This window comes from Falco rusticolus, chromosome 6, assembly GCF_015220075.1.
Source record: "Falco rusticolus isolate bFalRus1 chromosome 6, bFalRus1.pri, whole genome shotgun sequence".
In the NCBI taxonomy this organism is placed as follows: Eukaryota; Metazoa; Chordata; class Aves; order Falconiformes; family Falconidae; genus Falco; species Falco rusticolus.
Window position 1 is genome coordinate 86,928,007 of NC_051192.1, and position 144,179 is coordinate 87,072,185.

Consider the following 144,179-nt stretch of genomic DNA (forward strand, 5'->3'; position numbering starts at 1 on the left):
GTTAAATTCAGAGATGCCTGTAAGAAGTTACATTTGAAAGTGTGAAAATTACATTTAACAGAGCTCTTAAAGTATGATGACTAGGTGACTTTCTTCTGACAGCCAGCAATTACTTAATCATACACATTTCTTTCACTATGTGAAAGAAATGGAGAAAAGCAGGTGATAGTTCCCTTTGGGCATCTGAGAATTTGATAACCTTATTTCTTCAGATGTACTCAGGAATATTAGTGTCTCTAGTCTCTACATCAGTCACAGAAAAGCAATAAAAAAAAGTCATCTCAAAGATCCTGGCATTATTTTGTTTATGTCATAGCCTTTTAACTTTGTGAAGCATTTTGTGGGGGAGGAATTTGACATGCCTGATGCAATTGTTCTCTTGATTCAGTGTAACTAGAGAAATAAATTTGCAGCAAATTGAAGTCAAGAAAAGAATGCAAGCAAATGTAAAAGGAGACATTTTTCTTCCAGGAAGTTTTTACATTAGACTTCTGAAAGATTTTGGCTGGAACATGGGTTTTTCAGAAAAAGTAATTTGACACTGAGAGAAGTCATGCATCGCATATGTTGCTGGTGCCTGGGTCTGTTTCATATGTCTTAGAATTTTATGTTTATATGATGGGTATTTCCTGACAGTGTGCGGTGAAAGAAGTCAATACTGAGGCCATTTTTTTTCCCCCACAAGGTGGTACTGTGGTACCGACTATAGAACTCTTGTTTTGGCTATAGTTGATTTATTTCTGTAACCCTTCTGCAGATGTTTTAAAGACAGATTTTTGTCTGCGAAGAAAGTTTTGGTGTTAGAATCAAATTTCGTAGCAGAATGGTCTCAAGAATTTTTCGGTGCGCTTTCTTTTCCTAACCTTTTGTCTCATTAAAACCAGATTTTATTGCAAGTTGCAATTGGCAGAAAAACTCCATTATTGCTGTTTGGTATTTTTCACCTTTTGTTGCATTTTTAAAAATCCAATCAGTCCATTTGAGACTCCCTTGTTTTTCAAACTAAAACAATAGCTCTTCTAAGTTTATTCAGGTTAATTTCTTTTTTTTCCTTTAGTTACATGTAAGTAAAAAGGCACCTACAACTAATTAGAGAAATGAAAATAAATTACAAACATGAAATATTCAGGAGAATGCAGTTTTTCCCCTGAAAACAGACCTAACCACTACCAAGCAAAGAAACAAAACATAATTAATTGCTTAAATCAACCTCTGTGGCAGTACATTGGGTTTTTCCAATTGCTTGCAGAGTCTGTAAGATCTATTGTGAACAGCTCCGTGTATTTGTGCACCCACCGTCACCTTTGAGAACTTGCATAGTTTCTGTGGTCATGTCTATAGTACTACACTACCATAGTTTATAGCTTATATTAGAAAATGGAATAAGGCTAGGGTAGAAGCCTGAGCACTAGTCTGGGGGTCTGCATGCTGTTAAATGGTCAGCATACTCCTTGGCAGGGCTTTGGCCCAGGACACCAAGTACTCCCCCAGATGGAGTTAATCAGAGTTTGACCATAGCCTGTTTTACAAGTAAGAGAGTTAAGCTATAACGATATGTGCTGTGCAGTGATTATTGGTCTCAAGACCGGAGGACAGGCCCTGGTCCATTTTATTCACCAGTATCAGTGTAACCACTAGGACCCACTGAGCCATGCTTGTGCTCAAAACTAAACGTACTCCAGTAGGTTTGGGGCTGCTTAGTTTTAGAAACATGAACTCCTGTTTTTTATGGTCTAGCTTTTACATCCATTATTTTTCTGTGTGTGGGCTGTTTCTGTTCACCCCTTGTACATGTATATACTATGGATGGCTTGAAAAAGCAGTTACGCTACGGGTACTGGTTGTACAAGACATGAAGTGTCATGCACGATCTACAGTTAAAAGCAGGGGAGGACATCAAAATGAGCTCCAGTTATATAAAATGAAGGTTTTTAATGCATTTGGAGGATCACATTTAACTTATTAAAACAAAAATGATATTAGAAAACAGTGATTTATGCCTTAGTGATCACAGAATGACAGAATCACAGCGTGGTCAGGGTTGGAAGGCACCTCTGGAGGTCATCTAGTCCAATCCCCTGCTGAAGCAGCTTCACACAGAGCAGGTTGCACAGTCAAGTCCAAGTGGGTTTTGAATGTCTCCAGAGAAGGAGACTCCACAGCCTCTCTGGGAAGCCTGTCATAATATATAATAGCTTTTTAAAAAATGTTACTTAGTTTTCTGTAGGTTTTCTGTATATTCTTCATGAGTGGAAGAAATACATTTGAGAGCTGAGTGTGGCTATCACCTTTCAGATCTTTTCAAATAGCATCCCACTCCAGGTTCTTGAGCTTCAAGGCAGGCCAGGGACTGCAGTGTGCATTCGGCAAGTGATAGAGACCCGAAGCAAGTCCTGAATTAACGAGGTGCGTCCATGTAGCATTGTACAATCGTTTATCAAGGCAGAGTGAATACCTTGAGTTCTCAAGCGGTCTAGCAGGCCTCATTTGCCAGTGTCCTCAGCCTAGCCTTCAGGGCCTCTAGGTTAGAGGATTGAGCTGGTCCTACTGGGGTGAAAATGGGACAGAAGATACTCCTCTTTTTAGGAATATGTGACTTCTCGACACAAGAGAGGATGTGGGAGGCATGGGAACAGCAGATAGGGGCTAAAAGAAGAGATGAAGGGCTACTAATTCCCTCGTAAGTAATGTTTGCAAAGCAGATCATTGGGGTCTCTTGTCAATATTATGGTCATGTTATTATGCTGGAAGTAACATGAAAGTAGGATAGGAAGAGCACACAAGACACTTCTACTCAGACATTCTGTACACTCAGCAAACGGGAACCCTTTCTTTAGGTATCAAATGCCAAGCAAAGAATTTATCTAAGATTATATCTTCTCAAAGCATAAAGCTAGGGTCTCTTAAATGCCTGCACACCCTACCTGGAAAATGACCTAACAGCATCTTCAGCTGTTGGCTCTGATTTTGGACAATCTCCATCTATTTTTGTTGATAAAAGCTTCTTTATTCCTACTATTTTCCCCCATTACAAAGAAGGCCCCTGAATCCTGGGGCTTTTCTGCAAATGTGCATATTTAGAATACACTTTCCGTGGGTTCTTTTAGATTTCCATTTTTTCTTGATGGAAATAATTAAGAATATGAATTCTATATGAGAGAAAAACATATCCAATGCCATGGGAAGGTGTTCTGGACCTGGGAGCAATGTCTCATATGTGTTTGAATGAGATTTAATAGAGAAGAATAAACGTGTCTTAGGCAGGCTCTTGAGACTGCGTGATGGGAGAAATACGCTTGGAGGAATCACACTGAAGTTGTTTGCCAATAGTACATAGATAGGATTGCTGGTAGGGATATTTAGTAACATGGGTATGGTTCTTGTTTCCAGGACTTAGAGTTCATAAAAAACAGGTGAAAAGAGATTAAATGCTTCTCTGACATCATTTTTCCATGTCAGAATTTGCTGTCCGTGCCACAAGTCATCTTTGCAGGGGGAAAAGTGAGCTACGTAGCTACAAGCAGGAAAGGGAGGTGTGCGTATGCCCTATAAACTGAGAATCTTGTTTCCCATGACACTGGATCCTGGTAACAGTATTTCTTTGTTATAAAAATGCACTTCAGAGATTGAATTGAAGCCATACAAGACAATTTTAAGAACTGTAGTTCTGAAAGCAGAGGAATGTCACACACAGAGTAGCAGACACTGAAGATACTTGCCCTATGGTTTCCAGCTTTGGTTTCTGTTCCTAAATGCTCCTTCTCTGAAGCCTAAGAAAATTGTTAAGTTGGACTCACCCCTTCACAGGCCACACTTAGCTCACATGCACTCTAAAACATCTGCAGACCGATGTAAAACAACCATAAACCCCAGTGTTTTACGAGCCATTTTGGGCTTTAGGGAACCTCTACTAAAGCACAGCTTTGGTATTATGAAAAGAAAATTAAGGGTCACCAATTTGAGATGGCCACCAAGGGGGTCGGCAGGATCAAGATTGTAAGGAATCTTTCAGGAATGCACTTAAGAGGTAACAGATCTAAGAAAATGACCTTTGGAAAGTCTCTTACTCTCCTGTAATTTGTCAGTTGTATGTCTACATGATGCTCTAGGGTGAAGTAGCTTGACCCTCAAAGCTTGGGAGTCCATATGCTTTCCTCTTCTATGGCTTTGTCGTTTTTTTGGAATGATTCAAACATATATTCTAGTCACCCATAAAGAATGGATTCTGCTTTATCTAAAAAATGATATAAATTGCTGGTCTGTTCTATCTGGAAATGAAAAGACCTCAGATAAAAGCCTCTCTTTATTAAGGAGTCAAAGATATTTTAGATCTCATTTGGCCTTCACACCCTACTCATTCCTCCTCTCTTTATCTAGTGGTGCTCTGCTGATAGTTATTATCCTTTTCAGCTACTCTAAACACATATCATTAATTCTACAGCTGTCTTTCTACCTCCAGTCCTTTTAATAGTAAGCTCACTAAAATCCTCTAAGGCATCCTGTAATCCTTAGGATCACCCTGCATGTTTCTCACCTGAGCATGCATACTCCTCTGAATGGTCCATTTGGATCATCCCCTTCTTGCTCTGTTCCCTTGCTGTCTCTTTTCTCCTTGCTGTGCTTCACTATCTGCATCCCTTCATCTCCTGTATCAGGAAGACTTCTTTGTCCTCATTTTCTGAATGTTTTTTTCCATTCATCAGGAAGCAAAAAAATCAAGGAAATGGGCGATAAGGCTTGTAATTGAATCCCACCTGTGCGGTGGGTTCAAGACCTAGGTTGAAATATTTCAGTGAATGTCCATTTTGACATTACAGCTTGCTTTTTGCATCATATAAAATGGTTGGCCTAGACTACCGTAATGGTTATATTGGCTGGTTTTAAAATCCAGGGCTTCTTCTTTAAAGACTCACTTAAATAACCCACCACTTCAAACAATTACTTCTCTTTCTTGATTAGTAATACCCTCACATGCTCTTTGCTACAGTGTTGTTTCATCTTGCATTTGTTTGTCCTAACTAATTTAGATATTAAATCCTTGGTGACTGTCAAAGTGTCTATCTATGCAAAGCACACTTAAATAAATTAATTTAATAATAATTAATAATAAATATGCCAGCTGAAAGCTGTGCATCTGAGCTAGCAGGATGACACTGACATTGATTTATCTTGTTTCAGGAGCAGTGCTTGCTGTTCCTCTGCCATGGCTCTTTGGGAAGCGCTGTTATGGCTGCTGCACTCTGAGGGATCTCAGGTCACCCTCTCACAGTCCTCCCCATCGGATAGTCACTCTGCCTTGAACCTCATCACTCATCAATTTGAAATCCAGCCTTCGGAGCTAACACTTTCCTCAAGAGAAGAGGAAAACCCAAGAGGAGAGCATGGAATCTGTTTTGGAGGAGAGGATCCTGCAAATCCCTGATATATCCCCAAAATCACTTCACAACTAGTGCCAGTCCCTTACAGATGGTAAAATTTTTACATCTTTATTCATCCTTCTGTGTGTGGTAAATTATTTTTAATCTCTCTCTTCCCTCCCCCTCCTCCCTCAGTTTCCTATATGTAAAAGACTTGCAAAGTAAATGAGTGCTTTTGTGAAACAGGCTCTGTAAACACTCAGGTAGAATCATTGAAGCTGGCAGGAAAGAATTCATGTGGTGTGCGTTAACAATTGTCTAAGCTAGAACACTATTTAATCTGTTATTCCTGGTGGGCACTACCTTGTAGAAAAATAATATTATTACAGATATAATCTTTCAGTTTGTAATAAACCTCAGGAGTGGTCTGGTGGAGAAAGGGGAGAAGGGAATCCTTCCTGAGCAGAGGTAAACTGGGCAAAATCTGCCCTTCATGTGTCTGCCTTTAGGAGCTCTGATAGGAGCAAGTTAGTCACAGTATATATTGCCTCTATTTCATTAAGGGAAGAAAGGATTACTTTGCATGTATTTTCTCTGGTCCATCCCGTAGCTAGAACTACAATAAAAGCCAGGAAAAGAATAGCTGTATAATATGTAGCAAAGGCAGAGGAATTATTGTAATTTATATGATTATTAATCCATCTGAACATGACAATTTTTACCAGATAAGGCAATGGCTAGAAGGTGCTCACTGTAGTAGCAGTTTTACTGCCATCAAAATCATAAAGTATTTACTACCACAAGTAACGTCTGTCACTTGGGGTTTGTTCTCCCACTTCACCCCTGGGGAAGAGGGTTCAGTGCTCATGAGCTTTGTTTTTTGTAGAATCTCAAATTTTTACGTAGGTACAAAATGCACCTTGGAGGAAGTTGTGGGATGCTCTGTGGGATTCAGGAGCTGAAGACCAGACCACACAGCAGTTATTTCTCAGGGGAATAACTTTTCTTCTTACCATGTAAGGCTTCATTGTGACAGAACTTCCCAAGTCTGGGGAGTACCTGCAGTCTTAAGCTTAATTCAATACTTTGTGGAGTCAGTGGAGAAAGTAATGTAATTTGTTCACTGTAATCAGCTAGTAGGTGTGTGTCTCTGAGGGTCTGATTGCTTCACGTTCAAATAAAATGCACTGTTACAATCCAGATGCGAGTTAATGATGGCATATATAACTAAGATGGACTTATTTAGGATGGAGTCTTTTAACCAACCAGAGATAAAAGAAAGCATTATCGATGGATATGGCTCCTTGGGAGCTTGGCGTGAATGAGATATCCAAACCTAAACTAAGTACTTTGGGCATGTAGCGTCAAAGAAAGGATATTGCACAGTGACTACAAACTTTTTGAATATTGCTGCAGAGCCTCCAACACAACCTTCATGTCTCTCAAGTTCCAGCTTGTCAGTAATTTTTTCAAGCAGAAGCTACATTTGGCCCATGTGGTGATGCCAATGTACTCTCCCTTAGCTTCTCCCCAGCTTTTTCCTTAGCAATAGCAAAGGTGTGGGCACTTACGGCATCTTTTGCACTTTATGGTGATGTGTGGCTCATTACCAGTTTGGGGATACAGTCAGTGGGCTCAGCCATCATGCATATGCAGCTGTGATTTGAACAAAGGTGGGGGATAATAAAGGCTATGCAGAACTGCGTGTCACTGCTGGATTGTTGGCTTTTTAGTCTGCATCATCTGACCCCACCATTTCATGCCTGCATGTAGATGCTGACAACGCCTTGAGAGAGAATTGTTTCTTGCAGAACTGTGTTTTTAAGAAGTTTGTTGACAGACAAGTGTTTTTCTCATTAGTACTTGTTAGGTGCTTCTAACCCTGAAATAAGCAACTATTTTAGCCTGTTCCTCATGATGACTTTCGCTTCTAGACAAGACAGCAATACCTGTCAGACCCTTTAAGAAGGCACGTTTGCAGCTTACCCCAGGATCTCATACTTGCTATATTGAAGATCCTATCAGCTTCATATGAAGCAGAGAAATGCTACATAATGGTCTTCTAATTGTTGTTTCTTTTGACGGCTAAATACCAAGTTGTTGTGAATGAGACTCAGCAGCTCAAATGCAGCTGTCTGTAGCTGAGCAAATCACCTTCCTTTATTAATTAATGAAGAAAACAAGGCAATTGGTTTTATACCAAAGTAGATACCTCAAACATACGAGAGGTGATGAAACCTGGAAATTTCAAAATTAGTGACCTGATAAGGTCACTAAAATTAGTTCAGGCCAAGAGATAGGCTGTTTAGGCTTAGGGGACAACAGATGACTATTTATACTTTACTTATTAAGAGGAATCTTGGTAATCAATATTCCCCTCTTTTGTAGTACTTTACACGAATTGTTTTTCTAGTAATTTCTGTCTTTTTTTCTCTTTGGGAGAAGAGACTGAGGATTCCTTTCTTACTAATTCAAATGTGACTTCCATCTGTATTTTTGATAGGCAGTTCTACCCAGGGTTCCCTGAAGGAGCTGAAACTGGAGGATGTGTGTGACTCAAACAAATGCAGTGGGCTCAAGGCAGGACTAACTGGGTGCTATTTTATGGGCAGTACAGGAGGTCAGATTAAATGATTCAGTAGTCCCTTCTAGCCTTAAAATCTATTAAAACCCCTGAACAAGTTCAATAAAAATGTAATAATGTTTTACAGAAATTACTCTAAGGCCCCTAAGAATTAAACAATAGTCATTAATAGCCTTTTTATGATGTTTTCACTATATATTTCTAGAGCAACAAATCCTACAGAGAGGGATATATTTCTCTTTAAATTGATGATGTGATGGAGAAAAACATTCCTCACTCGAACAATAAGCCCTGGTAAAGCAAAAAACCTTGTTTCCTAGTGTGGGTGCCTCATATACATTTGCAAGTAGGAAGAATAGTAATTTAGAAATGAGAGAGGGATCGTACTTTAATGTGAATTTTCAAAGCATCACTCTGTGTATCATTTAGACAACCCTTGGCTCTGACCGCTGAGTGCAAATGCACGAGCCAGTGTGTGTGGGCAGTGCGAGTCATGCAATTTTCCTACTATGTAATAATAAAAACCCAAATGCTGGTTAAGCCAGCATTTAGGTCTAGAGAAGGAAGCTGTGATAATGCCATGAATCCTTGCACTCGGGGATCAACAGTGATGGCATACAAAGCAGACACAATGACAGGCAGATTCTTGCTGAACTGATGTTGAGCTGAGCTGCAGACACATTTATCCAATCTTATTATTATCTTGCAGCTCCTGTACCCTGACTAATACCTCTAAGAAAATGAGTGGTGCTTTAGAACATGGTAACTCAAGCCTATAAGTATTAAATACATTTGAAAACAAGTTAATTCATCCTGGTTAATATCACAGATTTCTGGCCTTTCTTCCTTCCTCTTAATCTACCCAGTTATGTCTGGTTTACATTTTAATGTAATATATTGTACTGTAAAGGCAGTAGTTTCAATTCATGGTAGTGAAAAAGAATAGAAACCTGGAACTGCTGCAATACCATGTGCCTTCTGGGGATCCCTGTAGCCAAATGTGTCTGGAGAACTTCCCTTCATAGGATATAGCTTCTGCATCATCCCTAGTAAGAGACATGATTAACAGCCTGAAATATAGTTAAATACCTACTCTGCATGCACAAACAAGTTTGTTGTGACAGAAAAAATACTTCTTACTGCTTTTATTAGTAATTACTGCACAAAGACTGGACTAAGAATTGTTCTTACAAATTTTATTTGTGGAGAGACATGGGTATTTAAAGAAGATCAAGTGTGGAAAGAGAATATGATTTCAATAATTTTTAATAAACAAACCATCACATTCAGGTTTATAGTCTGGTTGGCAATAGTGTGATGGTCCAAATGAAGAGAACTGACAGTGATGACTGTCAGAAAGGGAGTATTAAGTAGACAGGGAAAGAGTCAATCCCCTAATTCCATTACAGTATTCACAGATAAAAAATAGCCAATTCAGTGGCACATAAAACACTGAGACGTTCACTCTAGAGAAACTTGGCGAGGCCATTCACATGAGCAGAATATTAATTCCAATGGCAGAAATTCTGTGTGTAAAATTGAATTGCTCAAGACTCAGAAAAGGTTTGGGGTCTGAAGTGCTTAAAAGTGAAGCATTATTTCTAGCTGTATATAACCTACTGAACTATGGAGACTTTAAATGCTAACAAAATGTAAATACCTTTTAGTAATGTGCTGATGGTGATGCTTAGTGATGCAATGAGAGATGTGGAAGTGCTGATAGTGATACTCTTGCATAATTTTTTCTCCATGTAAAAGGGACCAGGATGTGAATCAGAAGCATGGGTATGCCACAGCAATGTCCGCAGTCCTTTCCCAGCCCTGCTGGGGCTGGAATACTATAAATATTCCTGTGAGATTTTGATTCAAAATGGAGCACAAATTATGGGAGGGCTGAAGACTGTTTATTGTTGCTGGAGCAGTAAGATACAAATTAATAAAGAAAGCAGCAGCAACAAAATGCTGCCGGTCACAATTTGTGATATAAAATTAAAGTAGACAGCCCAAAGGAGCTAGTGACAATAAGTAAATAACATTTACAAATATGCTGGAGGAAAAAAAAAAAGGCAAAAGCAAGAGAAGCAGTCAGTCTCTTGATAGATGACAAGGGTAATAAAAACCAGAGGGATGAGGCTTTGCACAATTCTCTTATCTTTCTGGCCTTGTTCTCACTCATGCATCCTAAGCTGGAAATGGGATCCTTTCATGTTTAATGGGAAGGGACATATAGTATAAAGGAAAGAAGAAGAGCAGACATATTCCAGTGCCTTCAATGCTGCTTGTGTGAGCTTATCACCATATGGGGAACACAAAATCTTCAACCCTGTGGCAAAGCTTAGCCCCAAATGTTTGGCAAGGCTCACAAAACTGCAGTCAAGTCCTGCCTTTCCTGCTAGGTCTTTACATGTGGCCCCTCCACCTTCCCACAGCATCTTCACCCTGGTATAAAAGAACCCATCACAGCCCTGCATGGGCACTCCAGGACTAGATGGGTCAGGAGGCAAGCAGCTCTTGTGCTTCTTTCTGCCTCTGCTCTAGCTCCTCCACAAAGGGTTTATCTGCCTTTCTCGTATCATGTGCCCCTGTACTGTGGGTCGTCTAAAGCTCCTCCTTGTCTGCTAGAGATGTGCATCACACGAAAAGGACGCAGCACACTTGAGTGACTTTTTTTTGACTTCCCAGATTCCGTCCTAGTGCAGATGAGGCTTTTTTTTTCAGCAGATCAAGCTACTAAACCAGTGCTCCAGTCCTTGTATTTCCCTGCTGTTCTCCCTCTGGGTGCCTTGACATCGGCCACCTACTCTGGCAGGCTCTGCTAGGATTCCCATCGCAGCCTTGCCACAAAGCCTCCTTCACTGGTGCCTGTCTTCACCCCCTGCCTTCCCAGCAGCTGTCCCTCACTGCCTGTCCAGGATTCACGGATTTCTCAGTGCCACTTCTTTCTCCTGCCTCCCTCCCCCCTCCTCGGCCTCCTTTTCCCCCCATCTTCCCATCAGCAGCAGCCCCGTCTCCATGTCAGCTCCGTGCCCCTGCCTGAGCTCAGCTGTTAACAGAAGTCCCTGGTGTAACATACAATTACATGGTTACGAATTATGGGGCTCTGTTTAGTAACCAGACCTTTGCTTTACTCCAAGTGGCAGAATGTAAGTAAACTTGAAGCTTTACTTTCTGTGGAAGTTTAACGGCTGAGGCAGGGAGCTACATCTGTGTGGAGAGGAAGCTGGAAAGATTTATGGAAGGAAGGTAACAAGAGCTTGACAAATAGTGAAGTTATCCCGTAGAGGATCCCTGTGCTCCTCTCAGCCTGCCTTCCTCGGAGCCGGAGCAGCGCCGGCCTCCAGGGCTGTTCAAAAGGGCTCTGCAAACCCGCAGCGCGGCGGGAGAGTGACAAACGCAGCCAGAAACGTGCTGGCAGCTGGGACCTCCCCGGGCCCGTAAGCTGCTTCTAGCTGGAGAGGAGTGGGATGGAAGGGCGAAGGAAATAATCCGGGGGAACTCCAGATGAAGAAGGTGCCTGGGCTGGCTGCCGGGGCCTGCACACCAGTGGGCCCCCGGGGGCTGTCCCACCCCAGGGAGAGGGCTCAGGCAGTGCTGGGCTTGCACTTTGGTGCAAGATCTTAATGACTTTGGCGTATTTAGGAGTACCATAGAAATGCTGTTAAGTTTCTTTATGCAGGATTGAGTTCTTCTTAGAATGAGATGTTTACATTTTCCCCCAGCTGTTGGTTTTTGTTGTATTTTCTGTGAATGTGTTCAAAAATGCTTCCTGAGAGAGCTGGGGTGTCCCGGTGCCCGTGGGGACCCGCGCCAGGGGCCTCTGGGCGGGAAGGTGCATGGAGGTGCCCGCGGCCCAGCCGGCCTCGGCGGAACGCAGGAAGAGTCGTCTTCCACTCTGGCACGCCGAGTACGCTGTGCACGCTGTTTGTCCTTCTCTAGCTGGTACTGGCCTAACATGGCTACGCTGCTCTTGCTAATGTAGCAGATTTATCGGGAGCAGATTGCCGGTGCTGCGGCCTGGGTTTGCCTTAGGAGCCTGCTCAGGTCGCGAAGCTCAGGAGAGCAGTGGGTGACCTGGGCAGCTGGCCCTTCATACCTGCGTGGGCTGACACTGTGGCCTCCAGCACCTTCACTCAGCACAAAGCTTGGAAAAATCAACAAGTAAAACCTGTAACAGGCTGAAGTAGATTGACTAATGCAAAGTGCTTTTCTTCCCCTGATGCAATTATGAGCTAGTTCTTCGTTTAAATAAATACGTTTTTTGCCACTAACATGCAATACCTACAATTCCTCGTTTGAAAGCTGTGGTTTGATCACGCATTCGTGTGTGCAGAACGTATATCACATATGCATTGCTTCTGTCTATAGAAAATAATGAATGTATAGAAAGAATAGTAGTGAAATTCCATAATTTCACTACATAAAGTAAAATTCCCACAGCAGTGTTGCTGAGCAGCACTGAGAGCACACACTTAACATAAAAACCATTCCAGAAGGAAAAACATGTCATATGTATGATGCAATATGATAAAGCTAATACCTGTCTTGGAACCTGAAGTTTTGGATCTTGTGATTTCTGTGTGTTTAGCATTTTCAGATGTTGTGATAGCAATCTTTTCCATTAATTTGCCATCTAGTTGCAAAAACAAAGCACTGCTTTTGTTTTATTTGTTTACATTTTATTTACAGCATTCCTGCTTTACCAGAGGTGCGTTAAATTATTAACAGGTTATGTCCATGTTCACAGAAAAGCTAAATTGAATCCAGTACAATGTGGGCTTATTAAAAGACTGGCTAACAGATTCGCTTTGCCCACAAAACTGTGCACTGTAGTCTGGAATATTCCTTTTCCAATTAAAGCTATTTATTTATTTTGATTTCTAGCAGTCATGGTGAATTCTTGTCAGTGGTATTTTTTTCCACAGAAATGCTCTGTATTTTTGCAGGAGTAAAACTGCATGTTTAATTGGTTATTTTAACACCTTTAGTGCAATATCTTCATGCTTTAATAGGGCTATAATTTTTAAATGTAGGTCCGTTATTTTCTATGGCATGAACATTGCCAGACTTCTCAAGTGTCTTGCTTCTCACTGGTGTCTCTGATTTCACATTAAAATCCCCCTTTGTCCCTCCTCAGTCCCTGCTGATGACCCTTATTAACCAGAAGGATTTCTAGAGCTGAAAAGCTTATCAGGTTAGAAAAGGGCGTGTTACAAAAACGTGCTTTTATCAGAACTTAAAGTAACCATCACGGTAAAGAAAGAAAAGCCTGTGGTGTTGCACTGGGCTGCATAAAGATAAGCATGCCGTAAGTTAGCTGACTTTTTCTTAGTATTTTTTCTGCTATGGCGGGATGAAGCGTTAGGAAGCATTTAAGTTTTACTCCACTGAAGGGCATGAACTCTGCGCAGTATCCTGCTTACCTAGCACTTGACTGAACCTTCATGTCATCAGGTCAGTTCTTATAGATGTTGAGAACCAGGTCATTTACCTACTTTTCATATGTGTTTGGGGAAGCTCAGCTGAACTCTTGCCCTCTTTCTGTCCTATCTGGTAGAAAAGGATGTGAGGGACTGAGAGAGGAATATCTGTATGAATGGCTTATGCTGAATGCATGAGGACAGATACTGCATTTGTGTCAGCTGGTGTCACGCCATGGGCTGGCAAGGGGGACTTTGTTCATTGACACTGGTTGGAACCTGGGTTTTTGAGTTGTGCCTCTTTAGATGGCAGTTTAATTGATTTCATCAGAGCAATTAACGTAGTTTTGCACAACTTTCTATGAGTAAAGTTAGCAAAATAGGGCCAATTATGGTAAGAAAAGTGTTACATTCTAAAATGCAGTGTGACTGAAAAAGGCTAGGGCTCATGGTACGCTTAGCCACTGAATGGGGAACTGACTGGGAAGTGCCAAGGGCAGAGGATAAACATGATGTTAGGTGTGTAAGGAAGGAATATCAAGTATGAACAGGAAACTGATGTTTCACATCCTTCAATGCTGGGGAGATATTTGCCGGAATAATAATGAATCTGGCCAGAATATCGTCAAGAAGGATACTGAAAACCAGGGAAGTGTTATTACCCTCATCACAAATCTTTCACCAAGATTTAACAAAGGTAGTTTCAAGTCTATAAATGCACCATAAATGTAGACATGTAAGAAACGATGTATTTTGATTCTCCAAGAGGAGATTAAAAGGTGAACTGATTATGATTTACACTTACGTAAGGAAGATATTTGTGGAGATAGGTCTTTAATACAGTGGAAAAGCCATAATGGGATCCAATAGTCAGAAAATAAGATGGACAAATAAGATGTGTGGTTTTAGTATTGAGGGTAATTAATCTACAAAATTTAACTGGGAATATGATGGCTTTTCAATTGCCTGGTGTCTTTGAATCAATAGGATATTTTTCTCAGAGATGGGCTATAGCTCACCGAGACATTGTACACTTGATGCAAGACTCAGTTGTTAAAGTTCTGTGAGGATAGGAAAGGTCAAGCTAACTGATCATATCAATCATATGATATCATATCACATAATATCATAGCATAGCATAGCATATTTTATCATCTACCCTTGTACACTTATGAATCAATTATGTCATCTTGTCCAGCTCTACGTTTTGATTCCTGTTTTTATCTGACCTAAGTTTGGGTATAGAGACTTTATGCACAGTAGTCTATAAAATCACGGAGAGGGTCAGCATTATTTCTTGGGAAAATTTGTGAACTGCTCATTTTTCTGCATTTCCGTAGTAGTGAACATCAACTGTAAAGCAAATGGACCTTGAAACCCACAGTAATCCCTTTGCTGCCCTGACCAAGTGGTCAGGTGGTATATGATAACGTGTGGCTGGGTTCAGGGTCCACTGTCTCAGCCTGCATAGACATGCAAAGAGGACGTTTTTGCGCAGCGTGAACCCCTATAGCAGTAGTTCATGCTGAGCTGAATATACAAGAAGATTTGCATTTCTTCTCTGTTAAACACTTCATTCTTTTTAAAGTATGTCTTCTTTCAAACAATACTGTAAGGGAGGAGTGGAAATAGAAAAGACCAGTCTTAGGAGGGTTTTTTCTTTGTAGCCACTTAAACCAAGAACATAAGTGAGGATTAAGCTATCTGAACAAATAGAAGGCTGATTCTCCATAAGTTGAGACATGTATCAAAGCAAAATTAAAATACGTCCTTTGCAAAAGTCTGTCATTATGTTGCTGGTGCTTTTGAAAACACTTGTTTTATTCAAAAGCTTTGTTATAAAATCTTCGTGGGAGTAAGGAGATGGCTAAGAAGTAGTCCCCGTAAGCTGTAATTGCAGAATCATAGATGTAACAATTATTTTTCTGCTCTTGGAGTCTGCACAGGACTGCCTTTCTCTCATCAAGGATTATAATAATGAAAAAATTACAATCATGTTGTCAGAGCATGGCTCATACTTTAATTCAAAGTATGTGGGCTTAATTCTGGCAGTGGTATAACTACAGTGAAGTTTATTGAAGTTACTCCACAGAGGGATTAGGTGCTGTTTGCCTCCTCATGCCTCTGCTTTCCACTCTGATAAGATACCTTTATGTAATCAGTCAGGTTTTTCAACCATGGGTGAAATATTGACTATAATATTGTTTTTATCATTTCAAGCCGCAACTTAATTTTTGTTTCAGTAATATCTTTTTTCAATTGGTGACAAACTGTGGTATGTTTTTTCTATTTAGGCTGCAAATATGCGATAAATACATACTCCTGGAGTAATCAGAAGCTGAACTCTAGTAATTATGATTAATACTGTTTGGAAATAAATTGTGTTAATTTCAAGCTTAATGAAATTCCAATAGTCGATTTTCACCAAAAATTATGCTTGCAAGATCGTGCACCACCCCCCATCTGTGATGAATGTATTCATGTTACAGTGCTTTTATTTGTGAGGAAATCTCAGCTTCATTTTGCTTTGCAATGCAATTTATGGCATGAAAATGCTACAATCCAGAACTGTGCACTCCTCCTTTCCAAAGAGCTAACACATGATTTTTGACTTGCAACAAATCCATTGCCTAAAATAAGAAGGAAAAATTGGGGTGGGGTGGGGCGGGCAAGTGGGGGTATTTCAGTGGGGGTATCTCTAATTTGAAAGTCTTTAACGTATTACCAGTGAAGAGAAGCAATATATTCTGACACCTCAAGCACAGTAATATCTCCTGTGTCATCACATTACAGAGGGATTACATGTATTTAGATATCCTTTATGGGATTTAAGAAGAAATGTGAGGCATATGTTGTACTACTCTTAACCCTGTGATGTAGAGGCACCTAGGGAAGCCAAACTGATAGCTGTGCACATTTATAGAGGTCTTCTGATGCTTGGTCAGTGCAGCACAGAGTGAGTTTTCTGGAAAACATAACTTCCCTGAACTGTTCCAGTAGCAGCACGGAGTGTTTGTGCACCCTCCGAGGACCATCTGCGGAGAGTGAAATGGCGTTTCTGGGGTAGGTGTGCAAGTGTTGGCTTGTCTGCAGGGGCAAGAGCACAGTAACTCACTATGGTGGGAACAGGGGAAGCAATGAATGGTGTACAGCCCCCGTCCCGGCTATTTATGTGTTACTACCTTCTATAGGCCAAGCTGTAGGGTGTCATAGCCTCTTTTCTTGGAGCAGCTCTAGAGCACACCAACCAAGCAGGATGGGGGAGTGTTACCTGGCAATGGAGGGATAACAGGGGATGGTCCCTCCATCTTTTGCAGAGAAATAGGATTTTTCCTAAGACCTTGGAAATCCAGTTGTTAGTGGGTGGAGAGTGATGGGATTTTCTTGTCTATGTAAATATACTTTAGTTTTGACCTAAGCAGGTTCTAGTTCCATGTTTGTAACACTTTTCCTGTGGCAATTAAAGTAATTATTCAGTATTTGATTGTATAAAGCTCACCTCAATGAACAGCAAAACTCCCATGGGTGTCTGTAACATCAGGTATTGCCTTCTGTTCTTTGGGTACTCCCAGTCAAATGTGTCTTGACTTTGGCTGTAAGGCAGCTTCCAGGCTCTAATGGTTACTCTAATAGCTACAGAGCATCCCCCACCCTGGGAGCTTTGTTTATCTTTCCTGTCCCTATGTCCTCTTTGTCTCAAACTCTTGACAATGCTGTCAGTTGGTGTGGCTATTGTGTTTACTCTCTTCAGTTTCCCTTTGAAAAGAAGGACTTGGAATTTAAGTCATCAAACCCATGGTTTTGACAATACGAAAAAAACCTTCATCTAATAAACTGTATGTAGAACAAAAATAAGTTCAATGCAGTAAGTGAATGAGTTAAGTTTTGTGTCACTGGGGGAGTGTTCTATAAAAGCTGTGACAGGGATGAACATTATTTATCTGTTTTCATGTTTCATAGTTTCTCAAACTGCAATGCCAAAAAGGCCTGTTAGGATCATCTGATCTGGGCCCCTCCTGCATAAATAGAATTTCACCCAGTAATTTTTAAGTCAAGCCTGATAATTTCTTTCTCCAAAAATGTAGTCTTTTAGCAGCTTTGTGCTTCTTAATGGTTATTATTGATTTAAGCATCCTCCATCCTGCTCTTAAAAATGCTTTGTTTAAGGAAGGAAAAAGTACACTTTGTTTCTTGGCTGAACAAAATAAGCTTCTTTACTCAGCTTGGCATTTCTCTCCTTTCTCTGTAACAAGAAACTTCTGCATAGCAGCTCAGGGCATTTCAGGGAATATTCTCAATTGTCAGTAGAAAAAGCTCTATTGATTTCAGGTAACAACTGGAGAAAAAAATAGAAAAAAGAAAACAGGAGAAGAGAAAATGTGAATACCTGGCATATGATTAGCAGATTCAGCAGCTTCACTCACTTCTGAAATTGTTTATAGACTGAAGGACAGGTTGATAGCAATCACTCACTTCCTCCAAAATAATTATACTGTCCATGTCAGCTTTGCTTATCCTCGCAAAACAGTTTGAAGAGTTGACTCTCTGAGATATTTATTCCTCAGTCTAAAAGACAGGAAAAAACAGTGATAGTGGCATGAGTTTTCAGAATTGCATTTGAGGAACAAGCAGGACGAACTGGAAACGTAGGTCAGTTCCCAGAACTATGATATTATTGGTATTAGTGAGACTTGGTGGAGGGAGTCCTACAATTGGGGTGCTGAGATGGTGGGCTACAGGCTGTTTAGGAGGAATAGGCAGGGCAAATGAGGAGGAGGTGTTGCACTATAGGTAAGAGAGAGGTTTGATTACACAGCCCTTACATTTAGTAAGTGGATGATGTAGTGGAGAGCCTCTGGATGTGGATTAGGGGGATGGAAAACAAAGGAGATGTTGTAGTCGGTGTCTACTACTGATGGCCCAGCCAGGACGTCAGCACTGATGAGTTACTCTATAGGCAATTAGGAGAAATTTCTGGATCAGTAGCCCTTGTGCTTATGGGGAGATTTCAGCTTCCCAGACATCAACTGGAAATATCATAGTGCTGTGATGAGCAGGCCTTGCAAATTCTGGGGGTTTGTAGGAGAGAACTTCCTGTCACAGGTACTCAGTGAGCCGACTAAAAGACTCCCTCCTAGACTTGCTGTCTGTGAATAGAGAGTGGCTCGTGGGGAATGTGATGGTAGGTGGCTGTCTTGGCCACAGTGATCACAGAATAGCTGAGTTTAAAATTTTCAGTGTAATGAGAAAAAAGGACAGGAGAGTTGCTACCCTGGACTTCAGGAATGCAAACTTTGAGCTTTCACAGGGAGCTATTTATCAGAGTTCCATGGGAATCTGCTTTTGAAGGCTTAGGAGTCCATGAGTGCTGGTCATTCTTTAAGAACCACCTTTTAGAAGCACAGGAGCAGGCTATTCCACAGTGTTATAAGTCAAGCAAGCAGTGCAGAAGACCAGCTTTGCTGAACAGGCAACTCCTCATGGAATTCAAGAGGAAAAAGAAATTGTATGATCTCTGGAAGCAAGGTCAGGCTTTGCAGGAAGAGTATAGAGCTGTGGTTTGTTTATGCAGGGACAAGACATGGAAGGCCAAAGCTCACTTAGAGTTGGAATTTGCCAGTATTCTTTCAGATAATAATAAGGGTTCTTTTAAGTATGTTAATAGGAAGAGGAAGTCTGAAGAAAACATTGGACAGATCCTTGTTGAAGATGGTCATATGTCTAATAATGATGAAGAAAAAGCAGAGCCATGCAATGTGTCTTTTGCCTCAGTGTTTAATAATACTGATAGACCTTGGGCTGCCAGTCCCCTGAGTTGGAGGACCACTAATATGGGAACAGCAGCTTTTCACTTTGGGACACTGAAACTGTAGGGACCAGCTGTGTCAGGTGAATGGACCCAAGTCCATGAGGCCTGATGGGATTAACCCCAGAGTACTGAAGGAGCTAGTGGATGTTATGGCAGGACCCTCTCAATCGAGGTCTTGGCAGTCTGGGGAGGTCCCCACTGACTGGAAGCTAGCCAATGTTATTCTTCTACAAAAAGGGCATGAGGGAAGACACAGGGAACTACAGACCTGTTAGTCTAACGTCAGTTCATGGAAAAATTATGGAGAGGATTACACTGAGTGCTACAGAAAGACATTTAAAGAATAATGCAATCAACAGGCACAGTCAACATGGGTTCACAAAGGGAAAGTCCATATTGAACTAATTTGATGTCCCCTGCCTAGGGGATGAAGTGGATGTAGCTTTTCTGGGTTTTTAGTAAGGCTTTTGGTACTGTCACTCACAGCATCCTTCTGAAGTTGTCCAGCTGCAGGATGAGCGGGTTCATGGTGTGCTGGGTGAAGACCCGGCTGAAGGGCAGGGCTCAGAGGGTTGTAGTGAATGGGGCTACATCTGGCTGGTGACCGGCCACCAGCGGTGTTCCTCAGGGTTCAGTTCTAGGGCCAGTGCCGTTCCATATATTTATCAGTGATCTGCATGCAGGAGCTGAATGCACCGTTAGCAAGTTTGCTGATGATACCAAACTGGGAGGTGCCGGTGACTCTCTTGAGGAGCAAGAGGCCTTGCAGAAGGGTCTAGATAGATTGGAGCGCTGGGCTATGATTAATGGGATGAAATTTAACCAGTCAACGTGCCAGGTGCTGCACCTAGGACGGAGGAATGCTGGACACAAGTACACATTGTGAGAGAAGTGGCTGGACACAAGCCCCGAGGGAAGGGGTGGGGGTGCGGGCTGACAGCGGGCTCCATGTGAGCCAGCAGGGTGCCCCGGCAGCCAAGAGGGCAAACGGCACCCTGGGGTGCGTCAGACACGCTGTAACCAGCCGGTCAGGAGAGGTGATTATCCTGCCGTATCCAGCCTTGGTGCAGCCTCACCCTGAACACTGCGTGCCGTCCTGGGCCCCACAATTTGCGAAGCTGTGAAGGTCCTTGAATGCATCCAGAGGAGGGCAACACAGCTGGCGCAAGGGCTGGAAGGAACGTCCTACAGGGAGCGGCTAAGGACTGTGGGCTTGTCTAGCTTGGGGAAAGGGAGGCTGAGGGGCGACCCCATTGCTCTCTACAGCTGCCTGAGGAGGGGAAGCGGAGAGGGAGGTGCTGAGCTCTTCTCGCTGGTGTCCAGCGATAAGACGTGTGGGAATGGTTCAAAGTCCCTCTGGCAAGAAAGTGGAAAAGGTGAGGAGGTCCACAGCCCTAGCTAAATAGTCTGAAAAAGAATATAAGGAATAGAAAAGAAATGGAAAATATAAGTTGTGAATACTAGAGGCTTTTGTAGTGATATACATTTTTATACAGTTCTTTGAATTTCAAATCTTAAGTAGCATAATGTTACAAACTAACCATCTGTAGAGTTAGGGCAAAAAATATATAAAACCAAAGGAACCACAAAGTAAATGGTGTGTGTGGACAGCTGTACTGCTTATGTTGATGTTTGGTTTTACTTATTCAGTTAACAAATGGGAAAAGAATATAAGGGATAGCAGCTGGCATAAGGCATACCATTCTCTGTTCTTCGTTGCTTATTCTGTGTCTCCTGGGAAGGATATAACGGGCTTGGCTGGACCTGATAATCAGGAGTACTGTACAGCAAAGGACCCTGTAAGTGACACCACTGCATTTGTGATCGAGTATCAGTACCTGTGCTGGCATATTATGAGGTGAATGCTGTTCTGCAGATTTGTACCTAACAAACATGAGAACAGAACAAGTGGTTGCTTGTATATACATCTTAAAGGTCACTAGATAAATTTGCAAATATTTATTACAAATAAATTATTGGATTTTGTAAAGAATTTGATACAAATGATGGCTCTGTAGTGAATACAAGATTTTATTTCTCTGGAAGGGCCCAGTTAAGTCATAAACTACAAACCCCCAGTGCAAATGGCTTATGAACGGCAGCAGAGCTCTAGGAATGAGTTCATTTGTTTTCATTTTGGGGCCATCTGTTGTTATTTCTAATATGTACTTCTTAGCTTTCGCCTTTGATCTTTGCAGTTTCCAGTTTTTTAAACTTTTATAGATAACAGTTACATGTTTTAGTGATGTAAGTGAAAGGATATTATCACTTTAAGTGACTTAGTGGGAGCTTATTATTAGTTTACTACCCTGAGAATTGCAAATAAATAAGCCGGTAAGTAAATATTATGGAGACATGGTTGTGTCTCTATACTTAGGGGTTGTGACTAACTCTGTGTTTCAAAGTTGATTGTAATGTGCTCCCTCACGGGAAAGTTCACTAAAACCAAAGCAAGATGCCTAATAAATCACACATGAAATGTCTTGCTGGAGATTAATCCACTGTGCAAGCTCTGAGGGTACTCAAAACAAGGCTGGACTGGAGTGCAGAGGTAGTATTTTACCTGCATGTATACTTACCCTTTTTTCTTTTTTTCTTTTTTTTTTTTTTTAATGAAATCCTCAAAATTATTTTCTGGAATAGTGCCAAATATATGCATGTGAACTAAAGCAGAATGAGTCACTCTTGCAGTAGTGACTGGGATACAAAACAACTGGTGGGATAGCAGTTAGCACTCAATCTTTTCTTCTCTCTATCTGTCACTTCCCACACTTCATTATGAACTGGTCATGTTCCTGAAATGAAAAACATACTCTCCAGGAAAGATAAAAGCAAAAGGAAGTGGTATTTATCTGTCTATCATCCTTTCATTGTTATTTCTTAGTCCCAGTCATCACTAGAGCTTATTTCAATATTCCATTATCACTGGTTTATATTCTCACTAACATTGCTTTGCAAACTTAATGCTTCAAATACTCCTTGTTTTTTGCTAAAGGAAACTCTTTTTTAAGCACACCTAGCCGAAGTCACATCTGCCCAGAAAACCTGCAGCCTGGATGAACCTATGCTGAGAACATGTCCCTTTCTTCTCTAACCTCTGCCTGGATCAAAACAAGTTTTAATTCACTGTGTGATGATTCAGGACTCCTCTGCTTAGATTGTTTCTCCCCAAAATCCAATGCAAGAAGGCAGGGAATGGGTTTGGAAATCAAAGTCATGCCAGGAGAGATTCTTCTAGTCAGCTGTAAGCAGCCACAGTCCAGGCATCTGTACCTGCCCTAGGTGTGTAGTGTACCTTTACAGGCAGCAGGAAGGAGCAGCAACACGAGAAGGTGCTGATTATTTCATCTTAGAACAGGTGAAAAAATAAATCAGATGACTCATGTCTGAAGGGGGCCACTCCCTAAAAGGAGGTTGGAGTGACTGGCTTGGATGCACATAGCTGCTGTAGGTGTGACAGGTCCTATGGTCGCTGGCATATAAACAGAAAGCTCTGTGGCTCAGATCCTCTGTCACTCAGAACAAAGCAGAAGGCACCATTTTGCCATTATAACTTTGGTGTGCCCCATTTTTGACCACTGTGAGCGGTTCTGGCTCTACATCAAGGAGGACATAGGGGTGTTAGAGCAGATGCAGAGAAGGTGTAGGGCAGCTGCCTAATGAGGAGGGGTTAGCAGATGGGGGATGCTTCACCTGGAAAGGAAAAGGCTGAGGAAGGATATGACTGAGATTTTCAAAGATTTCCAAAGTCACCAAGGAGCTAGATAAGGTAAAGGCAGAACTGTTGCTATTCACCAAGCCCTGTACAGTTGGATCTAGAGGACAGCATCAGGAGCAGAAACGTACCTTCCAACACCCCTACGTCAACAGCTGCAGGTGCTGGGGTACACAAAGAAGAGACTGTAGAAAGCAGCCTGGCTTGTGGGCTGTCCTTAGTAGTGTCTCTCTTCTTGTGCAAGTTAGAGGCATGATACTAGGCTAGATGGATTACTGGTGAGACCCAGTGGGGCACATTTTAACGTTTCCCTTCACTGACTGTGTAAGAAATGAAGAATAGCTGTGCTCCTAATTTCTATTTCTTGACAATTAATATTGTCTGGCATCAGTCCCAGGCTGGGTGCTCTGAAAGCAGCTACCTGTGATGTTGGTCTGACTTTCTGGAACCACAAGGGTCCACCAAGAGCTCTGTCTTTACTAGTGAGGTTTTGTTCATCAGCCTAAATGACCTGGGAGAGAGCAAGTTCTCTCTCCTCCTAATGAAATCAATGAGAATTACGGGCACTGAGTGTATTCCAGCAGGTGTTCAGCATCCCACAAGGTCAGCCACTTGGTTAATAGACTGAAGCTGTATAAAATGGTGTATGCTATTAGCAGCCAGGGGAAAAATCAAAAGGTAGAAAAGGACATTGGGCAGAGCTGTCAATTACATATTGGAACAAGAAAAGAGAGAGACTGTAGCACTTAGAGCAGAAGGGTTTAGACAAAATAGAAAAAGGCGCTAAATGTTTATTGCTGTCAAATTTATTCTACCTTCCAGAATACTAAGTATTTTTAGTAATGAAAAAATTCTGCAGCTTCAAATGTACTAAAGAATCTCCAGTGCACAGTCACATTGCTCAGTGATACTGAACCCTAACTTGCCTCCAAGTTTGAACATATTCTGGCTCAGGTTAGACCTACATATTTAAGTAAACTTGACTTGATTTTGAATGCTTGCATGCACAAAATAAGCAAGTCCCAAAAGCCTGGTCAGCTCAGGTCAAAACAACAGTCCATAAAGTTTTTGAAATGAGTAAAGAAATTTCACGGAGCTGGTAACCTCCATTTGACCATTCACCACACCAGTCATATTTGCTAAACTTAATTCATAGCATCTGTACAAGCCTGTGTCTCACAGTAGTGTAATTAAATTCATAGAAGCTTGTCATACTTTTAACTTTGCAGCTGGGTGTAGCATTCAATAAATAATACCAATCTTATACCACAAATTGACTCTAATGCAAACAGATACAAAAATCAAGCCTGTTCAGAAGAGGCTATTAGTCACGTAATGGAAACAATAACTGAGTTAGAATTGCTCAGCTAATCAGCACATGCTTTAGTATCCCATTGCTTTTTATTCTGAGTTCTAAGAGACCGTATCAGAGGTTAAGTTATCAAGTTCAGTTTAATTTTTCTTCAACAAAAGCTTTAACTGTGAAGGACTGCGAAGACCTACCCCATGCCTCATGGTCTGGGGAAGGCTGTGCATCGTCTGTCGGCAGCAGGAGCTCAGTGCAGTTGGTGCTGTGCTGAGGCGCTCATCATCTGACAGCAGTGGTGGAATGCTGCCCACAATAGTGCTCTCTGAGAATCAATTACGTGAGTAATTCTGGCAATTAGTAACACAAACCCTGTGATATTGCTATACATGGTTTGGCAAGATATTAACGTTGGTAAATTCGTAGTTCCTTCATTAAAAGTGGCTGTGAAATGCATCTACCTCTTCATCAGAACTGTAGTGGTGGGTTCTGGGTTGCTCTGCTCTTCTTCTGCACAGGCAAGGAACATTTTCCACCCCTCTCAAACCCTCTGGGCCAAGAAGAATCTCTCCCAGATCTCCTTCATTTTAACTCTTCACAGTACTTCTTGCATTGTGCTGGGCTAAGGTAGCTTTATAGTTTCTCAAGATCAGGTATTCCTTTCTCATATTTGATTACTGAGCCTGTGAATACTTCAGGGCATGCAATATCCATTGCCCTAGCATGGTGGTTTTCTCACTTGGGCTGAGGCTGCTGGGTGCTTCTGCAATAGGAAAAAGACGATATTTTTCCAGTTTTCTAATCATCTGATATTGCATTCCGGTATCAAAACTCCCCTGAAGTAATTGTTCATCCTTCTGATCCCTAATTGCATTTATCAACTCAGTATGAAACCTATTGCTACCTGGAGCTTTGTCTTCCTTTATCCAAATATTTCCTCGCAACTATTTTCATAATCTGCAAAAGCACCTAGAAAATATATCCTCACAGGAGGCACTGTTAGAATTCTTCTTAACAAATACAGAGAAAAAAAGTCATTGAGTTTTTATGTTACATTCAAAATTACTGTTAATATGAAGGAGTATTTTTTTCAGCATACAAATCCCATGCAACACTATAGGTTGTGAGATAAAAATTGTTTGTATATTATTAAGTTCATGCTGTTTTGAACCACAGAATCACTTTGGTAATATTTTTCTTGGAAAATCAATTATATATGAAATTGTGTAGCAATTTAGTAACATAAACTCAGGTAATAATATAATTAAAAAGAAAATACTTACTTGCTGCACAGGGTATTTTGTATGCATCTTAATTATGTACCTTTGCTTGCTGACTTGTATTATGTTTATAACCTTTGGGTAGGTTTAGCATCAGGCGGATAGGAAAATAATAAAAACTGATATCATAGTTAGACTTTAGTTGTAATTTGAAAAATGATTGGTATCTAGATCTTCACTGCCAGTGGCACTGTGAATTAGGAAAATGGATTAAAAAAATATTCCTCAGCTTGTAGGTCTTACATACTAGTGTAACGAATCAGACCTCAAGTATCCAACTGATCATGTTTTAAGTATTTTAGGCCAGATTGGTCTAAGTAGCGTAAATAGTTTGACTCCAGCAAAGTCAAATTCTTCATAGTATTTGTCTGCTGTGAGTCAGCTCTGAATTTGACCCTTTGTTTTATTGTTCATTTTAATGGAAAGGACTTTAGGAAATATTCTTCCAAGATATCTTTACAGCTGTAGACATGTACAGGGAAAGATTCCATTTTTCTTATTTTATCAGAAGTAATTTCTTTGGTTCCTGTCTCAGCATGATCCTCTTTATACATCTTTTTGCTTGAATTAACTGTTTTATTAGGAGCTGAAGACGATGAAATCACTACATTCATTCTCAGCATCACTGAAGTAAATGAGGTAAGACTTAGCCAACTAGCCAAGTGAGGATTTCAGGCTGATATATCAATATTCGTCAAAGTATTTACAGACTTTCAGAGTCATTAATTAGCTGTGGCATGTTGAAGATTCAGTTCAGTGAAGACAAACAGGCTGTATTCCCTTCAAAAGCTGGATGAGGTTTACTGCAGTCCTGACCTGAGGATTTGTTCTGCGTTGCATAACAAATCAAGCACACTGTGATTATAGCTCCACATTAATCACTTTATGCATTGTTTCCTTACCAGTCCTAACAAGTTTTTTTTCTCTAGGACTTTTAAATTAAGTCTAAAATCCCTGAAGAGGACATGTCTCCACTACTCAGAGAGCATGGGCACTTTCTTAAAGGAGACTGCTTCACTAACATTGCCTGAGTTTAGGTGGGCATGTCCAATGAGTAGATGCCTAGTTTCCTGTTGTGGTCACTGCCAGTCTAACCAAGACGATCAATGGAATTTATTCTTCTGACCAAATGCAGGCCAAATAAGCTGCTTTCCAGACTCCCCTGTTAAACTCAGATGTACTCATGTATGCTGTATAGACCTTAATATGAGATAAAAGCAACTTTTGGTGCCTAAAATGTAGGTGAAAGTCAGATACCCATGTTAGATAGACTTGTTCTTTAAACTTCACCATTATGAGAGGCAGCCTGTTGTTCAGGGATATATGATGGATGCCTTATGTGGCAAAGACATGTTTCAGGTATTGGTGGAGTTTGCTGATGTTGTCACGTGCCCTTTTACTCATTTTGAACCTGCTGCCTTTTTTAATTCTGTAAAGGTGATATGTTATGGTTTCCTGTCTTTTGACAAAAACTTAGCCTGCATCACACCCACAGGAAAAAACAACCTGTGGTGGAGGTGGGTAGACCAGAAAAGTGGCAGGTCAGCTGGTCCAGATTCCATTGTTGTCTCTGTGCAGGGTGTTTTACTGTCCAGTTTGAGGTCTTTGGGGGTGCCTTACCAGCAGGGAGCTCTGTTAGTGGAACAGAGGCAGGTGGTGTGGTCCTGTCCGAAAGCTGCACTGAATGCACCCCTTCTTTTTGCCTGCTGCCTTTTTTCAGGCTGTGCTTTTTTCATTGATAATGCTTCTTTTGTTTACATGTCCCTGTTGCACTCTGGTCTGAGGTGTTTCATTGGATTCTAACCTGAGAAATTTCTGCCAGTTTGTTCAAACTCTTACCACCAGTCTCTTCCTATAAGGTGCTGGCTTGAGCTGTGGTCTGACATATTTTTCTTTAGGTTTTAATATTTGAAAGGACTAAATAGATCCTAGATCTCCTGGATGCTTTTTCTGTTGTAGGCATTGCAAGATAACTCCTTCTTTCCCTCCTAGCTGTGGTCTTACTTTGATGTAGTATTTTTCTCTTTACCAAGTATAGTGTATCAGCCTTAATATCTACCTCCAGCTGTACTATTTAACTGTGGTTTTAAGTGGGTATTACTGAATTTTCTTCCTTTTTCTACACTGCATACCTGTGGACTTTCTTCTATGCATCCTCCTTCTTGTTTTTTAAGGTCACATAACTGCTGGATTGTTTTCATTTCCCCCCTTGGACCTTTTGAGTCAGTATTAAGGTGCTTTTTAAGGTCCATAATGGATCTTGAATTGAGTTGGAAGGAAAGGAGACTGGAAGGAAAATAACTTACTACTGCAACATTTTGGGTAGGTCAGCTTCCTTCCTGATGATCACCTACAATACAACATCTCTGTACTTACTCTTGTAACCCTTTCTAGTACATGATAGGAATTGATGGGGATTGGTTAACCAAAATGAGCGACCCCACCATTATGTAAAAAGGAGAGGTACTAAATCTGGCAAGCAGTAGTTCTCCCTTTTTAAATCTCTACTTTGATTCCACAGCCTATTAGAAAAAGCAGCTAGGAACTGACTTCTGCTTAAGAAAGCCAAGTACTCAAAAATATTCTTTATCTCTTTGTATTCACAGTCAAAAATTCATATTTACAGATAATAGAAAAGCTCCACAGAACAACCTGAAACAATACAAACTTGCCTTTTGGCCAGTAGAAAAGTAATTTATTTTTGTGACCCAGAGGAAAGAAGGAAGAATTAATGCAACAAAGACAGATACCAGGACATGCTTTAAAATTCCCAGGACATCATTTCAGACCCTGCAAATCATTCTTCAGATACCACTGAATAAGAAGAGTATGATGATAACCTGTTTCTCTAACCTAAACTAGAATTCCAACAATGGTAAATTCACCTGTGTGCCCCCTTTTTCTGTCTGCATGAGTGAATAAGCATTGAATGTGTTTCAAAAGTTTCTCCAGTTTCAGGTGGTTGGACAACCCAGTGCAAAATCGCAAAATTAGGTAAACACGATAGATTGATGCTGAGGACATTTAGGGTGAATAAGATCTTCTAGTTTATACGTGAGGCAGCCAGATAAATTAATAAGGGAAATTGAAAATCATTTATACATGCCACATCAGCAGGCGTCTCAGCAAAACTGCTGGTGAAAGGTCACAGCTCATCTACTGGTGAGATGACCAGCAGTCAGGCTAAAAATTATCCATTTTCAGACACTGCTTAGGTACTTTGTTCTCTGTAGAGGCAGAAGACCTTCTTTTTCTTCTTCTTTTTCTTTTTTTTTTTTTTTTTTTAGCAGGCAGAAGCAATAAATCAGCTGGTTTAAGAAGACCCAGCTAGCCCAACACAGATCGATTTCACGGGGAAGTCGATGGGCTGCTAATAGAATTACAACTACCTGTCAAAATAGGGAAAACATATCTGTGACAGTGACAAAGGGCAAATCAATTGAAGAAGTGTTGTGGGCTCGTTTTTACTTTTTTTTGGAGTTATAGATGCAAAGTACATCTGTGTCTTTCAAAGCCTGCAGCTGTGCAAAACAGCAGTATGTTTATCCCTTTACAGGAGTCACCAGTCCTGCAATACTGAATTTTGTGGTTACTCTATTTCTACTGCAATCACTAGGCTACACCTGTGAGACAAAGCTAAGGAGCTGCATCCAGAGCTATGTGAGCATGTATTTCTTATGTATTATGCAAGCTATTTAAACAGGTTTTATTAACAGCTGTAATAATTTGCTCCAGGTTAAAAGCCTTGGCACATTTTGTTTACCACAAACTGTGGGGTTTTTTTTTTCAATTACGCACACAAGTTTGCCATTTTCAGGTGGTTTTTAGTGTTTGTATAGCTCAAGCAGAAAATTAGTTATAACAATGTTGTTGGCTTAGAAATTATGTTACAATTTGCGATAATTAGATAAAAATTGGGTTATTGAACAGTGGAAAGTTGCTGTTATGCTGCAACACTATTCTGCTGCCTGTATAGCGTGTATATAACCTCTGCCCTTCATACATTACGTATCTGCATTAGAGATCAGAAAAATTACATCTCGTTAAAAATGTAACTAAAATATGTACATACTTTTTGATGCAACAGTTTGTGTTGGCTCTGCAGATGTCATGGTTGAGTACTGAGGTTGTGAGATACTTACCAAGTCATGCCAGCACAGGCTTCTGCTCTGCTGGTACAGCTCCAAAATATTGAAGAAATACTATAGGAAAATAAGTAGGGTGACGCTCCTCATTGTCCTCTCACTGCAGCCGTTCCTGAGTCTAAAACTGCCTCTGACTTTCTGTAGAGAAGACCACATATCTTTATGAATTTTGCATACATGTGTGAATGACAACTTGGAAGAAAACTGTAATCAGAGTTAATTATCTGGGAATTTTCCTCTTATCCCATTACTTGCATTTATAAACCAAAGAAACATAAGCCCTTTTGTTTCACTTCTTAGCACATGTCACTTTGGACAATGATTGGGTGCTGAAAACTGTCCTGTCAAAATTAAAAAAGCAAACATTTTTATTCTCCAAAATTTACTCACGTGGTTTCTTTCCAATATATGTATATACAGACACATATATACATGTGTATGCCACACATTTACAGAAGTAATGAAAGCAGTATTTAGAGCTATACTGCTTTGTTAAATAACCTGAAGGACAGTTGAGATGATACATTTTGCAGTGCTACCTGTATACAGGCCCAAATTACAACGCTGCAAAATATGTACAACTAAAGCGGGGAAACTTCCTTGAAGTCATTTGAATTTGCATTTAGATAGATGATAAAACTTCCATTGCCTTCCAATGAGAACAGGATTTCATACAAAGCAATTAAACCCCACCATAAGAGGAGTCAAGGTCAAAATTCTCAGACCTGAATATCTTGCTTTTCTTGCATTTCCTTGCTTCCTTTGCCTATACAAAACCAGTGCCCAGCTGTGCTCTTTATCACATGCTGCAACTTTTGTTGACTTTGTTGGGTCCTTCAGGCTTACATGAGTATGGCAACAACGTCTCTGGAGGCAGAACCGTGTTTTAAATTCTTTGGAGCAAGGAATAAACTATAACATTAATCTTTTTGTAGAGCATTCTATGCATTTTTAACACTGTGATTTTTAATAGATAGTAATAATAGCAATTTTGAAGTACCCTGCAGATTCTAGTAAAGGACTTTCCTTCAGAAACACTAACCCCTGCTGCTAGTTTGCAAATCTTCTAATTCATTGCCACATGGAGTGTCCTATGTGAGCAACATTTTTTTACTTCGAAACAGATAAAGCTGTATATTTTACCAACAAAGGTTCCCTGACGGCATGTTACCATTTCTCCTGCGTGGGACTACAGCTACTTTAAATCATTTCCAAATAATGGTAGTGGATAGTTTAAAGATCATGTATAAGTCATTTATTTAAATTAAGGATTTATATTACCCATCTGTATTTCAAAGCTTATAGATCTGTACTAAACCGGTGTATTTTTCCCGAACAGTGTTTTCATGATGTGAGCTATTCAGTGAGTCGCAGTATTCCTCAGAAAGTCACATCATCCTTAAGCTATATGTATCTGTGAGAAGTGCCTTCCTGTCCCCGGCACGCTGTGGATGCAGGTCTTTGTGCTGCGCAGATCTCGGGAGCCCAGCGGGGAGTGGCTGGGCTGGCGGTTCACAGCTCCTACAGCAGGGAAAACAACGGGGAAGCTATTGCTGAAGCTCTCAGAACAAAAGGTATGAGGTTAGATCCAAGCAGTGAGTGATGACGGAGTAAGTGTCTCTTCGCTGTAGACCACAGCTTTCTGGAGCCTTACTCACTTCAAAAGTAAAACTCCAGGAAAGAGGGCAGACGTTCCCATTAGTTTCAAACAGGTATATAGAACCCTGGGTAACCGAAAAGGGTTTAACAACAGCTTTGCATTGAAACTCGGAAAAGAGCAAGTGGCTAGAGCTTTGTCATCATGGCTTCAGAGTATGTCTGGTTTATGCAGCCCAGTCTGAACTGCGCATGCCGCTTTAACTTTGATCTATGTTTTATAAAGCAAGGCTTAAAACTCAAAGCCTTAGGTGGGGGAGTTGCCATGAACTTTTAATATCTCACAAATAAAAAAGCTTGAGGGAGGGTTTGTCTCTCCAGAAGTGCCCGAAAACCCAGTTGTATGTGTCTGGGAAAAATATGTGGGGGAATAGGTTATGGAAACAGTGAATCTTAAAATACTAGCACAACAAATACCCAGCAACTGCAGGTCTGTGCCTTAAAAACTTGGCATCCTTGTGCTGGGTGGTACCTGGGAGCAAAAGCTACTGGAGACAGAATGTGTAAGCACTGTAAGCACTGGTTTTTGCTCAGCATTCAGTCACTATCATGGTTATGTTTGGCCCACTTCTGTAAACTATGTGCTCTAATATGCATTATGGGCACTCCACTAACGAAGGTATTCACTTTTCTTAAATAGAATTTCAGTGAAATATGTCTTGAGAGGATGTATGACCCTTTAAAGGCAAGAACAACTATTAGTTACTATGGAAGCCTAGAAAATATTTGTTCAGTGCTCTCTTAAGCATGCAGCCTGAATGCCTCGCAAACACAGTGTCACCATTATAAATTAAGCAGAGACAAAGTGCCTGGCTGTCTTCTGTCGTTCCAGTTTGATACACAAAGTCCTGTGAACTCCAAGGCTTTTCAGCATCATCACATTGGTGCAACACTGGAAAACCAGATTCCTGGTTGGTTTGTTAGCACTTTTGAGAAGAGATAATGCTTCTACCCCTTTTGAGGATCATGCTTACCAGATCCAGTTTTAAAAGGGCTAATGTTTTAATGTTGTGCTTTAGCATGTGTAGCATATACTGAAAATATTCTAAAATACCAAGGGTAACAAACCCTGATGCAGCTTTTAAAAGACATTTTTGGAGCCCATTCTTGCACCATTCAAGCCACTGAGTGATTAAAGGAGTGTACTCAACACCTGCAGTGCAGTGTTACCAGAACTGCAGATTTCCACTGCATTTTAAAGGAGCTGAAGAGCTCATGTCTCCTCAGTGCTGGCTTTTGATATATGATCTAAAATAATGCTGGCGTTTGATATGTGATCTAAAATAACCCTAAACATTAAATAATGTAAAGCATATCTGAAGGGTTTTAGGCATCTTATCTGCATATTCAACTTTTGGTAATTTCATCGTAATTTCCAGATAAGAAGAAAATTTGGAAAGATGAAAAATTGAGGAAAACATTTTTTTTACTGTATTTTTCAGTATTAGTGCTACCTCCTATGACATCCCCCTCCCCGTGCTTCCACCGAAATAAAATTTAAAACAAAATTTGAGCAAAAATAAAGCACTCCCTCCAAAAAAGCTCAAGCCCAAAAGAAGGCAAAGTAATTCTAATTAATATAGTTTAAGACCTACCCACAATATGGAGGATTTATTTTCTACAAAGCTTTCACTCTAATTCATTAGTTCCTTCACAGAGTTATAAACTGCATTAACTCTCCTGTGCAGAAATCAGCACTGTTACGGAGCTCTTGAGCAGATGTGATACAAGAGAGCCTTTTGATATATTTTTTTTTTTAACTCAAAGAGTAATGACACTGCAATATCATGTGGTGAAGGAGCAATAATTTGATAAACATTGTCTTTGCATTAGATTAGAGCAATTAATCTGATTCTAATTTAGCTGAAACATTACCATACTGGAATCCCTAGAGCCCGATGAATAATCTCTAAACACATTGACACACTCAGCAGACAAACATTATCTCCACTCATACTGTTATTCCATATGGTCTCCTCCCATTCTGATGGAGGGCACCCTGCTGTTTCAATCAAATAAATGTCAATTATCTGAGATAGATTTTTTTAGTTCACGAGCACAGGCTTACAATTCGGCAACAGCGGCTGTGGAACAATTGTCTGCAGTTCACCCCTGATTGCTGCTGCCTCCTTTTTCAGCTGCAGACCTTGCTGGATTGTTGTCAAACTTTGTTGCATCATACACAGTTTCAAAGGCTCTCTCTTGAAAATTGTAGGCACAGAAAATGATTTGTACCTGGGGAGAAAGCAGCAAATTGTAGAACTGGCAGAAGGGTTTGCCATGTAGACTTCTTTACACTATTAGCTGGGATGGTCTTTATTGCCTTTTCTATTTGTTGATCTAGCAGGGTGCCAAACTCTCAGTGACTTAAAGCTGCTTAGACAATTTGATAGGATCTTACTTTTCTAAGGCAATAATGAAGTCTTTTGCTTCAATGGGTTATGGGCACGTTCACCACTTCTCACTGGCTGCCTTGCACTTGTAATTGAAAACACTGTGAAAGAAGACAGGCTGAAAACTGCAAGCCCTTGGAAGCCACAGTTCTGACCACCGCTACAAGTTTCAAAGCTTATCCAAAATACCCCTTTGGCATGGTAGTCAGACTGCTTAGCATATTTGCCTAATGTAAGCCTTGTGGATGCTATGGTGTCTAACGCAGAGGGAGTGACGTGCAATTCAGGTTGCATAGTGCCTAATGCCATCAGCAGAAACAGTCAGAGCATCCAGGGTAGATCACTCTCAGCAGTGGTCTGAACATGGCACTTTGCAGGCTGAACTTGTTATTATATTGTATCATATATGTCCCCTGTTATTTAGGAAAACAGTTTTCTTCTCTGGATGTGCCATGCTAGGCAAATACACCCAATGGGAAGGAAGGATGGAGATGGAAGATTTTGTTGAACTGTGCTCTCTTCAGCTTTCTGTTTGGATGCTCAAAGTAATGTAGCAGAAGCCACTCTTTCTTCGTCAAAACACCTTAAACTGTGTCAGATAATCCTATCGCATGTGCTCCGAGGTATGTGGCATAAAGTTGATCAATTATAGTTGTTCATATAGATATGCCGTGTTAAAGAGAGTGTGTTGGAAAAACCGCTTGGCAATCTGACATAGAGAAAGTTTTAAAAATTGAGAATTCTGCACTGTTTTAATGATACTTGGAATACAGCTTGACCTAAATGACATGGCCATTGGGAGAAGAAAAGTTTGATGAATTTGGCCTGTGATCTATGTGAAAAACTGCTCCTCTGATCATATGTGTGAGGGCCAGTGCGGCATTCCTGTGGCTGAGAAAATCTTTGGCTTGAATAAGTCCTTTTAGGTCCAGTAGACTGAGGTAGTAAGTACAGTGTGAATGATTCTCAGCAGCTTTAAATCATGCCTGTGAAACTGGCCTATTCTGACTTACTCAGGTATAATCTGCTCTTCCCAGCTCTCTTCCCACTTGCCTTCCTCACCAAGTTCTCTTCAGCATGCATCACATAGACCTGAAATGTTGTACTATCTTACCGCTCAGGAAAAGTCTTATTTTTCAAGATGCTGGCTACCTTCCCCTCTTCCTAGCATCAAATGGACTCCCAGATACTTCAGTACCTCAGGAGAAAATTCATTCATTGCCCTTCCACCAGATATTCCTCTTCCCTGGCACAGGCAGCTGGAAACACAGAGAACCTGTCCATAAAGTGTAGTGATTTGCATGCAGCAGTTATCCATACATTTCAACAGCAGATAGGGCTTTCGAACAGCCGTATGGTTGTCAGTTTCTGATCTGGAATTTTAGGCTATCTGTAATTGTGTTATATAAATAAAAAGTGCCTCTTACTTTGGATTTGGACATTCTGTCACCATTAATGTGCCAATAAAGGCTTTGCTTGAGGGACATTGTGGAACAACATACTTCTGCTAATGTTGCTCAATAAAACTATTAATACGATCAATTTGATTTGAAATGTCTCTTGTCTTGTGAAGTATCAGATCATTAACTTTAACAACGTCAGAGAGTTCTGACTATCATATTCAACTAAATTAATGTCCAAGGAATAGCTAAGAGCTCATGTTGCATAATGGAAAGTATTAACGTGCTGTAGTGGAAAGTATTAATGTGCTGCTGGATGTAAATAAACTCAGCAACCTTCAAATGCTTCAGGAAGGATGTAGGCTTGCGCTAGTACACGCCATAAAAGATGATGCGATGAAAGACATGAGGCAGAGAAGGAAATAATAATGATTCTTGAACTGAAGGTATGAGATAAAGAAAAATGGTACTGAACACCTGACATTCGCTTGTAATCACAGGGATGTGTTGATTTCTCAGGGTCTCTGAGTGAGGCAGGTTATATGCTATTGGGAGACAAGAGTAGGGTCAGGAAGTGCCCAGAGAAGAAACTCTACTGGTACTGTTGCATTATCATTGTAGTTCAAATCAGGACAGCACCTCTGAAACACAAATCTTAATCTTTCCAGTTTACAATACTTGGGTTCACATGTAGAGCTGCCTTGGAGTACATGAAAGTAAACTGAAAGATGTGGTCCCAGCTTGCACCTAATTCACTGTTTGTGGCTGATCAAGTCCATAGGAATAGACTAGAGCTAACCAGAAATAAAATACCCTGAAATTCTTGTAAAGTGTATAGTGAGTCCTCAGCCCTAACTATTAGACATAGCTAATCCACCTTTACTGAGCCACACTGCTTGATTGTGTGAACATAGCAGTGAAATATACTGGAGACTCCTTTCTCTGCCCCATACATATGTTCTCACCATAATATGCTCTGGCTATATGGACACACATAACTATTGAACAAGCTAGTAGCAGTTGTCCCAATTACATTTGGGAAAGTCATGATTTTAAGCCTGTTTTCAAAAGTATCTGTGGATGCTCTTGTACTGGCAGTTCCAACAGCTGATATTAATAACAACATGGGGCAGTGTGAGTACAGAAGGGGGGAAAAAAAGGGGATAATGGGAACTGAACGCATTATTTTTGAACTTCTATGGATGTGTAGTGCTTTGGGTATTTTTTTTTATCCTTGCCTAAAATGAACTCACACACCAAAAACACTGCGAACTGCCTGCCTGAGTTGTAACTCTGCTGAAAGGACCAGGTGGATGCCAAACTGAGCAGGAGCTGGCAGTGCACCCTCTTCAAAAAGGAGGCACATGCGTGTTGGGGTACGTTAGGAGGAGCATGGCCAGTAGACTGAGGAATTTCTCTCCCCCAGTCCATGCCAGTGAGGTTGTACCTAGAACAACTCGAAGGCCAGTCACAAAGATGACGCAGCTGCAGTGCTTCAGGTGGTGGCAGATCATTTGACATAGGGCAACAGCCAGAGACCACATTCAGGTTTGTCATTAGGAAAAAGCTTTTGCTGTTGTAAGTGCAGCACTGGAGAAGGTTACTTAGGAAAACTGCGTAATCTCTGGTGCTGGGTATTTGCCCATAGGTGGGGAAAGCTGATCTAGTGCTTGTAGTGGCCCTGCTTCAATGTGGCCCCCTCATTCTCCCACCCAGAAGTAGCTGCTGCCCTGCACATTTCCAGCTGCAGTGACAGCCATGGCTGATTTCCACCCTGGCAGCCTGCTGCCTGAGGCAACTGCCTACATCACCTCACCTTGACGACTAGCTCTATTCAGGGCTTGCAAACTTGCTCCAGGGAACAGAGCAGCTGTATGGAAAATATTGAGCAGACGTCTTCACCTCCACCTCAGTACAATGAAGGCTTGCCTGTTCCTCCCCGTGGGGTGACTCAGTGGTACAGGTTGGGAGTGGAGACAGGTGTCAGCATGGCCTTCGTCAGAAATCTACATTTTCACAGCTTTACTGAGATACTGGGAGATAAAGCCACAAGCTGGCCTCAGAAATGTCACACATATGGAACGGCAACTAGATGTGACCCACAGAGGCATAGCTGAGCAGGTGTCTGCTTAAAAAGCAGCTGCCTGGGTGATGGGTTTTCTTCACTGCCTATATCAGTTTTCTCATCCAAAGTCAATGGGATAATGGCATTGCAATTACGGAGTACATTGTTTCAGCTCTAATTAAAAAAATTAAAATGTTTGTAATTAAACCGTTTTTCTTTCAAAATACAGTTTTTTTCTAGTTTGACTTTTATTGATTATATTTTTGGTTAAAATCAGAATTTAAATTATTTTTCTTAGAAATCTGTGACTTTTTTGTTATTGAGTTCCTTTCTAATAGTTTTAGTGATGCAGAAGAAAATTTCTGTGTTGTGGGACTGAAGAAGCAGGCTCCATTCACAACAAAACCATCTGTTAGCAAATGGTAAATATTACCTATGGCTGTAAGAATCTAAATGGAGTTTTTCCCCTGCTCTATTTTCAAGATGTGGCAAAATTACTAGGTAGCCTATGTATCCAAAGTCAGAAATGCACTGGGAGCTGAATACTGTCAACAATACCGGAGAAGCCTGATTTTAACTCCATCGCAACACAGCAGAGTTCTACTTTCATGGTGCGTTAATTCAACACCTGCAGGCATTCTCTTTCCTTGCTGAAATTACAGGCTGTCTAGTGAGTAGCCAAGGCTTTGGACTGGAGTGTGGAGCAAAGTCATGTCGTCTTTATTGATCTGCACAGGGCCAGGTTCTAATAGTGTGATGTAAGTTACAGATGGTCCCTCGTGTTATCTAAAATGGAGAGAAAGGACGAAACACAGCTGAGATGTTTTACTGACACGTCCAGTTTTTAGAGTACTTCCACCTTTAGCCAGTCATCTTTAAAATAATAGTTTCTTTAAATTCAAAATCATGGTGCTGGAAAATGATCAGTATTCAAATCTCTTCATTTACTTATCAGTTGAAAGTATAATTTAAAAGCCACCTCAGGCACTCAAAAAATGTTTTGAAACACAGGACCATATGAATGAAAGAAAAGCCAAACCAAAAGCTTTGCTTTTGTTGTGTGCATTAATACATTAAATTAGAAACATTAGAGAAGCTCGATTTAATTTGAAAGTAGGCAGTTGACAGCATTCTTTGGCTGTCGGGACTATTGAACCAGCCTGGTTCCTGTGCTGGTACGGAGGGTCTGGAAGTAACAGAGAGGCTGGAGGGGAGGCCATGAATAAAAAAGACATTTATTTCAGTATCTTGGGTAAATGTTTAACAGTCGTAATGAGACTGCTGTGGGGCACATTAATACACTCCAATAGGCAATGTGTTATTTTTTTTTTTTTTCTTTGCTTCCCTAATATGGCAGTTGCGTTACACGGTCTCTGCCCTGCAGAGTAGAAAACAGGGATGCTTCTGAATTTAGCGGAGAGCAAGAGCTGCTGCCTCATGCCAAGGGGGGATCCCACCTCTCTCCTGCATCTGGAGCAGCGGTGATGCGGGGTTCCTAAAGTGCTTTGTACTGCACTGAGTTATGTCTCTTGGCTGGTTTCTCACCTTCAGGCAGACAGTAGCTCTCAAGCCACTGTGCTGTGCCAGAGCTTGGAAATGAGAGCTGCTGTGTCACCAGCAGTGGGTACTTGGTGGTCTCTGTGGTGGAAGATCGTGCCGAATGCCTGCTGGTCTTCACACTGAGCCAGCTACCTAAAAGTCTGGACGCGGTTCAGTTTATCAATGGAGTTATATATATATAGCTGCATATACTGTTCCACTCTTGAGTGTTGTACAACTTGCATAGACTTAAAGGGGACTAGTCATATGTTGTAAGTTTAGGACATAAAAAACCAGACTATAAGAACACTGAATGGGGTGGTACCACATGGCACTCTAGCTCTCTGTCCTGCCCCTGGTGGCTGCCAAAAGGAGATGTCCAGGAAAGAGTATAAACCCAGGGTGCACGATACATGATACTTCCCTGGGTACTCTCCCTGCTTCCAATCATTTGCAGCTGAAAGACTTCCTGACCTAGAGATGCTTCTTTGAATTTACAGCCTGAAATTATTTCTGATCTGTGAACTTGCTGTGCCTCTCCTTGAATCCATGTAAAGCTTTTAGCATCAGCAACATCCTGTGGCAGTGAGTTCATCAAATGCACGTGCTTTTCTAAGGTCACAGCCTCAGAGGTCAGGCCAATTCCTTGTGTCAACAGGACTCAGTCCCGCATTGCCATCACAGCAGGACTGGGCTCCAAACCCAGCTCTTCTTCAGTACCCTCTCTCTGTACCTGTTAATACACATTAATATTGATTAATGCGCTCACCGCATATGGTGTAGGCACTTGTCTTACTCCCTCTCCACCCGGGATACACATTAATCAACAGTACAGCATGGTATAGAATGTCATGTCTCATTGCTTAAACATTTTCCTACTCCCTTGCATTGTTTTTAAATTGAAGAAAACGAAGTTCTCAGACAGAAGTAATAGATCAGTATAACTGGATTTGTCTTAATGCACCCCAGATGAATTTGCCCAGAAGAATTTCACAGAAAATCTTCTTTAGCATACAAAATCTTTTTGATGAGTTATATCACTGAGGATTGCTTTCTGCAACTGCAGTAAAAGCCAAAAAGGCCCTTTGTTCTGTTCCTGTGTCTCCCACAAGATAAAGATATTCTTTCTCTCCCTCCCCTCCCCCCTTAACAAAAATAATAATTAGATAACTGTCTTCAGAAAGAAAGCATTTCAATTTCCCAAACATTTAGTTTCCCAAACAATGTCCTGTTAATAGGTTATGGGCTAAGTACAACTCTGCTGTAGCTTAGTTCAGTTGAGCCCAATGATGGTGGCACTCAGCTTCCCTGATGTTCATCACCAGAAGTCAGGTGCCTGGTCTGAGACACCAGCTCTGTGGTGGACACAGAGGCACAGAGGGATGGGTGCCTCCTGAGAAACATTTATTTTACCCTGTAGTAGGTGTTTAAAATAAACCTCTGGAGATGTCTTTCCCGCTTGTTGTGGTTTAACCCTGGCTGGTAATTACGTACCATGCAGCCACTCGCTCACTCCCCCCTCACCCAGAGGGGTGGGGAGGAGAATCAGAAAGGAATGTAAAACTCGAGGCTTGAGATAAGAACAATTTAATAATTCAAATAGAATACAAATGAAAGAGCAATAGTACCAATGATGACAATAACAGTTATAATGAAAAGGGGAAGGGAAAAATGGCATCCAGAGGGAGAGGCAGCAGGGAACACGTGGTGCACAGCGCAACTGCTCACCGCCTGCTGACCCATGCCCGGTCCCCGAGCAATGACCTGCCCGCCCCGGCCAGCCCCCCAGTTTATATACCAGGAATGACGCCCCATGGTATGGAATACCTCCTTCGCTAGCTCAGGCCAGCTGTCCTGGCTCTGTCCCCTCCCAATCCCTTGTGCCCCCCCAGCCTTTTTGCTAGCAAGGCCTGAGGGACTGACAAGTCCCACATCAAAGCCAAAACACAGCACCGCACCAGCTCCTGAGAAGATAATTAACTCCATCCCAGCTGAAACCAGGACACTGCTCTATTGATTAGGGGTTATTGATTCATTGCCACCTTTCCTCTGGGAAAAGTTAGACCCTGGAACCTGGAGCCTAGAAAATAAAGCAGCACAACGGAGAGTGATTTCAGTTGCATTTGGTATAACAGGCTTCAAATATACAAGAATCCATATTCAGTAGACATAAAAAAATGCCCCCCCCCCAAGTTTTAATAGAAGTGTAATGCACAGAACACAAGCCAAAAGGGCTCATGGGGCAAACATCAGTTCCCTCCAGTGTGAGTGGCTGCTGGTGTGAATTGTTTTGTTATAGGCCATATGACTAATTGGTATGTCTGACTGATCACTAAGTCAATATTGCTGATTTTAGTTTAAGTGAGGAGCTACTCACTGAGAGCAGCATGTGGTGGAAGCTATCTCATAATAAATATATTTACTTGGTGTGTCTGTGACAATAATGAAAGAGCAAAAGAGCTGAAGATGATCACCAGAGGTTTTGCACTCTGTTCTGTGCTGTCTGACCTGCCTCTTGTGTACATGCAGTTTCTTTTACATTTATTTCTGACATTATGGACACAACTGTGTCTTTTATTACTTAAGAATTTTCTGAGCTCATACACAGCCTCTTAATTACATGCTGTATTTTAATGTACTTACACAAAATGACCAGGTTATTGTTGCTCATGCAGTCCTTACCATACCGGACCATTTTATCACTTCTGAATGCAAGTTCCATGATTCATTAACATAGTTTCTGAAAATTATTTTGAAATTCTGTCAAATAAGCCTGCAGCTTCCTTGGTGCTTTTATTTTCTAGATGTGTGAAGACCATTATCAATATGCCTTGCGGATTATTGGTACTATATGAATACCAGGAAGAAACTATGATGTTCTTACATGGCCTGCATATCAGCTGCTGTGAAATAGTGAATACAGTCAGACCTTCTGACCATTGCAAATGTAGCTTGTGATGTGAAGGGTAAGTCCAGAATAACTTTGATGCAGGAAGTATTTTAGTATTTTGATGCGTAATTGAGAGCTTTTTCATGGAATGATACTTTCCAGAGTATTTACGCAGTGCCTTACATCTTTAAGCAACTGTATACACAATAAATAATCCTCCTCATCAGTGCCACTACATTGTATTGTGTAAGTCCCCAGGGCGCTATACGTAAAGGTTATCTTGCAGCCATCAATAACGAACAGAAGAATGTAGTGGAATGAAGCTGGGTTAATTATCATTGATAATATACAACTGTGGGCTGGCTTCAGGGGCGGTGGGTTGGCCGATGTAGACAAGGTGCAGCTGTGGCTGGTTCTGTGAAGTGGTTGGGCAGCCACGGAAGAGAGAGAAGCAGAGAGAGCGTGCCCTGGATGAGGAGAGACTAGGAGAAGGCAGCAGAGGGACTGGCATGAAGAGTGTGCTGGTATGAGATTGTAAAAGACCTTGTTACAGCTGGCTAGTTTGGGGAGTGCTGTGACAGAAGAAGAAGAAGGATTTCCTCGCTGACTTTTATGAAGTTTTCAGTAGTGTTTTGATTTGATTCAGCATTTCTGATAGTGGTGTAGTGTTTGCCTGCCTGCCTGAGATGTTCAAAGGCAAGCAAGTTAGGTTGACAAACCCCACAGACCTCTGAAGGACTTCAGGAGCTTGCTGGGCTGTTTGGTAACTTCACTACAATCCGCTGCTCTCCAGGGTACGTTTGAAACTGAACCTGTGTTGAAACCTGTGTCAGGACTGTCCCTGGGCATGCCTATAGGATGAAAGTAGGCCAGCCTGCTCTTGCTCTAAACAAAGTTTTTTTTGCTCAGGTTCAGAGCAGCTTGTGTGGCTTTTATTCACCTGAGAGTATCAGGCAGCATAAATTTGTGTCTGGCTCCCCTTACCTACTTAGACATCTGATGTCTCTTGATAAGTATACAAGCCCTCATCAGTGTATAATATGTACAACTCCAAATGTTAAACTATTACACGTTACAAGGTCCTCATGAAGTAAGAAACTACTGTAATTGTAATTTTACAGGTAAGAAACTGAGGCTTAGGGGCAAGATTGTTAAAGATACTTTTGTATCTTTTTGATATACGTAGAATGGGGGTCTCTTAGCATAAGAGATGTACTTAACTTCCCATGAAGGAGCCTGTTGGACAACATCAGGGAATGACTTCTCCTTACTAGATATCCCAGATCAAGTTTGTTGTCCTTTTCTTGCCTTCAGTTTAAATCAATTAGAAGAAAGGGAGAGAAACTTGTTCACTTAAAAAAAATAATATTAATTATATATCGGTTAGTATTCCTCTTAACTTTTTTCTTTTGTCTGCAGATGCCTCCTTGCACTTACCAGTGAAACAGGTGAAGAACCAACCATCTTCTGTGAGCACTTTTTGGCTTCAGGGCACGGGGCGATACAGAAGGTGAGTGCAATTTTCACAAATGAGTAAGGACCTCTGGGCTCAAGTCACAGGCCCCTGCAGGTGCCAAAACTGCTTTGAAAATGGGGCTTGGGGTGTGAGAGTCAACTGAAATGGGTGAGGCTTTGCTGCCTTCAGACCTCTTTCAGACTTTGCCACTTCTGTGACAGTGCTTAGTGAATTGCACATTAACAACTCTGAACTGCCGTAGTTTTCAGATCTGTATACTTAAATGAGCTAGTGAGTTACTTGTTTTGACAAGCCACAGGAGTTTTTCAGTGGCAATCCTGGCAGTGGACATAGCAGCTGTAGCAAGAAGGATTACAATCCACCTCTGCAAATAGCACCACTGGCTCCTAAACTGGCTTCCAGTTACTTTGCAGAGCAATCCTGAAAAAGCCAGAGTCTTGTGCATTTTTAAAAAATGTTGAAATTTGACATTTAAGAGTGTAAGGGCAGATAAGGTGTGCCTCCTCCATTCACCAAGAGTGGAAGTTCAGGCTGATGGTGCAGAGACCCATGCTAGTAGGGTAAGATTTAAATCGGAGCCCACCCAGTTGGAAAAATTAGTTTGGCGTGGGCTAATGAGTGGTGCTGACATTTTGAGATTGTCAATTTATGTGGAACAGGCAGCTGCACATAATGTGCTCAAGGTGGATTAATTTGGGCAAAATGTGCACTCTGTTTTGAGCGCATCTGGTATGGCAGAGTAAAATCTAGTGAGCCAACCTGCACAACAGATCCTCTGTACGTCCATGGGAACTCCTGTTCCCTTCGGTGAAGTCCTTTTATGCAGATAATGTGACAGGGCAGGCTTTTGGTGTCACGCATGGGTGCTGGGATGGTTCTTCCTGGTGATCACCCTCTCTTACTCCTCTCTGTGCTCCAGCTGAGCTGCAGCCAGTCAATAAGAACTCTCCACCCCTTTTTCCTTTCCTCACCTCTCTGCCCAGGAAAAGTGTCTTCCTTACCCCTGGTGCTGTATAGGAAAAGAGGTCTGTCTTTCATACCTCTTCAGTGAGTAAATACAGAGGTGTGCAATTCAAAATTTCTGGAAGATCAAGTCATTTCTGAGTCACATTTGCAAATAATTTTTACCTGTCCTGATTTCCTTACTTATTCCTATGGTTCATAAATTGTGATCTGGCTTTTTAGAATCACGCATGCTGGTGGCCTGTGTGAAAGGCTTTTCCCTGGTCCTACATGTGCAATGACTTCAAGGTGCCATGGTTTAATCTCCAACCCCCGCCAGCTGCACTTTTCTGTTCCTGTCACCGGGACACGGAACTTGTTCTGTTTCCTCTTTATTTGTATGTTCCTTGTGCTGTTTTGTTTCCCAGCTGTGATACATGCAAGACAAAACTCAAAGCTCAAGTGAAGGAGAAAATTGAAAAAATGCGATCAATCAGAGAAGACACAAGTAACCTGAGGAAGAGTTGAGTTGTAGATTTCCACATTCAGAGGGCACTGTTTGCCTTGTACCTTTCAAACTCATTAGTGCAGCTGCTGATCCAAGGAGTATTTCTGGCAATTCTCATTAGGGCTTTCCTGCCCAAAGTTAATGGACTGCCTGTGTCATACAGCACAAGGACTAAACCCACCTTTGCACTGCATATGCTAAAAACATGACTGAAATGCTACCCGTTCATAAGAGAGCAAAGGAATCAACAAAATAGTCTGTGTAGGATCTAGTCGGATATGAACTCCTTCAATGACCTTTATATCATGGAAATGATACTTCTGAGAGAAATAACCCAAAATGTTTCATAAACTTTTTTTGACCTTAATATGAAACATAACTTTTCAAGGGCTCCAAACATCAGCTAGCCCCATTGCCTTTTATTACCTCTGAAGGAGAATTTTGTAGTAGGCTTTTACTTCTAAATTGATATTTTTTTTTAAGAGAAAACAAAGCTAACATGAACAGACACACTAGGTCTAGAAATGTTCCGATTTGTTGCAACAGCAAAGACCACCTGTGCTTTAGCAGAAGCCCATGTTGAGCTGTTATGCCCCATGCTTTTGTCATGCTTTGTCTCTGTTTAAAATAAAACCCAAAGCTGCTGTTGAGTCAATCTCTGGTAGAGCAGAAGTGGCGTTAAGCCAGTTTTTCTTGGTTGAGAAGACACGTTCCCTCTGTGATAGTGCCTTTTTTTTAAAAGACAGTAATCGGTGAAGTAAGAAAAATCAAGGTAGATCCAACAGTCACAACAGAGAGTCTATTCATGTACGAGAAACCTGCCTACTTCTCATAACACCACCACAACAGACTGAATAGTTTTTGTTTTTAATTTTATGGCAACGTGAGCTTTGCTGTCTTTACACAATATAGCACTCTTTGTACAGAAAAGTGGAAGTGACATCTATCCAAATACACTGACTCAATGAGCCTTGGTTTTGATGACCTTATGCCTTTTTGATTTAACATCTTCTGGTTTAACTGTGGTACTTTTACTGTTGGCTTTGAAGCAGTTAAATGTAGTCTGAAAACCTTTTCTTATTTCCTGCTTTTTTTCCTCTCCTCTTTTTGTATTCTCATTGTAGGAAAAATACTATGTCAAGGACAAACACTTAGGTTATGCATTTTTTTCTTTTCTATTACTATTTTTATTACAATGCAGCCCTGAAGACCTTTTAATTCTCTTGATTGTTTAAAAAGGCTTCATGAAAACATGACATCTCAGATGTGAAGATAGGTATAATTGAGTGCAAAATTCTCTTTGCCAGGACTCTACTGTAGTAAGATCCTAAGGAATTCAACAAAACGGAAAGGGTCAGTAAGGGTTTAGTGGAATTTGATAGGAGGCCCCATACAAATATCCAGATGAAACTGTAGCCAATTATTCTGTGCTGAATATTATGCCCTGATGAAAATAAAATACCTGAGTTTAATCTTTCATTCAGAGTAAAGATTTGTAGTATAATGACCTGATTTAGCTGAAAAAAAGGAAAAAATAAGTAAGTCTGACAGCTGAGAACAGAAGGGAGATTAATCTCAAAAGTTGCTAGTCTTTGTTTCCCATCCTTTCATTATTGTGCAATCAGAGCAAAGAAAAAAGTAGCTGCCCTGACACAGCTCCAATTGCATTGCTCAGAGGAAGGGGGAGGCATGGTGGAGAGAGGTTTTCCATTATTTACAGACAGAGGAACTGACAGGCAAGCGGAGAGAGATGGAGCCAGTCAGTCCACCTCTCGATGTGCCTGGGGCTTAGGGCAGAAGCAGGCTAACAGTGCCTGCATTCACCGCCAGCCACAGCGAGGGCAGCTGCAGGTAGGTACCACAGGGTGCACCAAGCCCACTGAATATGCATCATTATCCCACTTTTCAGTCTTACATTTGACCTCCAGTGTGCCCAGCAAGACGAGAAGGAGGGAAATGATGCTGTAGCATACATTAGGGTGCTGTCTGCTCTTCCGACCTCTTTGATGGCGCCTCTTCTTGGCACTCTCATTCCACCTGTGAACATTTACAACCACCAGCTCCACTACACGCCCCTAATGCCAGTGTTTGCTGCAAGGCAGACTGCTGTGGAGCTGCTCACTCCAGCTGACCAGAACTACACTTGAAAGTACCACAATATAGCTCGTACTTCTAACACCAGCTGTTCGAATTACTGCTTGAGTTATCACATTCTCAATAATCACCACGTTAAAGTAGCAAGGGACAGAAAGGCTAGCAAAAAAACTTCCCGTAAGTATGTTAGAAGCAAGAGAAAGGACAAGGAGAAAAAAGTGGATTCACTATTAAAAGAATAATAAAATAGGCTGCCAAAAAATGAGGTTGAGATGGTTGATATGTTCAGTGGCTTTTTTTGTGTCAGTCTTCACTGGTCAGCTGTGCTCATAAATATAACAAAGCTAACCTCAGAAGAAAATAATAAGGAAGGAGACAGGCCAGTCGGAGAATATTTACCTTTTGGATGTTTTCGGGAAGAAAACAGGTTACATGTCTCAAGAAATTCACTGTAATGTGAAGCCTGGCAGAAGCAACCTTAGAGCTATTAGTGGTTATCTTGGATAATTCTTGGAAGATGCATAGGCTTCCAGAAGGCTGGAAAAGAGAGACCATGGTGTCTGCCTTTGAAAAAGGGTGACATGGGGAACTAAAAATCATAGTCATCTGCTTAGCTTTGATTTCTGGAATAATATTGGCACAAATATTCAAAGTATTTTTAAACACCTGGAAGACAATAAGGAAATGAGTTAATAGCCATTATGGATTCGCCAAGAACAAATTATGTCAGTCATCTAATTGCTTTTTGGAACTAAATAATAACTGCCCTTATGGATAGGGAAGAAACAGGCAATGACATGCTGCTTTCTCCTGATAAATTCTGGTATTATCTTTCATGACATTTTATAAACTAGCTAAGAAAGCACTTACTAAGTTTAATTATCGTAAGACTAGTGTGATGCTGTTTGGAAAACTGTATTTAGAAAGCAGTTATCAAAAGCTCACTCTCACCTTTCAGTATTTTCATGAACTTTCAGACGATACCAACATTTAAGGAGCGTACTGGAGGACAGGATTAGACTTCAGAAAGAGTTTGACAAGTTGAAGATGCAGTCTGAGGCAGCACAATGCAGTTCAACAAGAAGAATTTCAAGATATTAGGCTTGGACAGGAATAATCTTCTTGCATCAATACACAGAGAGAATAAGAGGTTGGACAGTTGAGTATTCTCCTCATTGGAGAATAAGAGGTTCGGGTGGCTCTCCCATCACAGTGAATCACATACTGAACAGGATTAAAAATGTCATTTTGTTGTGAGTTAATAGGATAGTTAGACAGGGGTGTTACTTGTAGGGTATGCAAAATCATCTCCCACTCTGTTAAGTTTTGGTAAAGGTTTGTTTGGAATATGCCTGGTTTTGGGTGCTAACTTTTGAGAAGCAAGTGGCTCAACTGGAGAGATTGCTGAAAACAGTAATTATAGGAGAAGAAAATGTGATTTATGAAGAAAGGCTTAAGAAATTGGGATGGTTAAATTAAGAAAGGAGAATATTAGTGGGAAATATAACAGTCTTTGCACAACCTAAAGGAGGGAGGAAACTGTTCCCTTCATGTTCTATTGACAGAGCAAGAAATAGGAGGCTTTAATTAGAGCAATGAGGATTCACGTTGAAAGTTAGAAATAACGTAATAAGAGCAAAGACAGGAAAACCGTAGCACAAGCTATGAAAGGCTGTGGGATCTCCACCTGAGGAACTCCTCTGTCAGGCATGGCTTTGGTATAGTTCAGTGGGGAGAAGGGTTAGATGTACTATTGAGGTCACTTCCACTCTGATTTTCTGTAACTTTTTGCTGAGACTGTTTTTGGTTTCCTTTCAAGATGAGGTTCATTCTCAAGAGTGACTGTGGTGTGAAACACATACTGTTTAGCAGAAAAAGTTTAAATGGACTTGATTTCCACTTAGGTGCTCAAATATGTGTTTGTGATCGCTTCTTACAAGCTCAAAATGGGCTTTTTGTGTCCTGCATAAGCACGGGATGCTTGATGAACCTAGCAGGTAGATTTCAAAATACTCTTGCCCTACTTGCAAATGCTTAACAAGTCTGATGAATTATAATGCATATATGAGACAGTTTTCAATGAGTCAGAAGTCAGCCATACTCTTTTAAAAAATGCTCACTGTTTTGGAAAACCTCAAGCTTTGGTTCATCTTGAGATACCCAGTTGCCTTAAACTAGGCTGTACAGCAAAATGGTGCATGAATTGGGTTCCCACTTTGGTGTTGCCTTTGCTCACTGTAGTTCAGCTTCCAAAAGAAAACTTCAACTGTCCTCACTGTAACCTTCTTACTCTTACAGCTGTAGGCTATGAATACATTGGCACTCAACCTATGATCCAAAAGGTTTTCTTGTTAATAAGTTTTCCTGTTAAATTTCAGGGTTGTAAGGTCAGGTTGCAAACACTTGGGAGTTTTTCTGTTTCATCAGAAGACTCTGAGCTCTGCTATTAGAATTGTTGATTTTGGCTTGTAATTGCAATCAAAGCTGAATAATTAAAAAAAGCAGCAGTGGTTCAAAATGATTGCCAGTTGTAATTACAAACCAAAATCAACAATCCTACAGCCTACTGGCACCATCTGCTTTTTTGTGCTCACTACAACTATACTTCCCCCATTTCCTCTTCTCACGTAGCACTGGACACCTTCCACTTGCTGCTTGACCCCCTTGCAGGGCATCAGAGCTGGGATCTTACAGGGGGCTGTTGTTAGCAGGCTGTTGCAGGCATTCTGTTCGCGTATATGGGTTTTTGTCATCTCTTCTCCCAAGAACCTGTCATTTGAAGAATACCTCTTGTTGAAGGAAACATCAGGTAGCCAACTGAACTGATTAAAAAACTTCTATTATTGTTTGTTAAACTGACAGCTGAAAATTGATTCTCAGTTAACAGTTCTAATTTCTATTACTGCTTATCTAACTCCTTCCTGAAAAAGTTCAGATTTCTCATTCAATAACTTGAATATATTATTTTTTCCTATGTGTCATATCCTGGATTTGCATAACGAGATTTGAAAGCATGTCCAGAGGTAAAGAACCCTGAAGATAACCTAGATTATGTTGAAGGAGACAAGGAGACATTAATGTATAGAAGCCAGAAGAGGGTGAAGAATAGCTTTTTCATGGCTGTTAAACATTCTGCAAGTTTACAGTATCATCTAGTATGACATTTCATCATGGGCTACAGAAGAAAAAAATACAGCATAGAGCATTACAAACAAATGAGCCCAAAGTATAAATACAGAAGAAGCAAAGAGGATAGTTTTGAATATTATTCTTCGTACTGGTCAGGGGCCATAGTGTACCCATCTTCAGCTGCCCAAGTATCCCATTCCTAAGCCTGTACCTACTTTTAGGTTCAATTTTCTGCTTTCTGGAGAAAAAAAAAAACACCAAAAGAAACCACCACCAATTGTACTGTTTCCAGTGATTTTTCACTAACTCTGGTGATGTAAGAGAAAGTATGTATTTTTTATCCTGTTTAAATTCTTGATGAAATGTTCAGGAGAATGAAGTGACAGGAAAACCACTTAGGTTTTCTGACATTTAGCCCCATGAATTTCAGTACTGCTTATGAAGAAGCTGCTTGCTAGTCAAGACTTCCCTCTCAGGAAAAGAGGAAATAAAAGGCTTGTTGAACAATATAATCTATGGAGATACGGGACCTGTAACCACTTCAGTTTGAAAGGGAAGAAGCAGATTACCAGACCCAGGCTACAAAGCTGCAGGTGGTACTGAGAAATGAACTACAGAACTGAGATGCTGGTGGGGTGAAAGGAACATCATGTCCTGTGTTGTATAGAATTTGGGTGGCATCTTTTGTAATCTTTCATGAAATATCTAATGTCGCTACCTGATGTTAAGAAGTGACTGAACACCAGGCAGGGCATGACTAAGTCTGTAAACAGACCAGACAAATTGGTGTGTATTTAGTGAACACAATGATGTGTATTTCAGCTGTGCCACCTTCCTGTTCTGAAAAGAAAAAAAAAAAAGCAATATAACCTTAGGATCAAACATTCCTATTTCCTTTCCCTTCTATTATATGTTAGGAATTTGAACTTTATTGTTAAAATCCCGTAATAAAGGATTGGCCTAATAATTTTAATAGCGTGGTAGAAACTAACTTATTTGATATGCTCTGTGGTACTTTGTATTCAAACATTTGCATAGCGGAGTGTTTTCTTTAGTGTTTGCTTTTGTGGGAAGACGTCAAGAAGGGTGTGCTGTGCTTGTGAGAACACTGTGTTCTTTGCTGTGTACATGCTTTATATTTGATGTGCTAGGGAAGAAACAGCAGTAATGAGGTTAGATTTGATAATTTCACATAAATGATGAACAAGAGCCACATACTTTCAAAATAAAACTGATTGAAATTCATTCTAGTAGGTTCCTATTAATCTTAATTTTAATTCCATATTTCACTTTATTAGGTTGCTAGATTTTAGGAAGCTGTGTTATTGTTCTTATATACTTGGTTAATTTTTAATTCACAAAGTTTTTCTGACTTCTGCATCTGGAAAGGAATGCCAACGTTTTTGGGTTTTTTTTGTATGGGTGTTTATATGCTAAGCAGCATCTCTCTGATTCAAAGCAGCCAAAGAAAATTAAGGAAGTTCTGTTTAAGGACAGACTTCTGTACGTGGGATAGATTTGGTGGAGGGCTTCTTTTTGTAGTTCAGCTTTTAAAACAAAAATATTTCTGCCCACAAAGAACAGGGTACTGGTGGAACAAACTGACGGTATAGCACATGCGTAGCTTCAGAAAGCTGCATTCACTTTTTTATTGTCCAGGAGGAAGACCTGGCATTTGTAATGCAGTACCTGGGAGGACAAAAATCTCAACCTTGTTCTGTGCACCTTGCAGGACTGAATCCTTTGTAAACTTGCTCATGATTAATATATGTTATGAATATCTATTAAATGTTACAGTAGGTTGATAACACCCAGCCATATCACTCATTTATTAAAAGAAACTGTTCAGTCACCATCTGAACAGGGGGGTGAGAGAGCAACTCAACTGCAGTTAGATTGATGATGCTTCTAAAAATTGTCCAAGCATGTGTGCAGGAACCTGTCAAAATAAGAGTTTAATAAATGAGAAAGTGAAGGACAGGTAACTTTCCCAATACACAGAAGCTGTACACATGCGTGTGCATGCTTCATTTATTCCCCACTCCCTAGCAGGTAAACGATACAGAAAGAGAGTCTGTTTGCCATTTTTGAGCTAGATTGTCTGGAAAAGAAATTTGCCAAGTCAGTTATTACTGGGGTTACAGCGGCATGCAACACAGTTTCACTAAAGACCGCTTTTGCATCAGCAGATTTCCACCAAGCTCAGTGTAGCAGTTCTTGCCTGTCGCTCAAAGAACCCACTCCAGTCTTCTGGGCAGTGTCAGCAACAGCAGGATTTGCCCCCTGGGAGGACAGGCAGCTTCTGCAGAGGGGATGGGGAAGGCAGGGCGCGGAAGCAGGAGACAGACCTGAGACTGGGGAGCAACTGATGCTGTGGAGTTGCCTACCCCAGGCAGCCCCCCACCCTTCCTCTGCAGCAACAGCATCAACCCCTGATTTCAGTGGAAATTTGCACTTTTGAGAAGTCTGTTGCCCAAGTTTATAGCTGATTTTGCCTTTGTCGGAAGCTGCCCCTGTTTACAGCAGAGTTGTGAGGTACCATGGTATTATAAAACACTCAAAGGCAACAGGAGATGTGAGATACCAAAGCATTTTCTTCTCTATTCATAACCTGGAGGTGTTTCTGGTGAATATTGGGTAAACTAGAGGAGGAATAAATTTTGAAAAAGAATGTGCCTAATATAAGGATTGGAAGTTACCTTTAGGCATGTACCTGATGTGGAACAGACACCATCATCTTAACTCTAGGCTTTGATTGTGGAAGTCTCTGACAGCAAAATATAAAACACTTGGAGATAGCACCCAAGCAGAAAAGGACTGTTGGCTGAGCAGTTCTCAGTGCCTGAGCACTCCATAAGGAGAGTCTTTTTGGTGCAGTCATCTGCTCCAATTGCTCTCTTATAGCTACAGAAATTATTGCATTTATGATTACATTAAGGGGCTTGACACAGTCCATGTTTCCAATAAATGGCTACAATACTCCTTAATCAGCTAGTTTTATTCATTACTAACCTTGTTTCAATATGTAATTAATATGTACTCAGTAACCCACCAGGAGCTTTACATATCTGGGAGTACAACCTCCTCTGTAGTCCATGTTGCCATTTTGACGTTATTAGTACTTATGTGACTGGAGTTCTGGCATCTTTTCTTAGCAAGTGGGCTATGGGTTGTCTATGGTAAAGTGCTGTATAGCTAACTTCTGGGGTTCAGGGATTTTGTTGGAATAAAATTGCAAAGACTGAGTGAATTTTCTTTGCTTGAATCTCTGTTCTCGAAGCTGTGGTTACTATCTGGGGTGTCATTTGGTATGATGTGACACATGGTTGGCTGAAGGTGCCACCCTCCAGGTGATTATGATTACCTGTGTTCTGCTGTATGTACACTAAGAAAGCATCCTGGAAGCTGGCTGGCTAACCTTGGTATTTACTGCCCTTTGAAAGGGCAAGGACTCTGCCAGGGCTGTGAGGGCACCGAAATGCCTCTGTTGCCGTCACCACCCATGCATCCCCTGCCTATGGACAAGGAGTCCCATTTCAGCACAGGTTCCCAATCCTGGCTGAGACGTGTCGGGGGCTGCTCTGTTTCCTTCTGTCTTGGCTTCCTGATGGGTCTTTCTGGAGGGACCCTATGCTGCAGTCATGTCCCCATCCCTGCCTCCCACTGTTCACAAAGGTCTTCCTGAATGGTCCACAGGTCTGACTCGTTCACCTTGTCTGATGGTCACCAGCTGGTTGGTATCTGTCATACTTACTGGGATGCCTCTTTTCTGATGAGGTGGGTCAGCACCTTGGTAGGAGAAGATACTGCCCTCAGCTCCTGTGGGCTCCTTTTCCCTCAGGAACAGCCCAGCTCCCCTGGAGGCAGTATCTTCCTCCTCAGTTGGCTCAGACAACTGGTTGTTATATACTGACCTCTTTGAATTGCCTGCCCCAAGTCTCATTGACAGGAACAGGAGCCTTTGATAAATCCAAAATAGATGAGAGTCACTTTGCAGTCATGGTCAGGTTGGCTAGGAACATCTGCTTCCTCTAATGCCCTTTGGTGCCTTCTATGGGAAGGTGGATTTGTCCGGGCATGTGACGTATTTAAAGAGTGTGAGTCATCAACAACCGAAAGGACTTTAGTGCCCTCGTGTTTTGTGCTTGGCAGTGGCATTAAATGTAAGTGAAGACAGTGTGCTGAGCCATATTGGAAACACTCACACCATTGTGCCTCCAGAAGCATTGGAATATCTCGGCAATCACTTATCTTGGCTCAGCTTGCCCCTCTGAGAGTGAGGAATAATAACTTATTATCAGGTTCTGTGTGATATGAATCATGTGCAGTTCTTGCCTGTTCCCTGCATAATTTGTCCTGAAATTGCACTGTGATTTCTGCTGCACAGTTTAATGTATGTTAAATTAAATGTGTTTCTGGGAAAGGGGAAAAAAACCCCAAAACAAACCAACAGCCCTCAAACAAACTAAACGAATTGTTTAATAATTTACCTTGATGGAAGAGGCACATGGATGGGAAAAAAATTAGCCCATCAGGGAAAACAGTATCAGCAGTAAAGAACAGTAATCAATGTGAAATAATCACCACGGTACCTGAGTGCTTGTTCAAATTCCAAAACTCTGCATCAAGTCCCAGCCTCCTCCTGGCAGGATAGAGGTCACAGTGTGTCACTTTCTGTCATCTTGGCATAAATTGCATAATATGAGTACAAAATATAATCAGAAAAAAATGGCTGAAGTCCAAGTTTGGGGTATGTACCATTTGTAAAGGAAGTATACTATTCAGAAAAAATACTCTGATTCATGAAAGATTTAAGCCAATGCTAGATAGATTTTTAGTGTAGGTTACATAAAAGGCTGTATAATATGGTTTCCTCTCTTAAACTGAACAAACTTTGCATTCATCAACGAGTTTCTTGGCGTGCAAAAGGTATTCAGGAGCGCACAAGGGAGGGGAAAGGTGGGCCAGAATAGAGGTGAAGAATGAGGCATTGACACAAATGATACCAAAAATGCTGATTTAGGGAGGAAAAATGTAAATCATTTTTAATGTCTTTTGAAGAAAGGTGCCCAAGTTAAAGTTTCCTTGAAGGCATATGACCCAGCCTGACATTGCTTTGGCAGCAGAATGTGAAGGGTGCATATGCAGAGATGAAATGTCCTTTGATGAAGCATGCTTACAAACATCCTTTCTGACAATGACAGCAATGCCAGTACCTTTGAAGTTCCAGTTATTTTTTCTGTCTCTGGACAAAGAGAATCTGGTATGATTTATTAGCTGTGAAGCAAAATGGATCTCACTTTCCATACACGTGGGTATTTTACTCCCTGATTTCTTCAAAAGCAGGTAGGTAAACCTAGCACTAATTCTGAGCAGGTAACTAGTTCAATGCCTCGTTCTTTCCTGGGGCAGATACTGAGCTATCACTTTGAAATCATCATGCCTGTCTGGGACTGAACCAGCAAATAGTTACCACTTCAAAATACTGAACTGGCCATAAACTGACATCTCTGCTGGGGAGCTATTGAGCAGGGGGGCTGTTTGTACCTTGTAGGGTATAAAAGGTCACATCACATATAGCCTACATACAGCTCCTACCCATCCTCTGACTCTCCCCAAATCTCTCTGGATTTCCCCAGTGTGGGCAGGAGAAGCCCTCATTTCTGCACCACAATATACAAGGCTGTGCTGCTTGGCAGATGCTAGTAGGTTCTTATCAATTCAGGTACTTTTTGTGCTCACCTAGCCATATATTATTTTTTTTTTATCCCTTCTGTTAAAATAGGGAGAAATGCATTTTTTTGCAGCAGAGTCCTTTATATGTGTTTTGGACCTTTGCAGTTCTGTGAGGTACATCACTGTGTAGGTGTGTATGAATTACTGTACATCTGGGATGTAAGCGTATAGCAGAGGGGCTATTTTTTCCTTTCTTTGCTCAACTTCCATAGCAAAGCAACACCTGCATGGCATCACAGTTTCTCTCCATCTTCTCAAGCCAGATGTGAGGAGTACAAGGACCCTGTGGTGCTGTGCTGTAAGTGCAAAGGGTGCCTGTGCTGCTGGGGGAGCAGGGACTGTCCCTCTGGCTGAGCTACACACTGAAGTTTTGCTTTGTCACGTGCCCATTCCCATTTTTAAATGCACCATTTTTTAGCGTTAAATGCTTTGAGGGGTTGCTGGACCTGATCGTGACCTGTTATGGGCTTGAACTGGGACCCAAACTGGAAGGATTTTAGTCCCAGGTTAAATTGAACTAAGACTGGATTGAAAACGTGCTGGTTCAGCTCCCACCTGCAGGCTGTTTTCATTTCTGGAACCTGTGTCCCACTACACGCACTCAAATCTCCAAAGGCTGAAAAACAGCTGCTGGTGTTGGATGGGTCGATTATATTCTGCAGCAGCAGTTCCAGCCTGAAGAGCTTTAATTTCTCCCGGTGCTCTTTTGTGCAGATTGAAAGCTTCATGGACTATCATCACCATCCACAGCCGCGGGAGCGGGAGAATTGGAAACAGGCTCTTTGCAGAGGCTACCTGGGTCCTGCTGGGAGAATGGGATAATTTCAAGGTGGAGGGGAGAGACTTGCTAGCTGTGTCTGGGAACTGCTCCGGACCTCTGCGGGTTGCTGTGGAGGTGAAGCCTGGGACTCATGGCAGTTGTCTTGAAGGGCAGGACTTTGGTTTGATTTCATCTTACAAGAATTAGAGGTGTTCCCTTGACTAATTCAGAAAATTCAACACTGCCAAGTTTACCTATGAGCAAAGGGCTCCCAAGAGAGGCTTAAGCCCGCTACTTGCCAATGCACTGCTTTGGCTTTTTGGATCTACCCTTTGCAGTTTCTTCATGTGCTGTGTTCTGGGTAAAACTGACCCCCAAGGAGGCAGCCTGAAGTCCATGCATAACTGACCTCTTTATTTAACCTTGTGCGGACCAGTTACACAGGAATAATTTGAATCCCTCCTGACTTCTGCTTTCCAATATGTGTTTTTAAAAAACCCAAATGAACTGAGACCTTTTCTCTTTTGCACAAACCTTAATAACATTTCATAGCCTCTAAATTCTTGGCTCAGAAACGTATTTTATTTCTGAAGAATTTTCTGACTTTTAATAATGAAGGAGCTGCCTGCCCCAAGCAGAGAAATACAGCAGCACTTTCTTTTTAGTAGTTATTCATTAAAATCTGGTCTCTAAAAGAAAGGTTAATAGCTTGTGACCTGGGTCTATCCACAAGGAAGCTTACTAGTATAATTTGCTTAGTCCTAGATGGAAACAATTTATTTATTTATTGGTATTCTACAAAAGGGAGATTTGTAGAACCTGCTTGGAGATTTAGGGAGATGTTCGTTGCTTCATTGCCAATTTAACTTTACTGTTTAATCTACACAGTATGTGGGCTTCTCTTCCATATTTTGCAGTGGATGCAGTGTAAGAATCATAATATATCACTTTTACAAGCAATTTAGCACAGCATAAGGGAGGAAACGTAGCTGTACTGTCTTAGTACTTATTTTCTAATAAAATTCTAATAGATTCTGGGTTAATGACACAGAAGATGACATTTATGTCCTAAGTCTTTTTTTTTTTTTTTTTTTTTTTTTTTTTCAGCAGCACAATGAAGCAGGAAGTTACAAGACCAGATGATAAGGTAATACACTCCTTGCTTGTGTACAATAAAGTGCCCTTATAAAAAGCTGGCTTTGCCTTTGATGCTTAACTAATGTCTCTCTGTGAGATAGTACCTGGCAGGCCAGAGTCAGCAAAACTAGTTAGGCTTTCCTTCACTAGAGATTGATTTGCTCTTTACTTGAAAGAAGAACTGCTTTAACCCCCCAACAAGGATTATCAGACTTTTTAGAGAAAGGCAGGGGAAACAACAATCATTTTTTTCTGTGGTTAATAAAGGAAGAAGATTAAAGACTCCCCTGTTGATAAGATCTAACCATTTATGTTCCTATGTGATGAAAGGTGAATACTATTTAAGATTTATTTAGTATTTTGTCATCTATAATGAATCTAAAGGGCACAACAATTTGTCTTAACATTCTGTAATGCAACGAAGCTCATTTTAACAAATAACTGTATAAACAACACATTTACTAAACCCCTCGGTTGACTGATCTTGTGTTTGAGCTGTAAAATATTTATAATTGATAACAGAGTGAAGATGAAATAGCAGAATGGATTCTTTCTGTACAGAAGAATAAGAAAAAGAGTGTAAGGCACTGCTAGCTATGTGTGCATGTTTCTGTAAAACTTGCTGTGCATCCATGTAGGGTCTTATTTCATGCCTCTCAAAGTAACTATGAGGATTATCGCTAATTACTTTGGACATTACACTGGACAAGATCTAGTTTGAAGTGAAACCTCTTCAAATTCTTTATAACATAAATGAAACATCACAATCTTTCTCTGAAATGTCACAAACTCTCTGATTTCCAGAGGTAGAGAGAAGGATTCTTGTTTCCTGATCCCTTGTTTCATATTCTTACTAGTAGTCAGTCCTGCCACTTGATACAAAAGCTCATCATCTCTGTACAACAGAAGTAAAGAATATAGTGGGGGTGGATTTGTTGTTTATAGGATCGTGCAACCATTAAAAAAGTTGTGAGACCTTAGTGCTATCACCCATGACCGTCTTTTCAGTTCTCAATGGCTGTTTCAATTCAATGTATGTGATCTTTGAGTAGGCTTTTGTCTGGTTTTGTGAGTCACTCAGCTCATTTTTGTACAACTGGGAAACAGAAAATCAATAAGAACATGAGAATACACCATAAAAATATGCCCAGTGGAAGAATTAGTCAAGCTTCCCACACAACTGCATGAAGCATCTCTGCTCTGAGCTGTGCCTACCTACAAAATAAGTGTGTTCGTAGATCTGAGCTTTAGTTTCTGGTGCAGAGGATATGCTTTCTTCAGCAGTTCAGTTTGGCTGCACTGGAGTTTAGAGGGAAGGAGAACAGGCACTAGGCTATGATATACAACTTTTTCCTTCCAGGGGAAGCCCTGGAGGACTGAAAAAGGCACCATTCATATGTCAGTGAGTTTACTGGAGTAAAACAGGTCAGCATGTTCATATTTAGCTTGAGAAATAAAGCTTGAGCTGTATCTGGAGAAAATCTGGTGCTGTTACTTAACTTCAGTTGGCTTTGGGCAAGGCCTAAATATTTTTGAAGTGTGCAATACTGAAACGATTCATCAACATTCTTGTGGACCCCTGAGAATGGTACTTCTGCAGTACTATCTGATCTTTTATTATCTCTTTCTGAAGATTAAAGGAGTTACATCCATGCCTATTTCCCTGAACACACTATAAGAACTCCAGACAAGTAGCTCAGATGTAGATCTTTAGTTGCTAATTAGAGACCTAATGTTAGGTGTCTATATTATAGATGCTACCTAGCAAGTCAGTGAGTCATTCTGAATTTAACTAAATTAGAGTTTCATTTCCATTAAAACATTTTCAAAAGTAAAATACATGAGGAGGACCTGCAGCTACAGTGCTGGAGCAGAGGAAGTGAGACTCTTCTGTGGTGGGACTCTAGACGGTCCTCTTGGGGTCTTCTGCTCATCTACATGCTCTCTTAGATGACGTACATGCATTTGTTAGAAACAACAGATTGAATGCATTAACCACGACCTTTTCACTCACCTTGTCTAAAAGTATTTGTTCTCTAATGCCAGTCACAGTTCTTTGCCTGCATCTGTGTAGTATTTTTTTTTTTTGAAGGAAAAGAATGCAGTCAGTGCACAGCTGAATAAGTACTAAGATTTTGCCATAAGATATGTTGAAAGCTCTTCAGATGTTTAAAGGAAATAATCAGAATTCAGAGTGTATATTAAATTATCAGCTATCTAATAAGTGTGCTACTTCCCAGCTGGGATCCTTCTGGTACATTCATTCATCTTCAACCAGTGTAATTAAAGACGAAAGGTGTAACACTGATGATCCTTCTCTAGAGATCTCATCAGTTTAATTCTAGAACTATCAGTGGAAAGGGAATATCATATAAATTGTTCAGGTTTAATTGGACACCTGCTGGAGGTCAAGCAAAACAACCAAGGTCTACTGAAATAAGGATTGCCTTCAGTAATTCAGTAATTTGGTAGGAGGGATTTTGGCAAGGCAATGCAATCTTTGTCTCATGTCTGTTAAAACCAAACTGGATTTGGCTAGCAAAGAAAAAACTAGGAAAAAAGAAGAAAACAAGAAGAACAAACAGGAATGCACTTAAAATCTCACCATGAGAACTGATAACCTCATGCATGCAGCACGTGAAGCAAAAAGCGTAGTGCCAGGGTTGCATTAAATAGCTTCCTACTGGTGCGACAAGGGTATGCAGAACTATTCCTGGTTTAACACAACTTCCTTGTAACCTTCTACTCTGATAAGTGTACCATAGCTGACTGAGTGAAAGAAGAGTATTTTTTTTTCTCAGTTGTGATTTTAAATCACATCAGTGTATTTTGATGTAGTTAAAAAAAAAAAAAAAAGAAAAAAAGATTACACCCGTTTAAATAATTTTTCATCTGGTGCTGTCAAAGATAATTTTTCATTGTGATGATGTCACCAGACCCACTTGATCTGTTTATAGCTGTTACTTAAATTGCTGTTTCCATAAATGTATATGACTGCCCTGAGGGTGTCTATATTTGTTACAGAAGGTGTCTCAGGAATCTTGGAGCAATCTCCCAATCTAATTAAGAGTGCTATAATTACAGCATAAAGAGCTGTGTTGCTAATACTAAAGGTTCAAAATTCATGAGTCAGGCCCATGATTTGAAACTGGTCCCTAAATGTGAAGATTTGCTTTTAAAAAGAATAAATTATGTCTTGGGCTCATTTTTAATTTTTGAACTCCCTCTGCACCTTGCCATGGTTTGTGTGTGCACATGCGTGCGTGTGTATGTGCAAGCGTGCAAGCTGCTGTAATTCTACCAATAACGCTACCTTTTCACCACATCTTTAGGAGGATGAGGCAGCGCTGGTCCCTATTCTCATTCTTGCCTGTCCCCTTACCTTTAAGCCCCTGCAAGAATTGTTACTCCGTGTATCCTCCTATAGTACCTCATATTATTCACTCCTTGAGAAAGTGACAAATTGCAGTGTCTTGTCTTCTTCCTCAGCCTGGAAGGGAAAGAGATGGGAAAAAAGAACACAGGGAGCCTTCCCACATAGGGGGAAGGGATGAGTATCTTGAGTTCCCAGACTCTTTTTGCTTCGTTAACTTCTCACCTGAGTAGAAAAGAAACAATCTCACTGGCTTTCTTTTTCCCCAGAGGTGGGAAAGTACATGGTGAATGCAACAAGTTCTGAAATGGGACCACCATCTCTGGATTTATCTAGAGATTAAGCCAGGACCTTCCTTGTCCTGGCTACAGCACAAAGCTAAGATTTGGTGATAAAGGATTGAGCTCATGTGCTGCAAGAAAGAGGATCTATTATGCAGTGTTCTACTTCTGTCAAGATTGTATTCAAGTTCTGTATGTACAAAAGGTGCTCAGCTACAACACTGATAGGTACAACATATGTCAGTCTTCCAGACAGAACAGAGGAACATCTGCTTGGATAGACTAATACAAGAGTTAAACTCTGCATTTCTTACCAGTTTGCTGTAGTTTAACTAATTCCTGGAATAACTTATTCCAGCTATCCCTGGAATTTCAATTGGTGAATTACCATAGAGCATCACCATGTCTTGCAAGGCAATTTGAAAGTTTTGTCTCAGAAATGGCTGCATTACAACTTCATATAGGAGCTGCTGCTAATCGGTGGAAATATTTTTGATTTCCCTCCACATGGCTGTGACATAAAGAAACCATGCAACACTCCCCACACACAGCAGCAGGGAGCTGCCTCACTAGAAAATGTTCTTTGCTGTGACACTTCAAAAGGATCTTGTACTAATTGAGATGGATTTTTTTTTAAAAGGATAAGAAGCTTTCCAATATTCTTTTAGATCCCTATAAATGCTTCCTCATACTTCAGCCTTTGCCTTATCCTCTGAATTGCATGGCATCATTTCATATGGCCTTCTACTTGCAATCCTCCTTCAATAATTTATCCTTTTTATATCAGCTGACTCGAGGTCCCTGGGTGCTTTTCTCCCTTCATGGTATGGGTAATTTTTGAAGAGACAATGTTATCTAGTAACGACTAATGGGAGATGTCAAGTCTGACAAGACATTTCCTCATTCTAGTAAGTGTGTCTGTTACTTGATTTTCTTTCCTCAATTTTGGCTCCACTGAATGGTGCTGACGGTGTATCATCCATCCTTGTTGACTGGGCCGACCACAAAGACCACATATCCCCATTCTTACCTCTTGTTTGCATACTGTCTACGTTGCACTTGAGCAGTGAGGTTCTTGAGCAGCCTCCTCTAATTACTAAGGACTATATTTTTAAGCTGGAGAGCTTGGGTGTCGTTCCATGGGACTCTTGCTGTTCTTTTGCAGTCTTTTGGAATAATGCAAAACTATGACCAGGATGGGGACTCCTTTAATGTCATCTGAATACAGGCAAGTCATCTTTTATTGTCATCTAAACTCCATCTGTAGTCAATAGACAGAGAAACAGGTACTACAGAGAGTGGCTCATTTTGTCCTAAAATAATTAAATTTGTCTAAGATAACTAGGAGAAATTGTCCTCTACAAGTACCCTTAGTCCTTCACTTACATCTAGGGAACTGTGATGTCTAGTTTGTGCAGCCTAACTTTAAAGACACGTCAGGCCCATGCCTTCATTGTCCCCTTTTCCTACACTGAGCAAATCCTCACGGGATGTAATGGAGCACCAAGACTGTTATCTCTGCTCCAGGTCCAGCTCCTCCTGTCTCACTGGTGGCACACACCAGGTACCAGGCGTCTGAGAGATGTTTAGGGTGCTTTAGTGCCTGAACAAGACAGTGCTTTAGAACCTGGTGCATCACCTTGTTAAAGGAAAAAAAAATCTTTTACCTGGAAATATTGCTACTTATGTTTTGTCCTTTGTTCAGGATGCAAGTGTTGAGTGTTAGCAGTACATCTTCATCGTATGAGCCAAACACCATTCCTGTTCCATCAGCTTCCTGTGCAATGGCACAGGGATACCACATGATTCCCCCAGGTTCAGCCAACCATAATGACTCAAAACAAAACTGCATTCTGCTACAAGTTCTTTTTTTCTTAATAAACACGGCCAAACCCTGAGAACTACATATTAACATATTAACACTAGTGGGACAATTGTATTGCTAAGCCTTAACAGTGCATGAGCTGTGATTAAACCCTTTCTGTTAAAATTCCTCAGTTCCAGAGACTTCCCTTGTACTGACAGTTTAAGGTGAATTTGTCCTTGAAAGGACACAGTTCTTTCCTCCAGACTTCATGCATTTTTCTAGAACTCCCCAATGTTATACCTAGGTATTTCAGTGTTGCAAAGTATAGCATCAGTTCAGTTCAGCAGCTATTGAGTTATTGTACTGCTTAATATAGTGAAATTTATACACGCTTAATCACATTTATTATCCCTGACAACAATGCAGATGTCCTGAATGCTAAGTGAGTTTTCTATAAAGAATATAATTAATTTTTCTGGCCCTGTCCAAAAATGCTTAGTGGTCAGTTTTGCCTCTGAAATGTATTTAATAATATGTAAATGTGGCATTTTGGGAAGTAATTAAAAATAAAGTTGCTGTAATTTTAAATTCAGCTAATATCTGTATTACTCGTGTCTAAAGTGGTAGTAGGCTAAGTGCTTGAACTAATCGATTTTTAAAAGGGTTTGGTTAGTGATCTCGGGGGAAATAAGGTAGATTGTATGAAAACATATTAATTATAGAGCCTTCTTTTTTAATGATGCATGCCCTTTTTAGAGTACAATATATTGATGTAGCAACTTCTTCAACTTAAATCATCTAACAAACCTTTCTAGTTTTGTCTCATCTATCTTGATTGTTTGCTATGCTTATTACAGAATGAAAATAATATTTTAGATTTTTAATTATTAGCTATAAAGTATTCCATAGTAGCTCAATGAATTAATTCTACTTTGTAAAAAGTATACAACTTCAGCAAATTTTTGCTGACTAGGAAATTTGTCTTTCTCAAAGATTAATAGTACTTTCCTGTTCAGTATGTCATATTTTGCTCTCAAGTGTACAGGTGTACAGAAAGCTTATTAATGAAAAAGTTTTTACTCTTCTAATAATATTTGTAATTATGATTAGAATGTGCCTGTTGCAGCCTTGTTTGAAGTGACTCAGTATTTTAGGATTTTTATTTAAAAAAAAAACAAAACAAAACCGTTGCATTTAATGCAGAGATAGATGCTGTGCCTAGCTCCCAGGTTGGAGATACCAGATCATGTGGCAGGGGGGCTGGGTTTTTACCTGCAGAATGCAGGGCAAGGCTGGAACTGCTTCCAAGGAATGGGGGCAAAGTTGTTGCTGATGGGCAGGTCCTCTGTGAAAGAAGCTGACCTCCTGTAGTCATGGTGAGACGTGGCAGAAGCTGCTCTGCAGATGGGAGGATGGGAGGTCAGGATTTAGGGAGGATAGCATGGGAGGTTAGCAGTGGGCACAGCCTCCTGGTCTAACTGTGACAGGATGCACAGTGAACCAGAGCGCTGGTGTGGAGCTGCCTGCACCTTTCTCCTCCAGTGAGCACAAAAGGGCATTGGGTATCCAAAAGCTTCAGTTTAATGGAACACAGCTTCAAATACAATAGTTTTGAAACTGAGATAATTCATGTCTGCTCCATAAAAAACAAAAATGAAAAGCTTTGAAAACAACTATTTCTCTTAACCATTGCTCCTTGAAGGACAAGTCCTTTCCTCCAGCTCTTCTCTCAGTTTTAATGACTTCCCAGGTTACAGCAAATGCTATATAAAAAGTCTGGTCTTCAGTACGACCCGTGGTCCTGTGTCTGCCCCTGCTCCTCGGGGCATCTGTTTTCCTCATCCTGGGATCTAGAAGGTCAGTGCGCTTGGGGAAGACCCCCACTCCGTACACAGGGTTTTGTTTGACCCAATGAGCACCTCCTCACACAAATCAAATGGACAGCCTTCCCCGCTAGCTTCTTCATAAACAAAGCATGATATACAACAGTGAGTGAACCATGGACCAACGGATAAAATAGAATCATAGAAACATAGGGTGGAAAAGACCTTTAAGATCATCAAGTCCAACTTTAACCTGGCACTGCCAAGTCCACCACTAAACTGTGTCCCCAAGTGCCACATCTACACATCTTTTAAATACCTCCAGGGATGGTGACTGCACTGAGCCCCTGGGCAGCCTGTTCCAATGCTTCACAACCCTTTCAGGGAAGAAACTTTACCTAATATCCAATATAAGCCTCCCCTGGCACAACTTGAGGCTGTTTATTCTCATCCTACCGCTTGTTACCTGGGAGAAGAGACCGACCCCACCTGCCTACAGCCTCCTTTCAGGCAGCTGTAGAGAGCGATAAGGTCTCCCCTCAGCCTCCTTCCCTCCAGGCTAAACAGCCCCAGTTCCCTCAGCTGCTGCTCATCAGACTTGTGCTCCAGACCCTTCCCCAGCTCCGCTGCCCTGCTCTGGGCACGCTCCAGCACCTCAGTGTCTGTCTGGCAGTGAGGGGCCCAAACCTGCACCCAGGGTTCGAGGGGCGGCCTCACGTATAGGCACCAGCTTTCCTGTTTTGTGTAATAGATGCTGCAGTTAAGATTGAAGGGTGTGTTTTGCTAATATGTTTCTTCAAACTCACTCACTAAGGTAAGATTGCCTGACTTTTTTGTGTGTGGAACACATTTCAAAGAGTATGTTATTTTAGGAATATCTCCACTGCTAGGTGCGATCCTGTGCTGTCTTTGTGACAAATGAAACCACTGCTTACACAGGTAAGGCAGTATTAGGCAGACATTTCAAGTCTTTTTAATGATCTTTGCAGCTGAGAAAGCATATCTTGTATCATGGGACTGGTCAAATTCTTCACAGACCATCAGAGAATGTAGCTTTCAGCTAAAACAAAATAATTTATTGAATATTTACATCTAACTACCCTTCCTGAGAGGTGTGAGAAATATGAGTATCTCAGTTACTGATTAGATAATGGAGTTCTGTTTGTGTTCAGGTGATCAAACTCTTGAGGTGTTTGCCTGAGCTTAGCAAGATGGTGACTGGACAGTGGAGTACCTGAAACATACCTGAAGATGCCCATATTATCAGTCCCATTTTTAATGTCGGGATGCAGATGACAAGAAATGCGTGTTTCAGAAGATGGTTGTGCTAATCTGGCAACACAAGAGATCCTGCGCCTCCTTTTCCCATTGCACTCTGGCTGTGTGATCCTGTCTGTTTTCTTTTGCTGCCTCTGAAGCTGTCTCTTGATGAGACATTTCGGCTTATTCAACAGGCAGAAAATTATCTCCCTTTTTTGTTTGCTGAGTGAGCTGAATTGACTCATCAAACTGTTGGAGCTAGCACAAAGGAAGTGGTAAGTACACACAGCTGGGAGGGAGGAAAAGGGGAAAGCTGAACCATATTTTAGTGGTAGGAAGCTGTTAGACCAGCTCAGCACTCCTGTGAAAACTCATTCTCAGCAAAGAACTCCTGTGTCATATTCATTCTGCCTCTGGTGTGGTGAAACCCGAATATATTGGCTGCTAAGGCTGGTGGTTCTGCAGAAGCGTTTGCCAGAAGAATGGTCGTTTGATTTAAGTGGGTCCCTCGGTGGAGATGTCATTGGCAATGAATATTGATGGGTTGGAGCTAATTACTAAGTTTTAGTGCATAACCTTTCAGTTCTTACATGTATTTTTATAAGTGTAAACCTGGCTATAATTTGTTGACTCTTGCAAAAGATTTTGCCATTTGCACTTCAAAAACATTCATGGAACTCCAGAAGTTTTTGTTAAAACTACAGATGTATCCACTTACTGTATCTGTTAGTCACATGAACAGGATGGGAATGCTTCTGAATCTGCAGTGCTAAATAATGTGGGACTTACTGAAGAGAATACTTGCTGGAAAAATGTAAAGCCACAGAGAAGTGAGCATATTGGAGAGGTTTGGTTTTGTCACTATAGATGAATGCTAGTGATTATGTCAGGATCTTCAAGTTTTTCAGTGTCTAGCAGCCACCATTAAAAAACCCCGCCATAATAAAGGTACAGATTTTCAAAATAAACCAGCTCCTGTCTAGGCATTACAGAAAGAGACAAATTCTTGAAACTGTATTCAATACCCTTGTATATGGTTCTTCTGGGCAGTTTTCAAACATAGTCATTACTGAGATTTCAAGCTCTTCAGCAAGTTTTGGTTAAGCTCTTCATACCATGCTGAACAACTTCCACGCAGAAGCAGGGCCGAATTGACTACCTGTTTACAACAATAGAACAAATGATATATCCAGATTCAGGCTGGAATGAATCAAAACAATAAAAAAGAGAAGGTTTTGGTGACCTTCAATGAAATGTTTCATTTCCCTGAAAGAAGTGCAAAGAATGACAAAGTAACAAAGATCAAATCATGGATCAAAGGTGGGTGTTTTAAGAAGGCTTTTAAAGTTCAGTCCCAAGAAGACATTCACAGGAAAATACCTTTCTTTGTAGATGGATTTCAGCTGAGCAACTGTGTTACCGAGCTTCTGATTTGCAAAAATGACAGAAAGGTTTTTGAAACTGTAAAATGACAGAAGATGGCTCCGAAAAAACTTGCATAATCCTTATAGAAGATTATTGTTACTACAATTTCTTACAGGTTTCTTATATGGATAAACAGGTATAATATAATATATAGAAACTGGGAAAGTAAAGAAAAAGAAAAGAAACTATTAGTAGGTGAGTACTGGATTGAGACTGGCCACAAGGGAATATGTGAAATAGCAATACAAGGAGTGCAGGCCAAAAAATGCAGACATTAGAACTGCTAACGTACAGAATGAAATTGCATATCACAGAGAGAAGAGTGGTGGCCATGGGTGGAGCAGTGAAAGATATGAAAGGTCTAAAAGATCAGAAATGTCAGAATCAAATAAATTACCTTCATTCAGTATTTATCTGTGTGATAAACTAAATGAAGAAAAAACCCAAAACCCAAACAACAAAGACAGTGGATAAAACAATCTTGAAGTCAAAATTATTTTTGAGGAAGATGATAAAAGTCATAATATTGATTTCAGCACTGGAAATTTAACTAAAACTTAACTTGTCTGGGATAAATTAGCAACAAGGCCTGCGAAAAAGTCCATCACCATCTTATTTCTAAGAATGGTCTTCCTAATTTTTTTCCTAAATAGTTACTGAAACAGAAAATGCTGATGCTATTTTGAGCTTGATTTTGCATGAAGGGAAGATGACTGAGAAAAGAGTATAATAGAAAATTACTTTGAATTGAAGGGCCCTGCTGCCTTTCAGTCTGATGAAAGAACAGACAAAGGAAAGTCTGTGGCATTCTCAGTTGGAACGGGAGAAAAGCTCTTTCAATGGAGGGGATTTGGTCAGGGAGAGCAGCAGAGTGAGATATTCATAGACTTGTCTGTGGAAGAAATTCAGAAATAACTTGAACATTGAAAATGAGTTTAGAGAAATGCAATGGTGTTAATGTTCACTGTAAGAGGTATCCTAGGAATGTCAAATGGCCTGTAAGGAGCTATGGACTCATAGTGCCATGACTTCTAGAGGTCAGCTAGTCCAAATCTGCTCTCAAAGTGTGATCAGCTAGACGAGGTTGCTCAGGACCTTGTGCAGTCAAATTTTGAGTATCTCCAGGGATGGAGATCCCATGGCTTCTCTGGGAAATCCTCTCGGCAAGAAGATTCTCTCCCTTGCCCTTCTCTTCTTAAAGCTAAACAAACCCAGATCTCTGCCTCTTCTCCTCCATCATCCAGGTAGCTAAAAAGGAATGGCCTGCAAATAAAGAGATCTCGGAGCTCAGAAAACATAGGGATAAACCACAAAATTCCAAAAGTCAAACTGAAGAAAACCTTGCAAAGTATGTTAGAAAAGAAACAGTTGCAAGTTATTAATTGAACCTTGTAAGGAGACGAGCAAGAAAAATAGAAACAAGGCTCACCAGGCACTATGAGGCATTAAGATTACAAAAATATATGCTATGCCCCAATAGCCAATTTTATGTTCTGTTTTGGGTTGGTTTTTTTTGTGTAAAGATGACCTAGAATAACTACAGACCTGGATAATTAGGAGGAGTTAGATATGGAATGGTCTTTTCTGTTTCCAAAGTGAAAGAAATGGATAATTTTGAGGCAACATATAATTCTTATTGCAGAATTGTGAAAAAACCAACCCATGGAATCTCAGGCCCAGTATCTAGTTTTTAAATGGTTTTCTTGATTTTTGAAGTGGTTCTATAGTGGGTAAAGAATCTGTTTATGGGGAAAAGTAACCAGAGAAACCTACATCTCCTAGCTGAATACTTTATAAACTTCAGAACATGTTTTGAGAGAAAGAGTTAATTAAGGACATTGAAACAAATGAGAAACTGGACAAAACATCACAAAATTTTACCAGAATAGGAAGCTGCAAACCCACCCTCTCACCCTTTTTAGTATAATGAATTATTTTCTAGGCAAAGGAAATACAATATACTTAACTAATCAGAATTGCAGTAAAATAATATGTGACTTTCCTATTAGTAAAACCTGATAATGAGGATGGTAAAAAATCCCCAACCTGTGAGGAGGGGAACTGGGTAAAAAAGGAGATAGCCATGTTTGTGATATAGGGTAGGAGTTTAATGTTAGAATTCCCCTGAAGAAACTATTGGAGTGTATCTCCTGCAATCTTTTCATTAATGTCTGTGTGAAGGCTCAGTGCTTAGAACATGAATTAATGAATTTTGCTGATGTGTAAGTTGTGGGAGGGAGGGGCATCATTAATGCAGAAAAGGGTTGTACATGACAGTGGCAAGGCTTAATGACCTTGAGAACTGCGATCACAGAAATGGGATGGAACTTAAAATTCAAAGTGCAAGGGTCTCCTATAAAGATTTTCTGCTGTGATTTGGGACCTCACCATTAGAACAGACAGAATAAAAGAGATTTTTGCTTGATCAAAGAATGGCACAATTAGCAGAAATGATGCAACGCTACAGAAAGAGAAGTCAGTTCCAGCATGTGTCTGCTGAGGAATGGCTAACAGCAGAAGAGTGGATGTGACTGGATGAGGAACATCTTCATTATATTCAGCCCTAGTGACCTGTGTTTGAGAAAGATAGCTGAAGCCAGAAAAGCTGCAGAGGAAGGCTAGGAAGATGACTGAGGTTGTGGAGGGTGAACAAAAAGACCGTATTTTTCAGCCAAACAAACGGAAGGTTATGATATTACTTAGCATACGCCTGTATTGCTTGAATAGGTAGTTGTCTGAGACTGCTGGGAATGAAACTCTTCCAGTCAGATATTCCTACATCTGCTGATTTTGGTTTCTTCACTACTTGCCATGGAATTTCTCTTAAAATGCAGCAGCTATTTAGAGACTAGGCATGGGGAATTAAAAGAATTTAAGTAAAATAGCATATGCCTAGATGCTTTCATCCTGTCTTGAACTGCCATTAGATGCATTTAAGGGGAAAAAGCTGTGGAAAATGTGCAGAGTGAGTTCCTGGCTCCAGTGAAGACAATGGTAAAACTGAGTGGTTATGGTTTCCCCCAGCAGTATACCTTGTTTGAAAAAAAGTAGCTTGGAGAGAACTAGTTCATTTTTATGGTCATCTGATCTCTCCATTGTTCACATTCTCTGTTCAAATTTAGAAGTGTTAACATAACTGTTTTTTAAAGAATAAAAAGCTAAGATTATAGAAGACTAATATTCCTAAAATGAGGAAATCGGGACAAGTCCTGTTTTTTTCATCTGAGCAAACGATTAACAGGAATTAAAAAAAACCTCACAAATTCTTAGGCACACTTTCTTTGGAATGAAATGTTCTTAGATTATGGGAGAGAGGAGGGCTGTAATTTTGCTACGTCTTTCACTGTCACTCAATAAATTTCAAATATTATTGGAAGCAGGTTCACACAAGACTCTGCTATTTGTCTTTTGAAATACACACGAACTCTTCGGACAGTTCATCTAAATCACTCTGAAACACCCGGCAGCCTGGTACTGTAATGCAAACAGAACTATTTTATATATCAGCCAGGAGAGCTCATTCTTTAAAAGATATGCTATATTACTGAAGGCAAAAAGCTCTCTGTTTTGTTATATAACAATAACAATAACTCAATTTAAGTGTATAATGACCCAAGTCAGCAGTCCACGGCAACAAAAATTTAATAGGAACCTTATCTAGTTTGCTGACATGTTCTTCTCTAGAAGCCATTATAGGCTTTTCAGTATACAAAACAATTGGCTCTAATCTTTAATATTGCTAAGCAGCAGGGGGCAAATAGGCGTTTTAGCACAGCTTTGCTTTTTATAAACAGCATTTAATATATTCACATGCTCTTGGCCATGGAGCTGTATGTCAAATGTTTCTGAAGTTTGGTCATTAGAACAGGCTTCCTCGAAATAGAGGAGTGTGCCTGCGCTCCCCTGATGCCCTTTGAAAGGGACCAGATAGCACCGTGCTGCGAAGGTGGAAGACTCCAGCACCAGTCTCCTTTGGGAACAGCATGATTTCCAACTCTCTCCTGCCTGACATAAATTAAAGACATGATAAAATGAATGGGCTCCAGAGGACCATTATAAAGAAATTCACTCTATTAAATGCAAAACCAAATGTAATTTCCTCCCTATTTCTTTCGTTGGTTTTCTATATTCTATGTTTAAAGAGTACAGACTAATGCCTATATTGAGCAGGTTGTAATGGCCACTTTGTTTATGATATGGAATATTATTCTTGGGGTAGTAGCGCTGAGACAAGGACAGCAGCAGATGAATAAGCTGTCAGAAGTAAGCTGTATTTACATGTCAGTCATGGGTGTTCAAAATTCATGTAAAATTCATTTAAATGCCATATTTTTACTTTTACAGTTTATGATGCAATCAGAGGACATTAGATATAGATACAATGTATAGAGATATAATATATAATGGATACTATTAATATATAATATTTATAGACGATACATAATAGATTAAGAGAATATGATTAATAGATAATACAGATAGATATAATATAGGTAATTTTTTAGTGAATCTGGTATCATTGCAATTCTTTAATGGTATATATTGTCCCTTCATTGAAGAAAGGTGGAAACTAGCGTGCAAAAAATCTACTCTTTGAATGAAATGCAAGATTTTATACAGAAGGCACTGCCTTAGTCACTACAGTCCAGTCCCCTGCCGTCCCACACTGCTGATTTTTAGCTCAGAAGGCTCTTCAACAGATGTGTCTCACACACTTCCTTGCACTCAGACCCACAAAAATCTTCCCAATACCCTGTAATAAAGTGAAAACCAACAGCAAAGGTGGAGGCATCCTTAGAAGAGAAATGGGAAAGAAAAGTATGTGTGGTAAAAGGAGTGGTGATAAAAGAGGCATTGAAGGATGCAGCCAAAAAAAGACTGGGAAATCCAGAGGTAAGAAATGGAGAGGGAAGGTGTTTGGGTATGCTCGTGGAGGTCCAGCCTCAGCTAAGTCACACCATATTTTCCACGGGGTAATGTCACAGACCTGGACGGTCACTGCACCTTACACGACCTGTGGGGTGAGTTTTATTTTACTGCATATGTTTGTGATATTAACTACTGTGCCTGAGCTAGCCAGCCTAATCTCGCTTTATCCTAATGGAGAAAAATAGGCAGTTTTAAGGTAAGACCAGTTTCCAACAGGTGCTTTAGGATGGGATGTATTGGCCCATGGATGTATCTGATTCTCTCCATTGAGTCCTGTAGGCTTTTTTGATTATTTTCATTCAGTGCATGAGAAATAGATCTTGCTGGTATGAACATTTTCTGTTGGAAATTTTATTACAATATACATCTTCTGTGTCCAGCCAGCGTAGGCATGGAGCCATTCTCCCATGCATAATGATACGGTTGTGTGTGATAAGTGCTGTCAGTGCTCTGTTGTGATGGCTGTGTTTGCGTCCTCCCTTTCTCTTGATTGCTCAGCTAGCAGAAAGAATTCAAACGGTTTGTGTTTATGCAGCCAGAAGTGAAGGGAACGGAAAACCAGGAACTTTGTGAAAAATCATCCTGTAGAAGGAGGATTTTTGGGAGTTTCATTCCATTATATTATGTAATTCTTTTCAGTGGCTGCTGACAACTTCTTATTTAGCATTGCCAATTTTTTCTAGTGTTTCTTTTCTTTAGAGCTTGTGGAGCATTCTTTTTATTTTAAGTACCAAATAGTCATCTGACACCTTGTGAAATAGGACCTGAGGACTAATGAAGTTGAAAGTGTGTGTCATGCGAGGATGCTATTTGACAAGATAACTGTGCTGTTCCAGCAGCTTCCAGCTGCCAATGGGGGCAGTTCTGCTCTTGCGTTCCCTGCTCTATCCCCACTCTCAGTTTTCACTTGGTTCAGCACACTGAACGGCCAAAGCTAGACTAGCAAAAGAATAAAAAAAAGAAAGAAAAAAAAAAAAAGAGGAAAAGGGAAGAGGTCATAGAGCACCAGAGCTGCTGAAGTTGAGGCAGGACTGTGTGTGCTGAGGGGATGTGCCTGCAGAAAGGAGGCGGCAGAACCTCTCCATTTGGCAGCAGCATGTTGCTGCCTGTCTTAACTGAGGATAAATGTAATGACTATAGTGTGAGGCACCTGAAGAAATGAGAAAGAAGCTGCAATGACCTAGGAATCATAATGTTTACTTAGAAGTTGGTCCAGGCAGGTGGGTTTCACTGCACGCCGTCCTGAGGTAGGGCTTGCCCCACTCTGCTGGTGCTGGGGACACTGGGGGCTTACAGGACTTGAGGAAGGGCTGCTCAGGTGGGTTTGCCGTTTTAGGTGTGTGAGTAGGAAGAGTCTTAGAGGCTGAACGTAATGTTTTGCATCAGGTTTGTTGAAAAAGGTAAATGTGTGAAAGAAAGAAGAGGTTCTGGAGGATTTTATGAAACCAGTCCCACTGAGTTTCCTTTGGCTATTTTTCTGATTCCTCAGTGGGGACCCTTGAAGGTTAGGAAAACGCCCTGGTAAAGCATTTCCCACTTCTAAAATAATAGTGTTGTGCTGGCATTAGACCTGTGAGTTGGCCTTAGGTCTTACTGTCTGTGATAAGGAAGGAAACTTGTTTTACATGCACTAGAATGCCTAAGGAGAAGTTGTTACTCTTCCTCCACTTCCCCACCATGAAGCTGCTTTTATTCCAATTAAAACGACTTTGGATTTTTGGAAACATTTAACACTTTTTGCATGCTTTTCTTTTTCCTTATGAAAAGTAGCACGGTCCAGCATCCCTGCACAGGTGAGCCAATGTCTGAAAGAGTGCTATTAGCTATCAGGTGGTGAAGTGTGAACTCAGCTTGTCTCACTAAGGAGACTGACAGAGTCAACATCGCATTCTCCTCCATGTAGCCATCATTGTAAGGCACAATGATTTTTTGAGTCCTGGGAAAGAAAAATTCCTGTGAGAGTAAGTATTACTGATTTTATCATTGCTGACCTCATAAGGGGCTGCTGACTGAGTTGTTACCAGCCAACAGGAACATTCCTAGTTCTTTTAAGAGAAAATGGGCTTAAGAAAATGTCTGTCATTGAGCAAAACCATAGGCTCAGAGGATTTGATATTGTTTATTTCCCTTAGACCTCATTCATTATGTTTCCCATTCTTTTTGGATTTCAGAGGCTTATTTCAAAAAATGAACGGTTGAACACTGATCCACGCTAAAGCAAACACAGGGTACATCTGGTGTATTGTACATCTGTCCTCAGACAACAGGAGGCGATGGGACATTCTCCAAGAGGGTATTATGCCACAGGCCGTGCTTTGTCTTGTGTTTTACTAGAGATGTCGGACTCTCATTTTTATAGCAGTGTCTTAACTTAGAGATGTTTCATTTTCTACTTTACCCTTAGCATCCTTCAGGAGATTTTATCTGTGTTATCATATGAACACAGACTGTAAAATGAAAATATGGTATAAAGCCAGAATGCTGTGGTTGATTCAAAGAGCTAATCATGGGATTCTTCCTGCACACAACCATTTGAAGGTTCAGGGCCCTAGTCTGCGATATCTACAAAGACAGAGATTGGAGAAGATCAAATGATTATATAATGATGATTAAACACCAAAGCCTTTCCCTAATAAAGAAATGAGGTATGACCTAATTACTACTGTGTGCTAGTAAAGATTGACCCATTTATCATTTCAGTCTCTGCAATGGTTAAAGCATTTTCCCCCAATTTTTAATCAAGTGGAACTTCTGAAACCTTTTGAAACTTTTAAGTTTAAGGAAAAGGTCACATCACTTATTTGGGATCAAGTAGTCACAATCAGATTACAGTGATCTGAGAACTTACTATGCCACAACTACTCTGTGCTTTTAGCCCACCTCAGTACAATGTAAAATGCTAAAAGTTTAAGGATAAACCTTAAGCTTGTCAAAGTTCAGTCTTTTTTACTGAAAAGTAAGTTAGCAGTTGGGACTGGAATGCACCAAAAGTATTCAAATTATGGACTAGGTTGGCTCAATCGACGGACTAACCCATGAGGCCATCAAAATTTGGTCATCCTTCATCAAATGCCAGAGTTTCAGCATTCTTCTCTGATGTCCTGGGAAGAGCAGGGGAAAGTTACATTTAACTCCTTGCAGTGTCCCATGCACAATGATTTAAATGTGGAGATATATCTGCTTTCCCCACCTGGCTTTGAAGGTCTTTTTAGGCATCAGCAACAGGAGAGCAATAGCATTGTGGTGGGTGTGGGTAGTGGTTGAATTAGATGACACACTCTCATTTTTGTTTAAGACAGGACTTGTTTCAAAATATGATACCGATTAGATAGTATGGCCTTTGATAAGCCATGCCAGAATTGAGGCTTTCCTTTCTTGGGCCAACCGTCTCTTGCCACTAGTGTCTGTGATTCAAGTAGTTTGTCTGTGTTTGGATGAGGGTAAACGTGGCTCATGAATTCTGCCTTGCAGTGCTGTGACAAAACTTGTGCAGTCGATGGGGCACCAATGGTACAGAACACTTGAAGATAAGTCTGTAGTCCTCCTTGGCTAGTAAAATTTCTATGAAGAGGTTATCCTAAGCAGAATAACTGAGTGAATACATCCAATACAATGAACCCTGAAAACTGTCCTTTGAAAAGCGAGGCTGACCTACAGGGTTGGGCATTCATAGAAAATTCCAACACTTCCCTACCATAGGATGACTTCTTTCTGTCCTGTGCGTACCTTGTCTGAGTGATGCTGTTCATCCCCAAGGTACAGGCACAGAATGCAACAGATTCTTTTCTGCATTTTAGGACTTTTGCCCTAAAACATCCGTAAAGCCTAGCCCACAAGTGGCTGTATTTTTAATTTCCATCTCCATTCTTCCTCTTCAGCATCCTTCTGAAGAATGTAATACAAGACATGTTTCCTATAGTCAGTGTGTCACAGAAGAGAAGGGAGCCTGGCCTCCAAACTGGTGTCCTGGACATGATTCAAGTGAAATTGTAGGAAGAGGTATAAACAAGGATATGAATAACAGGGATACTCATATTATCATGGAAGTGGGAATGGCTGTTTCAGACCAATGGTGATGCTGTGGAGGTACTTTTGGCTGTCTTACTTCATGTCAGACCCAAGAATGGCCTGGCTTTTTCTGTTGTGGTGGCTGTATCATTCATGAAGAGGTGGCACACTCATGCAGGACTATTGTTTGTTTCTGCTGGTGCATGCTGGGTTTGCCTGTCTCACCTCTGCACTGTGGCACAGCTGAAACAAAGTCAAAAGCTCTTAATTGGCGCAGGCCTCTGAGACAATCCAGAGTAAAATTTGGCTCCTGCATGCTGCCTATAGGTGTGATTTCTGGGGTCAGTCCCATATCTGGCTGGCTGGAGAGCCTTAACCAGTACTTTGGGGTCTGCACAGTAGTGACTTAACTGTGTTGGGTTCCTCTGCTGCAGAGAAAGCGTTGCCCTGAAGAGAAAGGTGAATATACAGTAAGCTTTTTGCCATAAACCTGGCTCAGCTTCAGACTGCTGATGAACAGGGAGAAAGGTGTCTTTACTATAAAGCCCAGGTGAGATTGTATATGTGGAAAAGTGAAGGTTTCAGGTCTTGTAAACTTCTAACACCCAGTGCTTTCCAGAAGGACAAGTTCTTAATTACAGTCCCTACTCAAAGTTCAAACTCTTTCAGTAGACCTGTTTTTATTTATCCAGGTAGTTATAGGAGAAGAGGATTGTAGACAAAGAGATCAGGTGATTTACCTGAAAACTGCTCTCAAGATGGCAAGACACACACTTGGAATGTGCCTATTGCAATTCCACCAGCAGACGCAGAACTTCATCAATAAGACAACCATTGAAGCTAATTTCCACTGCTCCCATGGAGCTGTAGAGTCTGATCATGTCTGTTGAACTGACCTTTGGAGAAATGTAATGGAGTAAATGACAAACTGCAATTGTGTGTTTTCAAACTTCCCAGTAAAAGGGAAATTTCTGATCAAAACTTTATCAGGACATTTTAACCTCTTTACATAGACTTTGGAACCTTCAATAAAAAAATGTTTACTACTCCAACTACTGATGAAGGCAGATTAAAAAAAAAAAAAAAAAACAAAAACCAAACCAAAACGATTTTACAGTCTTTTCCTGTTCAAACAAGGATCAATGTACGGACTTGTCCGTATGAAAAGTGTATTGTTTTGTGTAGTTCCTGTTGCTAGAAGACCTGAGGTTTTGCTAGCAATTGCAGTGAATATGTTACTTCCGTTTTTCTGAAATTATAAATGAAGAGGCTGATAAAATGTAAAAGCTTAGGTAGGACAAGTGTAGAAACTATTCAACTAATTGCTGAGTTGTTCTCCTTGCTAGGCCTGGTATTGTTAGAGCAGGAAAAGGAAAGCTATGGGCTTGTGGTCTGCTTCTCTGCTGGTGCCCGGGTAGGCATGTGTCCTTTCTTCACAGGCAAGCCAGGAAATTTCTCTCACCTCTTCTTTTCTCCTCTGTCATTCATTTCTACTACCTTCACCTTTATCTCTGCTGATGCTAATGCTGGAGCAGATTGGACGGTGCACTTGACACTTAGAATTTTAGATGTTCAGTCTAACTTTAGACTTAAATCTTTTAACAAATAAAAGATGTTGAGTGAGGTTTGTGGTCCTCTGGAGAGCTGAAATTCATTGCTCCATAAATGTGTACAACTGCAGCCACAATAAGGTACTCCCTACTCCTTTCCTCACGCTATAGATTTTATGACTTTGCAATACACTGTACTGCAGCTATAGAACCCCCCTTTTATTTACCTTGGTTTTTCCAAAATATCTTTGCAATGGATCCTTTATAACCTCAGACAAGACCCATGGTTCCAGTGGCTTGCCTGTGTTGTTCTCTCTTACCCTGGCATATATTGTGTGAGGTCCCCGAGAGTTTCATAGTTCCTAGGTCCAGCTGAGCCCCACGTACTCACTGTGCTTCAGGGGGCATCCCTGCCCCTTCTGCGTCTCTCCATTCAAAGGAAGCCCAAGGTAGACTTGCGCTGTGCTTATCGAGTCTCCTGATGTGGGTGATCAGAAGACTGCAGGGCACATTGTGAAGTGCCTTTTGCCTCCAGTCTTGAAAGTCTCTTTGGGCTGAGTCTAAATTGTGTTTTATTGAACTGGGTGAACTGTTCTTGTGTTCCCCAAAGAAAACAAGAGAATGAATGAAGAAAATAGCAGTGAGTTCCAGATTGCAACAGATCAGCTGGGCTACTGTGCGAGAGGTCTGTTTCATTCATCACCTGCAAGACAATGATGTGAAAAGACTCTGTTTATATTAAATCATACTGTCTGTTTGCTAAAGCTCTTATTTTTAGTGTTTCTCCAACTATAGCCACAATTCCTCTCCACTGAGGTGAGGATTGACTCTCAGAAGCCTCCCACAGACTCTTTCTCCTTGAAAACATATTATTCTTACCCCTTTTCATTTAGGCTAAACACCAAGGAAAAGGCCAAACTTCTGTAGGTCTCTGTCTGTCAGACACATGCACAAGAGGACACTGAGTCTATATCATTTGACCATGCAATGAAAAAGAAAAAAGGCATCTGTTTTCAAGATAATTGATTTTCATACATTTTAAATATATAGTCTGTAAAGGGCTGACTTAGCATGTTAAAGAATATTAACCATTTTCCCTCAATCCCATCCTCCAGTTCTGATTATATTTTGCATGTAGAATTGAGTATTCAGTTAGGCATAAAGCTATGGAAGCCAATTTTGCTGTTTCTAATTGTACTGCTTGCTTCAGTTCCCCTTAAAATAGTATTGTATGCAGTTGTATGCATTTTATCCTGCATGTTTAACATAAACTACCTGATTTTTATATATATATATATATACACACACACACACACGAGAGTATTTTCTGAGTTTACAATGATCAGACCCTTGACTCTAAAATGCCAGCAAGGTTGAAAGAAGTAACTATATAATTTATCTTTGCTAGCATCCTTGTATTTATTTTATTTTGAAAGAAATCCAAGGCAACAAGCAATTCAAGGGAAAGAGCATTGCGGTAATAGAGAACAGGAGGTCACTGATGAAAGTTTAGAACCAAATTTCAAATATGGCAGAGAATAAAATATTTTTGATCACTTCTTCTTTCAAAAACTATCAAGTCAAAGAAATCTGACGTGGAAAAAATCAAAAGGCATTAATGCATTTAAATATGTTGTGCATAGGGTCTAGTGGTAGCCATTTCTTATCATATGCTATTTTCACATTGTATAAGACCCCAATAATTCTAGCAGAAATATAATGCTATTAAATTGTGTTATCATTTCACTGTTTTGACCCTCAGCTTCTGGATAAACCCTGAAGGCTACTGTAAAACCGCCTGAAAGGAAGTATCCTAACTCCCCATACATGTGTCAATTTTCTTGTGCTTGCTGAGGGATGCTGCTTTCTGCACATGCTTCAGGAGAAGAGCTGTGGGGAGCGCAGCCGGAGCCCGGGGATGCTGCCACAGCCCCTGCTCCGGGCTCCCTGTTCTCCTCCCTGCGGGGACATGCGGCGCCCAGCAGAGACACGAGTTTACAGCTGCCCTGTGGGGCAGGCAGAGCATTCCTGTGAATCTGGCCAATGCCCTTTTTATAGGGTGAAACCCTATCCTTGTGAAATCAGTGGGATATTTGCCATCACAGGGCCAGGGTTTCTCCCAGAAGCTCCTCATTGTAATCTGAGATAGGCAGGCGGGCATCACTGGGAGTGTGGAAGAAAATTCCTCAACTTGCTCTAGTTTGCTCCTGCTAGGCTCAGTTTTCCACTGTCTCGTATGTGAAGTTTAATTTTTCACTGTGCCTGAGGCCTGGCAACCTGGGAATTAGTTAGGACTACCTGCTCTCTTTATCCCCCCCCAGGCATCAGCTGAAATTGCAGGAGGAAGCCTTTGGCTCAGGCTGCTCCAGCGGGCTGTCTAACAACAGGAGGGGCAAACTAGAACTAACACTTCACCTCCTGTTTTTCCTTTTCCAAATCCTTTCCTCCCCACTTGGCTGTGGTTTTTTTTTTTTTTTTTTTTTTTTCAGGGTGAGGGTGATACAGGAGGTCCCTTCCCTCCCTCCTTCCCCTGGTGACGGTGCTTCTTTTCCCCTTGGTGCAAGTGGGATGGCTGCAGGGGAGGCGGGCGATAAAGGGAAAAGGACAGGGTTTTCAAGCACAGCCAAGCACATCTGTTGTTTCTCAGATTAGAATTGAGCCCATAATAGTTGTCTGACAATTTGCAAGTTGGATTTATAAATCTGCCCTTGTAAGAGGCTGAGTTATAAATGCACTGTGCAATTTATAGAACCTGCCAGCAAATCTTAACTGCAAAGTCTTGATTTATACACCATCCTTTTAAACAGTGATTTTTAGTTTGGTTTTTACTAAAGTGTTTCAGTACATGGTAAGTCAGAGAAAAAAATTTCGTATTCAAAATGGGATTAACAAATCTTAAATCAGATGTAAGTCCTACAACAGATTTACAAATCATACCAATAAATTAAAAATAAAACCTCTTTTTTTATTCCTTTTTTTTTTCTTTTCTTTTTTTTTTCCTTTAGCTTGCAAATTCTGGTTTTGCAGCTGGTTGGTAAGGAAGTGATTTATAAAGCAAGAATTTAAAGCTCAACTGAGAGGTCTGGCTCTCACATCTTATCTGAGTGCTTTGATTTACAAGCTGTAGTCAGGCTCTCTCTATCACAGGTTTTCTCCTGAAATTTGGAGTTGTTTATTATGAGATCTACAAAAGGTTAGACTCTCTGTATGCCGCAGTTTGACTGGCCTGGCAGTGTTATGGAAAAGGTGATACCTAATCAGATTGCAGCTGGCAAAAGTGCCCTGCATAACATTTGGTTGTCAGAGAAAACAAACAGCAGCTGAGCAATAAATTCTTGAAATGTTAATAAGCTGAGATCCCTCTTTCTTCTTGCATGTATCTGTAAGGCACAATGCACACCTTCCACAGCTATAAGAACAGAGATGCAGGTCCTCATGCCACTTTGCACTTAAGTCCCATTAGATGTAAGATTAAGCATAGGTTGTATGCTTTACTGAGTATGGATGGACTTAAAACACATGCGTCAGCTTGTATTTTGGTACACTGCTGGATGGGATTGTAGCGGATTCTCTTTCAGATTTGAGATTGGATTTTCTTTCTAACTCATGTCAATACCTGCTTTTGAAATTCATACAAATAAAAATACTAGACAATTAAAACTGGATAATTACAGAACACATTCTGGATACTGAAATAAATGTAATAAGCTGTCTCCTTCCAAGGAAAGAAAAAACCCCACTGGCAATCAAAAGCAGCTTCAGTGACAAGGGAATATTTAATTTACGGAATATTTGTGTGAATTTGTTTCTACTTGACAGATTAGCTCCTACTAATCAGATAAGAAATTTAAAAGTCACTTTCTACACTCTAGAGTGATCACTTTAAGTGCCCATTTTTTCTTTATCAATAGTCAAGCTTTTCTTTATCTCATCTAACTTGTTTTCCTTCTACCTACTCTTCACCTCCTCTTTATTGATTTAATGCCAAGAATCTTTTCATATTAAAGAATTTGGCAAATGTCATGTAAGAAGCCTGCATCCCTGCTGCTGTTTGGATTTGCTCGCTGACACAGGCTTACAACATCTTGTAGCTCAGAGGTTGCTTTCATTATTGTTTGAGCTGTTTGAGAGGGGCTGGGCATCTGCAGCCAGAAGACACAGCAGCAACCAAGTCATAACGCAACCTCTAGACCCACGTTAATATTCCTGTCTTTTTAATAACATTAATCAGTATTTGCCTAAACTCAAATGCAAATGTGTGGTTGTGCTTTAGGGGTTCAAAAATGTGTTTAATATATTAGGTGGTGGAAAATAAGTGAGCCAATACAAATAAAATTGGAAGCTGAATTAATAGTATAAAAGGAGATTATTTTAGATTTCTGAATTATCTGCCTAATATGATTATTTTGCTGAGTTTTGAAGCAGTTATTGCCTCATGTTAAAATTTAATTAGGATCTGCTATTTTACACACAGATGTATTTGTATGGAGTAAGCCTGTACCTGCCAAACCCAAATGATACTAGCTGCAGCTGTTGGAGAGGTGTTTAATTGGGGCCAAATGTTGTTGTGTTATTACTTGATTAGTCTAATATTCCCTCCAAGGCACAAAACGGGCTGGGGGACAGCCAGTTAATACTGCACTGCATGCTGGCCTCATTACTCCCGGAGTTGCTTCAGACTTTCACGCTAAGTTCAGGACAAACCTGACTTGTTGCAGCAGAATCCACGCAAAACCGGAAAGTCCGTTGCCCTTTTCCAGCAAATTCACTGAGACTCCTTAAAAAGTGGGCAGGATGATGCTGGTGCAGCTAAACATCCAAGTTTTAGTGTGATAAACATTGTGATTTGACAGACAGCTGCCTGGATTTGAAGAGATGAGATCCGATGTGCTGGTGCCTACTGATTACACAGTGATTATTTAAATCCTTGTTTGTTGTTGGGAGCTGTTTACTGAACACAGCAGCCTATCAAGAAGAGACTTCCCAATCTGAACAAATAAACTGTGTAATCCTAATAGCTAACAAAGTGTTACAGAAATAATGAAAAACTTCAAGGAGGGTGTGGGGGCTGGAACGTGGGTGAGTAACTGTCGGAGCGTACATCCCTCACTAGCGCCTGTCGGTAGATTTTCAGGGAGCAAGCAACTCCTCGTCAGGGCAGCGGGTTGTACTGATAACAAGATAGCTCGTAAAGGTAAATGAAATTACAGTCATGGGTCTGTGTCTTTTTTTAAGAAAAACCTAATTATTATAGGAGTAGGGTTTTAATAATGCATGGGGCTGTTCCAGAATAAGTAAGTATCTATTACCGCTCACGAAAACTGTGTTTTACTTTACTTGCGCTTGGTTTTACCCAAGCATACCAAAACTACTTCAGGAAGAGCTATGGGATTTGAAGAGCTATTTGACCCACGATGAAAAGGAAAATAAGAATTCAAAAATTTGCTTTGTGGCTTCTGTGGCTTTAACAAATTGGAAGAAATCTCATATATACCATGACGTAAATATATTTACCCTTCTGCCTTGGAGTAATGGGCACTGAAATCTGCTCAGAAAAAGCTTATGTAGATCTGGGAAATTGTGAAGTAGACAAGTCGTCATTGTTTTTATTGTCGCAGTTGTCATACAGACAGACCTAAAGTGGTGGTTGGATTTCCTCAACTGCAGATCAAAATTTTCAGGACTTCCTTAAAAACCTTTGCCTGGATAAACTAAAAGCCCTGGAGATTTTGTACAAGGAATGGCATAGTAAGGGATTTGAAGTGAAAGTGTTTTCTGCGTTGCTCTGCACTGAGCTGGAGGACTAGAGCATCCCAGGAACCTTATGTGAAGTGCTGGTGTATGGCATCCAGGAGGGGCAGTTTAGGCCACATTACTGAATTTGAGGATGGACTTTTTATGGTCTGAGTATGAAGTGTCATGTGAATGGCCCAGAATTTGGTTTCACAATTATATGCTGGGATTAGTTCCAATTTGTACCAGAGTAAATGGGTATGGATTCAGGCCCAGTAGGGCTTATTAAAATATGTCTCTACTTTTCTTGGAAAATTCTGTTTTTTCCTTTAAAGCATGGAAATACTTGGCTGCAAACAGAAAGCAAAACATTTATCTCAAGTTGCTCCAATGTGATTTACAATGTCTCAGTTTTTATCTAAACCAAACCAAGAGGTTTCATCTTGGGACAACCTGATGTTAAAAAGTTTAGCTTTAATTTTATATATATATATATATTTTTAACTGTAGTTTACTAGGGCACCACTGTGATTTTCTTACCATTTGAAGTGCAGCTAGCTTGTACCTCATTGGGCTGCATGGGTCAGCCTGCCCTGCCTGTACCGCAGCACGCGTTAGTGCAGGGACTTGTCGTGGTACAAAATGGGAACCATTGTTGGGAAGCAGTTCGGAGGAAGCGGGTTGCTTTGGGAAAACGGGGGTGTTTAGCTCTTGAAATACAGTTCTTATGAAGCATTGTGACAACTTACAAGGATCAAATTGAATATTGAACTGAAGTGAAACATTTGCTTATATATGCTAAGATGTTTTGCTTCAGCAGAATGACATATGTTCATATTTCCCTGGAAAAATCTTCAGCCTTTGGCTAAAATAATTTTTTTTTTCTTTCTCTTTGCTTTCACGTGTATGAGCTCTTTTTTCCCCCCAAAGAAGTCAAAATTATATGTGGAAATAAGACATTACTATTGGAAAAGTATATTTTGATAACATTCACAAATATACAACTATTTTTGATGAAAAAAACCCTGTTTTGGTCTATTGTTTCCACCATCCTAATGCACAGTTTTGCAGTCTATTCATGCACAATCATGTGCAAATATAAACAGCCCTACTTGGCTGATGTACTTAAAGATGTTCCAAGCATTAAAGATAAGATGTTGCATTTTATTCTGGGTTATAAAACACTAACAACCGTTTTTCAGCACAATAAAAAGAGAGATGGGTAAATGTGTTTTATATTTAACTTTTGAGGTTTTCAGCTTGTTCTGGACAGGAAATACTTGAACGATAAGCTGTTGCTGTCTGTTCTTAGCTCTTCCCAACCCTACCTCCACACTCCCACTAAGAAAGAAGTGAAGGGAAAGAAGAAAGCTCTCTTTCTGGGTAGCTGGAAGATGGAAAGGCTCCATAGGGAGACAAGAGAATAGCAACCCTCCATACTATTTTCTCTGTGTGAGAAGAACAAAGACAGTTTTCCTGGCCCTTTGCCTTGCCTCCCCCTCTTCTCCCTTGGTGGTGGAAATCATCCAGCTCTCACGTCCCAGCAGTCCCTGGCAGTGGGGAGGAACTGCTGTGACTTCTCTCTGTGTTAGGTCCCTTGTGAATTAGTCTCAGATTTGATAGGGATTCTCTGTTTCTCAGAAAAAATGCATGTTATTGGAGCGAGTGTTCAAATCTGCTGGTTTATGGAGTTTAAAATTATTGTTAACCTTTCATGGGAATTCCCGAAGAAGAAAAGAAGTAAACATTTTATGAACTTATCCAGCTCTTAAAAGCTCCTTTGATGAGTCCTCATGTCAGAGGAGATTTAAGTAAAAAAGAGAGAGACTCCTGATGGGATAAACTTTTTCTTATGTCTTTGAATTACAGGTCAGGCTTTGCTTTTTAACAACGAAAAAGAAGTCGGAACAGGTATTGACTTCACAATGATGCGGATCAGGTTTGTGTACTCATGCAGACATAAATGAGAATTCAAAGCCAGACACCATCTCACAGAGGGAAGAAATGGAAAATTAAACCTCTCATTATTGCATTGGAAATTATAGGATTATATCACCCATAGCATGTAACAAATGTTGTAGCCAGCTTTGCTGAGTGGATTTGCAAGACTCTTTGGAAACTAGAAATTTAGAAATACTAGTTAAAGAAAGAAATAGTAATTGCAAGCTACTTTTTATCTTTGTGATACATGTATAACTTAGAGCTTTCTTAAAAGGAGAGTTATCTCTCCAGCCTCATCTGCTTTTTAAGTTGATTTCATTGTGGACTAAAGGAGCAGCTTAATGAAGACCATATCCTTTAAACATCTGCATCCATTTGATCAGTAGACCATAAACCTGTGTTTCCCTTAGGTGTATTTGACCTGACTCTATCCTTACTGGCTTCACTTGCAGCAGGGATTTAATTCACAGTGTTTAATTTTCAATTCTTAATACTCATCTATGCTGTCTGTTTATGTAACAAACATTTAATATTAATCTAATTCAACAGAATGTTGTTTAAAACTGAGGAAGTTCTGATTTTTTTCTACTGCTATCATAAATTGTCCTAAAAAACCCAGAACATTATATAAGAAAGAAAAAAAACCCAACAGTGGCATTTAGAGCTTACCACTGAGCATCACACAAGCTGTCAAACATTTGTCTTTGACTTCTTGACACAATAAAAAAAGACTTAAAGATTTTTTTTTTCCATTGGCACTTACAAATATCCTGGAGTTTATGTGTGTTTCTGAGGAAAAGAAGAACTTGACCTAAGTGGTTACTTTTACTATTTTGGATTCTTATCCATTACAAATGTGAGTGCTTCCAAACGCGATGGGCCATGGAGTGTAGCCCTGTCCAGGCAGGGTATGTGTGTTCAGGTTTCTCGGGCATCCGTGATCAGTGAATGGAAGGAATTGTTAAACCGTACTAAATGAGAACAAAAGCCCCAGTGAAGTATTCCCTTACTCAGAGGCAGCTTTCTGTTTCAATCTCCTTATTCAATTACATCATGGGATAATATGCATGAGACATTGAGCCAGAATCACTTTAATCAAATAAAGAAACTGAAAAGCACTTCTACTCTCAGTATCATTTTATTGAGATTAATACTGTTATTGTCTACAGTGTCCATATCAAAGCATCTGGATTGATTTAATCATTTCAGGCAAGGTTACAGAGAGTATCCTCAGTACGTGTCCATCAGCATATCTTTATGGAGATCAGTGCCCTCTTACTGGTTTACATCAGCCCAGGGTTTACCTGGTAACTTCAGACCCCAGCCCAATTGGTAAGTTTCTGGATGAACTCTGACTCACTATTCAATAATCATGAAAGGGAGCACCGTTATTTGAAAAGAAGTGGTATATACTGTTTCCCATGTGAGACCTGTCTGCTTTTTACCAGGTGAGAGGTGGCAAGAGGCTCTGTCATTGCCCTTGCCCTCTAGGGCTCTGTTGGTGCCTCTGCTGCCAGCGCAAGACAGGACCTGTTTCCAGGCTCGGGGAACACAGAGGGCTGCCAAGAGCTGGTGACTGCCAAGGGTAAGTGATTACTAAGAATGTAATGAGGTAAGGAAAAGCTTCTTGGTTTTCCCCCTTCTCTAGTACTCCCATATGTGGTCAGACATGAGCTGGACTGAGTACAACATTTCAGCCAAGCCAGATGCCACAACCCTTAAATCAGCCTGTGACAAGGTGAGAGAGAAACAAGGACGTGGCTGCTCCAGTTTGGCTGGAGCTTGGTTGATCCACTTTGAATCCATTTTTAAAAAAACACGAATGGACCGATTTAAGTCATTGCTATGATTAGGCCTTTGGTGATCCTAATTAGGGGTTTGTCAGCTAATGCAGAATGGTGTTTGAGAAAATATGGCTAGGGTCTGAATGCCAAAATGTAAGGGCTTGATTTGTGCATCTGTGTTAACAAGCTGTGTGAGGGGATTTTCATCTGCAACATGCCTTCCTGGTAAGCCATGTGCTCGGTGACAAAGATAAGGAAGGTGGCATGAACAGGGATATCTCACTCTTACTGCTCAGCCTTCCTTTGTTCAAAAGATTTCTGTTGCCAAACCAAGGGAGAAAAGTGTGTGCTATTGCACACGCTTATCAAGCCACTGTGACATCAACAGCAAAGATGAGATTGAATCTGAGTGTTATCTGACCAGAACATCAATAGAAGAGATGGCCAAGGACCTCCACGTGCCAATTGTCTCTCCAAGTGTCTGGCTGATGGTTGTAAGTGGCAAACACATACCCTGTAATACACATCAGTTCTGGAACAATTTGTGAAGGGGAACAGGTCACAAATAACTTAACTATCACTAATAGTAATCTGTAATTAATACCTTGTTAGGCTCTATTCCTTTAAAGCTACCCCCTGGGAGAAGCCACTAAGTCAAGGGCACATCTTGGACAGAACTCCCCCTACAAATCTCTCTGTGGGATTACCCTTGTGTTTAGCCTTGCTGTTGAAATAATCAATTACGTTCATCTTCTAATTAATGAACTAGTATCCATTTCATAGAACATGCTCATGCTGTAATTACCGCAATTGTGTTACCAGTGGAGCACACAGGGAACAAACGTGTATGGAGTGCTGTTGAGCTTGAATCGCATGCTGCGGGGAGGCGAGGGTAATGTTGCCTCTGCTGTTGAGTAGACACGTTTTTTTGATGAGAAAATAGAGAAGAATTTGACCAAAATGCCACTAATGAGATATTTTTTCTCTGGTTTCCTCTGTATTAACCATACCTTTCTCTTCTATAATCAGAATTTATTCAGGTTTTGGTTTAAGCATTTGTTTTATCTCAACTGCAGCAGAAAGTCTATGCTGCACAGTAGGAAAAGTCTCCAATGCACATTGTATGTTGAGAAAGAAAAAGACGTTTAGCTTCCTTCTATTATTTTTTTTTATATATATAATATACTGTCAAACATTTGTGTGTATAAGGTTTCAAAATTCCGTGGTATCTTGAAAATCTTTAATAAAAAGTATAACATCAATATTAAAGATGTCTGAATAGAGGCTTTATGTGGAGTGAATTAGATGGACAGTTTGATCACTTGGAAAGTGATACTTCCATTTGAAATGAGTTTACCTGATAATATTTTAGACCGTGTATCAATTAAATTCTATATTGAAAATCAGAGAGAAAAAATATGTACATAAAACTTCATTAAAGCCAGGTAGAAATGTCACAGTGAGTCACTGGGGCAGTTCTCTAACCAGTGTAAATTGACCTGGCTCCATTGAATTAAGAGAGGACCTAGCTCTTTAAGTTCAGCCTTCCAGTGAATCTAAATGGGACTCATAAATATATACATGTACACATGCAATTTCTTGTACGTGTTTCTAGGACTAGTTATAAAACCAGCTTTTCTATGTTCCTTCTGGAATCTGAGAATAATATACAGATTTATTTCAGTGAATCAGGACATGCAGCAATGAAAGGTAGCTGGGAGGACCACGTAAGGGGCTCTTTGTACATTGAAACAAATGAGTAGATTCGTAATACACTTTTGTCAAAATGTGAAACAACAAAAAAGCAAAGGATTTGTTTTGTGGATTTTTTTGTTTTGCTCTGTCACTTTTTCCCCAGATGGTTTTCTTGTTATCCTTTGAACACCTTAGACCTAGTTTAAAATTTGCGTTTCAGTTGGTTATACAACTGGTATTTATTTCATAACACCTCTTTGCTACTGATCATCTGGTGGAGGAATGTTGCTGTATGCTTAACAAGTTAATGTTCTGTTATGTAGATGATGACAGAAAATATCTGCTTGATATAATTACAGTTTTAGACCAAAGAAGAAGAAAATTCCATTAATAATTTATACATATGATAATCAAAGCAAGTTATCTATTCCATACTCCAGAACAGAAGCAGTATGTAATAATTTTTCTGGAAATTAAAGCAACTATTTCTCGCTTTGGCTTCCTCATGCATTTGTGTGCCAAGTTTCAGCCTGAAGCAGATTTTAATGGTTGTGTTATGAAACTCTCAAAGCGGCTGTGATGAAGACACTGACAAACCGAGCAATACTGGTGTTGCCCAGTTACACTGCTAAAGTTACACACAAGAAGTTATATAAATCATTATGCAGTTGATGTATGTCAGCTGCCAAATGATGGGATTTGAAAGGAAATTCTGTATGTGCAGCTTATTCCAGAATTTTCTTCTCCAATGTTTCTTTTACCTGTCAGCAAAATCACTTGTCCTGTTGTGAGAGTATGAATATTGAATTAATGGACCTCTGTCCCGATACAGAGAAAAGTTTCCCGATGGAAATTCCTATACTTTGGAGCAGCCAGCTGTACTAGGGCTTTGAACTGACGTGTATGTCTGGATGTGTGTTTGCTTCATCAGCGGGATGCACAGAGACAGCACTTCAGAAACCTGTGCTGGCTTGTGCTCTCCCTCTTTCCCCTGGATCTATCAGGAAAAAACTTTCTCATGAAGAGGCATGTGAACACTCTGTATGGAGCTGTGATAAATTACAGATGCATAGTAGATTAAATTTATGCTAGCTACCCTTGACCTCCCCCTGTATGCTTTACTTATTAATCTCTTCTGGGATCACTTCTGCTGAACAGCTTCCGGGATATCCCCATTTTAAAACTAGACTGCTAGAGGTGTGCATGAACACATGATGCTACTGAAGGAGGGAGGAGATGTGAGTTAGAGACCTCATCAAGGAGAAATGTTTTGCTGGTTTGGAAAACTGAACTAGAATGGAGGAAGAGGAGGAAAGTTACATCTCTGAGCAACACTAGATTAATGTCAGTGCCTTTCAGCACTGCTTCCTCTTTCTGTCTGTATTCTGGTGGTGGTGTGCTCATACACAGACAGGTATCTAATCATGATTAGGATACAATGGCCAAATCTCTGCTCCATTTTGATCCAATTCTGGATTCAGATCTTAGATGATAAGTCAGTGAAGTCAACCTCTGTGCTACCCTCTCCCATGTCCTCGTACTGACATTTTCATCCTCAGCACAGAGGCTGTGAAAAGGGGTCCATATAAACTCACTCAACATGTCAGCTCTGGGAAATTGTGCTCCTTCCTTTCATGAGCCAGTGAAGATAAAAATACTATCCCACCACCATCCATTAAACGCATTCTCTATATATAGAGAATATATTAGAATGATACTACGGATATTGAATTTATCTTCATGAGATGGGGATGGTCTCATCAGTCATGAGTGTCACAACTAAGCAAAGACACAAGTGAATAATGAAGCCACCCTTATCGAGTACAGATGAATTCAATTTCCTCTGCACTATAATGTCATATTTGATTCAGTGAACTATAACATCTACTTTTTATTTTTTAAGTTGCCCATGGGTTCTATCTTTTTCTCATTCTCCCTCTCTAAAGTTGTTTATACGATGCATTTTTCTGCTTTTATGCATCTTGCATGTCTTTTTCCTCTGTCTGACATAACAACTAAGTTGAATCATAAATGGCATACACAGAATGAGAACACTTACCATGTCAGGTGCCTGAATTCCCTGCCCCTACTAGCTTTTCTGGAGGACTTATCCCTGGCAGTTATTATGACAACGCCTCAGGCACAGAACTGCAGGCCATGGGTAAATGGGCTTATTCTGGGGTATCTGTAAGGCTATGTTCTCTTGTATTTTTTTGAAAAAGTGTGTGAGTCTGTCCACCTGACGGACAGAGTAGCATGAAGGAACTAACTGTAGGAGTGCCCTTGGTGTTAAATAACCATAACTGTCATGAACAGAGGCTGCAAAGAATAAACCAAATGTATTCGATACTGTGCGGCAGTAGGTCATTACTGTAGCCTTTCAGTAGTCAAAGGGGGCTTGTAAGAAAGATAGGGACAAACTTTTCAGAAGGGCCTGTTGCGGTAAGACAAGGGATAATGGCTTTAAACTAAAAAAGGGTGGATTTACACTAGATATAAGAAAGAAATTTTTTTAAATTCGTGTGGTGAAACACTGGGACATGTTGCCCAGAGAGGTGGTAGATGCCCCATCCCTGGAAACATTCAGGGTCAGGATGGACAGGGCTCTGGGCAACCTGATCTAGTTGAAGATGTCCCTGCTCATTGCAGGGGGAGTTAGAGTAGGTGACCTTTAAAGGTCCCTTCCAACCCAAACCATTCTATGCGCAGAACAGTCCCTGTGAAAACAAAGAAGGAGCAAAAATTCCCATGGCCTTCCTCTCTCTTATCAGGACAGTTTTTAGTATAAGTAGAGCTAATCAGAAAGCGTGCTCGTCTCCACACCGCGTGCCACCTACCCTTTCCCCTAGAAAATGCCTTCCCTGTGTGCTGCCTATCAGCCTGCCCAGTACACTGCTGTTTCAGGATGCTTTGGATGCACCAGCAACAAATGCCAACCGCACAGCGCTGCCGCAGCCAGGCGTTAGGCGCTGCTGGAAGTGCACAGGGACAAAGCATACTCAAACCCTTCTCCACTCCCACCACTGAAGCTGTGCTGACGTGCTGGCTGCAGACAATACCAGATTTGTTTTCAGTCAACTTCGCCGGTCACATAATCCTGCAAAACTGAGGTCTATCTGCTTAAACAGGAGAATGTGCCACTTAAGCTACCAAGGGCTGAGCGTAGCGCTGTCTCTGGGAAGATCTCCTCTGGGCTGGCACAGCACTTAGCACGGTGGTGACATGGCCTCTGGCTCAAATCCCTAGAGATTGCTGTAGTTTTTCCTCCTTGCAATACAAAGAATAAACACAAATGTGTTGCATGAGCAATGCAGCTGCTGCATCGACTCTGAGCATGATGCTGTTTTGTACTAAGACTGTATATTCTGTATTGCTTAATACAGAAAAGAGCACAATAGCTCAATTTCAAGCTAATTATAGCAGTAGAAGATTCTGTGAGAATGCCTCTCCAGGTTTTACCAATAAACTCCTTAGAGAAACAAGGAAACGTATTCACATTATATTTACCTAATAGATGAGATTCAGTCTATTAGATGAGATATGAAGTAAATTAAATTCCATGGCAGGTGAACACCCTGAGGGTACTGTAGTTTATAACACTATTAATATTCTGTAAGACCACTGCATGAGCCTAGTACAGCTAACTTCAAAATTAGCTTTACAGGCCACCTGCAGAATTTTTTCTGGTTGCTTTCATAGCCAGTGCTGCAATCATAGATAATTTAACATAAATATTAAGTAAATAATTGGTTCAGAATATTTCAAGGTTAGGGACATAAATCTCATTCCCATTACACAAATGCAAACCATAAAAATACAAGGTGGTACTTAACCTGGCAATTTTAATTTCCAATGAGCCATATTCCCTTCCATTTATTGAAAAATAGAAAAGACCTAAACAAATTCTACAGAATGCAGTTACAGAAGGTTTAGAAGAATAATTGTGGAGAGGAGATATTAATTCAGAGCTCTATGTAAAAAATGCTCAGGCTGATAAAATTACTGTAACGAGCACTACTAAGGTTTTAGAGTGCATTTATATAGATTTAGTGATATACATATAGAGTGAAGCTTTTTTGTTATGCTTTTCTGAAAATGATTTCTGAAGCTGAGCACTAGCTGAGGTAACAAGAAAGAGGTGGTAGGTGTGCCTCATTATGACAGCTGTGGTTATGAGATGCTTTCTAATTAGCCTCCGGAAGCTTACAACTTGCAGGTTAGCCAGAAGTAATCATCACAATAACTAGGTGGTCTCTTAGGCGGAAAAGTACATTTACATTTTGAAGGAGGTAAGCTCTTTTTCTAATGCAGTTCTCTAGTGCCAGAACTTGGGAACGGGATCAAGAGGAACTGATCTCGGATGTCAGACTTCCAAAAAAACCTTAGCAGTTTGTAGCAGTGATATTTGTGGGGAAAGTCAGCAAGGTACTATGTCTATTATGTACATTTTCTCATCATCAGCAGACATTTTATTTGATTTTCTTTTTAGCATACTGCTTGCATTTTTTTCTGACTGTAGTGTGTCTGTATAGATTCTTGTTTGATGCCCTTGTTTCTAATTTGTCCTTAAGGGTACAAGGAAGCTTGTATTTTAATTATAGCTTCAGAGAGTAAGTTGGTTTAATTAGCTTTCCATTGCTTTCCAGGTTCTTCTCAAAACATTTGCTCTCTGTTATTATTGTCAAATTGTAAGAGGTGGCTGAGGAAAGAGAGCTGCAGGTGTTCCTCACAGATCAGGCAATGCCTGTTAATGTGAAACTGATCTGAAGAAATAATTTTATCAGCACTTGTCATAGAAAAAAATGCAATCAAAGAATCTGCTTTCAGAGTTCAGCTCTGTTGGCTTTTACCTGTTGCTTCCTTACTACGTATGGCAATTGCTTTAGGTTTAGAAAGATTTTTATGTGTTCTCTGTATTTCAGACCATTAAATATTGAATCTCAACAAGCTATGTCTCCTTTAAGTGATTCCATTAGAAGACATCTGCAGAGGATACCTGCTGACTGTTCCTCCGCTGCAGCAGGGAAATCTTGTGCGGATATAAAACTGGGATAGCAGCATCTCCCTCTGGGCTTTCTTTTCAAAGGCAGGTATGTGGAGGCATTGGCTTTGCTGGGGAAGGCCATGCTTTGAATCTTCCTGTCATGGTAGCAAAACCCACCAGAGATGGTTGTTAAGACTGCATCTGAATATTTAGTAACTTAAGCAACTGTTGGGAATGCTGCTTAAGAGTAGTTGCAATGGATTAAAAAGGAGTCAAAATCCACTGAGATCCTGACAAGAAATCTGAGACTTTTTAGGCAGAAAGGTTTTCACTGTCTTTTCTCATACATGCAATGGATGTTCCTCTTCCTGTATGCCCAGCAGTGACGACATCTCCATGTGAACTTTTAATTATTAAGTGATGTATTGATTTGGACATAATTTCTCTTTCAAAATTGAAGTAGTCTTGTGTATGTGCTAAAAACCCTCTCACATAGGAAAGTGTGAACAAAACTCAAACTTGGAGCAGGGAAACAAAGGACAGAAAACGAAGGTGGAAGAAGGATATAAAAGAAAGGCAGGGATTGTCTTGCTGCTTCTGATAACTTTCTCCTCAGGTTTATTGAGGTACTAAGGTGTGTCTTGATTACATTTTCCTGTGTCTGCTAACATTCTGATTTTGCTCTTTGATACTATGCGGACTCACACCTACTATTAAACTTTCATGATTGAATAATTTCAGTAGGGAAAAGTCTGCTCCATTAAAGTGCATAGAAGTTCAATAGCTAAAGTCTAAGGCAGACATATGAGGTAATATATAGTGTAACTTTTTATATTCTCAGTTCTTCTTACTACACCCTGGAGATGCTGGGACACAACGGAGACAATGTGTAGTGAATGACAGAAAATGTGTGTAAAAGCATCGTATGGTGAATAAATTAAAGCCTTTAGTCATAAGACCAATAATAGGAGAAGTGTGAAATTAAGAAGTATAAGCAAGGGAGACAAAACATCTAGCAGAACAAATGGATATAATAATTTTTGAACATGTCAGCTCGAATCAACTAAGGTAAACGACTGGAGTCTCAGTGCATGCCTGGACTAGGCAAGCTTTGGCACTGAGTACTGTAAAACGGAAAGGAGTCATAAAGTGTTGGAGAACAGAGCAGGAGTATGTGTCTGACCATTTATAATTTTTTAATCAAACATGGAGCTCATAGCTGGAGTCCGCTAGCTTTGGAGACTACTTTGTCTGTGTATTCATAGACCATTCACAATGCAGTGAGCCATAAAATGCTCTCTCACTTTCTTGCTTCAGTAGTTTCAACACCTTCCTCTGGGACAAATTTCTTTAATAACAAGAGGTAATTCAATTTTGCTCTTGCTCCATCCTAAGCAAACAGTTCTGGCTGTTGTGACTTACCAGATTTGTAGAGGTTGTACAGGGAAGGCAGGGTAACAGTCGGAAGCTACTGGGTGCCCTCTCAGGCTGTAAATTGACTGTTATATGGACTATCATGGATACTGATGATTCAGAAACCTGAAGGTATTGCTGTGCTTTGTGGCATGGTGGAAATCAGTGCCTGCCCCACCACACCTTCGTTTATAAGGGTGCTGTAGGCGAGCCTGCGACACAGGGAGCCCAGCCTCCCGCTGTGACAGATGGAGGCAGTCACTATCCATGGGGTTGTATGGTGTGAATACTTGCGGTGATGGCAGTGGGGAAGGTGGTTTCAGTGGTGGCAGCAGGGTCAGAGGTGGAGGTGGTACATTCTTCTGCTGTGTGTGGTGGGGACGGTACAAGGGAAGGGCTCTAGAGGGGCAGCATTGCTTTCCTACAGCAGCCAGGGTGCCTTCTCCTCCCTCCTGCCACCACACTGCTTATGAACTTGCTGCTTAACGTGTGCTTTGCTGATTTTGGGATCTATTGAACAGAATAAGTTGAGTAGTGCTCTTCATTCCAATAGCTGAATTTCTGTCACAGATATAAGGCATCGGCCAGTGGTAGTGCAATTCAGGGAACAATATGGCTGTTTGAGTATTCACACGCTGTTCTAACTTGGATTTTATACATCCCTTTAAAGTTGCAAGTCGAGAAGTTAATTTAATTTGTGAAACTGTTGAGTCTGTGAAGAATATCTTGAAATTATCCTTATCCAGTCCTTTAAGATCCTGTCTTATAACTTAGAAAGTATGCTTGTCTTTGTTCTTACTAATAATGAGTACTTACTGACTTGTATTTATATTGCTGCAGAGAGAATGCACATAGCTATATCAGGGCATGAAAATTGATTTAGAAATTGAATAAACTTTTATTCTATCATGTAAGAACCAAACATTGATTTAGCTGGGTTAGTTTAAAAAGCAAACAACAAAACCCTCAACAGACAGTTTTTCTTTGCAAAGTTTCTCAAGCCTTCCTTTGAAGCATCTGCCCCTTTCAGAAAGAGGATAGCAGAGAAGCCCACTGGTGAAATTTGCCTTGTCAAATCAAATATTTTCTTCCTGTAGCTATTTTTCTCTCTAACCTATTAATTTGAGGCTCATCTACAGGCCACATGGTGCCAAAGCTCTGGTCCTGTTTTGTAGTGACTGGGAGTTTCCCTTCACATCGGGGTTTGACAGAAAGCATCCTTACTGCTCCTGAGGATTTCCTGGTGGAAGAGGTTCTTAATGCTTCTCTGTTCTAAAGATATATATATATATAAATGTGTTTTTTTAATTCCAAAGCAGCTGTGTTCACCTAACATTTTCCTATATTTTCCTTTTTTCTGCTCTAGATGGCAATGTAACACTTTTTCATCTACTGGGAGCCTCATGTTTCTGTAAAATTTGTATAAACCTAGTAAGCGAGCAATAGATTTATCTTATTATGTGTATACAGTACTAGCTGTAATGGCTCCCCTGCCACTCAGCTGTGACTCTCGCCCCATCACTTGTATCCACTCTCCTTCCCTGTCTTCCTTCCACCCTCACCTCACAGGCTCCCTCTCCTGCTCTTGCCACTGTTACTCCACCAACTTATTTTTTTGCCTGCATCGGATCAGGATAACTGTGCATGAGATGGCCTTGACTTATCTTTTCTTCACCCTTTTTGTGACACTGGTCCGTATGTTGGCTTTCACACTCTTAACACACTCCTACATTTCCACCTGTACCTTGATGCCCATATTACTGGTTTTGTACCCATTCCCTCTTTGTATGGGTGGGTTTTTTTTTTTTGTTCCAGAGCAAGAACTGAATTTCTATGAAAAGCTCACTCATGATGCACTAATAATGAAAAAAATCCCTGAGTAGACTCTTCTGTTTTGCCTCTGAAGTAAAATGTGCTATACTGCCAATCTGTGTTACTGAAATTAGGAACCAGCTAATAGCACAGCTTTGCAGTTATTTAAAAGCAGCTGCACTGCCTCAGACTAATATCTACCTATTATTCTACTTTAAGAGTGACCAGTGGTGGATGCTGATGGAAAGAATATTAGAAAAGTGATATATAAATTCCCTTCAGGTGACATTCAAGATTTTAAAGATTACTTGAGCCGAAGGTTGTTGTGTATTGTTGCATCTAATAGTTTTGATGGGATTTGTTATGTGAATTGTGGAGTCTGTTCCATAATTAAATTATGAAACATACATAAACAGCTCTTAGTTTTCAGATACTTTGAATCTTCTTGATAATTACATATGGTATCCCTAGTTACTGGGTTATAAGACACTGTGAATAACTGTTATCCTTATTTTTTAGGGGGGGATGAGGTAAAGTGAACTGTATGCAGTGTAACAGAGTTGTGTAATGATACCCTCTGCTTTGTGCATTTTTCCTTTCCTGTTAGTCCCCAGTGGTCCATTTTACCTTTTTTAATCTGCTGCCGAGCATGAAGACAATGTTTTTTGGGATGAGTGCAAGATCTCTTTGTAAGGTGTAACATCTAATTTGGAACTCATTTTTTGTGTTTACATTGTATGGTTATTTCCCTCTCCTGTTCTTTGCTTTGTGTTTAGCGATAGTGGATTTAATTTGGCATGTTGTTACTTATTCACTTAGAAACATGATATTTCCTCCAGCTCTACACAGTCAGCTTGCAAGTGAGTAATTCTGAATAATCAGGAAACTTAGCCACCTCATTCATGAATGTGTTGAGGAGCATTAGCTTAAAGTACAGAAGACCATTGTTAGTAACCTTCCTGAAATGTGAAAACTGACTATTTATTCTTACTGTTAAGTTTTTATCCCTTAACTAGTAATTAATCTTTGATGTCCTTGAGAGGACCTTCATTTTTATCCCAGGAGAGCGTAGTTTGAAAGTCACACATGGTGAACCTTGTAAAAGGGCAGGAGGAAGGTATCCTCTGGATTACATTTTTCCATATGCTTTTTAACTCTTTCAGAGAACTCCAGTGCATTCAAATGCATTTCTGGGGCATGACTTCCATGGAAATCTGCTGACTATCCCATTGAATTTGCCCATTGTCACCTGAGTTGACTCTTTACTATTGTTTCAACCAATTACTGATCAAAAGTTTGTCAAGAGTATGAGAACTGGCCCTCAGTTTTTGGACCTGTGACAAACTTTTGATTCAGAAAATGGGAAAAGCAATGGTGGAGGTAATGAACCAGTTACAATATTACTGTTTGGAAAATGTGAAAGTGGAGAGTGCCTTGAATGAGAACCACCACAAAAATGGTAGCATCTACTTAGGAAGGGAAGGAAGGATAAGAGCAAGAAAACAGATTTTTTTTTTTTTTTTAGTAAACTTAAATACAGAGAAGTATGTTCAAAGAGGTGGTGCTGATGGCACAGGCAAAAAAATACAGCAGTGACAAAGCATACTAGGAAGTGTATCAAAAGCCATCTTTGTGAAATGGCAAGGTCACTGCTGACCTCTAATGTGCACACACACACACTGAACCTGTGAGTTAGTTTGGATGACTGTAACAGAGCACAATGGGGATGTAGGGACAAATTCCAAAAATCCAAGGCCAAGAATAAGAGGCACCTGGTAAAATACATCAAGAGTAATAGGAAATCCTTCCATGGGTATGTAATTGCTAAGAGAAGTACCAGTGAAATAGGTTTCTTTCTCTTCCATGCAATAAGAGTACAAGAAGGGGGTGAGAAGGCTTAGTGGGATGCAAAGTCTTTTTTGCATCAGTCTTTGTAGAAAAGAATTCTTGGAGTAACTTACCTCATAATTAATACTAATTGTAAAAGGAGGTAAGATTCAAGACTACAATAGGAAAGAAGAACCTAGAGAGTTCTTAGAAAAATTAAACAACTTCAGGTGGGTGGGGCTGACCAACATTGTCCTGAGATATTTAAAGAGCTCGAAAATACTGCCACTAATGTTTAAGATATAGAAGGTAACCATAACACCGGTTATCACAGCAAGTAAGCACTGAAAAACTAGAAAAGTTTTATATTTACAAAAGGGAAAAAAAGGTCTTCATTTAAGTTCCAGAAAAATTCTGGAACAATTTATGAAACAGGTTGTGCTACATTCACCTTGAAGATGAATATTTAACAATTGGAAGGACTTAGCAACGGAGGGTGGGGAGGGAAATCAAAGAAATCCAGTATCTTTGTGTGATAAGAAAACAATCCACATGGGTAGGAGAGAAGCAGGAAATACATCTCTTTAGATAAACATGGTGTTCATGAAAGTTTAGAAGGGAGAACGTGAAATTGGTTGATAGCCAAATCTAGACCGTAACTCTTTGTGGTTTTTGTCTAAACAGAAACTGACAGTACTATCGAGATTTGTTTGGGGTCTTTCTGGTCAGACTTTATCCAGGACTTTACCAGTGTCCTGAACTTGGCCTTGACATGAAGCTGGGAGGCAGTGCAAATCCTCTGGAGGACAGAGTTGGAATTCAAAATTATCTCAGTGAACTGATGAAACGGTTTCTAATAAAAACCTGTAAATCAATAGGGATATTCAGTTAGACAGTGATAATCACCTACACAAATATGGATGGGAAAAAAACTGATTAAGCAACGGTCCTTCAGGAAAGAGTCTGTGAGTATAGTGATAACAACCTGAACATGAGTCAACAATGTCTTACTGTTACACAAGGACAAACTTCATAGTGAGCAGCATAAGCAAAAGGAAGTTTGCAAGTCATGTGATGTAACCTTTTTGCTCTATTCAGCCTTGGTAATGACACTGGAGAACTGTGACTGGTCTAGAGTATCTCATTTCATGGTTATGGGATTACGACAACGGCCTTTGAAGATGTAAAAGCCTTCTGCAAGAGAGTAATCTGTTACCTGTGTTTATGGCGTGGGCAATGGGCATGAACTGCAACCACAAAGGTTAAGGTTAGGTATGAGTTCCTAACAGCAAGGAGACTGAATCACTTGAACAATGTGCTTTCCCAATGTTATAGAAGCTATATTGTTGGAGGCTTTCCCACCACATCTGTCAAGGATGATCTTATGAGGTCATCTTACAGCTGACCCAGCCTTGAGGCAGGGGATGGACTGAGAACATTTCCAGTCCTGTTCTCTGTTACCCCTCACTTTACTTCTTTCCCCTAGCTCCCTTGTTTTCAGCACTTATGAGCTCCTTACCATCTGCTTCAAGGCCCTCTGCTTCCTGTCTCAAGTTTATTTTTCTTGAATTCACCATGGAGAGCTATTGAGGCCGATGTCAGACCTCACTATTCTTTTACTTTTCCAGATCATTCATTAGTTTATTGAACAACAGTGGTCCCAGCATTGATTTTTGAGGTACCTGTGCTGGCAAATTCCCTACCTTCTGAGAATGAATCATTTGTTCCAACCTGTTGCTTCCTGTTTTCCAAACTATTATTAATCCCTGAAAGGTCTTCCCCCTTATCTTGTGCCACCTTAATTGCTCTTCAGAGCTGTTCCCAAACAGTCTTATTTAAAGTGTGTGGTTGGGTGTGGTTTCATGTTGAACCCCTGCCGCATTATACCTACTGAAACCGTTTTCTCAGCGTCCTGAATCTCTGTTTCACGAATTCTAAAAATAATGTTGATTCTGCCTGAGTATGTTACAGTTATTCATGTGCCCACCTGTTCTACCTTCTATTATATTTTATGCTAATTAGCAGACATGAATTTTCTGGTATGTTAATCAGACTCATTAGTCTGTAATTCCCAGAATTGCCTCTGTAGCCCCTTACAAATCTTAGTTTGACATTTGTTTTTTCTCACTCTGCTGGAAAGTACTAGAGATTGCAATAAGCAGAAGGGGGTGTACTTTTGTTAGTTATTCTGTTTCATAGCTGAATTTCTTTAGAACTCTTTTGGGGGGTATGCTTTAAATTTTCCATTGCTACTTAACCGTGCTGTTTAATCAAGTTGTCCATAAAGAAAGGCTCCTGAAGACCACCCAGATTTCAACTTCTGTTGATGAAAAGAATTCCTTATAGTGGTATTACCTCTCTTGAGTAAGTGTCTTTCAGTCTGAGCATCATTTTGCCCACTGTCTAGTTATTTTTTTTTAAAAGTATATTTTATACCCTTAGCATTGCCCTTCCCTCCTGATCGACCCTTGCAGCCAGCCTTCAGGGAAGAGTTTCCAAAAATTAAAAATAAGCTGCCTAGGGAAAAGAATATGGATGCCTTCCATGGCATCCTCTAAGTACCTAAAACATTAACTTCTTTCTCTTTGAATGTATTCTTTGCTAAAAATTCAAAATCAATTGGCATTAGTTAATCAGAACCGAGTAGTGTACTAGCTCTTCTTGGAACAGCATTTGTTTATATATGGCTTTACCACAGTAGGGTCCTAGGTTGCCGAAGGGGCTTTCAGCCGTTCTAATACTTCTACTGTTACTGCTTTTACTAAATCCAGCAAGAAAGGTATGGAACTGCAGTCCTTCCCAAACCAGTGAAGTGTTTTAAAGATATATAAAAAGACATCTATAAAGAAAGAACACAGACCTGTTGGAGTGGGTCCAGAGGAGGGCCATGAAAGCCATCAGAGGGCTGGAACCTCTGCTGTGAAGAAAGGCTCAGACAGCTGGTGGTGTTCAGCTTGGAGAAGAGAAGGCACCAGGGAGACCTTACTGGGGAGACCTTTCAATACTTAATGGGGCTTATAAGAAAGACAGAGAGACTTTTTACCATGGCTTGTAGTGATAGGACAAGGGGTAATGGTTTTAAATCAAAAAAGGTAAACTTAGATTATATATAAGGAAGACACCTTGTTGGATGAGGCTGATTAAGACAGTGGAACAGGTTTCCCAGAGAAGTTGTGCATGTTCTACCCCTGGAAATCAAGGCCAGGCTGGACAAGGCTTTGAGCAACCTGATCTGCTAAAAGATTTCCTTGCCCATGGTGCGGTGGGTTATACTAGGCGATCTTTAAAGGTCCCTTCTAACCCAAACCATTTTGTGATTCTATGATTTCAGTTTGAATTTTTTCACCTGATTAACGTTATTCATATGAAAATACAAAATACATAAAATAACCTAATATATAAGGCAGCACCTAGAAAAACTAGGACATGCGTAGCTCCAATCATCAATTTCATGTAATGAGTTGGGATCTCTTGATCAGAGTATCGCAAAGGCACTGGTCCCATTGGAAACTGTCTCTGTAATATGATAGGTCCTTCAGCGAAAGATCTTGTTGGAAGAGTTTAATTTCCTAAATTCATCAATTATTTCATCTGACACCTGCTTTACCAGTTCTGTTCCCCCTATAGTACAGATGCCAGAAGGAAAAATGACCATATCATGTCACCCGAAAATTTTGCTTCTCTAATAAAGGATGACTCTAAATGGTACAGTGCAAATCTAAATATGTTTTGGAGAGACGGGGGGGCTGTTTCTCCTCATAGCAATATAAACAAAGGAGAATTAGTATGTTGTATAACTCCGTATGTTTCGGAGTGACTTTCTGTCACTAATCAGCTACCATGCAGTGCAAATATCAAAAGAAAAATTTATGCACGTTGGATCCTTTCTCTAAAAGAAAAAGTGAAGTAAAAAGTATCTGTGAAGCAAATACTCCAATAAATAACTGAGGCTTGATTCTGCAACTCAGTATGGCATCCACCACACCTAAGCACTACAGAGCAATTGAAAAGGTGACTGTCCTGTGACTGCTGGCTTAGGTACAGCTGAGAATGTGATGGATTTAACATCAAAGAGCTAATGTGAAATTTCCATAGTTTATTGGTCATGGTTGGTGATTCTGGTATACCTGATGGTTGTTTTGAATTGCACATACTGTCCCACTGATTTGTGTTGCTCTAGCAATGCAGAACAAAAGTAAACTCAGCTTAACTACCCACCTAAAATAATTTTCTGACTGCTTCATGTCAAAGGAGTGGCAAAGCAGCCAGACCATGCTAGTTTACATGTCCTACCCATGCAGGCTGGCTGATCAACAGGAGGACAAGCATTTTGGGATTAGAGCGAATCTGTGATTTTTTCATTCTTTTCCCAAGAAGGAATGTTGTGGACTTCAGTGCACTGGTGTACTAGCAGATAGTAGAGGATGAACCATTTGTAAATAGTGGCAGCAGCTTCCTTCAAAAAAGTGAACTCTTGAATGTCCTGTGTCAAGTCTTATCCTATGTAGTTTCTCCTAAACTAGTTCTTTCCCTTTTCTTTCACTTTTTTTTATCATTTCTGCATTACTAGATGTCATACCACCCTTCAAAGTCATTTTTCAGCAGATTTATGCTGATACATTATTAAAGATAAATATTTCAAGCGATGCAAACTTCTTTTGAACTATATTTTTAATATCTAGGAAAGTTGATGTTTCAAATCATCCCTGATCTTAGTGCCCTAGGGCTTGCAAAACATCGCCAGTATTAATGAATGTAATCTGAGGAAAACATTTGTCAGAGGGAGCTGGGAAAGGGACCATGAAAAACGTGTTACGTAGACCAGAGCAAAATGGCTAGCCTTCTGATTATAAATCTAAAATATTAAAATAATGAATTCATGGAACCCCTATTAGACATCAAAGCTGGTGTCTTATTGGGGTATGCTTTTAATTTATATGCCCTCTTTCAGGCCAAAAGCAAACCTGATAAATTGAACAGTGAATTCCTAACCTGATTGAAAAAACCTGACTCTGGATCATTGTTGTCAATAGAAAGGAGACTGTGCAAGCTGAACTCTGATCAAGTAGATGCCTGTGGTATAATTTAATGGCACATTTTCAAACCTTACAAATTTTAAATACAGAGCTAAACTTTAAAGCAGCAACTTAGTAGCCCTTATGCTCTTTTTGCTTTTTTATCTTATTTCAGTTTTCTTTGTTTCAGAAGTCTGCAGCAGAGGCAGCTGTAGGAAGAGAGAATTTAAGTGCTTTCAGTTGGCAAGAGCAGCCAGTATTAAAGCTAATAAACATGATGCCTTTTCCCCCTTGCTTTTTCCATAGGGGTGAGGAATGCACTGAAATGAATAGGCAGGCTGTTCATAGTCTGTATGTTACCAAACCCAAATCTCAGTTTAGCAACGTTTAAGTGCTCTTCATTACATAACCTTCCCTTTTCAGAAAAGTGAAGATTTTGTTATATTCCACCTAGAAGCACATACCAGAGATGACAGATAAATATAGGGGATGAAGCATGTTAAATATTAGTAGTGAGTGCACAGGATGAGAGAAAGCAACTGATTACGGTGCTGATGTGAGATTTGGGAGACCTGCTTTTAATTCCCTCACCCAGCCACACGCTGCCTCTCTGAACTGGAGCAAATTTTCCTCTCAGGCTTAAATTTACAAATGTGTTTAGGCACATAACTGCCTCTGTTTAAAGAAATACATTGCTGATAAAATGAATGGTAAATTGTTGATTACTGCATTTGGTTCCCCAGGCTCCCATTTTTGCTCTGCAAAATTGGGGATGATGTTGCTCCATTAACTTAGAGTTGTGCTAGGAGCACAAACGGCTTACTAAACTCTTGGGATGCTGATTGTCCATCTGTAGGAAGTGTCAGATAATCTCATATGATTATACCCCTGTATGAATTCATGTTGAGTTCCTTTCTGATACTGTATTCAGTTCTGATCAACCCATCTCAAAAAGCCTACAGCAAACCCAAAGAAGGGCAGTGGGAATGATCAAAGGTATGTAGTGGTTTCTGCAAAAGGAGAGCTTGAATAGACTAGCACTCTTCATCCTGATCCAGAAGTGACTGAATGGGGGGGTGATACCGACCAACGCTGCTGTGAACAGGACACAATTACTGAGAGTTTCTCCCCATGTAAGTGCTGTAGACTTATTTTTTTACCCAACAAACAAACTGCAGGACACTTTTCCAAGGGGGTTGTGGGTGACAAAAGTTATGTGGTTTTAAAATGCATACTAGAAAAATTTCTGGATGAAAAATCCATTCTGGATTATGGAACACAAATGAATGACCTTGGGTTTAAGAAGTTGTATAGGCTCAGGCCACAGAAGGCTGTGGGGAACTCCTGCCTCCTGTTTATCCCCATATATTTTGGGCACGTTTGGTACTGACCACATCAGAGAGCATTCTAAGATAGATGGACCTTTCATCTTGCCTGACACAGCCATTTTTATGTTCTTCCTTTCTAAAGGGAAACAAATATAGACAAATTTGTGCTTCTGTGCACATTGTTGTGTTTCATCGATTCAATGACAGCTGGTAGGTGTACCCTTCGCTGAGAAAGCTGAGGGGAAAATGATGAAAATATATTTTTGCATTTATGTTTTATCTTCTTTCCGTGGAATGAGAAAGAGCATGTTCTCCTTCAGTGGCTGAATGTGTCTAGATTGTATCTTCAGGGTTTAGTATAAATGAAAGTCAAACATAGTGACAACCATCTTAGCAATGGACCAGAGAATCAGCTGTGACAGCCTTCTGCCACATGCCATCTTTGCTCTAGATGGGGAGTAAACCATTACTTTCACACCATAACTTTCATCCTTCCCCTACCCTTGTCCAGTTAGTTCTGGTTAATAACAGAGAGCAGAGCCTGCTCACCTATGGCTCTTGGTTGTTGAAAAAAAGCCTGAAAGGTCAGCAAAGTATCCCTATTTTCCCTAACCATGCTAGCTAGTACCACAGCCACAGCAAAGGGGGAGTTACACCTTTTGCAGACACTCGACAGTAAAGGGAGGAATGGTTCAGTCTAGCCTTGAGTGTTTTGAGTATTTTGCTCCTTAGGCAGACTCTGGACTTTTGGGAAAAGGTATGTCACAGTTTGAGGATGTCCCCATGGCAATGGGTAGCACCACCTACTAGCTACGAGTTGTCTATCTTGTTACAGGAGAGGAAGGTATTTTCTGTGTTTGTGTTTTTTGGTTTTTTTTTTCTTTTTTTTTTTCTCTCCCCTCAACACTCTTCCTTACAGAAATCCCATTTGCAGCAAAGCATTCTTCTAGGTGAATTGAAAGACATGCATTTCTCTCTGTGAGGCTTATGAACACTACTTACCATGTGGTAATAGGGCATACCAAGCAGCAAAACGCAGCACTTTCCTCCCAGCAAGACTGGAATACAGCTTCCAGGCTTGCCATAGCCCCGACAGTCCTGGGAGGGAGGAACTGAAACGAGACAGTTTATTTGCAAGACAGGGAGCTGTATTGCTAGCCATGAAATGAAGAACAAACAGAAGACTTTACACAAATGTGACACTTGCTCTTTTCAAATTACAGCCATTGTATTTTTACTACAGATGAAAAACAAACAAGCTGCTCTGTCTTGTCTCTCCCAGCTTGCTTAGAGACTCAGCTCAGCTTGTCTGCATGTAGATCAATTTGTTTCAAGAGATCAGCATTTCCTTTTTAACCTTTTGAACTGTAAGTCCCCACAGGATCCTGATGTTTTCATCAATTATATATTTTCATTTTGTACTGGTAGTCAATAGCACTTTAGAACACTAATGTCATACCATATCTTTGTCTTGAGCTAGTAAGTGAATAATAACTAAATAATGCATTTCAAACAAGAGAGCAAATGAATATTCGCCCTCCAGTGCACAAAGAAACACGCAAAAAGAAATCACTGAACAATAGGACATTGATTTTTGCAGCTCCAAACTTTCCAGCTGCAGGCAGAAAAGACCAGAGTAGAGTTGTACTACATTATCTTGCTCCTGAAGTTGCACTTGGTCAGGGAACTTCAAAATACCTCTTGTTTTCCCAGCATTACTGCTAGATAAAGGTTTGGTGCAGACCAAGGTAATTCTGAGAATTCACAGTTACAGGAATATTTGGAAAGGAAACCAGATCCTTGCAATCCCAGCATTGTTGGCAGGGCCTTTTCAAGCACTAGGTGTTCTCAACAGACAAAGCTTTCAAACAATTGGTATTTGGAAAACAAGGCTACATCTGCACTAGCAGACGTGAGAGGGTCGGGGAATAGCCTTGGACTCTGGTTTGCAATCATACATGCTGTTACATTGTTAGCACAGGTTTTGTCAGGATTTTGGCTGGTGCGAAGGAGCACTCTCCCAAGCAGTGCCAGAGTGTACGTAGATTAGGAGTTAATGCTTTTGGCAAACAGCTTGATCACGAAATCCTTATTTTGGGTATGAGAACTTGGCTGTGCAGATTGGAACCACGCTGTGTCAGCTGGCCTCGAGGCCAAAGAGCAGTCTATCTCTTGTTTCATTCGCTAATGTAGATATAGTCAATGGGTACTAGCTGTATTTTGCTACCAGCAGCAGCAAGAGCACCTCATGGTAAAGTGTTGGACTGGGACTAGAGAGAACCAGTTCCTACACATTGCACAGATTGTCAGTGTAAATTGAGGTCACTTAGTCCCCCTGTGCTTCTTGTTTCACTTATGAAATGGAGATAACAGAACTTCCTTACTTTAAGTACTGTGCTGATGATGTGGAAAGATGTGATAGATGGATGGTAATCTTTTAATATGGCAAACGTCTTTTACTAGAAGTGTCCAGAAAACTGTGGAGTTGATCTGACAGAGAAGTTTCCAGTTCTCTCCCTTTCCAGTTCTTCCCCAGCTGTTTATTTCTCCAAATCAAACTGTTTTGCTCAAGCACTGAGGCCTCCGGAGGCCCTGGTATCTGGACGGGTTATTTTTGTCTTCTGTGAATTCAGCCCACCACTGTACCAAAAAGGGTTGAACCCCTACTTGGAGTTTGTCAAAATATGTTTTGAGCCTGAAATGTTTAAAAGAAGACAGGCATATGGCATTTTCTAAGTAAAATTTGTGTCACTGGAAAATTTGGGACCAGCTGTCGGTGACTAGGTGATACAGTGCTGCACCATAATAATGATGATGATGATGATGATAATAATAATAATAATAAACAATAATAATAAACAACAACAGAAAAGAATAGTGAAAAATTGAAAGATGCACAAAAGAAAGTTGTATTTTGCATCCTCATTCAGGACAGTGCTTAAACTGTCCAAAGCAAAGCAAACATTCATTTGGACAAGTTTCTTTCCCAAAATCAATATTCTGCCTGGTGGAAACACTGCTGGAGTTTCCCTTCCCTGGAATTTAAGATACTACTCTTTATCAGTCCTGTGGTTCCTTCTGTCTTGTTTGTCTTCTCAAGAGGCAAACCCCGAGGTTTCTTTTTCAGCAGAGCATTCCCAAATATGCGCTAATGTATTGGTGTATGCACTGATAAAATTCTTCAGGCAAATCAGTATAAACTTGCAGGTGCCACCTTAGTTTAGGCATGAATTTGCTGAATTTCTCGTAGAGGTGGTGATGCATTTGAATAAAGGGCCCCTGTCTTATTCTAAATAAACTCTTATATCATGACTGACTGCATTTGCTAGCATGATGACTGAGTTGTTGAGAGCATATATGCTAAGTATGGATGAGTTATTACACCATACTGTTTTCACTTATTGCAATGCCCTGTTGTGTGTTCCTGATGCCAGCCAAATTATGGTCTCCTGTAGCAGTGGAATGAGCAAAGAACCTGTGCTTGGGGTATACTCACATATATTAATATACCCCAGGATCTTTTGGCTTGATTCCTTGTCATAAGACAAGAGGTGCCCGTATCTACTTGCTTTACCTGGGTACGCTTTGTGTGCTGACTTTGTAGAATTTCATTATTCTTTTACATTTCACATCATGTTTTATGCTTCACTAACTGACCTGATTCTAAAAAATGCAAGTGAAGAAATTTCTGTCTCAAGGTATATTAATAGTAAACACTTCAAATGATTCACCCTCTAACCCTTTTTTCCAAAATAGGTCTTTTTTGATGCAGTAGGTTAAATACAATTTTAACAACTGGTAGGCAGCAAATGTCTGAAGCTCTAGACATGAAGAGTGCTTTCTCTGATTCCATGTGTTAAAATTTCTAAAGATCTAGACAAACCCTTCTTCTTTCTTATGCTCAAAAATTTAGAACATGGAGTAGCATGTTTAATTTGGCTAGAAATCCTTTCTTTTCCAGCTTCTTGCATATATCTCTAGTCCCTGTCAGTGTAAAGAACATAATTCTGTAATGAGCCTTTCTCAAGATTGCCCTTTAGCTTAAGACAGCCCTTAGCTGCTGGAGGGCTTTCTGCCCCAAAAGATTTATCTGTTCCTCCTGCCACCTCAGACCTGTGTGCTAGTGCAGGTGGGAACTGAAGGAGTTTTCAGAATTTCCAGCCAAACTTTCTGTACAAAACCCATTAAGATTTTTGTGCAGATGGGGGTAGAGAGGGGACCTGTTGAAGTGGATATGCTTCTTTTAATCTTGACTACAATACAATCAGATCTTTCTATTGATCTTTGATCTGAAGTACAAAACGTCTCTTAAGCCACGGGAATTCAATGTATCTATTGAATTATCTATCTATCTATCTAGCAACAGTAGAGTCAATTTTTAGAAATAGATATTCACTAACTGTATCATTTTAATTATGTTATTTGAGTACCTGACATACATCTTTGGTTTTCAGAAGTTTGGAGAAAATTCTGTCTTCACAGGTATATGCACAGTGGAGCTACTTTTTTAGTCAGGAGTTAAATTTTATCCTCAACACTTACATGCTCTCAATTCATCCTACTGATGTTACTGAGAGTCTTTAAATTCAGTAGGAGTTTGATCAGGCCCTAAAGAAAGTTGGCTGAAAAAACCAACAAAGGACCATTTATACAGAGAAAAGGCACTGTGGAAAGACTTTCAAGAAACCAGCAAAAATTATGTAATTAAACATCTAACATCTCAGACAATAGGCATTTGTACAGTTCTAGATTATTTTAATTCTTTTATTTATTCTCTGTACAATAGAATTTAACAAAGTGATGCACCCATGTAATTCTGTGTGAATAGCACCTTTCTTGCGGATTACAACACAATTTTTTCCAGTAATGAAGCTTTCATGAGGCCAGAATAAGTAGAATCTTCTGAAATTTCTTCTCCCCCATTTAATTCCAAAGTTCCCAGAAGATTAAAACATAACTTCATTCCCCAAGGTGCTCCAGGGCCCAGCTTTCCTGATCATTCACAGATGTTTGCACCCAGGGTACTCTCTGAAGCAAACCAGTTGTCTGGGTTTAAGAATGTTTTGCCTTGTGGGCAACATGGGTAAGACTGAAAAAGCTTTGGATTTCTCCACTCCGTGAAGACTTCCAGCACCATTCCAGAAGGTCTTCTGTGCTCAGACCTCTCTGATCTCCCACATGATGCACCTTGGCATGAGTAGCGTACGCATCACACTATAAAACCTCTCTCCCAGCAAACCATAATGCAGCCCTCCCATCATTTCAGTTATTTTGCCTTAAGAAGTAAACACCAAACCAGTAATGTACCATTGGCGTGCAAGCGCTCTTTGGGGCTCATGGGAGGGCTGTTTGGAGACCAAGGAAAAGTACTACATGTTAAAAATGCAGTCAACATGCTCCTGCAGATGTGTGTAGAAAGCATGGATGGTAACTAATAGGCTGCACTTCACCCAGGGTCCAGAGGTCTTTGCCTGGACTGGATTTCAGGTTTTCCAAATGGTGATCAACAGGTACAACTGGCTGCATGAATTTTTGTTGATTTATTTATTTGCAGTAGCAATAAGGCAACTCAATTTTTGCTTAGGCATATATTTTCTTAGCAAATTAATAGATGGTGGGTGTAAATGCTGAGTAGGAAGCAGCCTTTTTCTTCTTGAAGGTTTTCAAATTCTTCTGTGTAAACAGGAGCTGATTTTTCTTACAATACTTATGAGCAGAAAATAACAGTGAAGTCATTGTTTAAGAGATACAAAGGTACAATAACAACAGAGCAAACACCATATAACATTCTAGATGCTGAAATGCAGAGGCCTGTTTTGAGAACCAAGTTGTCTCCTGTTGGTGTTTGATTTATAATTTACATCCATTTGGGAAATGAGCCCTCAGGAGGTTGAAATATAATTATCCAGTTACTTGTTCTTAGTGGGGGGAAGAAAGAAGGCAAAAAATGCCCACCAGGAACAGTACAATGTCTTACCAAACCATCTGAAAAAATGTTTCCTTCTTAACTTTCAATGAACTAGGTTAATACAGTGACATTTGTAGAATCACTCAGTAGGGGCATAAAGAAGAAAATATGGGCAAATAGCTGACCCGATATTTCAGTGTGTGTCCGTGCCTGTTGTTGGTCTTGAATAAAAGAGTATTAGTTGGAGAAACAGACTATATTCTGGGAGGGGAGAAGAGCAAAAAAAAAATAAAATGGTAGAAGATTACAATGTCTCAGCAGTAATTGCTTGAGATAGTTATGTCAGCAGTAAAGTGAAATATTTTGTATCCTGTTATTGCTTCTGTAAGAAAAAAGATCTATTCTTCAAAGAGGTGAGAGCACCATCTGTGGCAGTAATGTGGGAGCGAAACTTGTGAGGAGACATCATGTTTCCAGCTGTTTTCAGAAAGCCTTAAACCGTGGCCAAATCTGCCAAATAGTTTCTGCCGTGCGAACTTGCGAAGTGTGGTTTACAGTGTTTTATGGCTTCTGCATCTGAACTTATGCATGCAAGTCCAGAACAACTGCCTGTCAGGTGCAACCGCCTCTGTGTACGGATGTGTCTGCACTGGAGGGCACATGCAGCATCAAAGGTCTGCTGCGGCAACTGACTTTCATGTTGGTCATGTACAAGTTCCTATATATCCTGAAGCAGAGAGCACCTAAACTCTTTGTCGAACTCTTCTGTTTCCAAATGTTGGCTTCAGGATGTATTTAACAATGGGTAGTTTAAAGAATAAAATGTGATAATGTCAGGTTATCATCCTGTGGTACCTTTCATCTTTTTTTGTACCCAGTAAGTTGTCTTGTGGCATTTGTATCTTTTTTTCTAGCAAATCATATTGTCTCCAACCTGCTTGACTAACTGGGTAAGTTATCATTGACCTTTGCAGTTAGTCTGTGATGCTGGCTTTCAGGGAAGCTCAGGAGGACATACCTTTTTGGGGAATCAAGGATAGCTAAAGAGCACCAGAGACTAGCCTTTAAAAGGAGAGGCCGTTTATTCCTGATATTTGTTAGTCTGGAAATTGTACTTGCTTTTGTTGTTGTGGTGACAAGGCAGTCCTTGATAAATTAACTGAAAATGAAACAGCATTTTTTATTTTATTTTTAATGGAAATGCACTCAGAACTTTAACGGACCCCAAAGTCCAATGGCTCTGGCCAACTCTGCCATTACCTGCAGCCTGGCTGAACTTCTACCAAATCCAACAAGACTTTGGAGCAAGTTCCTATACAGATAATTTCTGGAAAATGTCATCTTTCCAAAGCCCATTATTTTCTCCGTAGTCTTTCCTAATAAATCATACTGTAGCTAGGCACTCCTTTAAATTAGTGCCTGTGAGCCAGTGAGTGAAAGAGCCTCCTTGGAGATGTCAGTTTATCATCTTGGAGAGCATCCCCTCAGCCCGGTAGCTGGGAGGGGGGTCATCTGAGTTCCAGTACAGTAGTTCTGCACCAGCAGGAGATTTCTCTCGTGAAAGGGAAATTCTCAGGAGAAAGATGGAGAAAAGGATTTGAATCCTAAATCACCTGTGAATCCTCGGGAGGCCTGGGTGAGAAGCTTGCTGTGTCCTCCTCTCTGCGCTGCAGAGGCAGCCTTACAGGAGCTAGCCCAGCCAGCCCTCCCAGTGCGGCTTCGGCAGCACACTGACCAGGAGCTGGGACAGGGTTTCTCTGCTTTGCTGAACTAGGGGTGTGACATCAAATTTAATTTTTGCCTTATTTAAAAAATACATATCTATATACCTATATCTCGGGTTTTCACCTCAAAAATACACTGACAATAAGCAGTTTTGATTGGAAGGCATGTATGTTTTATCTAGGAAATCCAAAGAGAAGTTTTAAAAAATGTAGCTTCAAATGAATGGGAAGAAGAATGAATGGTAATATTGTGGTCTTGTAAAGGTAACAGAGAAAAAGGAAGAAAGGCTGAACACTATATTTTGTTTATACAATTTTCTTTTCCTTTTTCAGGATATATAAGGACATTCTCCCCACCCCCACCCCACCCCCACACCACCCCCCGTGCACAGGAAAATCAAGAAACAAGGAAATACACGAAATAAACTTCCAGACTAATGGGAATGGATTTCTCGTGATTTTAAATATATCCCAGTACTGTGCTAACGCATGCAAAGGATGAAGGAAACAAGTTACAAATGGAAAGAGTGTCAAATTCTCAAATCAAGACAGAATAATTCATCCTAAGAGATAATTTATACCAACTAAGCTGTCTGAGGCTTTGGAGATCAGCTTTTGGCATGTGTTTCTCTACAGCTTGCATGGTGGACCACAACATAGTATATAGATGATTCATGGGCTGGAGTCTTTCTGCACATGCAGGGTCCGAGGGGGGTTGGCTTGGCTACAGAACAATTTTTTAACATTCCTTTGCACCTTATGTCTTGGGCTTCTTTTCAATGGTTTCAAACTCCAGCTTCTCAATAGCTGAGCAAGATATTAACAGGATAAATTGCTCACTGCATGTAAGCAAATTACAGGAGAGATGTGACTTACAAAAGCAGTTGTGTCTCTTATGTGCTTAAACTCCAGCTATAACGCTGGTAAAGATGACAGTAACAATATTAATAGGGAGAATGAATTGCTATTAAATAGACTGCAGCTACTCCTTTATTTACTTTCAAAGCTGTGATTTGCCAGTACTGTCTGCTCCCCCGCCACCCTGCAAAAGAGAAAAAAACCCCAAAACCCAAGAAAAAAAACCCCAGAAAATGCAGAGAGGGACGTAGCCAAGCTGAGCAAAGAGATGCAAGCGATGTCATGACTATTCCTTGCCATCGAGAGTACAGGGAAACACTAGGAAACTGGTTCTATAATATTTTCAAATTTATATCTTAAAAATAAATTTAAAATCATTTAAATTGTTCATATAACTTTGCAGAAAGACTTTAGTAACTGTTCTGATTAGTCATATTAAGGATCAGATGGAAAATTAATGGTATCCCCTTATACCAGTAAAAGCAGAGGCTGAACTTTTAAGTTTGCTGCCATTAAAGTCTGCAGCATTTGAAATATCTAATAAAGCTTACCGTGATAATTCTCCATCCACCACAGCTCTTTCTTTTTTTAATCCCTTTTTGCTTTCCCTGACTGTTTGACCTTCTTGAACGATGCTAAAATTTAGTGGCGGGTCAAAAAGTCACAGGGGCCCGCACGAGACCTAAAGCAAGACAAATGAAGATAGGATTTCTAGGCAAAATCAACACATTTCTAAAGACTACTTCACACTGTGCAAAACACACCAGCGCTGTTTATGAGAAGGGTAGGTGGAAGTTTGCTTTATACAGATTAAAGGTTCTTTTTGTACTCTTACGGGGAAAAAAGTGTTTGCAAGCTTTGCATTCCAGGACCTGTAACCAAATGCCAAGACTTTTCGGATCTGCAAAGTTCAAAATCTAAGATTTCAGGTCCACTTGCCAGCTCACATTTTCCATTTGGCAGCAGCACTCTCTCCAGCCCTGTCAGTAGCTGGCCCCTGAGATGCCTCCTTACAAGGCCTGGGATTTAATTTTAATTTTTGTTTCTTTTCAAACATTACTGTTCCATAAAGATGAAAGTCCAAAACTTCAAGAGAAACCCAGGCTGAGCAATACCCATTTTTTCTTGCTGAAACGTCTCCAAGACAGCACCCACTTTGAGGAAACCTTGGAAATTATATGTGACTTGGCCAAGGGAGCCTATTTGTTACCTGCGGTGATATTTATTTGTGAATACACATTTGTCAGGGAAATCCTATTTTTTTACTTAGCATAGGATTGTTATTATTATTACTAATTCCCCTTACTCTTAATAAGAGTTCGATGTCCTCTTTTGAAATGAAGAAAAAAAAATTTTCTGCAACTGATAAAACCGAGCTTAAAGAGGCAGGGTGACAACGCTCCAGAGCAGAGGAAACAGCTGTCTGGCTGTGAGTTTAATGCTTTTCTGCCACAGGAGTCAAACCAAAGAAGATTGGTGAGATTCTTTTTTTCTTTTTTTTTTTTTTTTCTTTTTTTTTTTGTATGAAGATAGTGCTTGAAAGGGAGAGACAATAGCAATGGGGTGGTAAAAGAACTGTGAATTTTAACTAGCGGCGGTGTGTGAGCAGTGGAGTGATTCCCTAAAATAAATAAAATAAAACTATTTGGTACAGAATAGTGGAAAAAAATGGTTTACATGAATAGTACTGACATTCCTCCAGAGCTCATCCCTTTTCTGTATTGTGTTCTCATTTTGGTGGTGACCTTTCAGACCAGATCTGGACAACTTCAATCAAAAGAATGTTTTTCCTTGTTGTTCCGCCCTCTAGTAGTCCATTCATTCAAACTTTAAGGAAATTTTGTGGCAACAAATCACCGTGACATACTTATTCTTGCAACCCCCCTTGTCCACCCTTAGAGAAGATCCATGACTTAGCATATGAAGTGGATTACCTTTCACCCCAATTAATGTTTTTATAATGAGTACCAAAGGAAGGAATAATGTTTTGGCACTTATTATCGAGTGTTGCTGGGGCAATCTCTGAAACTCAAGACTTAGGTCATTGGCAGCACTGACATGAAGGCAATCATGCTGCTAAGGTTTAAGCCCTGCTACAGTGATGAATAAATGGGTCAATTTAATTTCCAGTACTATCAGTCTGCAGCTTTGAGGAGCAAGAATGAGTGAGATACAAATGTCCAGGGTTTTTGAAGATTTGGCAGAGGTTAGACTTGCAATTCCAGCCATTTTTGAGTCTATTCAAATGTTAATTAAAAGAGAAACAATGAAGTAATAAAATAGGAAATTATAACTGTGTTTTGTCTGGGAACTGGAACTACATAATTTTTAAGTGCCGTGATAGATATTTTTTTTGTATTATAGGATAAGATGATATTGTATAATTAATTATATTTTGCAGCTTGTCAGTAGGTTGATTGCATTGCACAGCTTACTAATTGGCAAAATTAAGTGGCCTCAGTTTTAAAGAATGGGTACCATTTGAGATATCATTGAACAGTCTAGTCCTCCCCCATTTTTGTTATCTTCTAAAATTGTGTGGTAATGCTGAAACATACTTTAAAAATACTGGACAAAGAAGCAAAGGCAGTTGAAAGCCACCCAGCAGGTATGATGTTTCTAAGTTGTTCCTTGGACCTCTGATATAGGGACAATAAGTCTGTTCCTGGAAAGCTGTGTTTTAACAAGAAGAATAAATGCCTTGCATAGGAGTTCAGCAAGGAGCCACAGTGATTTACCAGTAAACCTTGTCCACTTGAGGTACAGTGATAGCACTGGATGGCCACGTAGGTGCCATTTACATGGAGAATACCCTCGCAGTCTATTCTTTTTCTGTTGGTTTTTTTGGTTTGGTTTTTTTGGTTTTTTTTCTTATTGCAATTACAAAAAGTTGTTTATACCAACAGCAAGTTCCACCCCACCTCAGGCTTTCTATAAGACCTAAGGAAAGGCAAAGAGAAGATGGACAAAGAGTATGTATGTGTGTTTTATGACTTTTCTTCCATTATCTCAGATATCAATGTCATTTAATACTATTCATTCATTTCTCAACCTCTTCTTCACATTACGGAAGTAACTTACCCCTTCTCCTTTGGAAAAACTTCAGTAACCCCCTTTGAATGTCCTCCCACAGGGAAAAACAGGGGGTCACATTAATGGAAAGAAAAGTGTTTCCAGGAGAGGAAAGCCTTCCCTCCAGCCCCTGTGTTATGTAGGGCATCTGCTCAGACTGTGCCTAATTACCAGCTTGGAAGTACCTGCCTGGCATTCTGGATCCTGACGAGCACTGCAGCCGTGTCACTGCCCTTTGGTACAGGTGAGACTGGGGCCACAGCAGAAAGCCGCTCCTGCAGCACAGAAATTCCATGGCACATGGAGGAGGCTGGAGCCACAGTGGTCTTTACCTGGTGTGGCGATCTGTAGCATGCCAGGACTGAGACTACGGGCCACTATGTGTCCCACCCCACTGGGTAAGATTGGATGCGGATTTTAGTGTCTAGGATTCAGTTTCCTTCCCTATAACAAGTGACATTTACTTTGCCTCTCAGGATTTCCATGCACTTTTAATTATTTGATTTTACAAATATTTTTGTGTAGATAAACTTAGAAAGATTACATAAATGCAAAATACTGTGTTGTTAAAAAATGACTGGTCTTGAAGAGGTTCTTTCAAAGCTGACAGTTGTAAAATCTCAATATTTGTTAAAAGACTACTTTTTTTTTTTGGACTAATGCAGTGCCACAACACATGAACAATCCCAAGGAGAGGAGTGGTTTTTTCCATGGCTGCATGCCAAGATGCGGTACACCACCTCTTTGCTCCATGTCCCTGTGAGTGTGTGTCTCTCTCTATTTTTGTCACAGGTAGGCTTTGAAGTACACCGAGTGTTGGCTGGGTTTTGTGCCCAGACATCTGGAAGCTCACACACACTGCGCTTTGCAGCTGACTGCACCGGCGGGCAGGCGGGGTCCAGAACGGCATCGCCTGGCTGCGTGTCTCGTGAGCAAAACCGGGAGAAACCGAGTCAGGCTGATTTTGGAAAACACTGGTTTTGACATTGGCATTTTAAAACCTGATCGTTCACAGATACACACTGCATCTGAAGCCCTGTGGGCAAATTTCTGTTCCTTTCTGCTCTGTGGCTCAGGCTTAGTTCTCTGAGCTTGGGTCTCTGCCTGTTTTACAGGTCTCTGACATTCATCCAGCTTTGCAGACTTGCTTCCTACCTGTGTTCGTATCGGAAAGGATGCCGAAACAGCTGGGGGATGAATTATCTATTTATTTATTCATTACAAATGTTTCTTTGACCTGGCGAAATGTGGTGAGCTGGAAAAGCCTTTTTTTGTCACTCATGTTACCTCTTATCCTCCACGGGAGTTTCAGAGGATTTAAAGGTCATTTGAAAAGCAGTCTTTTGCTCTTTGACAGCCCTTTCAATATTAGCCTCCAGTTCTGCTTTACAAAGTCATCATTATTAACTGTGTTCATGACTACGGCTATATTCCTGGGATTGCAGAGAAACTTGAGATACTAATTGCAATGAGCTAATTTGGCAGCACTGTGCAAACTTCCTTAAGGCATTAGTTAAGAATATACTTTCTTTTACACAAACAGTATTTGAAAGAGGGAGCAGACTGCAAACGCAGCAGAAGGTATGCTTCTGTACTCTTATACTTAAGAGTAGATGGTATAATTAGCTTACAAAGGCAGTTGAATGTATTTCTCAGAACGAGAAGAGAACATACAGATTTAAACAGCAGCTTTAGCTTGATGATAATCAGTGATAACGATGATAATAATAATAGTACTTAGAACTTTAATGTAGAGATTTGCATCTTGAAAGTGCTATGCAAAACATTGACTTAATTACTGTCACCTCTTCAGGGAAGGTAGGTATTATTGCCCTGACTTAATAGATAGGGAAATAGAGATATAAGGAAATGAAATGACTTGCCAAAGGCTCTGCAAGAGCTTGTACAGGGATTCAAACTTTCTAGGTCCCTTTACCGTATGCTCCCTTATACCAGACTAATTATGCACATTTTATGGTTGCTCTGTGCTTTTGGAACTTAAACTGAAGTCCTTTGAAATTAGAACTGTGTGTAACATGTTTGGAAGGTTGTATTTTTTAATCAGTAAGTGATTGGAAAAAATACTTTAATATGAATTTCCTCTCTGGGTCAACCTGAATAGTATAGTAGGAGGCAAATTGGTTTGTTTTTAAATATTTTTTTTTTCCTTTTTAAACAGACCAACTTCTAAAAGAAAGGTCGCAATTTTGTACAGAGTAGTACAGGAAACAAAAGAGAGTTTTCTGAAATTACTGTCATTATTATTTTGTGGGGGAGGAGGAGTGGCCTGAAATTATTTGCCAAAATTCAAATTTATTAATGCTTTCTCTGACATGCAAACTGCATATTTTTTTTTGTTTTTATCGGTAGATATATTTTGCCTGGTTGTTACTAAAATAATTGTGAAACTTTCTGCCCCAATTATTTCTCCTCACGGAAGGGCTGGAGATCAGCCTTGTGATTTGATTACTTGCAGAGTGTACGGTGAACAAAAAGGTGCAATGTTAATATAAACAGCTTTTTGACCACAGCCAAAATTTAAGGTGATGATGAGATATTGTAAGATGAACTGTTTTCCATAAGTATAAAATGAAAGCATCAGCTTTCAGGTATAATTATTCCCTTGAGTGAGAGACATTAAAACTAGACTACAGGAATGAGTTTTGCTCTGACTGCGTTCGCTGTGTTTTTAGCATGGATCTTATAGGCACTGCAGTTCTGGTTAATTAACTTTGAGCCATAGTTCACTTCTTCGATAAGAAACGTAGTTCCCTATCTGTAGAGCATAAGGCAATAATAGATGTCAGCGCCTGTGTTTGTAGGATTTAAAAGGAGCTTTTGATAATTGTTTTCTCTGCTTCCTACCTTATCACCTTCACTTACCAAGCGGATCGGTGCACACGAGCTTACAGGCATTTAAAACCTGGATGTGCTGAGCACCTTTCTGTGAACAATGTGAGATGAAATGCCCCTCTGCACTGGGAGGAGAGCCTTTCTGGACACAGTTGGTGTCATATTTATGTGTTTTGGTACCTACAGGGTGCGTGGGCATTTGCTGGTGCTCTGAAGGGACATGACATCTGTAAGTAACAACTTCATGTAGGCTATTGATTTTCCCATTGTACCAGCAATCGTATCTGGGCGTGTGACTCCCTTGCGGAGCCTTGCATGATGGTCTGACCTAAAGCTTTGGAAGCTTATTGCAGATGAATTTCAGGAATCCTTTCCCTGTTGCCAGCACAAGATAGTTGAATTCATTCAGCTAACCAAAACATCAAAAATTTTTATCCAACAGGCTTTAACTGGGGATTTAATTAAAGGCTTTTGCTTCCACCCCCCCCACCCCCCTTTTTTGATTTTTTTCATGTTGTCATGACTGAACATAGAAGCAGAAGTGAGGAACACTGAGAAAACAGTGGAGAAACTTTCTGAAAGACTACCTTTGTATTTGCGTTCCGCAGGCATTTTACATTGAAAGCCAAATGTTTTTCTAACAGTCACAGTTCTCCAGTCAGGGTAAGTGTGAAAGAACTGTTTCTATAAAGGGGAAATAGACCATAAGAGTGACTAGTCAGACAGCTCCAGTTTTGAAAAACGGGGTTGTTTTTTTTCAACAAATTTCTTTGAATGAATGATATGAGCTAAAACTATTCCCAGGCAATATTTAGCAAATAATTTCAAGAAAGTTATATGCTCAGGAGAACCACAGTCTATCAATAAGCTAACAGAAATGTGCATTCTTTCACATAATTGGTAAGAACTATTCACTGCTCTAATTATTAAAATTAAGTGGCTTTTTGGGAGGTGGAATATGAATGGAAAATTTGGTTCATCCTGACAATCCATACTAGAATATTAGAGATGAGTTGTTGTCCTGACATAGTTTAACTGAATCCAGGCTTGAGTAGTACTAAATAAGATGCGAGACCTGCAGGAGTAGATTAAAATATGCACCTGAAAATGAGATTGTGCTGTAATATATGTTGATCACACAAGGTGGCAGAATGAGCTTAGGGCTACCCCAGAAATAAGAGACAGTGAAGCATCATTGATTTCAGTCAACAGTATATCCTTGCTTGCCCTATGAATATGCCAGGTTGCTCCTGCACATGTAGAGGGATGGAGGAAAAGAGCATTTTTTGATAATTATCCAAGTTCTTCAATTTCCTTTGGAGATTTAATGGGAACTGTTAAAAGCTGTGGCTAACTTTGGAAATTAATAATCATACGATGCTGAATCTGCTCACATCTTCAGTTTTATTGAAAACGCAGCCTACTTTCTATCGATACATTGATTCTCTAAGTGGGGCTGAACTCTTCAGATGTAGGACAGCTACAAGAACAGGCACGTAGAGAACATTTTGCTTTTCATTATCAATTTATGGCTAAATTAGCTTCTATTGTAACTGAATGAAGCTCTATTGGCTTTCCTCATGTTGCATTTACTTATAGAAGGCCTGAGCATGGCAGGTAGATCTGTGTGGCTGAACTGAGGGAAACCCAAAGAGGAGAAATGGAAGACCAAGGCAAAGAGAAGGGATTACTCTGCAGCAATTTCCATAATACTGCTTTGGCCAATGAGTTGGGGAACAGTAGTGACACTTCTTTCTACACCTGTGCAGCTGCCAGATGCTCTCCTCCACCTCTCAGCCTGCCCTTGTAATGCTCACTTCCAAGGGCAGGGCTGAGCTGTGTCACCAAAGGAGCCTTCGGGTGCAGGACACAGGGGAGCTCTTGTGTGTGCCTGCCCCGTTTGCCTCTGCGGGGCAGCCAAGCTGTGCACCAAAACGATGGAGAATTTCAGCTGTGGTGGGGGACTCCTTCCAGTCTTATAAGCTCCTGATGTGAACTGCACCAGTAATGCATAATAGCAGGCTGTGTGTTGAGCCCAGTTAATGGCTGCTTGAAGAGAGAGAGATGTCACTGCAGGATGGTTTTTAAAAGTAGCTGATAATAGATTATGCCTCTGAATTTACACCTGTCTGTAACTGAATTAAGCAACTGACCAAGACAGTCCTATAAGTAAGGGCTTAAGGACTGGGATGTATTTATTACTCCTTATGCAATATATTTCTGGAAGCTCATTAGAAGCTATTAGAGCTTATTCACCCTTGCAACCTTTTCAGCAGATGTTCAGCTGTTTGTTTTCCTTCACTGCCTTAAGATATTTGGCTAAGCATTAAAACAAGACTGGAACCGGTCAGGAAAGTATTTATTTCCCAGAAAAATAAAGTAAGTAGTAAAATAGATGGCAATTAATAGGAAAAGTAATCTATTAATGAGAACTGAAAAATAAAAATTAACTGAAAATTTGAAATTTAGAGCTATAGCAAACACTGGAATTGCAGCCTTTCTCTTTGCACAGGCAGAAGGTTACAAAATGATAAAGAAGGTAAAAAAGAACCAAGAGAAAAAGGAAAAAAAATATTGTGAGTTCTGGAAAATTTCTTTTGCAGCAGCTGCATTTGCCTTTGGCCCTTCAGTCATTCAGGGGAGCTGCAGTCCATGAGACTCTTGAGGCTTTCTGAATGAACTATGGTCGCGTCTAAGAGGGTTTTTTAGCCCACACCTGAGTGCTGGGCTTCAGGCCTGAGAACTCACTGACCCCTGTGTCCAGCCTTCTCCATAGTCATGTCCCATCTTTCAGCTGTCAGCTGCTGCCTCTCAGCTGCGCCTCCGCACTTGTGTGACATCTCCTCCACCGTACCACTGCAAAGCCAGCAAGGTTATTTTTAATTGCCAGTGGTTTTAACTTACCTGCTCAAATGTACGCTGCACAGGCTTGAGTCACTCACACATACTTCTCAGCCTAGATAAGGCAACTGAGTGGAGACAGCATCTCAAAATGCCTCTCTGTTGTGACTGCCTGTGAATCCTCCCTCTTCTTTTCAGTACAAAGTCAGGCGCTAACAGCCTAAACCACTGCAGGGGATGCTTTGAGTTAAACTGCTAGCCTTGCACTGAAATGGGCAAAACCGCTCACTTATACCTGCTCCTTACCACCTCTCAATTGCTAATTACTGCTTTTCCATCCGATTTGCCTTGCAGCAGCATGCTGCCATTAGTGGGGAGTACCTGGGAAAGTGGAAACTCACTGGAAGATCCAGGCTGGGGGCTGTGGGGTGGCGAAGGGTAGCGGTAGGGATGGCTGGTGAGCTGGGGCACGCGTTTGGCCTCAGCCTGGCATTTTGGGTGCTACCTCTCATGGTACACCAAACCCCGTGTAAATCGCTTAACCCACACTGTCCAGAGAGTTGCAGTGCAGTGCGAGAGATAGGACTGAAACAAGGCTGAATACACCAAATAGACACAAGGAGCAGGGAGTAGGGAGTCACCTTTATATAACAAGGAATTTTTTCATGTCCAAAGAGGCACATTAGAGGCTGTTTGCACCCTGACAGGGTAGCCTGACAGTGAGATGGCCATGGCTGAGCCAGAGCAGGAATGCAGAGCTCTTCTCTAATGAGTGGGTGACGTGGGGCAGCTCCCTTTGTCATTTTCCAAAATCATTGCACAAAGTGATGTCTGCACATTGGTTAAATAAGTAACACTGACTGGGTGTCAGTCAATATCGAACAGGCTCAGTAGCCTCAGCCACTGCCCCTGGAAGGTGGAAAGCAAGCAGAAGTGTAGCAGTACTGAGAGAGCTGGCACTGACAGCAGTGTGGTGAGTCAAAATATTAATGGCAGTGACACAGATGCTCACATAGACTCCGTCCTGTTAGATGCAGGTGTCATTCATGCTTGCACAACACGTATGGAAACAAAGCACACTGTCTCTGGACACACACGCATATACGCACCCGCAGGTAGATATATATGATACTGAAGTGATGAGTGGTTAAACATAGCGGATGGGATGAGAAAGTGCTGTGGAGTTCATGTGGACACTGAAAATATTCTCTTTTGAGTGCGTTGTTGGAAGGCTTGCAGGGCAAATGCATATGGATGACTCCAGTGTCTGGAAAAATGTGCTGTGGCACCGCTGTATTGTACTGGAAGCTACAGACGGTCCCTGACATCCTTTGTAAAGTGATATGAAGCAAAATACCTGTGAGAGCAAAGAAAACATTTTGTGTTGATTAATGCCAGTGCTGTTGGTATTGATGGCTTAGCTGCCTGTACAGAACAAATGTGGGCAATCAGCTCATCTTGAAATAACTTGTACAACTGAATAAAGAAAGCTGTTGCCTAATCTATTTCGTACTAATTGCTCCATGCCACAAATTCAGGGCCTGATCCAACATGAACTGACACCAAGGAGAGATACTCCATTCACTGCGGTAGTCTTTGGATCAAGGCTTCATTTCAAGGGGAGCAAACACAGTATGCTAGATTAACATTCGTCTGAGTCGTCACTATCCGTTTCTTTAGAAGCAGGCAGGCTTGATATTTTCAGTGCAGCCAAATGAGTCTTAGCACTTATATGTGGGACTGCAAGCCAGCAAAGCCAACCTGAGCACATCAGAGTTTCAGTAAGAGCTGGGGCCCCGGAGGCTGCTGCCTGCGACGGACGGCCTCCGTCAGGTGTCTGACATGGGGCTCTCGCTGCTGCGTTGCTGCAGGGTCACTTACCACCCAGCAAACACTTAGTGCTTATGAGACATTTTTCAAAAATCACACTAGGGCCATACCTGGGGATTTAGCTATTTAAACATCTTAAAAAATCTGTCCCTCAAGAAGATTTAACTCGGCAGGATTTAGGCTGCCAAGGCTCGCATCATCAAAGGGACCAAAGCATCGATCCATCTTTTTTTCACGCCTAAGGACATTATAGTATCATGCCCCCTCCCATGAGGGGGTACTGCAGAGAAATTTCCAAGCTCTCAGCACCCAAACTAGCTAGCTCTGGAAGCAGATGGAGTATAATTATAGCAGTGTTGAGCTGCACCTGAACTAATTAGCTCTGCTGAGAAACAGGGATTGAATTTAATAATGCATGTTCTGCCATACCAAAAAGGCTAGGCTGCCTTTGAGACCCATGCGAGCGTCTCTGCATGGTGCTGTGCTGAACTCTGTGGATGTACTATGAAAGTCAGCTCAGAGCTTCTTTTTTCACCGTAATCCACTGCACAATGTAGATATCACCTTGTCCCAGCATTCAGGTGCCATTGGCATAATTACTCCTCAGCTGTCACTTACCTCCCGACTATTAGTTTAGCATGTTAAGTTCTGCATATGCTCAAGATTTTCTGTCCAAACTCACCTAAATATTAAGATCTACCTCAAGGACTGCTGTGGCCTAAAGCATTGAACCCTTCAAAATGGAACTGTCTTCACTGTGGGCCTGGTGTTGCCGGCATGGTCATCACATGCTCAAAGTAGATGGTAGGTGTGAGAGAGGTAGAAGACTCAGGTTCAGATCCCTGCTCTGCAGCAGTTAAAGCTGTCAGACATGGACTTGAACTCTCATCTTAGGTACATTTCCTAATTGCTGAGATTCAAACCAGACTCTTTGGCCCCAGTCCTCTGCATATCAAATTATTTCTACTAGGAGGAACTCTCCTGTTGGTGACTGAGATATTTTTCCCACTGCACAGTAAGCTGGGTGTTGGGATGCTGACTTGGGGCACTGGTTTGCAGTCAAGCTCTGGCTATGATTTAGGCAAAGGGAGCGGTTTGACCCTGTCCCCCACACCCTCAGGGGGTGACTTAACTCCAAGGCTCTCACTTCTCTTGGTCTTCCACTATTACACTTAGAAATGGAGACCAGATGTTTTGTGTCATGCAAGGGGATGGGATTATTTAGGAGCTTAATGGTTCTGAACAGAGACACTGTCTCTCTGGACACATGTAAGCACTGTCCCTTTTTCCTGAAATTTATTTCTTGCTAGTTTGGTCCGTGACCTGCTCAGCAGCTTTCTGTTGACCCTGCACTTAGGTGCCTATCCATGGAAAATTTGTGTGAGTATCTTAAGAGGTAGGATCAGCACTATCACCAAGGTGTTGCATTTCTTAATTCTGTAACGCCTAATTACTACCTAGGAAGTGCAAATGGAAATTAGACCCTTGAATTACTTAAAGTCTTTTGAAAATTTAAGTCGTGGTTCGTAACATTTGATGATTTTTTAATGTAGTTCCTTTAGACAAATTTAATGACTGTGTGCTGCAGACAACAAATTATAACTACTGGATCAAACAGGCACACAAATCCAGAAGTAATTCTATCAATTGGTTCTTCGATTTTTAAAAAACCACAGACTTCAATGTTTTGAGCCAAAGGAGATTTTCAGTAGCTACTACTGATGCATCTTACTGGATCTGCTGTTGCAGTCTCTCACCAGAAACTAAAACCACCTTTGGTTTTGGTGCAGAATCATTCTTTTTCCTGCCATTCTGCTAATAGGGACTGAAATAAAATCCCTTAACTAGAAAAATATCTGATTTACAAGATTTGTAATACCTGTGTTGAATTCAACTGCCTGTGCAGGAAACCTGTGAGTCCATATTTCCCCTCCTCTTCCTCTATTTGCTCCACAACGTACGTGGATCAATTAAGCTGTGTCTGAAAATACTAGTGATAAGTGGATGAGCAATACTGCATTTGTAATAAGGGGAAAGGGATTGATGCAAAGAGAGGAAGCAAAATCTCGAGTCGGAGATCTTCCTGGTGCTTCTACTTCAGAGGAGAAGAGACATCTCAGAGAAGTCTGAGATCTTCATGCTTTTCCTGGCATGGTGCAGAGACACGCTGCCTCTTGTACAGATGAAGGAGTAGAAGTACAACTTCTCCCTAAATAATTGAATGAATACTTAACCTGCAGGTTTAAAACTTACGGCTTATTATAAAACAATTATGTTTCCTTTGCATGAAAAAGCTGAATTAACATTCAGCTTCTTTTGTTATCCGTATGCATGAGTTTGGAGCAATTAGGATGAATATATTGCAGGTGCAGTATCTCAGGAAATTGCAAGAAGCTGTGCTGTATTTTTGTACCATAGAGGAATGCCAGAGCTATAACTCTTGGAAGAGTTGAAAACTGGAGAGATGTGAGCATCTGAAGTGTTATTTTATAATCATAACAAGCACCGATAGCCGTCTATATAATAGGCATGAAATGAATGCCATATTTTCTCAGATTTTACTGCTGCTCATTTAATTTAACTGGAGATAGCAAACTATTAAATTTTAGATTGTGGATTACCTTTCTCATGTGCCCAGTTTATCTTTCTAACTGTAGGTAGTTTTCTGAATGGTAACAGCAGTAGTATTGTGTTAGCTTTGATGTTATCTCCAGATACATCCTATTCCAGTGAAACACATTTTTGCATGTTCTTTAAGATAAACTACTTGGGAATTCATCAGCCTGAATTTTGTTTGGTATCATTTTGTCATATCTAATTGTTCATGTAAAAATGATCCTTGTACCTAACTCTGAGATACAGTTTCATTTTTAAGTGCAAGTTCCTCATAAATTCAGGTGAGCATGGTAAGATAAACACTTCCTAAAGCCAAATCTCAAAGCAGCATAAATGGTGATTTTTTTTCCTCAATACAGTGATAGCAATCCACATCTGCTGAGGATCTGACCCTTATTTACCTGACCTGATAATTTCTGCTGATGCTCCACTTATAAAAGTAGAACAGAGGGACCTCAAAGACCACAGTGATTATTCATATATGGTTTGATGCTCTTTTATTCCACCACAGAGGCTTAAAGGAGCCACTGTGGTAATAAGATTCATGCCCACCATTTTACCTATGTGAAACCACTGACTTGACAAGCGACAACAATATGGAACGTTTCCTTCTTTTCCGGTATGAAGGGAAAAATTAATCCTGGGGACTCAAATGCAAAATCCTGTTACTCCAGCCCAAACTGTTTGTACATGGGAAAAGTTCTGATAACTGCTGTCACACACAGAGTGACACAGGGGCATGACCACTTGCTTTGATTTCTGGGAAGCGGCAAAGGAGGAGGAAATGCAAGTACCAGATCAAAAAAAAACTGCCTGTGGGGAAAAAAAAAAAAAAAAAAAGGAGTTTTTAGGCTGTCAGTGTGGTGAGCCATCTGCATAGTATTTCCATAAATATGACAGCATCAGTGACTACCCCTTACTTTTAGCTGCAGTAACACACACAGCCTTCAGCGGAGTGGGAGAAGGTAAGAGGCCTTACTCTAAAATAGAAATAGCAGAAGGAGGATATCACATGAAACAGACTCCAGGAGCAGGCAGGACTTGTACAGGATAAAGATTATTTGTTCTGTACATAGAAGCCCTAAAAACATGGTTGCTTGGTGGGATGTTATATGAGAAAAAGATACGTATTAAACCTCAGTGTTGTACTATGTGATGCACAGACGTTTTCAGAGTGCTAGTTTTTAATGCTGGAGAACAGCACACTGTCAGCTCCCCTGTAAAGTTTTAATGCTGACAGAAAAAATATTTTTTTCATATAAACTTAGTCTGAAGATACCCCTTTTTCTGTATTGGTTATGAAGTAAGAAAATACGTGGGCTCCGCAGCACCGCCTCTCCCCTCTGCCTCTGGGTTCTCTGTGTGGGTCTGCAGCTAATGTGGCAACACCTGTCCTATATTTCAGGTGTAGCAGGAGGCCATTTGAGCAAACTATCATTTAGAAAAGAGCTAGAGATTGCGTAGTCCCCTGTGGCTCTGGGAAAATTTAATGGAGTTGGAGACTAATCCCTCCACCATTGCACCGTGGAGCATGGAGAGCAAATTCCCTTACCTCCGAGGAAGAAGTCAGATGTTCTCAGAGGGGGCCCTCAGCCAATTTTTCTCTTTCCCTCCCTCTTGGGTAGTTTTCTATGGGAATGTCTGAGGACTGACCCTATGGAAATTAGAATTTGAGAATTCTTTTTATAAAATTGATTTTATTTCCTTGTCACTGTGAAGTTGTTCCCTATAGCATGTTCTCTAATGATTTATCAAGGAGTTTCAAATGTTGTAAGTACCAGTGGTTCTGTATTTCCCTGGCCTGTCTCACTGATGGATGGCATGGAGTTGGGGGTTGCAAGATGCAGCACAGATGAAAAGAGAGATAGCCAAATAAGATAAAGATGAAATTTCTTTTTTTTTATTGTAGGAGTAAACTGCTTGGGAGGATCAGGAGTGAGACCAGCAGCTTTTGCAGTGTAAATTCCCAGTGATATAGTAGTTTAGATCTAGGCTACCTTTAAAGACAATTAAATTTGCCTCAGACATAAACGCAACCACTTTTAAGGTGATCTTCCTTTAAATCTATTGAAACTCTTTCCCCACTTTTTTCTTGCAGTATGTTTGCACAATATCTGGAAGACGAACTTCTTATTTCTCCTCTTTTCCCCTCTGTTCTCTTATTAGTGCCTTCCTCCACGCAGGCCCCTGCCCACACAGGCTTCTTGGGAGGCAGCTGTGATATGAAGTGCTGAAGCAGCACAAGAGATGATGTTCTTGAAGAATCTGATCTGCTGAGCAATGTCTTGCGAGGTTTACAACTCCAAAGGTTTTGCCATAAATAAATAAAACCTTTCAACACCTTACAGCTTCTGGGAAACAAAATCCAAAACATTCTGAGCTTCTCTTATCGCTTCTTATTGCCAGCATTACAGGTGAATTTGCTGTCTGTTCTGTCCCACTGTGCTGTCCACCTGCCTCTTGCATTCTGTCTCAAGCAGCCACGGCAATATCCTGTCTCTTCTGCTACTCATCTGTCCAATATAGCAGCGCATGGGTAATGCAATCCTTGAGGATAATAACCTGGTATCTTTTCTGTTGTCTGCATATGAGATTTGGTATTTTCTACTTTTTTTCTATTTGATATTGACTCTGGAGGTTCATATACAGACAGCAAATGCGGTTGTGAATTCAATCTCCAGGTTTCTCTTTTCGCAGGGCACCTCTTTTCCTTCATTGCTTTTGCTTTGTTTGTTCAAATTAAATACTTATTGCATTTTAAACAAGAATGAACTTTCAGTACAAGATAATAAAGGATTTATCTGATGATAAAACATGTAAATCTTTCCAGAAAGTTCAGAAGGATTTTAATATTAATGCAGATCAAATATAGAAATGTATGCAACTTGTGAACAGTTCTATGGAAACAGGAAGAGCTGTGGAGTCAGTGTAGAAGTAATCCTTATTAGGATGAGTTTCTGATATTGGTAAGACAAAGATACAGTATCTCAATTTTCTCTCTTATTTTCTCTCTTGCTTAAATCTCTTCATTCTTTTCTGAAAGGACAGGAAAGAATGACAATTTTTTTTTTTTAAATAAACTGCTGAATAAATCATTAGAGAAGAAACTACAGGGAACAAGTTTGTAGTGACAAGGAAAGAAAATCAGTTGTTTAATAGGTCTTCTCAATTTCTAATTTCCAGAGGGTCAATCATTAGTCCCCCCTGTAGAAAAAATAGATTAATTATAGATAATTAATATTTCGCTATTTTTAATATTTTAATAAGCATGAATACCCCTCCTCCTGTGGTGCCCTCAGGGTAACTCTTCCTTTCTCTTAGTATGAATTTCAGTACAATGAGGAACTAATACTCGCCATTCCTAACCTAATGCAATATACTAACTAAAATTAGTGCTTGAAGTACTGAATTTTTTAAATCTCCCATTTACTCTTTCCAAGGTACCACTGAAATCATGTAATGTACTTATTCAACAGCAAAAGAGATATGGTAAGTTTGGAGGAAAATGAGAGGAGAAAATCAAGAGGTAAGATACAGGTGGATTTTTAACATGACAAAATTTTCTCAGGTGTTTTCCAATTTTTAGAATTTTTTTTTCAAGATTGGAACATGATATAGGTAGTGCAGTTTCATAGCTCATGCTATAACCATTAAGGAGAAGCATGGAACAAAGGGATATTGGGGTTCTGCTTCATGCCTAAATGGGATATTCCACTTTGGCATTATCTGATCACCACTTTTATCACAGAGATGTCCCAGTTTGATTTGGCTAACTTCTGCACACAATCATAGCTTATACCAGTCAATTTAACAAAGCTGAGCATGACTGCAGGGATTTGTGGTTGAAAAATTCACAAGATCAAGGACTTAATAAAATAAGATAGGATTTTCAGAAGGTCCTCAAAGACTTAAGTCCTTTGCTGCATGAAGTCCAGGGTTCCCATGCCCAGAAATACACTGAGTAAAGAGCATGACAGAGGTCACCCTACAGAGCCTCTATTTTTCAGAGCTATGGCTCTTCTCTGCAGACTTTGCTTCCCTCAGCAGGAAATCTTCAAAGACCCACAGTCATCTTTCAGAGCGTGGTGTAGGTGGTACACTGCCCGGAGATCCAAAGACCGCCTTATTCTACTAACATGTTCTTGTAAGACCATCTCTTCTTAGTGTTAGCACTATGACTTGGAACGAGATTTCAAATCACCCATTATGATGATTTTGCAAGCCTGCATACGAAACTCATCTGTGCTGTGCTCTCAAATAAATTCTGAAAACTCCCTACTCCCATTTATCATTCAACATGCAGGTTTCCTTCACTTACTGTGTTCTAGGACATGTTCTCAACTAACTAGTGAAAAACCTCTGCAGGATGTTTTGCTCATTAGAGAGGCATTTTGATGTTAAAGAAATATTTTCCTTTTTATTCTAAAATGTCTCATTGGATAAATAGTATACAGATCCTCCTGAGATGTGCTTTGAGCTGCTTGGAAAATGAATAACAGAGCCTTCAGATCTCTGAGATTAATGGGAAAGTTCAGTGAAATTTGGATTAGACTTCGATGATAAAGCAATCTGAAACAGAAACATCATTAAAAGATACTGGTAATGGAATTGTGAGTTTATTTGTCTGAAAAACAGCTTGCGAGGTAATAAGTAATGAATTATTGTTAGGAAGTACATCTGTCTCTAAGGGGAAAAATGTCTTGTTGAATGCATTGTACATCTGTACTGATGAAATTATTAAAATAAGTACCTTTGGGATAAGAGGATGTACTGTAAAGACGACCAAGTGAACAGAGGGCTAGGGGGCTTTTATGCTAATTAAATGATGGACACACAGTGAGAAGACAAATTGTTAATATATGCTAAACAGAAAATCTAGAAGACCATCTGATACATTCTGTCAGAGAGAAAACATGTCTGTTTAATTAAAGGCTGTAATATTGCATGTATGCTTGCAGGCAGAGATAAGGTAGCTAATCTAGCTTTTCCTGAGCCACACTCTGTCTTTTTAGTGCTTAAATTTCAACCTTAAGATTGCCCTAATGCTGCTGTTTGTATGGGATTGTTTCTCGGTTTCTGGCACGTAACTGATTCACTGAGAGATAGATGCACCTTCAAATAATGACTGCTTGTCAGGAAGATAGTTTTTTGTACCTGGCTTTAATGCAGACCTTTATTGTACAGACAGGTTTTTTTTAGAGGCTCATGCTGTCTTATTTTTAATGGATAAAAAAAAAATGAGACTGGGAAATGCTGTCATGCATGTTCCAGATGAAACCAGGACAAGATTTCATTTGAATAACCACCCTACGGATCTGTCAAGCTGAGCTGAGACATGCCTCAGCAACCCGACATCAAGATCGAGCCCTCAGACCGAGGGTGGGATGCAGGAGTGCCCGCAGCCTGCGCGTGCCTTGGCTCCCCTCGCCCTGGCGCCTCCGCCGGGGAGCGCGCTGGCATGGGCAGAGCATGGGCTTGTGGAGGAGCTTAATTGTGCCTTTGCTGTATTACACAGAAACATATGGCTCAAAAGCGTACAGGAAAATATCAGAAGAGGAATTTTGTGGCAATAACATAAACATTATTTTGCATGAAGTAAAATCAATATTTGCTGTCTGAGCACCCTCCCAGGGTTTGAAAGCCACGCGTTGTTCAATTTCACTGAGTTTGGGGTATTTGCCTCCATTCCCTCCCTAATCTAGTTGTTTTTTGAGGAAGCTGCATTTTCCAGGGTTGTGTTTGTAGACTGTGGTACATGAATTTTGCTCCTAATCATTTCCGTATAAACGTTGGGTGATGGATATCTGCCCAATGGAAATTCAAGTGCCATAAATTCAAAGCAAATCTGGCATGATGTGTACCTCCCTTACAAAGCTCTCACAATTATATATATATTTTTTTTTTTAGTTTAGTAAGTTCTAGTAGGACCAAAACAGCCCCCCACAAGCTCTGCAGTGGTAAACCTGTACTAGTAGTGACCACTGTTCTGAGAGATGTGAATAGTGAAATTGGTGCAAATAGCACTGGGATTCATTCTTCACTTTTATTTTAAATATTCAGGTCCCGATAAGCACCAATGTCTTGTTGGTTCATGCTGCGAAGCCACTTGCAGCTAGGAAGTGAGCTGCCAGGTGGATGCCGTGGAGGAGCTCGTGGAGCTGCACTCCACGATGGACGGTCACCACCTGTGCAGCCAAACCAATGTAACTCTGTGCTTGAGCGACAGGTGTTTTCCCAAACAGATTAGCGCTGGTTAGCAACGAATTATCAAGTGTAAAATGAGTTTCTTGGCTTCTAGTCACTGGACACATACAAAGAATTTGTATCTGCAGGAGGAGGGAAATGAGCATCCATGCTTGAGTAAAACGCTTGGCTGTGTTTGTTGTTGCAGGTTATTGCCAGCTCAGAATAAGAGTGGTGATGGCCAGTTAAATACACCACCTCTGTCCTTACAGTAAGCAGGAGCTCTTAAATTATTTCTTTTTTCTTGATGTGATTTTTAAAATATCCAGCAAGACAGTATTTGAGCATTTTTGACATGCAGAAGCAACTTGCTCTCTAGATGGGCCTGCTTGCTTAAAACGCTGGTGTTGATGATGCTGAAAACATGGGGTGAGGGAGAACTCAGGCCCCATCCTGAATAGGCTTGCAGACACTGGGTTGTTGTAAGAGAAGATAAAAGATGTGTTAAGTGCTTAATAATTATTTAGAGGGCAAGTAAGCCGTTGGAGTACTTTCCCTAAAAAGAAACGTTATTGGAAAGGGAGCTGCTTCAGGCAGGGTGAACAAGAGGGAAATGGGTCCACCTGATTATGAAAAAGAGAGTGGTCAGTGAAATGGTTGCTCTAGTAGTCTGTGGCTTCTGCTCTATAAGATAGGAGGACTCTTACATTTCATTGATGACAGGACAAGGCTGTGAAGCTTCTTTTAGCCAGCAGGACCTTGCAGTCTGCTCAACCCATCTACCAGTTTGGTTTAGTTATTCTGTGCAGTATGATGGTAGGCACAATATCCCCACAGTTAACAGGTATATTGCCACTTTAATTATCTTTAACCACGAGGTGCGCTGTGATAGCAGTCGCTGAGAAATTCAAATATATGGTAGATCTGGTAAAACCTGTCTTGAGTGGACTCAAATGCTTGGGTTTTGCACACAGGAGTTAATGTTTGTTACTAGTACTCATCATCTTGCTTATACATGAAAATTAATTTGCCAGCAGTGGTATGGTTCACATCTGAAAAAAAATTTATGTAGAAACACAGATGGTGTCCTGCATTTGCTTACCAAAAGGAGATTGACATTTTCAAAAGAAAAAAAGCCAAATAAATATTTTTAACTTTTGTTATGAAACCAGTTAAAAAAAAAGAAAAAAAAATAATAAGAAGCCAATTATGTTTATGAAGATGGATATTTATATCTTATTTTAGTCTCTGTGTGTCTACAAAAAGGGTGCTTGCATGCTGCTGGGACAAAGGAGGGGAAAAAGGTTATTGGATCTTTGAGTTTTTGTTAAAGAATTTAGCTTTTCCTGTTGTCTGTTGAAAGCAGACACTATTACAGAAATCTCACTGAATAATTCAAATTTCTATAAAACCAGTTTTCAAAATAAAATTTTCTAATAAACTGATGTATATCCTTTATATGATATACTCCTTTATGGCCTCCAATTATTTGACAATTTCTTGTTGTATTCCATTTGTTCCATTATGCATTTTCCTCTCTTCCCTTATTAGTTCCTTGTTATTTGACACACATTTTACCATTTCTTCTCTTTATGCATTAATTTTCCATGGCTGCCTCATTTTCTACTTTCCCAGCTTTTCCCTCTCTTGTTGTTTTTTGGGTTTGAAGCTGCTTAGAAATGTGTGCCAGTAGTATTAACTCACATCTTCAAAACCCAGCCTCCCCATGTCTAGTTCTTAAAAGCAACGGGCTAATGAGAAAAAGATGCATGACTTCAGCTTTTTATTTATTTCTAGGCTCAATGTGAATCCTAAGCCGTGTGATGCACCTGGGTACGCTGACTTTACGGGAAGATTCATGGGCAGTTACTGTAATGATATGATGTTTCCAGAGAAACACTTACATTACAGGTGTGTAGCATTGGTTTCACTGCAGTTTCTTGAAGGGTTGTAAAGAGCATCCGTGTTGTGGCGATGCACCAGCATTCAGCCATTGCTGGAGTATTCAGACATCAATGGTTAGCCCTTGCTTGCCTTTAAGTGAATCCATTCCAAGCAATTTGTCATCTCTCTGTTTCCAGCAATATTAAATACATAGCTTTGCACCGATCTTTTGGTGCAGGAGAATGTCTGTACTTGGAGCAGTGTGTTCATTGAAGATGTTTTTTTCACCTTTCAGCCTTGTGTGGATCTTTAACGACCTGCTATATGCTGCCTCTTTCTCTAATCTTCTGAGAGAGTCAGTAGGCACAAACTGTACTGAGAGAATTATACTATACCACACTCTGAAACTGTGAGTTTGATTCCAGCCTGTCTGGTGGGACTGCTGCTAAAAGTCAGCATCTAAAGAAGCAGCTCATTTGAATTCTGGGTTGTACATGTGAGTTAATACGAATGTGCTCAGAGACTGAAGGCTGATGTATCAAAGACACCGTTCAACACCACCTCAGGAGTGCTCCTAATAGTGTGACCATTTTTTCCTTTCACTTCTGTCAAATTTATAAATGTCTGATGTCATTCTTTCTCAAAGAGAGAGCTTATTAATATGTATAAAGTAAAAAACCTGTTAATCCCTATGCATTAACATTTAGTCATGACAATTATGTCTGAGCTTATTAAATTCATATACTCCCCCCTTTTCTTTCTTTCTATTCCACTCCTACAAAAAATGGCACCAGATCTATCAATTTTTATGAAACTGTGTTCATGCGTGAGTGTGCGTACCCCTGTACATATATTTATATGTACATGTATATATATATATGTCTCTATATACATACTTCAGTACTAATGACTGAATAATTTTACCCGCTTTTTGTATTTTACTGCTAGAGCATTTCCTAAGAAAACTAATGACTGCTTACCTGAAGCTAGGCTGAGCTATTAGGCAGGCACGTAACTGCATTGCCCCAGGACGTATACACGGAAGGAATTGGATCTGAGAGCAACATGGTTTGTCTTGCCTCTCCCTCCTCGTTTGTGAAATGAAGAGGTAATTTACTCTTTTCCTCTTTCACATACCTTTTTCTGGTACAGGTTAATTTTCCGATGCAGTGAGCGGCATGCAAGAGAAGGAACTGAACAGCTCTCATCTCTTGCTGTCTTCCCTTGTCCCTGCAGTCCCCTCTCCTGAGCCCAGATCATCCTGTTCTGCTGGGCATCCCCTGGGGACGACCTTGTGCCAGGTTGTGCCGGATAAATATTCTTTGTACGTGGAGACAGCCGTAAGGTTAACTGCTGCACGTGTCCTTTCATGAAATGTTTGCCTGCCCGCGTTTGCCGAGATTCTCCGTAAGAGTGCCAGCTCCCAGTTCCTGACCTCCGCTGCTGGCTGCGGGATGGGAGGGGGCTGCGTGCCCCCCGCGCTGCTCCGCTTGGCTGCCCCTCAGGGGCTGGGGACACAGTGGCTGGTGAAGTGTGGGCATGCAGGACCTCGTGCCCATGGGATGTCTGCCAGCGCTATTCCCACCTGCAGCAGGAGAATGTTGTGCCACAGGCTGGGGTTTGCACTGGTTTTGGTGGAAATCACCTCTTGTGTTAGTCAGTGGATGAGCCACACTGGTGAGGAGGCCCTGTGTAGGGTGAGATTTTTCTGGAAATGAATGGAGTGCCTCAAGGCACCTTCCCAGAAAGGGGCTGTGACTCCAGCTCACATCCTTGGTTTGCTGCAGCCTGCATCTGCCCCCCTTCAGCAGGGCTGGCCAGTTTCTGAGGGACTAGAGCAGGTAAAGTGTGAAGATGGTGGACAAAAGATAGAGAGATTGTGTCTTAAAGCTATGTAATTCTCCACATTCCTCCTATTGCAGGGGTAATTATAATACAAGTAAATCCCTTTCCATCCCCTTCCAGCTCCACACTGGGACCTGGAACCTGCAAATAAATGAATCTTTGCAAGAACTTTAAACTGCAAGCTTTAGGCTGGGGGATGGGACTGCCTTCTGCTCTGTGGCAGGATAGGATGGAGGAGGAAAGACCAGAGAAGCTAGACTCCTGTTTCAAGGAGTAAGTTCAGAGTTACTGGCTCAGCCAGATCAAAAAAAAGCTGCTATTGCAGTAATCACTGCAATACCTAGAGGCTACAGTCAGGATTGGAAGGATGCGGCTTTGATGTTTTCCTAAAATAAATACAAACATTTCTCACTCTTTTAAGCTGAGTCAACAAAAGAGCAGCTAACTGCTCTGTTAAACAAAAGGCCCCCAGCACTGCTTTGGTCACTTTTTCTTCTGTCGTGCCTTAAATCACATTTTCAATTTATTTCCGTTTGTTCTCCTAGTGATGCACTGGAAATCAGAGGGCAGAAGGTAGATAAGAAGCAGGACCCATGGCTTTAAAAATAAGACTTTGGTACCTGTTGACTTGCGTTCTGCCCACTCCTGGTTGGACCCTTGATGCTTGCATTTGCAGTTGCTCACAGTGAAATGAGCAACAACCCTGCTTGGCAGGAGGCTAGTCAGAGTGGGCGGCCTTGTCCCTAGACATCACTCCATCACCTCATGACAGCCCCACTTGTCTGATGTCTTCATGCTGGTGACACCTCAGCTACCTTACCAAGCCCTGTGGGCTTTCCTGGGTTCAAGTGAACAGTTTCAATCCAGCAGTCATCAATAATAACTGCATTTATCATGGTCAAAACAAGTTTGTCTTCAAAGAAGCACTGTCTATGTGTTTCTGTTCATGTGACTAACACACAATTAACTTCTACTGTGCTCCACATCTGTACAGTTGCACAGCTGCTGAAGCCCTTGCAAGCTGGGTAATTTATAAGCCATTTGTGTGCCATTTGCCTGTCCCATTCAGCAGGAATCTATAACCTAACACTTTCCCTAATGGCATTAAAAGGTGAAATTAATCAATAAAAGGAATCTGTTAATATTCCCCACAAATTAGTGCAAAACATCAGAATAATATACTATCTTGTGGCTGGCATCCCATTATTTTGTGGTTTAGCTAAAAAGGAAATTGGCAGGACAACCACAGTGTCCACCATGGGATTGCTCTGCATAACCGGGCAGTTGTTACATCTGCTGCAGAGAAATATGTTCTCTGCTGAAAGAGTTCTTTCAAATAAATAGAAAAGTTAGTAGGGAGTAAAATTTTGCTTGCCATGGTTTGGGAAATTTCCCTCCCTTATTTCAAAGACTTAAATGGCACGGGGGAATCCCCTAGCAATCATAGGCCCCGGGAATTGAATTTTCTCCATCTGTTCCCTATTCCCTAAGCAACATAGCATGAATCCTACTACCATCTATTTCTCTAAGCAGCCTCCTGTGGGAAGAGGGAGACTTGATTAGTGCATGTGCGTATGCTTGCCCGTCCACATTTGGAAAACTGGCCACTTAGAGAACCGTTGGCTTGATACTCATTACCATCCTTGAGCTCTCTGCGCTGTATGTATGAAAAGATAACATTTCCATTGTGTGAGGCAATACCTGTGGGAATAAAGGATTGAGATATTCTTACCAGAAACCAAATCAATTCATTTGCTATAGAGTTCTCAAAACAGTCCTCTTAATAAAGGACTGACGTGGCTTCAGCAACTTTCTGTCTCCTGTGTATCACCAGTGCTCTGCAGATGATCTAGAATAGTTTACAGGTAGGTGCAGTCGTCTCAGCAATACCTTCTTCTCTCAAACTGTTTCACTGATGCTCATAAAGCAGTAGTATGTATCTTCATATTTCTTAATCTTAATTCCATGTTGCTCTTGACTTTTCTGACTGAAATGGTTTTGAATTTTTCTTCAGCTGTTTTTTGAATTGGGAATATTTTTGTTTTCCAGAAAATGCCATTACAAAGTGAACTTCTCTGATCTTTCAGCTTTCTGGCGAGTAATTAAAATGGACTCTTCAGTTTTCTTGTTTTTTATATGAAGTTGCTGTGAACATAGAGCAGTTTTTCACCCCAGGCTGTTTTGTCTGTGTCTAAATGCTAACGATTCATTTCAATTCACAAGCTACTGTTTTCTTCTGGAGCAGAGGCCTTTCTGTCAACACAAAATTTCAGCAGAGTTGGCCTTCCTTATGCCTGAACATGGGTCATTTTGTATCTGACTGAGACCATTTGGTACAGTGGTGGGTTAATTTTAAGATTTGGTACTTGTTTAGAAAGAGCTTTGCAGGATATGGCTGCATCCTATGTTTCTTATTCACTAGACTGCTCTTTTTCATTCACCTTTAAAATGCCTATAATGTGGTCCATGTGTGTAGACTATGTTTTATGGATCAAGTGAATTGGCAAATTAAGCTGCCTGGCTATGGAATTCAGTTCCTTGAAGTGCAGCGCTGAGTCTTTCGTTCCAGTGCAGAAAGGGGAAATTTATAACAGACGTCAATAGATTTGAGATATTGCAGGACAGTTACTTTTTATCAGTGGTGCCTTAATAATGAAGAGTTTCAAAAAAATCACTGTTGCAGAACTTCAGTCACCGTCTGGACACGGGCTGGCCTAACATTTGGTTAATGGTAGGGGTTTTTTTCAGGGACATGGCTGAACAATGAAAAATGAATGTCATGAACACCATAAGAAGTTGAGGGTCTGATGTTGTTTCCTACAAAAGCTTTTAAAGAGCCTAGTCTGTGAATTTTTAAATTAGTAATTGTTATTATTTCTTCTAATTTTGATCAAGTATGTGATTTTCAAATTGTGTGAATCAGTTATAACCATTTTCATCTGCAGCTGTAGGTAGACCAAGAAAAAAAAAGATTACTTATAGTATTTTATTACAGCTGTTTTGATTTTAAAAGTTCAGTTAAAACAGCACATGTAATGAAACGTAGGTATGATTGTTTTCAGCTAAACCCTGTGCTAAAAAATAACTAAAATGGCAGTGACTGATTATACACCACCTTTGTCTGTGAGAGCCTGCAGACAACTTTCTGTAGGAGGGGTATTCAAATCAGAGGATGTGGAAATTTCTCTCTAGTAACCTTTTCTGGAGTGAAAAGCAACATATACATGATCATGATCATTAGTAGCAGAATCGTAGTGTCTTTGATCTCTAACAGTTGAGGAGAAGCCCCATGCTACAAGCTATAGAAACGCGGCACCAGAAGGAGCACCCTATCTTGCTCCAAGCTGGTCAAAATGAGGTCACCGGCAATGACAAAATGGCTATGCCATCATCAGGTAATCTCTCTTTTTCTGGCAGGGTAAAATGAACGTTGTCGTCACCGTGAGATCTATCCTGACTTGCAGATCTGCATAGGTGTGACCCAGCTGTCCGGTTTTACAGTGCCTGAGGGACTACCCTGGAGCTCACCCAGGTCGTTGGTCGCAGTTGTATGGGCCGTGAAGCCATCAGCAAAAATATTTTCTTACCTCATGATACTAAGCTGTTTCTTGATTGTCTCCCCTCTTTCCCTCAAAATTTGCAATGAGTTTGTAAAAGAAGATGGCAATATAAAAATTACTTGGAGGGATTTTCTAGTAATAGCTTGTAACACATTTTAATGATGCTTTTCATTCACTGAATAACATTTCAGGTAAAATCTCATTCCAGACACACACAGTTCTGCTATTAATGCCATGGCTGTGTTACAGCAACTTCTCATAACAAGGTATTATTTTATTAGGTAGCTTCATAAAAGAAGTTTCTTTTCATTTTCAGTTTGTTAAATTATAGCTGTTTCTGAATCTGATGACTAAGAGATGGGAGCCTTTTATTTGGCTACAGTTTTATATAACTATATTATTTATGAAAGTAAGCATTTCTCCTTATAACGTATCAGGAAATATTCTGCATTAACTTCTTGCAGAAATCAAAACATGATTAATTTCCTTTTCACAGGTTTTGATGGTGTAAGAATGTAAGAAAACCACTTCTTCAAAATACAGCCTCTGAGGCCAGAGACAAACTCAATCTCTTCTCAAACACTTTGTTTAGAGGGACTGATCCACAGGGACTGATGCCAAAGGAAGGTGCTCAGGGCCCAGGGCCTGGCATGCTGAATGTGGCACCTTTTCAAGGTGGAATAGCAACACAGAAGGAGGATATTTTTATAAGTAAAAATACTTGTCTGATTCTCCTGTCACTGCTCAATGACATGCACTTATGTATACTATTTAAAGTTGCATTAAATGCATAAAGGTGTGTAGTCTGTGACACTCAGCTCAACAGATATTAAAAGATACCAGACTGCGGTAACAATTTAACTTGCTCTTTAAGACACTTGCAACTGCTTCACATTTCTATGCCTTTTTAGCGTGTGAGATGAAAGCTGGATTGTGGTGATGGCTCAGAGCGCTACCCCTTCCCTTCTCTCCTGCTTTTTTGAAGAAAGAAGGACTGGTTATTTTTATTATTATTTTATACTAACACCAAGTTGAAGACATTTGTAGTCATTTAAGTGCTTAAAGAGGATCTGCTTCTTACCTCGGGGTAAGACAGTAAATTCTTCCATGTGTTGACTGCATCAGTTATCCCTACAAGCTTTCCACACGCCTGAAGGGCATTCAGTCAGACCGACTCTCTGTTCTAGAGAAAACACCAGCAAAGGTCAGCCAAAAACAGCAGCACTTAACAACAATGTGATGGGTGCATGTGTGTGAATGGGAGGTCAGTGACATGGTGCTGAGGATAGAAAGTGAGGGTATCATTTTCCTTTTCACCTCCTGGATGAGAGGAGGTGGTTTCAGAACCAGAAGAGCTCTGTTTCAGCTCTGGTTTCAGAACAGAAGAGCTTTGCTTGCTCTGCCATCTGCACTGCAAGCAGCAGTGAGAATGAGGTCCTTCCCCAAACCTGAAACAAGGCTTTCATCCTCCAGACCTTTTAAAGCTTCATCTTTGCTAATTTATAAGGAAACACTGGGCAAGATCGTGCAATGGAGGATGATGTGTCTGGTGAATTCACTCAAACACTATGGTGCAGAATGAGAGTTTGCCATCTAGAAGGGCTCTACAGACTGAGGAGCCTTCAGGCTTCCATCTATTTCACTCCTCTCCCGACATTCGTCTTTTCCTCCCTGAATCAGGCAGCAAATTCAGCTGTCAGGTGGACATGAAGAGTCCCCTACCCAACAGCATCTGATATGTAGCCTCACAAGGTGGGGGGGCAGGCTGGAAAGGTGGACATATGAGCCTATTTTTAAGGGGAGGAGGGAATTTGACATGGGGAAAAAACAGTTCAAGTCATACAAATCATACTGAGCAAATGAGATCTGCCTCTCCCTATGGCTTCTGAGTGCTAGAAAAGCTCTCGCTAACCACAAAGCTCAATATTCAAATGTCAGTCCTTCCCTTACCACTAATTCACTTTAACAGGGTTATATATGTGAATAGCCTCACTGTGATCAAAGGAGCTATTTACCTGCATGCAGTGTGGTGCATGCACATTTGCAGGATCAGGCCCTCTAGGCACACAGCAGGTTTTATTGCCCTGCGTGTTGCTAAGTCACAATCTGATGTGAATTAAGGAAAGTGAAAAGAAGCATATGGTTACGTGGTGCAGAATGGTTTAAAGTGTTAAAGGTTTAAATCACACCAAGGCTATAAAAATCAACTTTGTTATGGAGCGGTACAGAGACCTATTGTACTTGGTATCGATCAATCCATTGAACAACCTGATTCAAAATGTTCAATTGAAAGCTGCGGAAAAAGTGCTAAATTGAACCATCTAAATAACCTGTGAACCTGACAGTCATAAATCAATGGCAATGTTACACATAGTTAACCCTAACCAGTTAGCAAGTTGTCCCAGTTATTAAGCTGGGTTACCTGCTTAGAAGTTAGTTTACCCTTTCGAATTGTATAAATAAGAAAATATCCTTTGTGCTGAACGTTCCTCTGTGAACCGAGTACCAGGTCACTGAGAGCCTTTCTCCCTTGCTTCTCTGCCAGGTAAACCTTGAATATCAGTATGGAGAAAGGACTTTTGAAATTAAGAACCAGGCTTACAAAAAAGCCACACTGTCAACTTCAGGGAGCTGAAAAAGTGTGGCCAGAAAAGATGTGGAGTCCACTTTTCAAAGGTGCTTTATTCTGCATGGAGGGTTATTCACATCTGTATGGCTCTGCAACCACTGAATCTTTGTGATGCCAGTGCTGTTTTGTTGCTTTTGTCCACAGGCTCTTTGCAGGACTTGAATGGACCGTGTTTTGTTGGCCCATCTTGTGTCTACATTGCTGGCCACATGTGCCTTTCTTTACTTCCTAAGGATAGTAAAAACTCTGAGTTTTTCAGGAAGGCTTACAAGAACTTCTTGTTTTCATTAAACCATTTTACTCAGTGTTAGCTGCATGACATACCTCTAGTTCCTTGCCAAATTACTCCTCCATTAGCTTTTACATTATTTTATTCTTTCAGCTCAGGCTGAAAGAGCTGTGATTGCCTGGTTGCATATAACTTAAAAAAAACCCAAACAAACAACTGGTGCTATATTGGCTTTGGTTTTGTTGTTTTCTTTTTTGTTTTTGTTTTTGTTTTTTTTCCCTGTGTTGTCCATTGGAACTTTTCCAGTGTTCTCAGACTTACTAAAAGGAATATTCATGGTTTTGAAATTTCTTCAGCCAGCTTTTCTAAAGCTTTTGGTTGCAAATTACGCAGGCCTGCTGATTTAATTTGTTATTTAACATTCTTCTGATTTACTGCCGGAATAAACTACATTGCATTGTCTTCTTATAACAGAACTGATTTTTTCTGTTTGTTCTTCAGAGATCAGATTTATTTACAGAACATACAGACTTTTGCATATGTTATTGACATAGTTTCACTTCTGTGTAGTCAAGACCAAAAATCTTTTTTTGTTATCTTTAGCTCTGATGAAAAAGCTTACTTCTTGCTTCCATCCTTACCAATTTTCTGTAGTTCTTATCTTCTGTCTAATACTAATGACTTCTAATAAATGTATTTTTTTTTTTGCACAATTATTTTGATTTACATAGCTGTTTTCACTTTCATGTGAGTCAACATTTAGGCTAGCCCAGCTTTGACTCTTTTTTTTAAACCTCGGGTAAAATGTTTTTAAACACTT

At 40.5% G+C, this 144,179-nt stretch overlaps 1 long non-coding RNA gene across 2 annotated transcripts; it reads left to right on the top strand.

Moving 5' to 3' along the window:
* The first annotated feature begins 13,135 nt into the window (after positions 1 to 13,135).
* On the top strand, positions 13,136 to 94,024 carry LOC119150422. 2 transcript variants are annotated; one of them, XR_005105056.1, is made up of 12 exons: positions 21,603 to 21,718; positions 26,052 to 26,107; positions 29,025 to 29,128; positions 30,953 to 31,187; positions 34,122 to 34,285; positions 41,471 to 41,632; positions 42,976 to 43,066; positions 56,157 to 56,337; positions 57,310 to 57,349; positions 85,398 to 85,467; positions 86,679 to 87,054; positions 93,871 to 94,024. It is a non-coding gene; the product is annotated as an uncharacterized LOC119150422 (long non-coding RNA). The 2 variants fall into 2 exon arrangements; XR_005105057.1 differs by lacking the exons at positions 21,603 to 21,718; positions 26,052 to 26,107; positions 29,025 to 29,128; positions 30,953 to 31,187; positions 34,122 to 34,285 and adding an exon at positions 13,136 to 13,392 and having other exon boundaries at positions 85,398 to 87,054.
* Positions 94,025 to 144,179: the final 50,155 nt, after the last annotated feature.